Consider the following 144179-nt stretch of genomic DNA (forward strand, 5'->3'; position numbering starts at 1 on the left):
TGTGAATATCTATGAATCTGTGCAAAACTTAAGCTGAAATGTATTCACTCCCAACGCCTGTACGCAGCTCCAGCTATAACTAAATGATTAAAAGTGAAGTCAGAGCTGGGCACAGTCGTATCATTTGACAAAGTTATGCACTGAAAGACACTTGTCCTCTCCTGTTGTCTCCTGAGTGTGGAGGGACACATACAGACGGAGGAGGAGGTCCAATCTTTTGCTCCTTTTCAGAGCAAAAGGAATGGAAAATTGTGTGTGTTGTCCCATGGGGTAAATATTGAGAGAGCTGAGATATAAACGTAAAGAAGAAAGGCTTTTTTTCCCGAGGCCGCCTGCGTCTCTGTTGCGCTGCCAAGGGCCTGTGCGTCACTTGATCCATTGTTTAGTGTAGAGGAGTCTCGGTAAGCAAGCGGCTGCCTCCCTCGCTCCAGCTGCAGCCTCTCTACTGTTTATGTTTGCAGGGCCCGTCGCCTTGAAGTGAGGCTATACAAGCAAAGCCCGGCCATATGTGAGCACTGGGCTGTCAAAGGAGTCACCGGCCTCCTCCCCCCCCCCCCTCCCTTTTTCACATCTTTCCCTCCTAAACTCTTCTTTTTTAGCCTTTCTCATCAGTTCTCGACAGCGCAGCCCGTCTCTGACTACTTTTTGGCGCAGATGAAGGGTTGAAATTATCTCCTTGAGTTTCAAAGACCTCCATCGTGGAATAGGAGAGTGAAAGTGGTAGGTATTATTACTCCTGTGAGAAATAATTACCCCCCTCTACCCAGAGACTCCTCTGGAAGAATGTATCTGTGTGTGTGCACGTCAGCAGAGTCTGAGAGACAAGGTGGTAATTATGTCACAGAAATATTTCAACTAGTATAATCATCATTCTAGTGTAAATATTCAAATATTTATGCTGGGGTGTCACACTGGCAAGCACAGCACATTCAGGAGATGGAAAACGCAGAGAGAGAAGCCACTGAAGGAAATATGAAGTCAAAAAATCATATAGGCTGTTTTCCGATAATAGACTTAAATGTTTTTATTGAGAGTTCAGCATTAATGTTGGGGGGAAATTAATCTTTGCTCTAAACTGGATTTCAAGCAACAAGGTGAATGAGTTCCAGTCTCAAAACTCCTGGTTCGACCTGGATAATAGTGTGCGAGGTGGGTTCAGTGTGTGTGTGTGTGTGTGTGTGTGTGTGTGCAGGTTAGTGATCCTGACCTTGGCTCCTGGGTGGGCTGCAGTGGCTGTGTGCTTGTCTTGGATCATCTCTAGACCCTTCTGTTTACTGAGACAACAAGCAAGCAGTGTCCGAGGAGGAGGAGAGAGGAATCACACGGGGAGCATCCTCAAAGACAGCACCTCTCTCCTTTTTTTTTCGAACACACGCACACACACACACACACATGCACGCTCACGTTCTACATGAAGAGACCGTCCTCGGAGCTCTGACCACCCACATGACCAACAATCATCCTCTGAAACTAAGACAATGCCTTTCCAGTGACCCCTACCTTGACGAATCCCTCATCTGCTAAAGGTGTTAGACGTGTTGAAGCCACTTTCACTTTATATTTGTGCTAAAACATGATCCCACTGATGGTAAAACCATTCATCTGCAAGTGCAGAGGGCGTGTAGCTCCCCCACATCGATGGTCTGCACAGGAGGAAAACTCTTGGCTACATATAACCTGCTATTAGGAAAGTAGTAACACTGACATCTCAATTCTGAGCTCTTCATTTGATGTCAGGGAGATTTTGAAACTTTGAAATTAAAAGGCGTCATTATGTGTTTGCTCCATTAAATTGCGAAGCACCTCAGGTGAGGAAAGTCCCAGCTCTGATCAAGGTAAACAACTTTTCATTTTAGCTGCAGGTGAATGAATATACACAACACACCTCGTGGAAATTCCCACAGTTGTAGAGTCGCGACGTTACATTAGATTGCACCAGTAAAACATTTTTTACAAGAAGACGTTCTGATGACTGGTTTTATTTTAATCAGTTCCACTTTGTTCACTGTGAAATAATCAGTAACAAAACAACTATCACACCTGCTCCACAGAAATATTGTGGACTTTTTGATAAGCTGCAGGTTGTCATCACCCATAAGAAATGTGTGTGTGTATGTGTGTGTTTGTGTGTGTGTGTGTGCTCGTAAACACTTACCTTGTCAGGACTTGTGGACATCATGGGAACCGAAGCCTTATTCTGCTGAGGTCATTTCTGAGGGCCTTGTGTGTGTGTTTGTACAGCTCACTTAGTGAGGACCAGTTTGAGCATATAACCAACGGAGTGAGGACATTTTGGGAAAGTGAGGACATTTTGACTGGTCCTCACTTTGTGACCCCCTTTAATGGACTGTTTGGGGGTTAAGACTTGGTTTTAAGGTTAGGTAACCTAATTATAACTAATTACGGTTAGGTTAAGTTAAGGGTTAGAGTTAGGCATTTAGTTTGGATGGTTAGGATTAGGTTAAGGGGCTAGGGAATGCATTAGATAGATAGATAGATAGATGGATACATTATTAATCCCGAGGGAAATTTAGATCATCCAGTAGCTTATACAGTTAACACTTAAACACCTCACTGACATACATACATGAATCACATATGGAGAATATATATATAGATACAGGAATGGGATGCAATGATGTGATTGTGTCATTGTCCAGTAGGGAAGTGTTCTTGTGCTGCTGGAGTGGAAAGTACAATAAAATATATATATATAAAACAACAAAAATATATACATATATAAATATATAAGAATATGTAGTGGTAAAGGTCTATGTCAATGAAGATCCTCACTAAGATAGCTGTACAAACGTGTGTGTGTCTCCTGGCTGCAAACTACAGTGATCAGAACCGTGAAACGTTTGTGCCCTCTGGTGGTCATATTAAAAGTTACCACCATCATAGGAGAATTTGTCTTGTCTTATTTTAACAAATCATCATATATAGGCTATCAACTGGATTTTTGTGCAAAACAAACGGTATAGACTCTCCAGTGATATAAGGGTAATAGGTGATTTGTGCTGGTTATCAAAGGAGAATCTAGATTTAAGGTGATATAAATGTATGTATTTAATCACAGCTGTAATTAAAATAAATCATTACAGATATAACTTGTTACACAGTCATTAAAAAACCAATAGAACTGACATGACATGACAATACTACGTTGTATGTAGCCCTACAGTATTTCCATGGTGCCTGGAAACTAAATTGTCTCCCTTTTGTCCCTGAGATCTTTGTTGACATTTAAATTAATGGCTCCAGCGTCAAGTTTCTATGATAAACAAACAGTCTCGGGTCACGTAGTACATAATAAAGGGAAAAGGAGTCCGGGAAAACAAGGTTCATCGTCATCAGTGTGTTTATGGCGTAGTTGAGATCATTCACATTGTAAAAAAAAAACAGAAATTCACATTATTTAGGAGCTGAGGCCAAGTGTAATAAACACACAGCAGAAGAAAAAGTGTGTGCATGTCAGTATTCCAGCGTTAGGCAAATACACTTGTCCATGTGTGCATTAAGTTTTCACTGTTTGTCTTTTCATAACATGTTCGTTTCAGTTACGCACTTGCTTCACAATCCGGTAACAGCTATCAGATATTTTCCAAATGGCTTTGGCCCCGAACCCCTTTCGCTGACAATGTCATCAGTGTTTTATCTAATTTCCTTCACAGTTTTATTTTGATATAATTGTATCCGGTGTGCACTTATAATTGTTTTGCAGGGTTAATCTCTGTGTTTTTACAGTTTCCCATTACAGCTGTTATTGTTATCATTACAGAATCATGCTGTCTAGCCAAATCTATGCTCAATGACAATTTTATCTTTTACAAGATTAGTTTACAAGAAAATGGTGCAAAAGAAATACATCAATCTTAGGGAAGGTTATTTTAAACAAAATATTTCAACCCCATGAAAAAAAGCAGGAGGACATTCAGAGATTTACTGACAATACGGAGAGACAGGAAACAAAATCACAGTATATTTCAAATATTCACAAGACTAACACATCTTATTTACTCTGCCTAAAGAAAGTGAAACATTTAGTTATTGCTGTTTCCTTTAATTACTACAGACTGTTATTCACCAACCTGCAGTGTTACTAGATGTTTTATATGAAGTTCCTTAACCTGAATTATTGCAAATGTTCAGTTACTGTCTCCGTCAACATCACATGAGCTGAGTAAAGACTTTTATTCATACATGTTGACGACCTTCCTTTTTTAAAAACATTCAGTATGCGCACGTATCATCTGAGCCCAGGGTCACTCTGACCTCCCCTCTCTTTCACAAGCCACTTTTCCTGCAGCCTGCACTATCTCTCAGGGGAGGATCGTTCATCACGGCTGTCTAAACAGCCTGGTCACCCCGTGATTAGTGACTCTTTCAGGTCAAGCATGTCGGTGGCGCGCACTAATTCAAATAGCTGCATCTGTGAGTCTGCTCCTGCATGTGTGCGTACACGGGCATGGGGAGGGTCGTGCATGCTTTAAAAACTGTACATCATCCTGTAAGCAGCAGGCTATCAAACCCAGGTCTCCAGTGCATTCCCCCATTTCTCAAGTAGAAACTCATCAGTTCACTTCCAGCTCCGACTGGTTTTGTGGAAATCAGAACTGTGACTGACACTGTAGAAAAGTCGTCTGCTGGCGTACTCATCCGATCGACTGTTTCCTCCATCTCAGAGGGGGAGAGGGATGCTAATGACAGTAGCAGGTGCGTCTGTGTGTGTGTCTTACAACATGGTGTGTGTGTGTGTGTGTGTGTGTGTGTGTGTGTGTGTGTGTGTGTGTGTGTATGTGTGTGTGTGTGTGTGAGTGTATGTGTGTGAGTGGGGTGAATACCAGAATTTAACATTTCCAGGCTCCAGACTCATTTTCACCCATATTCAAGATTTATGACTATGGGGAACAGGGTACACACACACACACACACACACACACCAAAACCTGTCAGTGTCACTGATTAGCCACATGAGATGAGTTAAGGTCATTGTTTTTATTTAGATTTTAAAGACATTTGAACGAATGACATTGGTCGAGAGGCTGGACACAGCCTTATTTACCTTTCTGCTGAAATATAAGAAAATAAATATACACAAATACACAGAGGGACATGCAGGTTAAAAAATGGGGGGAAAAATTCTATCTATATCAACTTTTCAATAAAATGGAGAAGATGAAATATGCACAAAAAAGGATTTATCAAATTTAATTTGTTTAGCCTGTTTTCACAAATAACAATTTGTCCTTAGAGCTTAACAAGGTGCAACATCCTCTGTGAGGAAAAACTACCATATATTACAGGGGGGAAATGGAGACCCCTTAGAGAGAGGTGGAGAGGACCCCTCTCCATGCAGGACAGACAGAAGAGCTAAAGACATTAAATAGATGAAAACAAAAACAACATACAAAAAACGAACAACTCATAAATGTGCTTTCCTGAGGGTGGTTTACAACCATGTAACAAACGTTAAAAACAGAAATAAATATCACACCGGTGGCTAGAATTCCTATTGACAATAATTTTACAAGTTAGACCATGAATCGCTTTGTTCAAGAAACAGAAACGATGATTTGGAGAGATGAGTTTCACATGTTTATTTAAAGATATTTGCACCAAATGACTTCAAGTGAGTCCTCCTGTTTATTTATTTATTTCATTTTGAAACGCTGCACTTGATGCAGAGATTCAGTGTTTCTTCTTCACATAGTCCTGCAGGCTGTGTAACATCGACTCTGCATGGAGAAGCTTGAGAGGAACAGACTGCAGAACCCAGCCCTGTATGCACACGCACACACACACACACACACACACACACACACACACACACACACACACACACACACACGGATCAGTCTCTTGTCCTTTAATACTTGACATTATGAGTTGATTGTAATTGAGTTGTACCATGAGTGTGTGACAGACGCTGCCGTATGTCTTGTCTCCAGCTCTCAGGTAACGCAGGGAGCTTTTTACGAAGTCTTCCGGCGACGGCGTCACTATGTTGGTGTTTACGTAACCGGCCATCCGAGTGGAGACCCCGAACGGAGCAACCGCCTGAGGAAGCAAGAAAAAAAGAGAGGAAGTTGTGAGAAGGGTTTGTCCCCTCATCCCTCTTTAGTTTGATTTAAAGTCGCAATAACAATCAAAGTACCTGTATTATAACCCCTTTATCTTTGTATTCAGCGTGAAGACCTTGAGAAACTCTCTCCACAAACACCTACAGGAACATGAGTTATAACATTAAGGGATCATACAACATGATCGAATGAGTTTAAGGAGGAGCTGTTGATATCACACTCACCTTGGACGCAGAATACAGGGTATACAGGGGGAAAGGGATGCAAGCAACTCCAGATGAAATATTCACAATGAGCCCTTTTCCTCTGTAGTGGCAGAAACAGGGTGATCCATTGAACTCAATGTTAATCAGCTTGTTATGTTATCATGGTATTACTCATACATCTAATGAAGAGAACATGGGAAGGAAACCTGTTGGCCATCCCTGGAAGGATTATTCTGCACATCTGGAGACAAAATAAAACATGTTCAGAGGCTTGTCAGAGTTAATTTGTTTGGGAGGAATACACAGCAATGTGACTATAATATATATATATTATTATACTGATGGCCTGTTGGAGGTGTGAGGATCAGAGACATTGCTCATAAGAAGGAAATGATAGACAGTGTGCAAGATTCTTTGTTTGCATCCTTCATCTCTGTCACTGAGACTGTACAAGTAACTGTTTAGAAATTGGAACTTAGAGTTCATTTGTTTGAAATAAGTCAAATGAATAATGTTCTCTTACCTTGGCCATTGTCTTCACATTGCAGTTGATCACCTTGGTAATTGTCTGAAAGCACAGATACACATGGGATCCTTTAAGTAAACTACTGGTTCTTTGCTGATAATGAAGGGACAGAAAATGTTTCATGTTGAGGAAGAAAAAAAGTGTTATTGTATGTAAGAATCATTGAAAATGAACATTTAGCTGAGGAGATCTGATGTGAAACTGGGTTCTGGTTTAAGTTATGTACAATGCAATCATGATGTAATGGAAGTTTTACAGCTCTGGTTTGGAGCTTTCTATGATTTGGCTCTGGTTTGTTTGTCTTGTGCATGTGCACGTGGACAAGCATGCACGTGGCTGATTAGAGGCACAGTCCTTTCAATGGTTTCACACTGTTCACTGATGCAGTCGGCAGAAACATGCCAAGGAGGGAGGCTGCTGGCAATCAAACACAAATGTAAACCGGGCTTTCTTTAAAATAGGGAAATTGTCTGTGCATTCTGTGCTTTGTTACAGCTCGAGGATCCACACCTCACATTGGGAGGAGTAACACTGAATTTAAACATATGTCTCTGTTGTTACTGATCCCTTAAAGTGTAACTGCAGAGGCAGCACTGACCTGATCCAGGTCTGCACACTCCAGGAATTTGCTGGGGATGAAGTTGGGCAACATGCCGACATTATTGACTGAGGAAAAAGGAAGCATAAATTGTGATGACTGTTTTATTACATTTGAGTTATATGTGTGCAATTAATAAATGAATAGAGTTTAATTATGTGTAAAAATAAAAAATACGACCAACTTAAAATCCCGATGTTGAGATCCTGAAGTTGATCCTTAATTTCACCGAAGACATTTTCATTCGTGAAGTCTGTCACTATCACTTTCACCTCCTGCCCTGTTTTATCCGCTGGGAAGAACGATAAAGGGAATATATGAGTAATATTGGAATAATCTGTTGTAATTATGTACTTTTACTTTTACAGCAAATCTAACGGACAGGTAAAATTAGTATTCACCTATTTCCTTTGCTACTTGGTCCAATGTTACTTTGGTTCTGCTCATGATAACCACGTTCATCCCTCGATCAGCCAGCTGAGGGACGATACAGTGCAGTGGTGAATAAAAAAGTAGAATGTGCAAAATGTATCATCAAAAATCATCAGCTTATCTATCTATATAACTTCAGATACAGACTTTGTTGCCTTGGTTTTTAAGTGAATGTATTTAATTCAATCTAATACACATAGATGCTTTTGTGTATAACAAGTGCTTTCTATTTGAAAATGAATTCACTTTTTAAATTCTACTTATGTTTTAAGCATAGAAATGTTTTTTAATAATACAAATAAAAGCTGTGTTACTGTATTTAAACTCTCACTTACTGCAAATGCGTACGCTCTCCCTATTCCCTCTGAAGCCCCGGTCACCACTGAAACAAGAATGCAGGGATTAGTCTTTTAAAGATCCAGTGTGTAAGATTAAGATGAAAGGGATCTATTGACAGAAATTGAATATAAAATAATCCTAGTGATGTTTTCACTAGTGTGTTTCATCTAAGTTGTATGAATTGTTGTTTTCTTTACCCTAGAATGGGCCCTTTATATTTAAATACTTTATATTTGCATTGGGAATGGGTCATCTCTACGGAGGCCGCCATGTTTGCTGACATTTGGCTTGAGGCGGCATCACCAGCTCATTGCAGGGCTGACATACAGAGACAAACAACCATTCACAGTCACACTCACTCCTATGGTCAATTAAGAGCTTCCAATCAACCCAATCCCAATTTGGATATCTTTGGACTGGGGAGGAAGCAAGAGTACCCGGAGAAAAACCATCCAGACACAAGGAGACTACTAATCTAGAGTCTTAAATTAACCTTACCCCTGCTTGCTTGGATTGTGGGAGGAAGCCAGATAAATGATATGTTATTGTGCAGGGCGTTGCAACAAGATGAGCAAAGCAGGCAATTGGTGAGAGGGGGTTGCAGAGAAGTAGAAGATCTAGAAGATCCAAATGTGTGTATGATGCTGCATTTAAACATTCCTACTTTACTGGTATGTATGTGTATCACAGTTTGCACTTTGTTTATCATTTTAATAGGAAAAGAATGGTTTGAAGATGGGAACGATGTGGTTTGGTATCATGAATTTCTTTTGGGGGGTGGTTTGGTTTGGTTCGATGTAGGGCACCCCAGGTGCCTGTTGCATTGGGCCCCTAAAGTCCCTGGACACCCCTCTTGCCACACTTAAATTTCATGAGATTCGACAAAGAAAAATAAACTGAGCCATGTCTTCAGGCTGGCTTTTTAACCTTGTGTGTCTTTTGGTTCTTTACTTCCTGTCATTGTTTGGTTTCCTACATCTGTGCCCACTTATCTTGTGTATTTAACCTCCATCCTCTCATCGTCAGCATTGTTAGCTCTGTAATTCAGTAACTTGGATATTATTACCCTGCTGGTCTTCTCATAAAAGACATATGGGTGAGAAAGACCCTTGCTATAGTTTTTAAATGCTCTTGTTTACAACATGTCACAACTATTATCATAGGAAATACATTTTCAAGTAGGTGGTTGCTCGAGTCTCAGTTTTGGTGAATTAAATAAAAAAAACAATTACAGAATAATAATCCGTAGGACCATTCTCAGACATGTCTCAGCCCTTTTCTTTTATGAGTTCAGTCAACTTAAAGCCTCTGGAGGCATTTCTTCTAAGAGGAGGGGATCGTGACACAATGACACAGATTCCTATTGGTCAGTCAGTGGGTCAATGGTACACAGCCACAGACCTGATCTTATAAAAACTATGCACACTGCTTGTTCTGTTTTATTTTGATTGCTCTATTTCATGTCCCAGAAGTTGCTTTTATTTTGTGTTTTCATCAACAGACTTAATGTCCATTTTGTTTTAGTGCATCACTGCCAGTGAGATATTAAAGTATTAAAGTACTGAGGAAATCATGTGAGTCAGAATTGATATTTTCCTTGTTCTCATGCAGTTACTATGTTGACTGAGCTTCTTCTGCAAGGAGTACAACATTTGTTTAAACCAAAGTAAATAGGGGTTGGCACTGTTGTTCTCAGCAATAAGGTTATCGGTTTGATTCCTGGATCAGCCAGGGTCTTTCTGTTTGGAAGTTTGCATGGTCCCCAAGTCTGGATCGTCATTCTCCGGGTTCTCACGCTTCCTCCCACAGTTCAAAGACTTGCAATTCTGGATTGGGTTGATTAGAAGCTCTGAATTAACCAAGGGTGTGAGTGTGGCTGTGAATGGTTGTTTGTCTCTGTTGGACTTGTGATACGCCTGCAACCTGCTCAGGGTTTACCCCGCCTCTTGCCCAATGTCCACTGGGATCGGCTCAAGTTCCTCCTGAGACCCAGGAGAATAAGCAATATAGATAATGGAATCATGGATGGAAGCACAATCAATTTATTATCAACAAGTATCTTGACCAAATGGCATTATCAGTATTCAGTACTCACATGTACCAATACAATCATAATTACTGAAATATGCTAGTTGTATTGTTTTATGGTTTTATATATAAAAAAAAAACAACATTATCATAAATACAATGTCTGATTAATAATTAATTAATATTCCTGACACATGTACTCATGCACTGTCATGAACATAAAGTGCTGACAATCACACAGGCACGTAACTGTAAACATTCACTTCCCATGTATGTGTCATCATCGACCAATACAACACGTCTGAGGCCACTTGAGATCGAAAAGACCCAAGTTTGAAGGACATTAAGGGGAAAAAAACTCATGCAAATGTGGTTATCATTGTTGGGAGAGGAAATTAATGCAGAGGGAAGGGGTTGATGCAGCCCAGAACATAGTGTTCTGATGGCTGTTTCCCCCCGTGCTGGAATGGAATCAAAGTGGGCTTTGGGGAAGAAAGGAAAGATCAGCCCAGTATTCTGTGTTTTTTATGAGGCTTCTTTTAGCGCTGTGGGAGACTGAACAACCTCTTCAGGAGATGCCAGAGGAAATCTGGTAAGTTGATGAGACTGCTGTGGGACCTGCGGAGGAATGTTTCATTGTAATTAATTGGAGGCGGTCCGAGGGCTGATGGCCAGGCAAGAGCCCTCACTTGCATTTAGGAAAATAATTATTGACACTCCAGTTTAAGGTTAAAGTTCGACTCCCTGTGCCATCTAATCATCCTGCATCTTAAAATGTGTTAGATAGGCAGGACGGTTTTTCTATTTGTCATTGATAACACCAGTTTCACTTCTTTGACCCTGGTCATACAATTATTATAATTAAAACAGAAACACAACAGCAATTAACATTTTGTGAATAAACTCAGATGGAATGTTCTGTTACCTTAATTAGACTTTTCCTTTATATAATAATGTTTTCACTGGACCAACGATCTTGTGCTTCAACCCTGTCAGTGAGTGAGTTACACACTTTCCAAAATATCTCAGCAAATAATCGGATTAGAGACACAATTTAAAGCCTGTGTTGATCATAAGACGTCACATGATGAGGGCCATCATAAAGAAATTACACACAGGTCAGAAAATGTCATCATCAGCCAAATTTGAAAAAGCATCTATCCACAAATCTCTGCTCAAACATGACCTAAAGCTTATATAGATTGGTAGAATATGATCATATCGGTAGGAATGACGTTACCATGATGTCAATTAAAGTCAGAAAATGACCGTGTAGTGACTCATTCTCTTTTGCAACCAATACAATTAGAGGGACATTCTACAGCTATTTAGATTAACCAATCATTTGTCATCATATGATATAAATCATGTAAATATGAACAGGCATTATTACAACACAATAAGTTATCTTGGCCTGACTGGGGAATGAACAGTGTGGGTGCAGGGTGTGCACTGCACAACAGACTGAATAACTGAATCAACCAATCCCACTGGACTTTGTAACTAAGTTATTGTGGTTTGAATAATCAAACCATCCCGTGAGCCATTGTGTTGTTTTATGAGTGTAGTGTAAACAGTGACAGTGTAGAGTTGACTTTTCCAATAAGGCAGTGTGTTGTACAACAACTTCTGCTGTATATCCCATCTGTCTTCACATTTATTTATTCACCACAGTATAACCCACTGACTGTAGGTCTGACAAACAGCAAACACACACACACACACACACACACACACACACACACACACACACACAGAGCTCACCTGCCCACTCTCCCATTGAGGTAAAGAATGTCTTTGACAGGGGAAACCAAAGTTTTGGAAAAAGCATCCTGCTGGAAAACAGCAGTTTCACTCCATAGTAAACGACAACTGCTGCTCCGAGGGAAATGAAAAACAGCTCCATGACGTCCGGCATGATAAACTCCTGCTTTGACCCTCTCTGTGTTTGTGTCTGCTCTGTGTCTGAGAAAGTTTATGGTCCAGTGATCCACTAGAAGTACGCAATGACAGAAAGAGGGAATGACCCTGCAAGAGGACACTCCCATTTCAAAAGCAGCAGCCTCTCACCCTTCCTCTGCTGAACATGCAAACACACCCACAAATACTACATGTTGGTATTTTATTATATCAAAATGATGAGTAGCTCCTGAGGTTCCACATTAAACATGTTAACTAATGCCTTTACATCCTATTCATCACGTATTCAGCAGCAGTGATTTATACTTTCAAACCCCAAAACCACAACTTTCTACTTTAACAAAAATCATATAGAAAGCATTTTTGTAAAAGGAACAAGCAATGCTAATTTAAAACAAAGCCAAACTAATTAGAGAGTAGGAATACTCCAATACTCACATACAAATCTCATAGATATGTAGAACTGTAGCTGTCCATAGATGAGATATGGTTTAAACCTATTTAAACTTTGTCAATTTTATACTATTTATTATTGTATATTCCCCTAGTCACACGTGTGACTGAATGTTTAGTACAAATGTTCTGTACTATTGTTTTTATTTAGACCAAATAGTACAAAATCCCCTAAAAAATAAAAATGTGAGTCTTTGTAATCAACAATAAATCAGGTCACATCTTTCCAGAGGTTATTAGTGTGGGGGTTTGGTCTATTGCAAAAGGAAATAGAAGATGCGTTTCCAAAACAAATCTGAATCATAGAAGAAACAAGAAAAACACAGAATACGTAGAAAAACAGCTATTAATAAATAATAAGTCAAACTTTACAATGTAGGACTAAATAAATACAATATTACTCACATTAAATTACATATCAGTTGAATCAAGGAAAAATAAAAAACAAAATGTCCCAATATGATGATAAAAACAACATAAAGTGCTCATTTGCTCATTTTGGATACAGTTGGGTTTCTCTAAAAAAACTCGACACAAATATGTTAAGATGTAATTTCTATTCATTTATTTCTTCCCATGTATTTTGTGAAGAGCTTTGTAACCTTGTTTGGATAAGTGCTATACAAATACAGTTATTATTATTACGAAACAGATCAACAACTTTAATCCAGGGTCAGAGAAAGCAATAATTCAAAATAAAAACTTTTCGTTTGGGCAAGGATTAATTTCTCCATGTATAAAATGAAATGAAATCATTCAACCTTAGAAGTGACCAATTATAAGTATAAGGTTAAACGTATAAGTATGTATTACACTGAAATTTAACAATGATGTATTTAGGTATAATAGTTACAGGATGACCAGTTTGCTTGTTAACGAAACCTTCTGTGTCAAAAGATGGAAGAGTTTGTGACGGTGACACAACCAGCACGTGGATCAGCTTCATGAAAGACGCAAATTAGGATCTTGGAACCTGCACATGGTTCAGCTGCTGGCCGGTGACGTCATCACTGCGCGCCTGCTCTGCTGCCCGCGCCATTCCTACAAACGTGTGTCTCCATCTCTCATTACCCACAGGCTGAGCTGCAGCAGCCTCCGTCACCAGCCTCCGTCACCAGCCTCCTCTCTGCTGCCGCCGTCCCTCTCCCAGGTGAGCCCGGGCGTGTTGTTCTGCTCCGTCTTTAGAGGAGAAGCCTCGCTACACACCACGGACCTCCTCGGCCCCTGGTTTCGTGTTGGATAACTTTAGCTCGTTAGCTAGCTAAGCCTAAGTTAGCTTTGTTGCTGAGGGGTATGCATAGGTTTTGTGGGTTGGAATCAGTGTCTGTCCCGTTTCCTCTCCTGAATGAAGAACGTGTTTTAATAACAGAGGACGCTGGGACATTCTGTGAACGTTTCGGAGCTGATGAAACGTCATGTCAATGTTACGATGCTGCTTCTGTCACTCGACTGAGTTTGTTTTGGTTCTGTGAGCTTCAGAAAGACGGTTCCCTTCATAGACAATCCTCTTAGCACATGTGTGTTTGTGTGTCAACATGTTAACACGTACTGTGTCACTAACGCAAACAGCTGTGTGTTTACGACCAGACAGAAGAACATGTCACATCTGTGTCTGCTGCATCGTTTCGGTTGATAATCCTTCATTTAGTACAGCTACCGCCATCAGGGTTTGACGTCCATTTGCTAATCAAGTCATCCTGCTAGCTTACTTGTTACCTAAGCATTTAGCCACTAGCTAATGTTAGAGCAAGGCCCCCAGGTTTGACAGGTTCTCCAACACAGGTGTAGTTAACCTACAACAGCACTAAACTGTCAGGCACAGCTCCCTGTTACATGCTTTATATATTGGCACTGCAGCCTGAGAACAAGCAGGTTTCATGTTGTGTATCTGCAGATGATTAAATCTAGGTGAGCTGAATTGCTTATGTTGCTCCAGGGTCATCCATGTCAGCTCACTGTCACACTGGGACCTTTTGTCACATATTAATATTTAAATGTCTTTAAATATTTCCCTTAATGGAAAGACAGACAAACAAAAACACAGTGTGACAGTACAAGTACATGGCTTATACACACAAGACAAACCAATGGAATAAATGGGAGTGGGGGACCGTCTTTCATGAATGCAAGTGATGTTACCTCAATACATACTTTGCCTGAACAAATAAATAATTACACTTTAAATAAACTTTTTGATTATCCATATATGGAAATAATGGGACCAGGACTGAAATGTTGATCCCAGCAAAGACACTAGTTATTACAAAGAGAGGACAGCATGTTGAGAGTCCAGCAATGACTTAATGTTGACCCATAGGCCGTCCCCACCCGTCTCCACACTGGGACACTTCATGTGAACAGAGCTGTTGTTTATGTTGCAGGAAACGCATGTGCTTCTCCCACTATGACAAGTGGGTGACGATGATCACATGAACAGTAATGTTCTGATATTAACCAGATTAAGACAATAGTCTGAAAGACGCCGCCGTGTAAACAGGATTTTTTGATTACTTCAACCCGAATTAGGTCATACTCATAATAAGCACTAATTGAATGGATATATGAGGAGTATTACGATCTTCAACACCCTTCTAACCTGGAATTAGCGTCTGTGCTGAGTGATCTGATCACAAGTGTTCAGCTCTGAGTTCAGGACTTATCACATCCTGATACCTCCATACATTCAACATTGTATTTGCCCTGTAAATACAAATCGGCCCTGAACCACATATGAATGACCACATACTCGGTGGACGTCCTTATCCGCTACAATACAGAATCAAACCTTGTTTTAAACTTTTCGGTAAATTGCCACAATATCAACACTGATTACTAAATAGAAATTGATACTTAAATGGGTAAAATCTTACTTCACATCGTTGCTTCACAAGATTCAATCAACACCTCCTGACTCCTCTCTACCTCTTTCTGTTACCGACACACACAGAACATCTGTAAACTCATACGTGGTAAAACAACATAATTTACTCTTCACAAAGAGAAATGATGTATGTGATAGTTTACATATAGAGCAGGGAAGTGAGATTCGATCAGGACGCATGTTAATGTCAGGTTAGAGCAGACAAACTTCTTCTTACAAGGGCTGAGCAGGGCCTTATTTGCATTATTTAGACACTTATACATCTTATCGGATATAACAATCTAGTGTAGTATTTGAAGCATTTTGTGACATCGACTTGTTCAGCAGTTTTCAACTGCTTGATATTATAATCAAACTATGCTCTCATTTACATTGTTGCCGTCCATGTAAATGAAGTCACTCACAGCAGTGAAAGAGCCCCATGACACCAAGTCAATTTCCTATATGTGCAAACATACCTGGCAAATAAAAGAATTCTGATTCTGATGATATTACAGATCAAGTGGGCAGCCTGAGAAGAAGCACAAACAATCAATGACCATATTTCTACTGTGCATGGATGTTGCACAAGTACCTAAGTTGGTGTTTTGACACTGATTTGAAATGGACAGTAACATTATGCAAAGGAACGCTTTGCAGATTGTTGTAATGCACTGGGAACTGACTCTCCTTTTTTAAGGGTTTCACTAACTGTGTGGAGCGCAGATTCTCAGAATGATCACCTTGAGAGTCGTTCCAGCTTTAAACAACTCTTTAAAAATGGCAAGTCCCTTTGTTCAAACTAAAGTATTAATGTGCAACATAGCCGTTATTGACACTAAAATGATTCCACCTCTTTGTTCATCCAGAGAGTGTCTAAAAATACCAGACAGCTCAAAGATGTGAGCATTTACAAATATAGATAACTGTCCCTAATCACATTATAGCATGAGCAGAGCCTTTGTTTCTGGCCAAACTTATGGCCTCACTCCTTAAGTGCTCAGCTGAGAATCTCAAGCTCATCTGCAGAATCTGTGTTGGTAGAGTTGCTTTGGGTAAAACCTGCTACTGTCACAGAGTTTCTTCTACATGATGGAGACTCAAAAATCACAACCAGATCCTACTGAAAAAAAAACAACGAAGCGCAACAGGATCAGGCAGAAGGATGAACTCATTGAACTCTGAATACATAGTTCTAATGTTATCCAAGGTTTCTGATCACGTGTCATTACAAGCATGTCTCGGACTCTTTCAGATTCAGCCTCTCATTGTTGACTCAGTAGTTAGGATGAGCCTTTAGCTTGGTCTGTGTACTACATACACCTGTTTCTGAAGGATTTACATGTAACAAGATAAAAACATGCCAATATTAGCCAGATACATCTCTGTATCTGTGTTTGTTTTATTTATTTTGGTCTGCAGACAAATTTTAACAATAGTCGCCCTTTAGAGACTTAAATGCCCTTCGTTAATCTCATCAACAGTATTGGTGCTACTTTTATCAATCACACCATAAAACCGAAACCTTCAGAGTCTTCCTAGTGGCTTTGTCACTGAATGAATAATTCATGGTTTGTTTATTAAAAGAATCAGTCTCCTATGTGACACAGGTCGGTCCAAAGCACTGCCACTGAATTCTAGTGTGAAAATACAACCACAATGCAATGGTCACAGGAGCACACAGTGGCACATGGAGCTGAATTTTTGTTTCTGGGCTGTAGATGGCATCCTTGCTTAATATTTCCCCTCACTGTTATTTTAATCAAATTATTCAGCAACATATTCTGGCCAATGTGTTGTTAAAGCGTATTTTTAATCTTTCGGAACAAACTGCTCCTAAACGTTCCTGACTGCAGATTTTTGCCACAACCAGTTGTCAATAAAAAATAATATTTATTTTGCTTATAAAAAGGTTTGCCACGTTTGCTTCTCAGATAAACTTTTGGTTGAAAGATAGTAGTTGACTATGTTTTGCAGTGGGTGTAAATGGATTTGTATTTATATAGCGCTTTTCTAGTCTGATGATGACCACTCAAAGCTCTTTACAGTACAGTTTCACATTCACCCTTCCATACACACATTCATACAGTGCATCTATTCGCAGCACTTAGTTATTCTATGGGGGGCCATTCAGGGTTCAGCATCTTGCCCAAGAACACTTCGGCATGCAGTTGGTTCAGACTGGGGATCGAACCGCCGACCTTCAGGTTGGAGGACGACCACTCTACCCCTCAGCCACAGCCGCCCCTAAGCCTAGTTTTGCGTTTGTATTAATTTTGTGGTGTAATGAAACAACCACATTATTTTGTAGCCTAGTTTTGACAAGTACCTCTGGAAATATGGAGATATGACCTCCATAAGGACAGATTGATGATTCCATTTTAGTCAGAGATTTATTCTACCAGCGATTCTCTTTTTGTGGCTCAAAGATGACTTAGGTACTGACACAGGTTTTGCCTTTTGAAACTGAAATACATCTCTGGACCTGTGAAGCTGGGTTGCTTGAATAGTATCTGGGACTCAGAGCAGCTCTTTGTGTGGTAGAGATAACCTGTCATGTTATTATCAGGTGTGCTTTTCTTTTGTGCAGAAGGATTTGTTTCTCTCTCATGATGCTCCACAGTGATGCCAGTGCTGCTTGATCTATCATAAAATGGGGGAAGAAAGAGATAAAGCCAGAAAAAGCCAAGTTCTGACATTTTTGCACATGCTGTTTGACTCACTCGGCTTCTCTTGATGTTTTATTATCTTGCTGGTGGAGCAATTTAGAAAGTTTTAAACTAAATTTGAACTTTTCACAACAAAAGCAATACATTTCCATTTATCCTTTTCCTCCCACTCTACCCTTCCCTTCTCACTTTCCCTTGCAGATATATCCGGCTATGGATATGGACAGTGCCAGTTCAGTGGTGCTGCAGGCGTTAACCCAAGCGACCAGTCAGGACACATCTGTGCTGAAGCCTGCGGAGGAGCAGCTCCGACAGTGGGAGACCCAGCCAGGCTTCTACTCAGTCCTTCTGGTGAGGGATGATGGCAAATCATTTGAATAACTCGCTACAGTGAAAACAATTAAACCTCTAATAAGTGTAGATCTTTTAATCTAGTTGAGGAGAATTATTTGTCTGCGCCTCAGTACAGGAGGGACAGCTCCAGTAAATCAAATTTCAGTCAGATAAATTCCATGGTGTGCTGATGCACCGCATAAACATTTAGTGCCAATGGTCAGATTGTCATATTCAAGAAAGTTAGTACACTCAATTGCTCTGCTCAGGATATTGTATTCCCTCGAAACAACTGAAGGATATCTCCAAGGACATTTGTGTTAAAGCAAAAAAATAACCTTGAATCCTTTTTGTATTTTACTGAAGTTTATTCCCACGTCTCCAAAACCTGAAAATATAAGATCCAATATTACAATCCCTGATATTATTGTGCGTCTCTGTATGGAGTTCCTGCCTTTGCAGTGAATAGGAGAATGACTTTGGAAACACAGCAACAGCGCTCTGCCAGGTTGTTTAAGGTGATGGCAACCTCATGCAGATGGGAGGGGTTTCTTCCAGGATGACAAAGGCCCCATCTATAGGGTACAAGATGTTCCTGATGGTTTGATGAGTATGAAAATGATGGAGACTGCAGATTTTGACCTGACTGTGACATTTAGACGGCTCTATCCACCACTGTCATCATCAAAACCTAGGGACAGGAATCGGCAGGGACCTCCCGATACGATACTATCACGATACTTAGGTGGCGATACGATATGTATTGCGATTCTGTGGGTATTGCGATTTTGTAAGTATTGCGATTCGATATTACGATTTCCTGGGATTTCTTTTGGTTATTTTTTTTTTTTAAGTACTGGACCATGGAAAAATGTTGAATCTGACCTTCAAATACAACAGTCATATCACATAGAGCTTTACATGTTTTATTTCAAATATTAACATTAACTTAATGACTGCTGGGCAGCCAATAGAGAAAATAAATAAAAATGTGCCCTATTATTGTATAGCCCCTGTCAACTGCACACAAACTGACAGATTAAGAAATGTAAGCCACCTAGGCTACTTTTAAACAATAAATAAAAGGTAAATTAAATAGAATGAATAAAAGTTTACTTAAAATATAAACTTTGTAATAAACAAAAAGAAGGCTATTGTTGTTTGCATGTAGGCGATACAAAGCTAGTGCTTGGGTATGTTTAGATTCTTGTGCAAAAACAAGAGCTGGTCAACATGCTCTGGGGTGATGTTGCTCCCCCATATATCCCCCCCGTATAAACCAATAAATATGTTTGTTTTTTTTAATTTTTAAAAAATCGATTTGGGGGGCAGCATGGCGATTTAAAATCGTCATTCACAAGAATCGCGATTTGTAACTGAATCGATTTTTTTCCCCCCATCCCTATCAAAACCCCAAATAAGGGAATACCTTTTGGAAGAGCGGTGTTCCATCCCTCCAACAGAGTGACAGAGACGTGTAGAATCAATACTGAGGTTCATTGAAGCTGTTCGAGGTAAATGTGGTTGTCAAATGCCATAGTAAGGCAACGTTCATTATTCTATGTTATGGTTTTAAAATGACGTTTTCAAACCAAATGATCTCTGTACACTCAAGCGTTTTGGCTCTGAAACTTTTATTTTAGTCCCTGTCGATAATAACACTCCTGAAAGCGCATGAGCAGTCATGCATGCATGTGTAGTTGAACACAGATTGCTCGAATATTAGCTTGTCTCCTACGCATGTAAGCTGCTGTATCATTTTAAAAAGGCAGAATTTAACTGTATAGCAGCTGTTGGCAAAGACGCTTGTAATCGATGATCAATGTTGCCTTCTGCACTGGTAGCCGAGGGTAATGACGGGCTTTTTTCCCTATCTGTATTCAAGAGCGTGGTCTTTTAGTTTCCAAGAGCAGAAGAGAAATCCGAGAGCAGACGATTCACAAGCGCACAGAAAGCAGAAGGGCTGAAGCTGGAGTGCAGGAAATCCATGCGGGCAACAATATATCTGAGTGCAAGCACACAGTTTGAGCAGAAGCAGAGCAAATTTAAGTGCAAACGGGGGCTATTTGCAGGGTTTTGGTGAAAAGTTATACACAAACAAGTCATGCTCTCTTACGTAAAGAACACGCTCTTGGATAAAGATAACAAAAAAGCTGCTTGCTGTTTTTTCTTCCGGGAGGGAGTCATGCAACAAGAGTGTGAAGAATCAGTGAAGGCTCTGTTGGGACCAAAAAGTCACGCGCAAGCGTAGTGAAAGTCTATGTCATTGTTTCTGATGAATATCTCCATTTCTGCCCCGTCCAGATTAAAACACAGCCCTGGAGTTTTCCAACTAAAACGGGGCTAGCCGCGTTTCAGAACTCTTCTGTTTCAGCGACTCTAAAACGTCATAGTAGTGTGTACGCCACACGTATCTGTAGCAGAGTTGATGCGTTTCCAAATGAAAACGTAGTAATGTGGACGTAATTTTTTCACCTGTATGAATGTATGTTTGTCTTTTTCTACAGAATATCTTCAATAACCACATGCTGGATGTGAACGTTCGGTGGCTGGCTGTGCTCTACTTCAAAAATGGCATTGACAGATACTGGAGGAGAGTAGCGCCTCAGTAAGTGTCTGCTCGTCTCTCTCTCTCGTTCCTGGGTTCTGTCTCCCTTATTCTCACCGTTGTCTTCTCCTTCTCACCTTTATTCTCCTCTTCCTGTTCTCATTCCCTCCGACTCTGTCTCTATTCATCAGTCTTAATCTCTCTGTGTTTGAGGCTTTGTAATTCTCCTCAGATCTTTTTTTGTCCCAGATTTAATTTTGTAAGTTGCATTTTTTTCAGTTTTGTCCCTGCTCTTCATTGTGTTCATTTTTCCATTGTCTTTTCTTTTTACCAGTTATAGCTTACAGTGTGTGCCGTACAGTCTCCACCACCTCTCACAGCCTTATTGTTTTTCTTTTTTTACCGACCATCTTGATTATTCAAATCATCGTGCTCTGATTTTTATACTTGGTTTAGTCTTTTGTGTCTCTTTTGCCTGGCAGCAGATCTGCTCTGGGTATTCAAAGCCTTCAGTCTGTCTTCGGGTACCTTACTAGCTGGCTTTTGTTAGTGTTGAAGCGAACATTTGCCCCTCACTTTGCAGGACAGTTGCTGGCCAGAGGTAATCAGTTCTGCATCAGCACTCTGTGACCAAACTTTGCCTTCTTCACATTATTGCTGTTTTATTCTTTTTAAAGTTTTCTCCTCTCACCAAAGTTGTGTTGCTCTTTGTCAGTACTTCGGTAAAGTGAACTTCATTTGCTGGACTGCTGTGCAAGGGGTTTCGGCCGTAGGGTTATTTATGTGATTGCCCTTGGACACTTTGCTATTGATTCAGGGGTTGGAGACTGTGTGGTACAGCACAGTGCATGTGGTTTACAGTGATAAACAGAGCGTAGGTGACATTACATGGGATTCTTCCTTTGCAATTATAGGGATTTTACAGTATGCATTAGAACAAAGGTTAGAAAACTATTTTCACTATCAATTAGTATTGTATTTTTTCCATTTGTAAAGTATATTCATGATTAATCAATTGTATATAAATAATGTATTAATATAATGTCTAAATGGAGAAATTCAACAATAACGATGTGTCAAATAACAGAAGAACATTCTGAACAGGCTCAGTGGGCTAATTCTGTTTTATCGGTCGTAAAACAATAATTCTACCAATTATTTTCTACCTATATTTAATCTGTTTGTAACCTTAAACAAGACCTTTCTGGCACACAGCCCGGAGTGCTCTGATAAACACAAAGCAACAGTTGGCATGCACAGAAAGATCTGCTCTGTAAATCACCTTTTCACCATGAAACGGAATGACTAATGTGACTTAAGATATTCCAGGTACCTTTGTAATTTGTGTAATGAAATGTAACTTAATAACGTGAGGTTTTCAGCCCCTCAATGAAAAAATATCTAACAAGAACACTTTCACTTTTGTCTCACTGTTTGTAAAGTGATTGCTTTTAAATATCTGTTTTCAGAATCAGGTTTTAGAGTAGGAGGTGATATAGGAGTGATAAAAACTGTCTATATACCAACATACCATGTTACTGCGTCACTAAAGTGTAATGATGCCACCATTATTGTTATGAGTTCTACCTCCACTTATTATCCAAAGGTCTCTTGTGAAAAAGGCGATTAAAGATTCTAGTAAAAGATACACTAAAAGCCACCTCACAGAAAAATTCTACATCCTGGGCTTCCCTTCATATGAATGTAAAATATGTACAGAGATATATTTAGGATGGCGTGGCCTTGGCAGAGGCATGTGCTCTACAAAGTGCCACTGTAGTGGTCGTATGGCTTTTAATCTTTTACCCCATATTTCTTTGAAGCTTATCTTATTCCGACATTCCCAAAAATATGTGCACGTAGTAAATCTTGTTTCTGTTATTCACACTCTCCTGCTGGTAATTTGTTTCCCCCCCATGTCTCCGCTCTCCCTGCCCCAAGGTTACAGCGTGATTCATCCCTCACTCTTCTTCACATCAAACACTCACCCATGTCTCGCTCCAGCAGCAGTGGAAGTAGACTGTATAAATTCTAAAATTTGTGATGCATTGTATTTATGTGCACATTCACCCCCCCTACTCTCTCCAAAAACTCCGGAGAGAGTAGGGGGGGTGAATGGGGGGTGAAAACTGTTTCCGATGACAGCATATGAGTTAGAGGAGAGCGGAGGTTTCTCTCCAAAGCTCAGTGATTAAATCAGGCAGCTGGCAGGTCCTGTACTGAAGAGTGTGACGCAGGGATTTAATTGATCCCATAACAACGTGGCAGATTGATATCATATTCCTATCATCACCATATAAAGTTTGTGATTTTCATGGCTAGAATTTGAAATTACATTGTAATGAGTCACTCAGGATAAGAGCTGCATTCAACAATGCTAGGGCAGCTGGCACCCTGGTGATACAATGTGACATGGAGGCTTAGTGGTTGGTTCTCTCGCCTTCAGCAAGAAGACTCTGAGTTTTTAAGTTGGAACTTGTTTCCGTAAAACTATCCTCCTGCATCCTAATATCTGTATCCGTCACCTTGTTATTTCTCTTTAGTTTTTAGTATTCCCCCCCCCCCCGCTCATCTACAAATGTGGCTTCAGAAGGGTATCATCCTTTTTTAACCCTCATTGACCTCCTGTTTTCTATTTGTCTGTATTTAGTTTGTATCTCATCTCTTCTCTTTTTCCTCCTTCCAGTTTTTCCTTCTAATTGTATTTTTGGTTGCTTTTCTTTCACAGTGCATTATCAGAAGAAGAGAAGACGTCACTGCGTGCTGGTCTCATTACAAACTTCAATGAGCCTGTTAATCAGGTCAGTGGACAAAAGTATATTATTAAGCATCAGATGCTCACTCACTCTTTTTTTTTTATAAAACATGTGCCCTAGTCTAATAGGAAATTGACTTTATAGCATTTTTTTAGCCCATTATACAGGTATAAAACATTTTTTTAAGTGTAGAAAAAGTCAAGTAATACAGAATTGTAGTATCTTGCCTGTATACACACACATGGATTAGTTTGGTTAAGTCGACTTGAAGAAGAATCAAGATTCCTTTTCTAAGGTTGCCTCCTTGTGTATTCAAGGGATGAAGTGAGAGGGGGGGGTCTGAACCTTTAGAATCCCAATCATTCTCATTAAGCACATGCTGAGAAGGCAGGTGGTATATAATCCACTGGCAGCATTCTTCACACTGACACTGTATTTCAACCACCTGTTGTCACAAAAGCTTTTATGATATTTTTTTTATCAAATAACCAACAGATTTATTTAGATGAGACCATCTGTTCTATCCAAACATACAGATCTGATCACAGATAAGGAGGGAAGTCAAATAGAAGATTTTGTTATTGTCAGTAGGAGATTAAAAGGCAATAAAACTCACTGTACTCCCATTAGTGCCAGAGGAGAAGGACAAGAGTTATGCTAATATTGCTCTATACCATAGAAACATTATAGTACTTCCCCGTCGGATAGGAACATTTCCATTAGTAAAGTAATAAAGGCTTGGTGCACAACACTGGTATTAAGAGAGCTATATCGTATATCACGGCTAGAGTCCCAGTCGTGTGTAGCTTGGTAGTTGGTTTTATTAATGATGTTAGTGCGCACAGTTGAATACTTTATAGAGGCATCACACACACCATCCTGTTTTACAGTCTCAGCTGCATTTGCATGCCAGAGTGCTGATGCACAAACACTAAAAGAAGAAGGTCCTGTGCTCTTCTAATAGAGCCGCAACTTCACACGTGAGGGTCATGGCTCATAGGGCGTTCTAATCGCTTAATCAAGGCTGAAATAGCAGGGAAATCATTTCCTCTATTGTGATTGATTGCTTATTGCCAGACTAAAATGAAGCAGAATGGCACTTAGTGTAGTGCATTCAATGCCTGAATCCCCTTTGTTCTGATCAGTGCCAACGTTTATTACTGTGCAGCGGCTGAAAGAAGTTCTCCCCCATGAAACGACTTTTAAATCTTTTCGATTCAGACTTTTATTTGGCTCAAAACCAAGTTGCACAAACTCATCGGTATGTAAGTATCTTTTCCCTCAAGACCAATGCACTATCAGAAGGAATTTGGTGAAAGTGCAATGCCAAAATCTTGCAATGTTAAAGAAAGTGATTATAAAATTACTGGCTCTGCCCCCTCATCCTCATACACACACAATTTCAATTGGTTCTTTCTTCCTCCATGTCCCATCCTTCCAAAAAGTTTAGTGGAAATCCATTCAGTAGTGTTTTCGTAATCCTTCTTACAAACTGACCAAGCAATCAACCTCCTTGGCCGCGGTAATAACATGAATGATGGAGCCAACCAATTTCAAGGTGGCTAAGTATTTTACTTAGGTAACTTAAATATTTAGTTGTCAGTTTACAACTGTCAATATATTTTATTGTTTGCTTCAGTTAAAATTGTTTTTTAGAAAATTCAAAACAATGAAAAGATTGGAAAAAGATAATTTGAGGGGGTGAGGGTGCATGTGGGGATTATATCCGAGGGTCAAGAACTTTGAGCCATTTATTTTATAGCTCTGGCGAGAACGCTGCAACTAACAAATAACTCAGCAATCATGCAGTGTGTAATACATCTGTCCGAGGGGACACGGGAGCCGGCCCTGAATGTTGGCCATCCATCGACTCTGCTTTCTACAGCTTGTATGTCCCTGAGGTGCAGCCCTCCAACATCAGGCCTGATAGGGTCCATATGGCAGGAGACGAATGCCATTTCAACACCATATGTCTCTGCAGTCAGAGCCTCTCCTCTGACGAATCAAAACTCCAGAAGGCAACAGTGCATGTTTTTGCATGTGTGTGATTCAGTGTGTGTACAGTTGACATTTAAAAGTTGCATTTGAAGCAACTTTTTTTTTTCTTTTAAGTTGCCTGATGTCAAAGAGCTCTCTTTTTAGAAAACATATTTGATACTTGAGATGCTCACTGGTTTTTATTGCCTAATTAAATGAGATTGTTAAAGTTGTTGAGCAAGCATAGGTGTGTTTTATCAAAGCATGCAATACATTCTCACTACTTATTTTCAGACTTATTTTGGGAAGAAGAGCCAAATGATAATAAGATCAAAGGTCAACAAGCAGCTATTACATTTAAACCGTGGCTAGATCTGGTTTGATTAATGGATTTAATAATTAAAAGTGAAACTGCAATCAGTAAAAATACGAGATCAAATCAAAAATGTCATACAGCACACTACAAACTGCTGTTCCTATCATTTATAAATTAACTGTGGTGCTTCAATGGCCTTGTACGATCTTGCACAGTTGCCAATGTCATGTCTACTGTAATTATTAATTGGATGGAAAATATATTCGCAACGCTTCTTAACATAGATTAATACAGTTCAGCGTGACTCCAAACTATGGGCTCTGTACGTTTGTTGTTTTATCAAAGGATTTTTAAACTTGAGGATTTTGCTTTGCTAAATTTAAAATATAACAAAATTATGAGTAAAATAATGATTTTTACCCGAAAAATCACATAGTTACACAACGACTGTCATAGTTAATGTAACGTGTGCATTCACTCGTGCTATATTTTGTACAATAGTTTCATATTGTGTCTCTTGTTCCATGCCACTCATTAAATGTCATTGAAATTAACTTTATTGCAGGTAATAGATTTAGTAAGAAAAACCATCAAGATTCCTTTGACACAACCACCTTCTGCTGTGTTAATGCTTTGCCTCTGGTAAATTTCCTTTTCTTCCCTCTTGTGTTTTTCCAACAGATAGCGACACAGATCGCAGTACTGATAGCCAAGGTGGCCCGCCTGGACTGCCCCAGGCAATGGCCAGAGCTCATTCCCATTCTGCTGGAGTCCGTCAAGGGTCAGGACGGCTTGCAGCAGCACAGAGCGCTGCTCACATTCTATCACGTCACCAAAACACTCGCATCCAAACGTCTGGCGCAGGACAGGCGGCTTTTCCAGGATGTAAGTTGACGGCTCAATCTATTCGTCAGTTGTTTTGTCACTGGTGTCAGATCAACATCTTTGCAACTGTATTCTTTTTCTGAGTGTTTGTCACACTTAGTGATTCAGTATCCCTCGCCACCTTTTTGTTGTTATGAAGTCGCTGTGTGCTCCTGGATACAAGGTGACTTTAGGTCAACAAGTAAAGAAACTGAACTTTGCTGCTTTTGCAGTTTGCCCTCATTTTTCTCTTTCTGTCTTTTGCTCTCACATTGCTTTCTAATCTTTTCCACTGCATATTATTTTGAACGTGTACAGATGAATAGTGAGATTATTTTGGAAAGTTGCAGGTTTTTCAGTTTTCATATTTTGCCTGTAGGAGATGCTGTTCAGCTACTGAAAGGGACGTGTCAAATACCAGATTTACAGCAGCAGGGTTTCTCTGTGCATATGTGTCTGTGTGCATGCATGACTCTAGCATGATTGACGTGTTTGGGAATAGATTCGTCTGTTTAGCTGGTTGTGTGAGTGTGTGTTTGAGGGAGGGCTGTTTGTGTGAGTTAATGTTTCTGTCAAAGAGGCACCGAATTAGAGCAGAAAACAATTTTTTTTGTGTCGCTATCTGAGGTTTTAAAGAACATAAGACTCAAGCAAAAAGACAGACATGATGAGAGTGGGTTTGGGGTAATATGACGATCAAACAGACCAACAGAGCGAGAAAGAGAGCGGCACAGATGGAGATCAGTGGACATAAGAGGCAGCATCGTTGGACTTTCTGCAGAGGCCCCCTCTCTGCCAAAATGAGTTACCTCGGGTGATAGAAGGAACAAAAGCAGAATGAGCCGTATTAAACGGTGCAGGTTTTAAATGATGCACTGATGACTTTGTTGCTAAATGGCCTGTGCAATGCTCTCCCTGTCTCCTGTCATGACAGAGCTGGCTTGGTGGTCAGTGTGTTTGTGTCAGTTTGTGTGTGTATACCAAACACTGGAGAGGTGACAACAAAAAGGACATCTATCCCTTCGAGTCTTTTAGTGTTTTTTGACTTAGTTCTTCGTACTTTTTTCTGTCTGCACCTGTCTCAGTTGTTTTCATTTCCTAAGACCTGGAGACTTCTAAACAAGATCTGTAGTTATATAGTGGGTTGTACTTACTTATTTATCTATGCCCTTTATTCACAAATACCTATGAATCCTTGTATTCACTGGACAGCTTAGTATCTCTTTATTTCTAAGCTCACTCGTTTGCCTTCAATGTTATATGCTGTTTTTTCCCGCTACTCTATTTAATAGACATAATCTATACATGATTACTCTTCCTTAAGTTTGAGAGTGTGTCTTTTTGTATTCGAAAATTGGTTTGTAAGGATGTTCCGATACCAGCTTCAGAAATGCCTTCAATACGGCCAGAAGTTCTGAGTCAGGCATAAGTGAGAGCGCAAATCTATATACCCATCCATACCATGCCTCGGAAGTACATTAGCTTCACCCAGATAAAACTGCAATTTTCTACTCCCGGTAATCTCTTCTTCTTTACCACTCCAAAGCAGCACTTTAGCAGCAAAGAAGAAGTGATTTCGGGTAGTGAAGCATCAGCCAGAGCAAACTAAAATGTCAGCGAGTTGGTAACATTTCACTCTGGAAAGTCCCAAGTAAAACAGCAATGTCCTCAGTTTTGGGGGTTGTACTAGTTTTGCCAATTACAATTTTAGTTACCTCATCACTCATCACTATTCCAGCATACAGCTTGGTAAACGTTAAATGCATTGGGATTGGATTGGTACTTTGTGTTGGCCGATACGCAAAGTCTAGGTGTCGGAATCTTGTTAGGAACATCTCTAGTGGTTTGCACTAAGTTAGCAAAAACATTTGTTGGACCCTGTTAATTGCATGATGGGAGATGACGCACTGACAGCCGCACATCATTTAACCCTCTCCGTGGCTCACATGTTAGTTTTTCAAGGTTTGTGTTGTGCAATCTTCAAATTGGCACATACTGTGCCAAACAAATTTTGGAAAAAGAAAGGGATTGAGGAAATGTTGAAGAGTCCAGTGTGGGTGTGTCGAAGACGAATAATTGAAGTACCCAGGGGTGATGTTCTTGACAGGGGGAGGAATCCTATATGGAGAAGTGATGGAGTAATGAAGAAACTGGTGTAAAGATGAAGTGCAGGTTTTATTCAAAGAGAAGGAGGATGAGATTAGGACCCTTTAAGAAGTAATTTCCGCCTCCTAACCTTTAGAAATGTGAATTAGTCAGAGAATGTTCTTCCAAAAAATTTGATGAAGGAGAATGGGTTCAGTGCCGGTTGCCTTTAGCTGTGTGTATGATGGGATATATATTGAAAAGCTGTAAAGACGCTTCATAATTTCTTTCTTACTGTCGTTCAAATTTCATCATAACTGCTTGGAAGTAGGGGGTTGACTGTCGTTTTTTTTTGAAAAATGGTTCTTAAGAAATATTAAAAAGAAATATTAAACAAAAGTCGGTTCAGGCTGGCATGACGCATCATTACTATTGCAGAGCTGCAACTGAAAAATAACTCACACAAGACCAAGTGTGGGAATATTCTCGACAGAGACCGAACTGCAGGCCTGTTGTTTAACCTCTGCCAAGGAGGTTCTGTTTCCATCTGCATTTGTTTGTTTATCAGCAGTATTACACAATTACTATTATTACTGTTAAACAGATTTCCACAAACATTTTGGTGCGGATTCGTGGGGCCTTGCTGGAGGTATGTGTCTACTGAGTGCAGATCTAATATTGAATTGGTTTTATCTGGGTGTAGCTAAAAATAGACAAGTGAATGTACGGGTTACAGCAATTATTTGTCCATCTGCTTGAATAGAAAATTGTTGTGAAGGAGGAGGACTTTGTTGTGCGCGCACGCATTAACAAATACATAATGATCTTGCAGCTGCGTAGCTTTTCAAACAACAAAACACACCACCACTGTGGGGGGAAATAATTGAATCTTAGATGCATTGGAATTCTCTCTTGAATGATCTAGCCACAATTCACCAAACTCAGGAATTCACCAACCGCATTCCCTTTTTTATACCGTAGCACAACATAAATGAAAATGGAGAATTAGCTGACATGGTCCGAGTTATCAGGAGAGTTGACTGAAGCTGCCAGACCACTGTTATGAAACTGTTTTTTATTACAGTGATGTAATCTGTTGTCAGGGGGCTCAGCCACAGTTTTGTGGTGAACAGTTCTTTCCCAGCTTTTGTGCTGTTTCATAATTATTTTCAGTGCAACATAGTCGGGATTATATTCTGGCTCAGAAAATGTCATGACACGGACACAAAAACTTAAAGGAATCATGATGTTAAAATGTTTCTTTTAATGATGTTGAACTGTACATTGGATTTCTGACCAGCGCTGACAGGCTCAGGGTTCGTACGGTCATGGAAAACCTGGAAAAGTCATGGAATTTTAAAATGTGTTTTTCCAGGCCTGGAAAAGTCATGGAAAAAAATAATTTCCCAAAAGTTTTGGAAAAGTCATGGAAATTTGTTATATTCTTATTTTCATGTCGTTCGTTTTAGGGATGGGCATAAATACTCGACTATTGATTAATTGATCATTAAGAATTTCATTGATGACATGTTTTCATCGATAAACTATTGCATGTTCGCTATGTGGCAGGAGGTCGGAATATCCGAGTTGCCCTGAACGCAGCACAGCGTGTCTGTTAGCAGTTGGAGGAAGCAGCCCGGAGCTAAGCCTCTGCTGCTCGGCTTCATGTCCGCACACGGACCCTCAGTCCACGCGGAGGGTAACCCGGACAGACCCGGGTCTGGGTGAGGGGTTCCGGGAGTGAGGGCGTTACAACGACCGGACTGAGAGGTCGAGAGCCGTCAGATCGAGCTAGCTCTCAGCGGCTAGCTGCTCTCTCAGCGGGGCTTAGGAGGACAGCAGCGCTTATTTACAAGTGTAACATTGAACGGATCCCGTTTAACTGCCACAAGAGTTGTTAATCTTGTAATAAAGATCTCAATGAGGAAACACGCTGTTTTTTCTATTTTCACTGCATTTTAATATAGGCTATAAATAGTGAATTTTAATATAAAAATATGAATGATTAATCGAAAAATCGATCGTTAATTCTTCCGACGATCGATTAAGACAATTTAATCGAATGCCCATCCCTAGTTCATTTACGCTGAGTTTTAAATAATTCATACATTTTTAAAGAAATATGCTCAAAATATAAGCAGGCATACTTTGGTTTGTGTCATTTAAGGTATACTGTATGCCTTGGAATTCTCATTGTTAGTTTGAATACTACATTTTGTCACTTTTTCGCGTATACACCGAGATTTCACGCAATGTTCGGTCATGGAAATTTGGTTTAAAGTCATGGAAAAGTCATGGAAATCCATTGGTCAAAATGTGTATGAACCCTGCAGGCTATTCTGTGATGCTCAGACATCATGTGTTTGTCCAGTTTGTCCTTTCTGTAGGACTGGCAGGGAGACTCTATAAATGGCCGGGTCTGGTTTCCTCTCACAACTGCCTGTTTATGCTGTCTACATATTCGACAGAACATTCCTAAAACCAAAAAGAAAACTGAAATAATCCCCTATTCATTCTCTATGAACTGTAATTCACCTATCTATCCATCTATCCATCTATCCATCTATCCATCTATCCATCTATCCATCTATCCATCTATCCATCTATCCATCAATCTATCTATCCATCTATCCATCCATCTATGTATGTATGTATGTATGTATGTATGTATGTATGTATTTACTGACTTCCATAAGTAACCTGGCTTGCCAGAATCCAGAAACATTTTTGGATCCGGTACTTATGTTTATCGCGTCTACACGAAGCCCTGTCATGGAAACGCTGGAGCGGAGTGGTTGAAATGGCTGTAAAGACGTCATGGAGCGTGCGCATAAAGTGAAAGAAGACAAAAGTCGAGATTCTACTAGCAATCTTTCCCATTGCTGAACGACTTCTCTACCACCTGAAATCACTGTTACCACAGCAATCAACCAGGACTTGTTCGAATAGAGCACCTCGCCATAACCCTCGTTTGTGTTAAGTTACCGTTTTGAAACTTCCGTCTATAATAAAATTCTTTTCCAGCAGATTTGCCGGTTTTGAACAATGGTCCGAAGAAAATATATTAAACAGTGATAGGCTGAGGTTGCGAGGCGAGGTGCGTTCACGGTTAAATACAACAAGCGGAGAAAGCAGAATCGCGGGCTGACCGGCGCTGAGAATGCGCGTCCCGTGAGAACAGCCAGGCGCCTGCGCCCTGGAGAATTGCGCGGCGCGGCGCTTTGGCGTCCGGTGTAATACTTACCAAGATCAGTCTTGTACAACCAGGGGGAGTATTTCCCCTCTGACAGCCAAGCTGGGTCAGAACCTGTTATCCGGTGGTGACTGAGCAGATGCTTGTCTGGGGCAGGGCGTGCAGCACTCAGGCTCTTCTCTGAACTCGGACCCGGAGCAGGAGAGCTGCTCCGGGTGCTACTTGCAGGAGAGTGGGTGTTACCATCATCCACCTGGGAGCGTATATTTTTAACTGCTTGTCAGGTGGTTCATGTGAAATGTTTTCAGATGGATGCTCTCTGTCTGCTGGTGGGAGGTAACGATTGCTCACCTGTGTGTGCGCGCACGTATTTTGTGCGCGCACGTGTCTGTGTGTGCGCACATTTGGATGGAACTCCGCCGTGCGCGATACAGAGAGCAGAGGAGAAATCTAAACGCGCGACCATGTCGAGACAGAAATGCAAGCTGTAGACCTGTTTTAGAGGAAATGTAACCTTAAAATGATTTATGCAGAGATCTGGCGCTATATTAAAAAATAAATAAATAAAAAAAAAATTAACTTGACCTTCCAGGGAGGGCGCAGCGCCCCCCTAATAGAATGGTAGGGGAAACACTGGAACTACGCAATGGATTACCACAAGACTTGGTGGGTCAGTAGAGAGCAAATATTTGTTTCACTTTCTTTATCATTGCAAGATAGAATAATTCATGGACCTTGATGGAAACAAATCTGGGCACGTTTAAGGGACTGATATTTAGGAGTTTGTTCAATTTGATGCAGATCCAAATAAAAATCTGGATCTTGTGATTTCAAATGTGGTTTCATAAGAGGACTGCTGGGCCTTGGCGGAGGCATACACTGATCTGAGTGCCATTATAGTTTTATCTGTGACTTGAGGGGGACTGTAATCTTTTCATTTCCCGATGGTAATTTTATAAAATTAAATATATATATTCTTGGGATTAGTTCTGGAAAAATTGACATTATTTAAGAAGTGTGTGTGGGGGGGGGGTCTTAAGCAGCATTTCCCAAAGTTGCTTCATCACTTTTAGGTTCCGTGCTTTTGGATTAGTTTGGGATCTGAGGAATAGAAAGTGTTAAGCTCTCAGAAAAAGCTCTCCAAAGAGGAAAGTTGCCAGTATTGCACTTTTTGTATAGAATCTATCAAAGTCGATGCTGTGCTGTCAAAACAGGGATTTCTCTTTCAGCAGACATGTGCCACCAACCTAACCAGTGGTTCTTCCTCGACACATCAGTGTTGCCCACAACACATTCTGTCGATGAGTTCTTTGGTTGGATCTATTCTGATGCCGTGTTACCATTGAAACTTTCCACAGACCAATTTTCATGTGGGTGTTTGTCTTAATTAAGTAGCAAACATTTCATTCAACAATTTTCAGAATATCTGAGTGTAGTTGCACTGAAATGTAGCCTCATTGTTTGAATAGTTAGCGATGCAATGTTTACCCGTTTTGTCTTCTGTTTGTTCTTTTTATGAAAAGAGTCTATTATTGTTCCATGGCAGATTTGTTATATTTTCAGAGCTACTGGGTCAGACTGTGTTACTACAAAGCTGATGGGACTGAGAGCACTTTTGTCTACTTTTTGATCATCTTATTTTCGGACGGGACTGTTTTGAGGCTAAATAATTTTATGGCAGCGACTGTAATGAGAAGTTCAATCAGATCTAAATTAGACCTGTGACTCACATGTCCCTCTCCGCTCCCTGTGTGTTGTTTATTCTATGTGAGTGCGTTATGTGCAAATGCTTTTGTATTAGCATGGTCTGCAGTGGAACTGGCTGTAAGTCTTTGCTGTCATACATTGTGCGTTAACATCTGGTGTGCAGATTCATGTGTGACAAACCTTGTGTGTGTACCAGAGGGACATCAGATGCCTGTTGCTGGACGTGTACACTGATCCACCGCATGCTGTTTGTGTGTTTGTGTGCAGCTGGCGTCGGGCATCTACAGCTTCGCCTGCTCCCTGTGGAGCCATCACACCGACTGCTTCCTCCAACAGATCTGTGCCAGAGATGAGGCTGCAGCACTCGGCTCGCTGGAGAGGACGCTGCTCTCTCTTAAAGGTAGCGACATCTGCACACGCAAACTTACACATGGCCAAACACAGATAACACGCACAACAAAACCGCATTTGCACTCAAAGCGTGATCTTTCTATACAAAATGGTCCTTTTAATAACAATTAATATTGTAATTTGACATATTACAATATTCTACTACAAGACTTGGTCAGACCCGTTATATGCCGGGGCCTTGTTTGTTCATGTTAAAAATTGAAGAGTGTTATGGAACCACTTGAAACAGCTACTTTCAGTGGACATGAGCTAAATCCTGCTCATAATTTTTAAACAATATCATTATTATCAAGTCTCTTACTCAAGGTTTAGTTAGAACTATGAAAAGTGTTGAATCGGCATCAAGTATTAAAATAAATGATTGTGTAACTTTAGATACGGGCAAATATAGGTGCACATCTTTCAGCCAGTTTTCAGCAGAGGCAGAATGGTTTAAGACGAGTTGGAAATTGGTGGCAAAAACCATAGCAGATACTTTTTTTTTGCTAACCTCCTCCCCTTTTTTGACTGGTCAACACTGCCTGTTAATGCCCCTGATATAGTAATAGTTTATTTTGAAAAGTCAATGATTAGTGGGGTCACTTCAGCACTCTGCTGTCGGCCATGGACAATTGCTTTTAACCGCCGACCAGCTAAAATGCCTCATTTAATGGACAAGTCATTAAATTACTGTGTTGTGGAAATATTAATTTGCACTTATATTTGTGAAAAACCCATTAAAGTTCATTGTCAAACCTTATTGTCAAAATCATTGACAATCCTTTTTCTTACTCTTCTATCTGCCTCGCTCAGTTCTTCGCAAGTTGACAGTCCACGGATTTCAAGAGCCACAACAGAATATGGAAGTGATGGTGAGTGATTCCCGCTGTTGCTGCTCACATTTTGTTGGAAGTGATGTTTTTTTCTCGTGGTGTTTTGAGTTGAAAATTATTCCAATCACAGTGTGAGAAATATGGATGGCTGTGATGATTGAAAGTGCCTTAAGCCTTGTCTTAGTTCAAAGAGTCAAAAGTTCTATATGAGCTCTTCCAAAGTCGAAATCCATGAAACTGTTAATTCAATTCAGTCTAAGTCTTTGCCAAAAAAAAATAAAAATCTTAGCCTCATTCCTGTGAAGGGGTTTCGGTTCCTCGTGGCTCAGAGTTAATGGAGTCGTTTACGCAAAATGGCAAAATCCTCTGAACTTCAGCTGCAAGGCGACGACTTCCTGTTTTCTCAGCGAAGGTTTCGAGAAAGAACAGTAAAAGAAAACTTGCTGGTATGTTTAAAGTAACTTGGAAAGTATGACTTGAAGGATCCTTCTGGATTCATTTTACAAATTATAAAATTCCAAACATTGTGGCTTGGTGTGATTTTATTATTCAATTGTTCTTATTAATAGACTGAATTAAACTCAATTCATGCCCAACAATTGATGAATGAAAACAAATGTCAGTTGCAGAAAAGACTATTCTAAATGTTCCTCAAGGCCGGCACATGCTTCTGCGATTTCACGGGCCCGGAGACGCAGGAGCCCTTCCGGGCCCCTCACGGCCCTTCTCACGTCCTTACGTGCGTCGGCCAATTTTTCTAACTAGATGGCAAAGCCCCGCAAGCGTCACCCGCCCGCAAGGGCTGTGATTGGTCTGCTAACTACATCATTTCCGGAGTCGCATTTCCGGTTCATGCCCGGAAACCACGGAAGATTTAGAAGAACGAATATGGACCAAATAGAAGAGCACTTGGCAGAAGAGATCCGACACTATGTCCACTAGTATAACCCGTCACTAACCGGCGAATTTTTCCGCCAGAAAAAGGCTCTGAGGAGCCGCCGTGGCGATGTAAATAAATCGCTCTTCTTCGTGCAACACAGGAAGAAGAGCCGACTTCGACAAAAAACATAACTGCGCCTAGTGTTCTGGCGGGGAATTGCATGGCAACACGCGCAATGGTTGGAAAACCATGAATGACAACGAGTCCTGCGTTACAGCTGCGTGCCTGCGGGCCCCTGACAATGCAGAAGCATGCTCCGGCCTTTAGCCTCAAGTGGCCTTGAGATTCAGTCCATGTAGTCTCAGGAGGTCAGCAAGGCATTAACACGAGGATGTGGTCGCTGTGCTCCCTCTGTCTCTGCCTGTGTCTCTATTGCTATCGTAGTATTTGCTCCTATTCATCTTCTGTGACTGTTTTTTTGTCATCTCTCTCGGAGAAACGGGACGGTGAGCACAGTTAATGAGAGAAAGAAGTCAATGCTCTGTAATTGCTCTAATGAGACAACGTTTTGCTTGCAGGCTGAAGGTTGTGTTATGGTTAAAACCCTGGCATTACAACATAATTTGTCTTGAGCTGTGACTTGTTATTCCAGCTCAGCGAGTACATGTAATGGTTGGAGTTAATATTTCATGTTTAGATTTATAAGCTGTTAATATATCAGACCCGCTGTTTGCAGCCTTTGCTGGTCGATACCATTTTTCATCGTTTTTATTATTCAGCATACGGTGAGCAAACCAAGAAATATGATCCTTACTGTGAAACTATTACACCAGTCAGGTCAAGGCTATACTTCGTAATGTTTTAAAATTAAATTATGTTTACCTGTTGAGGGTTATATCTTCATTTAAACAAGAACATTTTTAAGACCACCTCTTATCTCTTTGTTTGCTGCACAGAGGCGACATCATGCCACCGTGCATCAACATCCACTTATGTCCTTATCTCAGGGTGATTGTATAGCTTACTGCATTTGCTTTGTTTTCGTTCCTGTGTTCTCTCTACGTCAGTGAACAGTGGAGTCCCACAGCCTCCGGATAAGCAGGTTTTTTTTCTTCTGAAAAGTTATCACTTCAAAATGGATTTGTCTGACTCTCCGTCTCAATGACGTGAAAGAAATGAAACGGAAAGAGAGTTAATTATTGTCAAAGGGGACAGGTTAGTCTAGTCAGACAGGGATAATGTGATTGGAATTTACATGATGCATTTACTGTTTTCTAATGCACCCGATTCCTCGTAAATGAGCCTTCAAAATGAACAGCTTTGCTTTGAGGGGAGACACAGTATCTTTTATTTGGTTACTCAATCCTCATTGGTTCAACACCTATTTACTTTTCATGGGTTATTTGTATCTCTGACACAACCATTGAAACGTCCTCTCTCGTCTTATCATGTCTACAGGGCGTCTCTCTAGTGTTTGAAACATACGGCTCTGGTTTGTTCTGCTTTAGGTTGCTCCTAATTTTATTTTTCTCAGAAGCAGTTTCAAGTTGGTGTCAAGACAAATTCTCAAGTTGTATTCAAGGTTTTTATTATATTCACAACAGCAGAATCAAAATGTTTGGCTGTTTAGTTTTGTTTGTTTCTCTGAGATGACACAAGTACATGGTTTGTGTGTATTTTATGCGCTCTAGTCTGCTTTGTGTTCAAATTTCTACTTTTCTCTAAAGATTATGCAGCGCAGGCATCTGTCTTTGTTGGCGCCGCTTCTTTAAAGTCTGCTTGATTTGTCACATCCCTATGGAAACGGTCTGAACTGATTTATATTGAGTTTCTTACTATATCACATGAAAACTCTGGACAGATGAGGTTCATCTTTTTGTAGTGGCAGCACCGCAGGAGTGAGTTGAAAAATATTTATACTGAGGATGAGGGATTTCAGGTTTCACACTGTCTGGAACATTGATGTATTTTAAAACATTTTGTTGTTGAATGGATGTTTATCTGCTATATTTCTCTGTCAAACAGGAAGATAGAGTTAATTTAAAACAAAAATCATTTGCTATTGTCAAGGTCATGGTGGCCTTTACACTTTCTTTCTTTTGCAGGAGTTGTCCCTAACATCCTGTATACTCTATTCAGGCATTTTTTTCATCCCGCCTACCTCCACCTCTTTTTCTTAACCCCCCCACAAGTAGCTCAACTAATGTCTGCCATGAACCCAGTTCTTCATCATTCGTCCCCCCTCTCTCCGGTCCTCTTTTGCCCTTCTCCTTCTTAACTGCAACTCTTTCCAGAGCTACATTAGCTGGCTGGGCTGAAGGTGTGATTAATGGCACTGCTGTTGACCTCATGGCTTAACATTAATGCAGAATTTAACAGATTGCATCTCTGTCTATCATCTAATTTCCCATGCTAAGCCACAGCTTCACCAGGCTACAGAAAATTGATTATCTTGCATACTGTAGAGCTGAATACCTTTTTTTATTTGTGCTCCCCAATGCAGGGACAAACATGTACGTGTGCCCACGCTCGCATACACACGTCCTTAAGCTATTCCCTTGATAATGTTTCTGATCCTGGGCAATACTGATGATGCAATCATGAGGGATTCAACTGCGGAAATGTCATAGAGATTAAACTTCTCACCCTCTCTTTATTTCTTCCTTTTCAGGGTTTCCTGAATGCAGCGTTTGAAAGGCTAAAACAGTTCTTGGAATGCTGTGAGTACTTGTCTCATTCTCTGTCCTGAATCTCTGATTCTCAGCTTCTTCCTTTGGTGAAGACTCTCAGTTACTGCTGCTTGATCTCATGCATGCAGAAGGCAGCTAATTAAAAACTGTAGATACTTTATGACACTCAAAACCCATTGCTCATAACAGCACAGTATAATGCAGGTGTCCAAATTAAAAGTTGAGGCTGAGTTATCCCTAACGGTTCAGTTTTTAATTGAGGATTTCTCTTGTATACCATTAGAATAAAGAAGAACTCTATGCATAACTCAGGCTCACTGCGCTATTATTTAAAAGTAGGTGTCTTACTCAACAAATGAGAATCTTTGTAATTTGGGATTTTGAGAGAGATCAAGTTAAAGACACCAGGAAATCTGTTTAAAAAAAACAAAAACATTTATATGAATTATGAATGACGTACACTATCTAAGTTATGCAAATAATATGTTCATACATACACTGAGGGAATATGAACTCTTACACAAAAAGCAACAAATAAAACAGACTCAAGGAAAACAAAACAAACACACTTGCACTAGTAAGTGTGAAACAAAAAACCAAGCAACAAAACTTAATAATTATCCCTGCTGTTGGTATTCCATTGGTTTATGTGTTAATACTTTTCCTCACTGTGTTATGTCCATCTACAGCATCTTGCTTAAAAGGGAATTAACCTCCACTAATATCGCTTTAAATGTTTATTTTCTTTTTTATCACTTGTTTAGCAGGCGTTTTGATTATTGAGTATGGATGCCATGTCCTTCTGCACTTGCCCAAGGAGCAAAGCTGAGGTGTTAGTTCTTAAAGGAGATTGGAATCTAACAATAAAACAGGCTCAAGATTATATACCACTCAAAAGTAATCTTATTTTGACACACTTTTGAGAGGTAACTTATAAATGCAAGTGTGGATGGTCAAATTCAGACTAAAAAACTCTGTCTGGATTTGGCTGCGTCATCCAGGTTCAGTGCAGGACAATGTCAGAGCCTGCTGCCCCTGGCTCCTGCTCAATCTTGATAACTGGCTTTCAGTCACAGTGTCCAACTCGTAAAAAGACATGATAGACGGGGAAACTTAAAGCGGCAAGATAAAAGTAATCTAACAATTAGTATAAGAGGGACAAGGATTTAAAAGCTTAAAGTATCATTGGAGTGGCTGAACAAAATACTTGAGAGGTAACAACGGGTCCTTTTCGTGTCAGTCTGCTCATCTGTCTCAAACATTGAAGAAATAAATATTGCAACTTATTCCATCTTTAGTATTCACCACAATTAAACAATTGGTCAATAAAGTTTTATTTCCCTTGTTCATTAGTCTTTATTCCATATTTGCTGCTCCCCATCACTCACTCACTCCCGCTTCTCCTTCTAAATGTCCTGATGTTAAAACACCCAATGAGTGACACCCTTTGAGCGGCCGCCTCCCACATCAGTGGCAGCTGTTTGAGCTCATGTTCCCTGTGGGATCTCGCCATCAATGATCCGTCCTTGCTTCCATATAGGTTTGTCATAATAATGCCCATGGGAGAGATACATCTCAGACTCGGCACCACTGGCTGTCGATTCTGTCATTGTGGCACAAAAAATACAAAATCACTTTGCGATATCAGCAGCAACTATCACTTGTAATAATTATTCTGCTGATGGCATTGGAGACACGTCAGAAATATTTGCCGTGCTCAGCCTGATGAGGTTGGCTTATAAACTTTGCTTTTTGGGAAGGTCTTTGTGGTCCCTTCAACCCTCCTGGTTGATGTTTATCCTCCATCTGAGGTTACTTCTCCATTTTTGCAGGTCACAACATTTTTTGAGAACTTTCTAGCTAAGCTTCATGTGTCAGAAATATAAAATCCTCCTTTTATTTATGTGTTTTTCTCTCTTCATTATCTTTAACCATGTCTGCGAATGCACCTTATTGGCTGTTGGTGGTTCAACACTGACCTCAGTGACTTTGAATACTTTACACAACATCGACTTACATTACCAGCTGTCACACACACCTGCAAACAAGGAAACAATGGCACAGACACAAAGTCAATAAAACGCAACAGTGTTTTTGATCTAAACAATGCCCCTATCTGTATGAAATCTAAAAGAAGCAAGACAAAGCACTCTTTGAGCCATTTAATTGTTTTAATCAATTGTGTGTCACTGTAGATGAAGGGTAGCTGAAATGAAATAAATGTGTGTGTCACAGAGGAGGTATACAATGACCCTGGCTCTTCACAAGTGATTAGAGAAACGCCAGTGACTGTGACTGTCTCTGCTGAGTTTAACAATGAGGGTTGACAACGAAGTAAACTACACGGGTCATATTTTACTGGGTGTAGCATCAGAAAGTTTTATGGAGCCAACATTTACATTAGAGGGAGTGAGTCATGGTCACTTTTAAAAAAACTTTTTAATTACGGTATATTTTATGTACCCCAAAGCTTGTAATGGGCTCATGGGAGGCTCACAAGGTAGAAGGCTGGAGCGAGTGTTTGACCTGTAAAGTTTATGTCGTAAATAAATCCTTGGTACCAAGTTTTCTTTAACTCCCAGTTTTGGTTTTGAATGTTTCCTCCTTGTATTGAGTAGACGAGATCATCTCATCTTCTCATCTGATGTTCAATCTCGTCTCTTAATTAATTGCCACTCATTTTTAGCTCTGATCGCCAGCAATTGATTAATTTTTTGTGTAGTTGGACTTCATGTTTGTACAAAGTTATTGCTTAGATAGGTTGACAAGTTGTTACCTGCACATCTTTTCATTAGTGATGAAGGAAAAGTATTACGTTTTGGTTCCAGATGATGAGACAATAAGCCTATCTTAGTCTGGCATTCATGGAAAACCGTTAGCCATAGTTTCAAAGGTTAAAAATAAGAATCTCTCATCAAGAAGGCAAAAGCAAATGTCAAACTATTGAGTTTAAAAAATGGTCACAAAAGGAACACTGTTACCATGTTAAGTCAGTATAGATAGGTTCAAGTGGTATTTCTGTTTATTTGCACTGACTAAATAAAGATCTTTAGGTTTGTACGGGAAGGTTAGAAATATATCACCTCATTATTGTAATTATGGTTTATTATATCACACCTTCTGACCTTCTCTACCAATTGAAGTGCTTTAGGAGGTTGTAAGTTAACTGAGCTTTCTGTTGTTTTGTCTTTCAGGTCGGCAAGTTGGTCCAGATAGCACATGCAGAGAAAAATTGGAGAAGACGATCATATTGTACACTAAAGTTGTGAGTTGTTTTTTAAATCAATCAATTCCTAATGTCTTTTATATTATTAAAGAAAAGATTGAATATGTTGGATCAATGATTATGCAGACTTACTAATCTTTATCTTCTCTTTTACTCTTCCTATGTTTGCTCTCGTCCCGTAACTTTCCATACAGTTGTTAGACTTCTTGGAGTATCATCCATTCCCATTCATACCTCTCATCCAGCGCTCCCTGGAATTTGCCGTCAGCTACGTGTTCACACCTGCGGGGGAGGGAGCAACCTTTGAGCGCTTCATCGTCCAGTGCATGAACCTCATCAAGTTGATTGTAAAGAACGATTCCTACAAACCTAACAAGAACATTGAAGGTAGGAAATTAGGTCTTTGAGATCAAGGGAAGCAGGATTAATGAAAATTATAATACAAGGGATAAAAAAAAAAACAAGTACGTGATGACAGGAAATTTAAGTGAAAAACAGACAAAAAAATATGATTTTGAGGTCTATGACTCAGATGCCAAAGCTCTTCAATGCTGATCACTGACAGTGTTTTTAAAAGCACAACGCTGTAATACCACCAAAGTCACTGTGTCTCACCACAGCTCATGTTTATTTCAAGCTGAAACAAGCCTCTAGTGCTTCATTAGCTGTGGAGTGCAGCACCCGCTCTTTTGTTCTGCCAATCTACTTTTGGTCTTGTGTGTTTCATTGAAGATTTCTATTCTCCTAAGCAATTGTTAGTTGAAAAATAACAGGCACTTTTTTGTGGTTGTGTTAATACCTTGGTTTCATATCCAAAGTGTGAAACATGACTTCGGGTTTGTTTTCCCTTTTTTATTTCTAGTCTTGACAAAATGTTTAGAGTAGAAAGGTTACCTACAGTAGAGCTTTGACTGACACTTTACTCAGAGCTGCCATCTGATTTATTTACTGGGCCTGCAGCAGGTTCACTTGTTTATTTCTAAACCTTTTTATTTTGAGTTGGATGATGGATAGTTAGAAGAGGGTCCTTAGGGCTGCACTGAGGTGTTGGAGTCAGCGGTCACATGTAAAGAGCAGTTTTGATTGTAAAAATGACAAGGAAACGGTCAATTGGTTATGTTTTTAATTTTCCTGTTTCCTTTACATGTTTAATGGATTTGGTCTGTTTAAACTCCAGATGCTTAAAAAATTAGCTATTTTTTCCTCAGAATCCAGAGCTGCAGAGATAATTTTCTCTACAAAAAGTAAAATTTTGCGAAGTATTAAACTTGACAAACACCGTAAAGACTCGCACTTGAACTGCTCCCTGCTATCTGTTTGGTACGTTTGCACTTTCTCATGTGGCTGATGACTTCCAACTGAGGTACTAATATAAAGCCTCAGTAAAGACGAGACGTCGAATTAAGCGCTAAAAACTGGTCAATAGGAAGTAGACAACCAGGAAGTAGCCGAGACGAGAGATCACCATGTCCTATACCAAGAGTATAAGAGTCATTTAAGGCAGGATTTTTATTATGTTGTATAATGTGGTGGCCGGGACGTCTCACACACACACACACACACACATTACCAGAAAATAGGAATGCAAGAGCAACAGCAGAAATTAGCTGCCTGTCGACGGGAGATGTTTCGGTGCAGGTGATTTGAAGGCTTTTGCATTCGTGTTTTTCGTTAATGAGCCTGTGTGAGAAGTCTCGGCCAACGTAGCATAACAACCGGGAGACAGATGCAACATGGTCAGAGAAAGACAACTGGTCAGCAAACATGACGCCCTGGTTCTTCACAGCCTTGGCTAGGGTCTGAGATGAGAAGGTGATTATAATAGCGATATTGTAATGGAGGATATTGATCGATCAGAATGACTTCATGATGAGTTCAGTTCATTGGTAACAATGCTGTTAGTAAGTTAAGTAATTTGAGTATGCAGTTAACTTTTAGAGTCAGAAGTCCTGTGTACTAAATGCAGTTATGTGTGGATTATTATTTTGAACGATACTTGTGAAGTGTGAAAGATCTTTATTCCCTTCTCTTCCTTGCCTTTCATTGCCACTCATCCCACCATCCTTCCCTCCCTCAGACAGTAAACCCGAGAGTCTGGAGGCTCACAAGATCAAGACAGCATTCTTCACACACCCCACACTGACAGAGATTGGACGCCGGCTCGTCTCACACTACTTCCTTCTCACTGAGGAAGAGCTGGCAATGTGGGAAGAGGACCCCGAGAGCTTTGGTAATAGCACATCCCCAGATACACAGGCTGAATCCAAATGTCCGGGCTTATCTGGCCTTGCAGACTGGGCCGAGTTAACAGGCATCTTCTCTGGAAGTCCAGAACTGTGAGGGGTTAGCCAGCTCCACAGTTAATGAAGTCAGCAATGTGGCTTCAGGTGTCGACTTCAGCAGAAGTTATTTTAATTCATTAATATAATCCGTTAGTAGTGGTGCATCGATGTTGGAGGGTTAGGTGTTGAACAATAAGTTATTGCTTTGGTGATTTCAAGTAACACAGCATTTTATTATTCTCTGTAACAAACATTATTATTTTTTACTGCTGCTGTGAATTCCCCTTAGAATAGTTCTCAGTGAAAAAATTTAATGGTTAGAGATCTTCATGTCAGTTGAACCTTTTATTAGCGATTTGAGATCTTACGACTCTGCCAATATTTTTGTAAAGCTGAGATCACAAGAGTCCAGTTCTGAAGTTGAGCATTAAACGGACATTGTATTCAGTTTGACATTTGTATTTAGTTTGAGACTAAATCACAAAACAAGTGACACTGCCCAGACAGGATGAACAGCCTCAGCCACAAAGTCCAGGCAAACATTTCCTGATACAAAAACATTTTTCATTATTTTCCAGCTGTTGAAGAAACAGGTGGCGACTCTTGGAAGTACAGTCTACGAGTAAGTAAAGACACACACACGCACGCACACGCACACACAAAATGCAGATATAAAAACCATAAGATTTTATTTATTAATTGTAAAGTTTCATTGTATGCTGTATTTTCAAAATTTAATGCATTTTTTAATGTGGTGGCTCTGAGCAGCATCGTTTACATTTTAGTACCGTGAATAGTTGATGGTCCCAGTGGCTTTACAGCTTTATCCTGAGGCTGTGTGTAGTTTGTTGGACAAGGCTTATCTTAAGTCATGTCTTATCCTCTTTCTAATTAATTTTGTTTGTCTACCCTTCCTTTCCCTTCCCTTCGGGCTCCCCTGTTCAGCCAGATTCAGATGACAAACTTGTACCTTGTTGTTTCAGTGCACTAAAGCATTCTTTCATTTGACATCAAGGTTTTCTTGTAAATGTTCATTTAAAAGCACAGTGAAAGAAAGGCATCATTACAGTCTACGAGGATTGAGTTTTAGTTTGCTAATTACTGATAAAAACACTGAGCTTTTTATTTGAGGTCAGTGTTGGCGTTTCATTAAATTCTTAAACCACCAATATGAACATCTGCTGCCTAATTAAAAGTTATAAAATTGAAGAGTTAAGATTAAGAACTTCAACATCTCTGTGGATCCGAGCCGAGAGGGTTAACTGTGTAGGTTACTGAGGCTAATATTTACTCATATTTAGTACTAGCACAGATCACCGCCTGTATCTATAAAAATCCTAATTCACACATTTGATTGGCACATATTTATTCTCAGGATGGATTCATGGATCAAATGTCACTGTCCATCTATTGCTTCCATGATCACCAATTCTAATTGCTGGTTGAAGATCAATATTCCCACCTGTCTATATTTTCCCCACCCGAATAAGGGTTTTGTGTCTGTCCTGATCTCGTCAACCTCTGACCTTCTGCCAACGAGGTGGAAAGGTCATACATGCTGTGAAATGTCATAGACCCAGCCATATATACTGCCTGAAGAATGTAATCAAGAATTGTTTCATCCCCTGTTGTTAGATTTGTTGCACCTTTATTTAACATTGATGTTTTTTTGTCACAGCAAAACCGATAAACTGCTGTCAGCAGGCGGGCACATAGAACTCCCATGAAATTGTCACATTGTTCCATTGAAGCAGTAGCTCAGTGCATTTGCTATTGTTTCTGTCTGTCAGGTCTTTTTTTGCAGATCCTTCATTTTGGTTGAAGTGTACATGCACTGACGTCACTTATTCATGCTATATTTTTCCAAACAAAACCACAGATGGCTGCTAAGACTGTGCTAAGAGAACCTTTGTACTTGGACAAAATCAAATGAATGATTATGATGCCTTTCAGATACATTGGCAGCATGTGGGGGGTGCCTCGTCGATTCCAATTAAATGCCTTTTGTTTCCTCTTCCTCTGTGTAGCCGTCTACAGAAGTATTGTTCCTGGATCTCTTTCACACCTACAGCCAGACGATGACGCCAGTACTGCTGGAAATGGTTCAGAATCTCCAGGGTGAGTTAAACGTTAATTCAAATATTATTACATGCCGAAAGCAAAGTCTGCTTCCTTTCCAGCAAACCCTTTAATATTCCTTGGAAGCAAAGAAGTCCTTAGTTGCTGATTTTTCTAAAAATTATAACGCTGTCTCATACAGCTCTTCAATAAATCTCATGTTCACAGAGTTTTAAAGTTCTGTTTTATGTTGGCGGTGTTTACAATTGTATGGTCATTTTGTGGTGAAGTTTTATTTAATTGTTATACATATATTTATGTATTATTTTTATCGCATTTATACACCATTTACAAAGAACTTTGAGGTTGGCTCTGTGTTTTGAAAGATCCTCTTCAGATAAAACTTCCCTGACTTGGACTTATTCTACTATATTCATTCAGTAAACTAATCATTTAGTATGGCCCCTAAAAGGGTTTTATGAAAAATGTATAAAACATTCCCCACCCCTGTTTTAGAGATTCTCTGGAGTTTTCACTTGTGGGCTGCCCGGATAAACTCTGGGAAAAAAAGTCTGTCCAACACACTCTGGGAGGTAGCTCTCGTCTGTTGCTGAGTTAACAGGACAATTGCTCAAACGTGTAGATGACAAGATCCTCTAGCTTGTGTTTCAGGCCCTGTGGTTTCAGGCTGCCTTCACTTTCAATAGAAGTGAGGGGAAGTGGAACCTGCTGGAGCAAGGCAGGAGCCACTTTGAATGATTTTGAGGTTAAAGGGAAGCAGCTATTGATTTAGAGCTTCGTACCTAACAAGGACTAATAGAGAGGTAGAGAACAGACCAGTAAAATGACTCAGACTAGACTAATAAAGTTGAGCTCTTCTTTAGGTTGCATTTGTGTGCGGAGGTGCAGCTGTGTGTTAAAGTGTCCCTGCACAAGACACTGAAATATTTGTCCAACTTGCCCCTGCCTTTGTGAATTGGCTGTGTGTGTTTGAATGGGATATGATTGAGGAGTTCTTCATCCAAAGGACTGTTTGGATGTCTGTGTGAATGGTTGAATATGACTCATAGTGGTCGTTCAGACTAGAAATGCGTAATATAAATGCAATCAATTTACCATTAAGTGAATGGATCCATTAAATCCTACAATTCTTCTGTCATCATTGAAAACATTCGCAGATTACAGCACTTTTGCTATAAATAAAGTCTGACTGACTGACGGTTTGTGTGTGTGTGTGTGTGTCTTTCCAGGCCCGACCAACGCCGAGGACCCCGTCCAGCTGCTAATGAAGGACGCAGGTAATTTGAAACTGTCCTCTTCTCTTGTTGCTTCATCAACCAATCATCTGTCGCGCCAGGATTTGGTCTCAAACATCTGATTATGCTGAAATTACCATTATTTGATCAATGCAGAATGGGAGGATTTCAGATTTGCCTTTTTATTGCCATTTTGTAACCCCAATCCCAAACAACAAAAACAAATGCAGAAGGTGAACAGGGTATATTGAGACCTAATAAAGATTTGAATAAAGACAGCTACAAAATGTATAACAATAATTTCAAACTAAGGTATTAATTCTCAGTAATCCCACACATTTTTTTATTTTTATTTTTACATTCCCAGTGATACAATATGATCCATCCATGCTATACTGCTCACTTGATCTCTTTATGATCACAGACATCTTGTCTCCTCCCTATTTTTCTTAAACCATCTCTTTTCCTGCTCTCTGCCTCCTTTTGGTATTTACCGCCCATTGACAGGTGGGGGCTGGTTTTACGGCACACACAGCTAAATCACAGCCAGTTAGGATTGCCTGCTAAGAGGGCTTCTATTAAAGCGGGATGCCCGTAGAGATCTCATCAGTCTGCTGACAGTGTTGATAAAAGCGCACACATCCCCGGATGATGAAGCTGTGCTGCTGTAGCGGCAGCAATGGCAGATAATTTGTGGTTGAGAGAGCTGGCGCTGGTTGAAGAGCCAAAGGGGCGCTTATTAAACCACAGGTGCTCATTTTTCTCAAGAACATAAATGAGTCAGTAATTATGACCCACAATTATAGACCAAGTCCTCGATTATACTGCTGTGGGTTGTGTTCTTTTTGAGTCCCGATCCCAAAATTATAACTGAGCTGGAGACCGGAACCTGCACATTGGTCCTTACTTTGTACCAAAGTATTTTTTTCGCTGTAGCCATTTTACATTAGTCTGTGTTTGTCGGTCGGTTTGTTTATTTGTTTTATTTTCTTCGGCAAAGATTTATGTTGCAAACTATCACTCTTTTCTTTTTTCTTTTACTTTTCTATTATAAAACCTAGACAGATGTGTAGGGTTGTTTGGCCTTTTTTGGTGTCATGTGCTCTCGTATGGTATTGATGGTTCTAAGTAACAACCATATTTGCCTCAAAAAGTCAACAATCCTTGAACTCTTTTTATAACTGAGAAATGCTGCTAACCGGCATCCACACAAGTATAACCCACCCTTTAACAGTGTTTTTTATCCTTATTGCTGCAGACGTCCATGGGTCGTTTACATATTTTCTTGGCTTTTAAGTCTGTATCTGTATTCTGTACTTTAATTCCTTTCTGGTGTCTTTTTAGTGGCCCTCTGCACATTTTCCCACTATTCCTGTTTTCTGCCTGAACAACTCCTCCTTCGATTTGTTCCTGTTCATGATAATACTTGCCAGCAAAGTTTAATTTTATGTTGCTTTAATTGCTTCTATATTGTTTTATAGGCTCATAATTATTTTGGCAGGACAGAATTATAGCAGAATCATTTAGAGACTCATTTCTAAAAAGTTTCACCCCTACATTACACTCAATTTTCAAACTTTGAAATGAAAGCTGATGTGATACAGTGACAAAATGAAGTAATTTCCCCTTTTAAAAGTTGTCAATGAAGTGAATGAGTCTTCTGCAGATAATTTCTGGTCCAGAAGCCTTTTGTGTGCCTTTTGTAATTTATCTTTTTATAAATTAAATAAGCTCAATCTCTTTGTGAAAATCGGGAATAAATTACATTAACTTTCTGACTTGTTCTACCTGCAGTGTACAACGCAGTGGGCCTGGCAGCTTATGATCTGTTTGACAATGTGGACTTCGACCAGTGGTTCAAGAATCAGCTTCTGGGGGAGCTGCAAGTCAACCATCACAGGTATTGTATATGGAGTGATGCTCTTCCTTTGACATTTTGAGCATCTTTACTTCTTCCCTGTTCTCCGTTCAAATCAGAAGAGGCTTATAATGTCGTCTTCTTGGTGATGTTGTCGTAACGCAATCAGTGTTCCCCAGAGTGCCCCCATGACGCCTCACAGCATTCATATACTTGTATGTGTATATATAGATTATTAATTGGTGAGCAACACAACAGATCAACTAAACTGTTTCTGCACAGCCTGAGCACAGAGTTGACTCACCTTGTCTGACGCAGGTTTAATAGAAATTGAGTGCAGAAGGTTTCCCCAAGGAAGTTTTCATTGCAGGGTTATTGTAATAAAACTTCATTGCAGGTGTTCAATAATTTCCTCTTATCTCATTGTGTGTGGTAGTTTATTAAACACAATAAGGGAGTACTTTAAAAAAAAAAGGAAGTTTATTCTACTCTGTGTGATCTCACTTATAGACATTAATGGCATTTGATACATTGCATAGTTAATGATCCTTACAGTGTAAGTCCAGCTAATTGGCTATTAACCTCCATCCGGCTATTGATTACTCATTAATAGCCAACTAATGCTTGTAGTCGATGTTTGTCACGCTCACATTAACAAGTGCTGCTTGTAGTCCCACAATTACTTTTTACAAGCCGAGGTCACGCTGTTCATAACATCAGCTCTCAAGAGACGAATAAAACAAACGCGCACAAACTGAGACGGAACCTCGTCAGTGGTCCACAGACAGTCAGCCGAAGTAACAAAGAACCGCGAGGTGATAGATTCATGCAACTGGAAAGCGATGGGAAAGATGGAGAGTGGCCAGAGGCGAAGTGATGTGAGTGATAGGAGGAACAAAGAGGTGCCCTGCACACACAGACCTCGAGACAATCAAAACAAAGAGCCTGCAGCACTCGAAAGTTCAGCCACACATTTTTGTTGCTGACGTCAAGGTGCAGGCCTGCTGATGTCACAGTACCTCTTGCTTCTATGAGGCGCAGGTGTACGTATCCTCTCCCTTTTTACCTGCTTTCCTATTTCTTTGTTCTATTCAAGGTAAAATGACCCTGGATGTCTCCCTAGGGCAGTGGTGGATGAACATAATAAGATGCAACCAGCTCTGTTGCTCTACTTCACCCTTTGTGCTAGCGTAGCCATCACACAGTATACATACACATGTTCAGAGCAGGGTCATTACTAAGCTGAGGTCTACCTGCCTGCTGAGTGCTACCTGCTTTTAATGGGAACACGTGTAGTAAAAGCTGCATCTATTTAGTTCATTCTGAAGCATGCCTGCCTGCTGTGGACTCAAAAAAAATGTATGCATTATTTAATAGGCAACTGGCATTGGTGGATTTCTCCCAGTGCTGCTGATGGTCGGGCTGACTGTGACAGACTGCCGTGCACGCATGCATGCGTAGATAAGTCACATTTAAGTATATAATGAAATGTGACAGTAATCTAATATCAGTGTCGGCATTATGCCTTACTTAAAATATGATCATATCTTCAACAATGTTCCATTAATTTACAAACCAATGACACACACATATGTGTTCTTTTTGTTCACATTGAATATTTAAACATTCACAGTGCAAGCTAAATCAAGTATTTAAAAATCAATAGCCAATGCCATTGACTAGAGCTAACTGGAGTCAAGAGTTATAAAAACTGGAGTTCAGTGAATAAAACAAGGTGTGGGTGAGAGCTACTTGACTGGTAAAATACTGCTCAAATATTAATACTACAGGTAGCATGCAACAAGCAGCTGATGTGAATCTGTGCTTCAGTCATATAAGAGAGTTTAGATATTGATCAGTCCATGTTTGTGGATTCATGACACTAGGTTTGCTTTTTGGGGAAAAACAACCTTTGCTACATCAGGTGTAAGAAATACAAACCCTGCATACCAAGTTGAAAACACCATCCCAGTGGTGAAGAACAGTGGAGGCAGCATCATAATTTGGGACTGCTGTGCTGCGTCTGGACCTTGAAGTGTATCATGGGATCTTAGAGAATAAGTTCAGGGTCGTTTTCCACCAAAGAAGTGAGGTGAAACAGGACAATTACACAAAACATCAAAGCAGCAGATGGACTTCAAGCAGAAAATGATTGAGAGTGGCCAAGTCAGAGGCCAGAGCTTGACCCAATAGTCATGCTGTGGAATAATAAACCGAAAAATATCTGCGAGTTGAACTAGTTCTGTTGGAAGAAAGGTCCAAAGTTCCCTGTAAATACTGCAAGTGTGATCTAGTGTTACTGGGTGTGTTTAATAATGACACTACAGATTAGAAGTCTTTGCTTGCTGTTATCTTAAGCACTTTGTGTTTGTCTATACTTGGACTGAGATAACGATCAGATTGCATTTGATGAAACATGACATTTTACATGGTTCACATATCCCTTTAGCCACAGTCAATGCAAACATCTCGTTTGCCTTAATGCAACTTCATGGACTGTGTTGACGTTGTTATGTTTTAACTGTTTGTAAAACCAACCACTATTCCAAAGTCATTTATCCCTTCTGCAGTCTGTCTTTTAAATGGTACGTAGATTTTGTAATCCGAGCCATCTTTTTATCCACTTTAAATCCTCTGCCCTTCCCACTCAGCAAGGCTAAGGATAAATGCAAAGAGACATGGACAAACAACAAAAAATATTGGTTTATGTTTCTTTACATAGTCTAACTCTGGTTGGGAAGTGGCTGTATGCAACATTCATGTTAGAGTGTATATGTTTAGTATTAGTGCCTTGCTAAGGTTCATGTTGGAAGAGTTGAGCTGAAATCTGGCCGTTGTTTGTTTGTCTGCTCTGTTTACGAATAATGAATAATTTAGTTTTGTGTCTTGGGAATTGTGGGCACTTCTCCAGAGCCATTACATTGCTGTTGCGTTATTTCTGTCACTGCCAACAGGTTCACATATACACAGGCACAACCCTCAATGTAGTAATGCAAGTAGCATGTTCAATTAAAACGTGTCTCTGAAATAGATTTTTTTTTTTATAAAAACAAACATTGTACAGGAAATGAACTCTCAACTCTATAAAGTTTATAATGTGGCCCACAAGTCTCATAAGGATGGGAATAAAAAATATGTTTGTGTTAGAATCAAGTTTTTAGACTCCGAGGATGAATATCCAAAATATATGTTTCCTTTCAACCACTAAAAATCTATATCTTTAAAGAAGTATTACTTTAAAGATATAGATTTTTTTTCTAAACATATTCCCAATGGACTCTGATCTGATTTAGTTTTGCAATGCTTTAAAAATAGTGAGTGAGAGATTTCATAAACTTGAAAAAACATTTCAGGAGAAGCCGGCAGTACATTTTGTCTTCTGCCAGGAGCCACTTCCAGAGCAGAGTTTCTGGTTGACACACTTTCCTGCTGCTCATGTCGCCGTTACCAGAGCATCCCCACACCAGGCTGTCCTGCCTGCCTCAGGGTTTTGGCTCTTGGAGCGTCTCATGCAGCTTGCTTTTACCCGTATGCTAAACATTGACAACGTTTTCCTAAGCAAGAGAGGCAGAACTAAACATGAAAATAGGAAGATCTGAAAGTAAAGCCTGTTTCTTTAGAGCTGCTAAATTCATGTTTTCTCCCACAGGCTCTGGGGGTTTGAAACATACATTTGCACCCACCTGCTCCCACACCTGCAGGAATTGTATCTGCCTGTTTGCCCCCCAGCTCACAATTCGTCTCTGCCAGTTAACGTGCTGTGTTCTTGGTGAAGCAAATCATTTAGATTTAATTTATTCAGGCCGCTCATCAAATTCAGCTCTGAGGCATTTCCTGGACATGTTGTGATTTTCTTCATTGTTGCTCACTTATCTCTGTGGAGCTAGAACTTTCTGTGAAATGACGCAACCCATTTACATTTCAGTGATCGAAGAGTAAAAATGTAGGTTATGATTAAAAAATGTATTGCAAATACAGTGTTTACAACCGTGGCATGTTATGAAGACAGTAGATAGGGAGGGACGACATGACCAAACTAAAAGGTCAAAGGCAAATAGCCATGGTGCAAGTGATGGCACCTTTAGGTTTCTGTGACTGCAACAGATGTCATGGAGGCGAATCACCAATCCAAGTTGGAGCCGTGCTCTAATCTGTATCGTGTGATATGGTGCAGCAACAGTCATAATGTGAACAACAATATCCGTCAGCAGAACTCTTGTGTGTGACACTCACCTGTGGCAGAGCTTCGTGCCGCTAGTAATCCCCCAAAAGCTGGTTGTCACTTTCCGTGTGCACCTTCATACTTGATTTATCTGCGCACACACTCAGATTCTGACTTGCTGACAATCTATTCCTCCTCTCCCTCAACCAAAACTGCTGTCATGCCTGTGACGAGGTGTCGTGTCAGAGACCTCCGAGATGACAGCGTGTCGTCTTTGAACACGTTTACACACCTGAACATGCACACACACAAAATGAAGGGACAGACTCGTGCAGAGTGAATTCCATCTTTCTACTGTCAGACTCTGCCAACACTTTAACATTTTGACATTATACCTTTTGTGGCTTGACCTTTCGTCTGGACTTCAGTCAGCTTGTCTTCTGGGTTACCAGTAGATACTGTAAGATTTGATGTCCTTTTGTTCATTTGAACTTGATTTTCCCTTGTATGCTTCTTGTATTTGCCCTTGCTGATGGATGTTTGTTGGCTTTAAGCTCTGAACAGTGAGTTTTGACTGGTCACAAAGGTTAATTGAGGTGATAATGCTGAAGAAACACCACTCTAGACTCTTATATATATCTTGGGTTCATAACCTAAAACTTACCCGTGAGTTCAAAATCTTTAAGGTTTCCCCCCTTTTCTTCTAACTCTATTAACTAACGCTTCTTTTACATCTGCTTACATTGTGACTCACCAGTCTTTCGCCGGTTGTTAAAACCATTAATTAAATACTTTGAGTCCCAGTGGGTATACTGACATGTGTTCCTATTGCTGTAGCTAAAAGTCTACACTGATATGTAGTAGAAGTAGAGTTGGCACTAAAAGCCAGTATTATAAACAGGTCCTGGGGCTAAATTAAATAATTATATAGTTAATTAAAGACGAGCTGCAACACCCTCTGATGTTATGAAAATATGTTATTGTTACATAAGTTATCTTGCACAGTTTATCTCCCCAACCCTGTTTGGGATTAAGACATTCATGTAAAGATATCTCTCTGGGAGCCTGTTTGCGAGGGGCGGGGCCTCTCACTGCTGCAATGCGTGCACGTTGATGCTTATGGGGTTTCTATCCTGTCTTTATTGGAGAGTCTGGTCTTACATTTTGAGAACATTATTTGTTCATTTCACAGACTTTCTTTCTTTTAAAGATATTTTTGGCTGTATTTTGTCGTTATTGATAGAATGGTAGAAGCGGGAAATTGATACAGAAAATGGGGGGGGGGGTGCAGCTATGGCCTGGACTGCGAGCGATACCAGGTGGACATTAATTCAATGAGGAGAGATGGACTGGTTTCAAATCTGTGGCCATCATTTCTGACTCGTCGAGTTGAGGATTGCTCACAGTCATATGTCGATTTTGTGTTGTGGAAGCGCTGGGCTCAGTGTTCCAGCGACTGCTGTATATTTATGGAGCTTGGTTGCCATTGAAGCGACTTTCTTCATTGTACCGCGTAGATGTTAGAACATTATACTCATTAAACCTGCAGAAAATGAGCATGGAAATAAGTTTGATCAAAGTACTGGAGTTCAGCTCAACACATTGTGCTCCATCTCACTGGATTCCCACTTGTGTAAATAATGTGGTTAGTCCTATGTGTCTTGACAATGAAGATGAACTAGTTATTGTTTTTGGCTGTTTAAAATGTGGCTGTTGGTTTCTGCAACAATAACTGTCATCACAACATGAGGTTCTCAAGAACTACTCGTCAAGAACTACTCAATCAGAACACATTTGACACTGCTCCTCCCGGGACCGGACAGAAGGGTAGACATTTCTCAATGTAGTACTGAGATGTTGTGAGAGATGGTAACTTACAGGCTTTGAGTTTTAGTTTTCAGAATTCTTTAAATTTACTGAGAAAACCGTCAAACCAATTTCCAGTTGACAAAAAAACAAAAACAAGCTGTTTAGCTCATTCACAGAAGCGGCTCTTTGTTTTCCTGTGAGCTCATTGGCACACACAAACACACACATGCTTGTGTTTCTGTAGATGTGAGGACACTCTGAACCTTAAAACAAAGTCTTAACCATTTGTAGCAGTGATGAGCAGCCAAAATCTCCTCACAGTTATGGTTTCAAAACAAAATGTCTCCACTTCACCATAGAAAGACACCCACACAGACACACACTCACGCGCACACACACACACACACTTTTGTTTGCCAACTGCTGAGTCCTGAGTCATGCTGTTGTTTAGTAGCCTCTGGCTTGTGGCCCAGACTCCGGTCTCTGGCTCCCTGCGGTTATTTGACAAGAAGCCAGCAAGTGTCATCCCTCTATCCTTCATCCCTCCATCCGCTCATCTCTGTCATCAGACACAATTTCTGACTTAGATACCGACAAGGGCAGATGCCGGGGGACAATTTTCACCTGCCCACTACAACTGTTGAAAAACCATCAGTCCCCCAACATTCACTGCGTCACATGTGGGAAAGCAACAAAGGGCGTTTTAATTCGTATCACATACCACCTCGTCCCAGTGGCTTGTTGATCATTTAAATTTTCTCACAGGCTATTTCCTTTAGATGCTTGTATGATGCTTTGTGTTTGCAGGCTTTCATTTAAACAATATAAACATGGTATATGAATTTTTATCAACCCCTTTTTTTTTTCGCCTAGTTTTTTTTCTCCCTTTGTCCCTCAGGTCGGGTTTTTCCATCAGTTTTTAATGTGGAAAAGATCACTTTGTCCCAGTCTTCAATATCCTGTGCAATAGTGCCGCTATCTCTGCCTCGGTGATATACCCATGCAGACTGAATGAGCACGGCCAGAATGTGGCCTAAATTAAACATAGTCTCGGTGTTGGATATGCATTACAGAGGGACGGTGTTATGAGTCTCTCCCTCGAAGCAGAAATGGCACGCGGTCTTCAGCATGCGTATGCCACTGATAAAAGAAATTTCAGGTTGAGTCATGAGCAATGCCGGTGCAGATATCATCATTGAAATGTCTGGTCCGGTTGTTTCTAATGGATCCATCAGTTCTGGAGCTACATTGTGGAGATAGTTTTAGAGGCCACAGATTTATTTTTTCTGAAATAATGTATTAATATATGATTTGAACAAGTGCAGAAAAGTCTGTTAAAATATTTCTCTGAAACCGGAACTTATGTCTCCTCTCCTCTACAGGTACAAGTTGATTCGTCGACGGGTCATCTGGCTGATAGGACAGTGGATCTCTGTCAAGTTCAAATCTGACCTTCGACCTGTACTATATGAGGTCATCCTGAGCCTCATGCAGGACCCTGATTTGGTGGTAAGGCATTTATAGACGCACACATATAGATTTTTAATTTTATTTTATCTTTTTGTGAACTGCTTACTGAGTCACCACCTTCCCCAGAAAACACTGGATTTGTGATGACTGAAACAGGCTGTCAGTGAAAGTGATCTGTCAGCTGCTCAAACACAATCAGGATCGAATTTGCACCAATATGCTGCATACTTCGAACAAATATACCCAAATATAGTCTTCTGTATTTCTTTCAAAAGTAAATAATAGTATATTAAAATATTTTCATAAAAAACATTTTATTTAACCATTTAGTTCTTATTCAGTCATAACTGTGATCATGCCCTGACCCTGTTTGGTTTCTGGACTCATGAGCTGAGCCCTTGAATCATGTTTTCCTTTTAAAATGATTTATATGAAGAAATGTGGAATGGTTCCATGCAAAATGTCAAAGCCCTTATAGGCAAGCTCACCACTCGGCGGCCACTTCTACAAGCCCCTAGGGCGAGACCAGCTTCCCGTCTAAACTCCATCATCCACTGGGGTTCAATGGGTTCAATGCTTGTGGATCTAATTTACCTCTTACATCATAATCCATGACAAACTTTTAAATGTGTGTCCGTATTTGCAGTCCTTATTTGCATCGGGTGCAGTGTATATATAATGTGACTAATATGCAATTAAGACTATGATGCAATTAGGATAACTATACACATGAGTTTATGCCCACACAAACATCACGTGGTGACCATAAGGTCGTGAAACAGCGCCAACAGCTCAATAGCGCAGATCACCCATCTAATCCTTTGCCATGGCAGCGAATGCTTCCTTTACCTAATTTCATACAAGCTGAAATTAAACTTGTGTATCTGGCAACATGTAAAGTTCCCTTTGAAAGCCATTAAAACACAAAGACCTTTGTTTTGATGTACAGGGTTCTTTTATATTAACTCATCTAATATCCGTCTGATACTAAAAGTCCTAAGTTGTTTTAGTACTTATAGATGATCCAGGTTCAGTTCTAAATTCTGAACACCTGATATTCATCTTTTGATCTTGAGCCTAGATGGCTTCAGTGAAAAAGACAAAGGAATGGGCCTTATAATTTACAGTTTAGCCAATAGTGTTTTGAGTGGACTGTATATTTAACCAGTTATCTCCTTTTGCAGTGCTCATTTAATGACCCTGAATTTACAAAGATCCCAGAGGCTTGGATTTTATTTTATAATTATCATGGGCCATTGAAAAGTGGCAATGATATTCGTTTCAGCGCTTCCTTTTCACTTATTTTGTTAAGTGAAGCCAAATGGATTTGGAGATTACGGAAATAAATACATTTAATGTTGCTTTTACAAGTGATAGTTTTTATATGTAAAAAATGATTCAGGACACAGTTTTGTATTGTCTGATTCTACAAATTGAAAATGGCAACTGAGGCTTCTCACAGTTTCTTACTTTTTCTTAGTTCAGCTCACCAAGTGTGGGTCCTGATCAATATTGTCTGCGTGGGCCAATTAGAGCCTGTTGGGCAGAAAGAGATATTGATCATAAACCTTTAATGGACTAATGCAGCAAACTGCCCCTTATCAATCAGTCCAACTGGTTATCAATATTTCTGATGCTATTTTTCGGGCCCCTGATCAAATAGAAAGTGAATCATAGCTTCATTAATTTGATATTTCAGTTTCTTTACTTCATTAAAATGAGTAATCGACAAAAGAGACATTGATTTTCCCCGATAACTTCATCTTTTTAAGCTGCTTTTTTTTCTTTCTTTTTTTTTTGTCTTTTGAGGCTTTTTCTTTAAAGGAGAGAAATGGGAGGAATCTGTCTGAGATGGAGTAGGGTTGGCTGAAGTAATGATCTCTTTGTTAATGTTGCCCTATTGGAAAACCTGTTGAGTAGAGTTACTATCCACCATGTGTGGATCGAAATGGTCATCTAACTGCAACATGAGTTGTTGTAGTAATAGAGGCTTTGCCTGTTTTAAAAACGTGCCTGTTGGGGAGCAGCAGGTCCCTGGTTCGACTCCACATCAGTGCTAGATGGTCTCCCCCCGTGTCCTGTCTGTTCTTCTCTACAACCATGAAAGAAGTGATACATATTATTTGTAATCAGGTTTAAACGGTTTTCATTGCTTGTTAGTTATCAGGGTTATGATAAAACTACGGACACATTACCACACAACATGGTGAAATTATGCAGCATTTGACCGGGAATAACCCGATAAATCCTGGTTCTGATCCAGATCAGGGGCTCGAATTCAAGAATTTTCTTGTTTTTCTTCAACATTGTTCTCAGGAGAATAATTCAGGAAGCTTGATCGGAAAATAAGGCAGTTAAGTGGAGGAAGATGGTGTAAATCCAAATTAAAATCCTGATTGAGTGAATTTCAATTGTGGCTTGACAATGAATCCAGGTTTTTCTTTTTCACTTTGTTTGAACTTTCAACTACAATGGCAAATAACTAATTTATGTTATCAGACTACTACTACATATTTTCTTTAAGAACTAGACATTAATGTTTAGAATTGTTCAGCCTTGGCTGAGGTGCCATTGCAGTTTGATATTACAACACAAATCCCTTAATAAGGAGTGTGACTGAATTTTAATGGGATTTTAGTAAGAGTTGAGGATTGCAGAAGAAATTCTGGAATTGCATAACAAGAGTAACATATTTTATTCAAACAACTGCTTTTGACATGCTTATATAATTTCTGTTTGTTATCAAAGATAAAAGCGAATATATTGCTGTGCCTTTGAGATTTCTACGATAAATATAACGGTGCACACTCTGGGAGCTTTGTGTAGAAGACAAAGAAATGTTTGCTCACTGCGTTCTATCATTGACATTCATAAACTGAATCGCAGATCACTGGTGCCTATTGCTTGCAGCCGGCTTGTGCCAGTCTCTCCCCTCGTTACCTCCTATACATTCTGCTGCGCTCTCTAACAGCTGCATTCTCCTCTGCTGTTTACTCACAGATTCTGAGGGAAAGCTCAACAAATGTTGGTGGCAAGCTTGAACTCACTCTATTTTTTAGGTCATTTGCATTCCCAGTGGGAGGTAATGATGCTTTCTAGAATTTGCTGTTAAGCCAGCTTTGATGACATCAAGCAGTGACGTTTCTTCATTTGACGTTTTTCGACTGTATGGCGGCTCTGAGGCATTTTAAATATGGATTTGTGCCTCATTATTATAATCCCATCAGGCTCTTGGTTACTATACATAAAATGCACTATCCTTTGAAAAAGCTCTGTCTTCAACCACAAAGCGTAACTGGAATTTAAGATTTTAACCTGACAGCAATGAGAATATACGAAACATGAAACTAGAGGGAACCAAAGTTAATTTGATAGAAAGCTAATTAGTTAAGGTTGTTAAAAGGTATTATTAATATATATAAATTATTGTCACCAATTTTATGTAGTTTTTAATGTACATCAAAAGTAAATATTTGTCCTATGTTTTACAATCGATATAAAATCATAAATTCTGTTGAAAAATGTATTGAATTATTATTATTTATTGTGTTATTTAAACACTAAACATGAATTATCTGTTTCTCTAAATGAAATTGAAATGGCTTTTCCCTGTGATTTTAGTGATACTTCAGATGTAGCTACAATCTGTACAAATTATAGTTTTTCTATCGAGTCACATTATAATTTTCACTGTTTTGTTCGTTTACTACTAAAGGCTGGCGCATGCTGTTGCGTCGTCAGGGGCCCGCAGGCACGCAGCTGTAATGCAGGACTCGTTGTCATTCATGGTTCTCCAACCGTTGCGCGTGTTGCCATGCAATTCCCCGCCAGAACATTAGGCGCAGTAATGTTTTTTGTCGAAGTCGGCTCTTCTTCGTGTGTTGCACGAAGAAGAGCGATTTATTTACATCGCCACGGCGGCTCCGCAGAGCCTTTTTCTGGCGGAAAAATAGACATAGTGTCGGATCTCTTCTGCCAAGTGCTCTTCTATCTGGTCCATATTCGTTCTTCTAAATCTTCCGTGGTTTACGGGCATGAACCGGAAATGCGACTCCGGAAATTATGTAGTCAGCAGACCAATCACAGCCCTCGCGGCCGGGTGACGCTTGCGGGGCTTTGCCGTCTAGTTAGAAAAATTGGCCGACGCACGTAAGGACGTAGGAAGGGCCGTGAGGGGCCCGGAAGGGCTCCTGCGTCTCCGGGCCCGTGAAAACGCAGAAGCATGCGCCGGCCTTTACACTTTATATTGTGTGTTTGAGACCATATCGACCCACGTTTGGGCTGTGTTGGCCAATGCTTACCATATTAAACTTATTCTATTATATAAAATCTTATCTTCTATGTATAAAGTTATAATGACTAAAGTGTGAGGTAATTTATCAAACACGCGGTTGTGCTCTGTCGGAATCTGGATTTGCTTTTCACTGAGTTGTTGCCGAGTTGTAGCTTCTTTTTTTTTTTTTTCAGCCTGTGTAAATTCCGTGAGTTATTTCACACTAATCGTCACAGATTCAACTTTCATTCTCTTTTAAATTCCGTTTGAACCTACTTTTTAAAAATATCACTCAGACAGTTTATGGCTGAATAATAATGTGAAGCAAATGATTTTGACTGAATCACCGACCGACATTATACGCGTGTGTGTTTATGAGTGTTTCATCAAGCGGTCTATTATCCTCTACACTTTGCTGTGGAAGCTAAATGCAGTTGCTCTCATCAGTGTTTGATTTGCCAACAAGGCCAGTGCTGATGGAGCTCCTTCATCAACACACTCCTTTTGTTACTTGTTAATATGCAGCATTACTCATTCTACTATTCTATGATCTTGTTGAGAAGGGGCGGACATTTCAGCTGTAAGTCTTTTATATCTTAAAAGTACATTTTACAGCAGTTTTTTCTTTCATTTACAATGTGAACAGACTGTGGGAAGAACGTGGGATGTTATTCACAATGGCATTGAAATATGACGTGAAAATTTCATTTTTCTCCCACCCATGGTGTTCCTCTAAGAGACGGCAGGAATCCAAATGTGTCTTCTTCTTTATTATTATGACTCAATTTAATGCGATTTTCATTGGAAAATCAGTTGTATGTTTCATGTTTGGTCTCCAAGTCTTTATAATAACTTGGTCACTAAAAGAAACAATGTTTTTGTCATAGGTGTTAAATAATCCATGTCAAACTGAGTTTATCTCAGTATTCTTGCCTGATTTAGACGGATGAATTATGGCAAACTCAAGAGTGTTTGTATTTCAATGCTTCATTAACGCATACTCTTCCTATTTGGTCATGAAAAAGTGCAAATGTCTTCAAGTAGTTTAACTGAAGCATTTCATATGGCTGCTGATCCTCTGCAGCAGTGACCTTACTTTAGATGCTTTCGCACACGATCTGACCTCTGGAGATCCTCCGAACTTTCTCCGCAGGGGCAATACAATCGACTGCAAATGTCTGATTGAGAGCCTCTGCAGTTTCTGTGGTCTTTCTCCACCTGGCCCCCTTCAATTAAGTTAGCAGAAAGTCCTGAACGCTGTGAAGATTTCTGTTTGCTGCTGCGTTGTGCATGTGTGAAACGAAAACTGTTGAGAAAGTCTGGACCAAATTCTCTGGGCAGCCTGATAATGGAGAAGAGCTTTTTGTGGGAGGTTTGAAAGGCTGCTGCTTATCTTATTTGGTCAGTTTAAAATTGGGAAAATGCAGAAAGTATTTATGTCATCCTACTTTCGGTTTGATGCTCAAAATATGTACATGGTGGAACAAAGTAGCTTCCTGAAAGCTGTCTTTCCTTTGAAGTGAACTGATTGACATTAAAAAAGCCAAAAAGTAGAGAGCACGAAAAATTAACTCCAGCCACTTCAATGGAAATAGTGTGCGTGTTTTTTTAAGAGATCCAGCCACAAATATGGATATTGCATGATTGATGAATTGAAAAACTGAATATTTAACCAACACAAAGGAATCTCTTATCAGGGCGGCTGTTGCTGAGGGGTAGAGCGGTCGTCCTCCAACCTGAAGGTCGGCAGTTTGATCCCCAGTCTTTCACATCTGCAATGTTGAAGTGTCCTTGGGCAAGATGCTGAACCCCGAATTGTCCCTCATAGAACAACAAAGTGCTGCTAATAGATTCACTGTATGAATGTGTGTGTTAATGGGTGAATGTAAAGCTGTACTTTAAAGAGCTTCGAGTGGTCATCAAGACTAGAAAAGCGCTATAAAAATACAAAAACATTTAATTTCTTTTTACATTGCGAACTGGTATATTTCGGAGCCTAATATCAATGTTTGTGCTCAACTTAAGCTTATTTTCCTAACTATTTAGTCAAACTTTGTTTCATTTGATTGCTATAATCAGGGAAATAAAAAATAAAACGTGCTCAACATTGATTGATCAAAATAAATATCGATCAGAATACCTTTTAAGAAGCTTATGAGTCGTGCTACTAAAACAAAACTTTAAAAGCCCCTTGGAAAGATCTGTTATAAATGTATTATATATTTGTGTCCTAAAGTACAACTGTTCAGTTATGTGGACTAAAGCTTGCAATGTTATTTCCACACACCCACACACACAGGCACCCACACACGCACACACGCACACCCTCACTTCCACTTTCACTCATGCCTCCTTAAAATGTATTGTAAATTAATTGAGAACAAGATCTGAGTGTAATTGAGTTTTCCTTCTTTCATATACTTTCCTTCATCTGATCACTTTCTCCCTTGCGGACATGTCCACCACCTCTATAACTCTTAGACTCCCCCATATTACATTACACTGCTGGAGTCTATTAGATTGGAGGGGCTGCTTCCTTTTAATAACAATAGAAAGTTATTCACTGTAGGGACACACTTCCACAGTGTTCAGTTATGAAAAGCCGTATAGTGAGTGCTGGTTGTCGCTGACTTTCAGATGCTGCTATTAAAAGAAAATGTAATCATGGCTTTTGTGTTTGGTTGTGTTGCTGCATGTGCAGCTGTGGCAATCACCATCATCTTAATCTCTTTCTTTCCCTTTCTATTTTCTTATGCGTAGTTCAATACAAACCCAGGAAAACCTCTCTGTCTGCAGCTTTAATTAGCTATAACAATACATGTGCACCAGCGGGAGGATAAATGTGGGATGCCTTATTTCCAAAATCCTTTTCAAAATTAAAGTATGCTTATCTTTTTTTCCCCTCCTAGGTGCGGATTGAGACGGCTACAACCCTGAAGCTCAATATCCTCCTTGTGCTTTTATTCTCATGCTTAGATGATTTTTGTAGTAATACATTGATGTTGTTACTATGCTTGTTAAGTAAGCCTCACTGCATTAATTAGCAAACAAGCTTGTTTGGTCCTTAGCTCTGGCAGAAGGAAATAAAGAGTGTTGATATAAATAGTTTATTATAATTACAATAATTACATTTTTTTACATCACCTATCTTAGTAGCAGTTACAAAGAGTGTCAGGAAAGGAAAATTATTTTGAAAAACCAAACGTGACAAAAGCTAAAAACAAATTTCAGATAACTTCTTACATATCGATCCCAAGCAGTTTTTTACATCCTTAACTCAGGCCCACCTGTTGATGACTTTGAGTTCCGGACAGAACAATTCCTCCCTGTGAGTACATGTTTCACTTTTGCTGGAATTTTTCTCAAAATGTCTTTATATCCATTAGAACTTTTCATTAGTTAATTTTCTCCCACTCCATTCTCTCTCCCCTGTTTAGTACCTGGAGTCGATCTTTGGGCTGCTCTTCCAGCTGTTGCAGCAGGTGACGGAGTGCGACACTAAAATGCAGGTGCTCCACGTCATCTCCTGTGTCATCGAGAGAGTAAACATCCAGGTGAGATCAGATCATAGCTGTGTGTGGAATATAGGCCATGCATTACTTTTTCTAGAGTATGTAAAGTCAACCTGAGCTAAACTCCGGAAGTCTTTGAGGGAGCCCTTGAGTTTAACAGCCCGGGAGATAGATCTATTCTGCTGGTGCTTTGTGAAGAATAGCACTGTACAAAGTGTTGTCATTGACCTCAACTCTGCAGGGGACGTGTCAAGCTGTTAAAAAACATTATAACTCTGATACAAAACATCTGTCACCCTGTACCAGCCCCAAACCACCAAGGTAAAAACAATCGGCTGTCCTCAAAGATAGCTCGACATTAATAGTTTATCACATCCTGAGACACTGGCATTTGTTACGTCCAATAATTGACTCTTTGTAAATCATAAGGCCTCGGGCAACCCTTGTTCTGGTGTCTGCTCCCATTTACCATGATGATACACTCTCCCCTCTGCCACTGCAAAGCTTTTGTGCCCATATGGATTCTGCTTTTTTTTCCCAGGATCCAGTAAATCATTTTAATCCACTTAACTGCCAGCCGGACAAAAGTGACCTTCCTTTCGACCCCCCCAAGCCCTTTTCAGATACATTTGAAGCACCTTTCCTTAAACGATCTCTTGACTTAATTCTGTCACAGAAATGGCTTTCATCCTTGTGAGCTGTCAGTCTCGTTAAGTCCTCCCCAGTCACTGGCCCTGGCTCAACTTCCAAAGTCAGTGGAAGTCCCATTAATATTCTAACCCTTCTCACAAGGGATTTTGAACCCACAAAAAAATCTGCTACAAAAACGATGCAACAAAACCCTGAAAGCAGCTTGAGTTGAAATGAAAACGATGACAGATAAGATGAGATTTAGCTCCTTTTTTTCAGCTGTCAGTCTGGCAAATGTCACCCTAGGCTGGTTTGTGAGTCTCTTCTTCCCCCTTTTTATTTTTTTCCTCAAGGCTGTGTCATGTTTCTTTTTTAGTGCTCCCTCTACTCAGGGCCCCCCTCCCTATAAAGGTGTAATAGAACAGAAAAATCCCAGTTTGGGGTCTGCAGCTTGGCCGCATAGCCTCCACAGGGACTATGAAGTGTTAAGACAAGTCGTCACAAGTAAATGGCAAACATCAGCTTGAAGTCCATAATTCAGCACCGTACTCGGGTGTCTTAGATTTGGCTTGCTGTACAGCAGCTGCATCATAATTGCAAACTGTTCCATCACATTTTCCAATTTCACAGAGGAATGAGGGTGATGGAATCCACGTGGTGTCTAACCGCCCAGATTTCTCTCGAGTTTAAACCAAAAGAACTTGATTTAGAGTAAAAAGTCTAAAGAGAGACAAGACCATGGCAAACTTGTCACACAAACATATTTCTGTGTTTGCTCTAGTGCAGGTTTAGATAAAAAGAGGTTGTATTACATCAAATTTTCTGTCAGGTTTGTAAAGAAATGCAATGGAGAAGCCTTTTAGATGAGAGGTGAAATGTCTTCAAGAAACACAAGAAGACCCAGTTTCACTTGTGCAACTCCTGAGCTTATACAGAAATTAAGTGGAGTATAAATGAACACAAATTAAAGCAAGAAATTAAGATAATAAGGCCATAAAACTAAGGGAAATCAAATTAATTCAAACACAAAATATAACACTGTAAATGTGAAACCTTCATAAGAACATTCAAGCAAAATGTAAAACCTTAGGTCACCTGCTTGTCACCCTTTTCAAAAGACCTGTGAAGCTGGTATCATTTCAGAACAACCTGAAAATCGTATCTGTTACATAACATGACATCATCACTGAACTTTCTTTTTTCAGATCCGGCCGTATGTTGGCTGCCTGGTTCAGTACCTGCCCCTCCTCTGGAAGCAATCTGAAGATCACAACATGCTTCGCTGTGCCATACTCACAACACTCGTCCACCTGGTACAGGTATGGTACATCTTCAGCTTCCAGTGCTGTTTTCTTTTATTAGTTTCTTTTGCTAATAAAGACTGGTTTCTTTTGATGCCTTTAATCGTCATCTGTTGCAGAGGGGGGTATGACGACAGATGCAACACTAGCTGGGTTTCAAACCGTGAGATTGTTGTGGGATCCGCCCTAACTCTTAATCGACCGCAGCGCCCATTTCCATGTTAAAGATTCAATTCAACTCAAAATACTTTATTTGGCCCCCGAGGGGCAATTCAAGGCGAGTGGGAGAGCATACAAAAGCGCACTGACAATTCATCCACAAAAGACGGGACTAAATACTGATTAATTCAAAATACAAAGTTTAGAAGTTTAGATAAATACAAAAATAAAGTCGCATTAGAAAATGCCCAGACAAGGATGGACAAGGTTAAAGTGCAAGTGCATCCATCAAGGTAAACTGACCATCCTTTGTACTGTTTCTGTTTACCAATCTGGAATAAACCTAAACATCTTATTAGTTTTTGAGTGTGTGGATGCTTCATTGGCTGAGATGAGACGTTTACTGCCCGAATGAGCCTCCTTCCCTAATGCACTACACTCATGATCCTGATCCACAGCACCCATTTGGCTGGCTCACTTGGGTTTTCTACAATAAGCCAGTTCTTGTGTCTCTTCCAGGACAACAAGAAGGGAAGCCCATTAACAAAATAATTGGAATAGAAATTATTGAAACAGCAACAAAAAATCTGCTGCCAAGAATTACACTGAGGATTAACTTAATTAATGGATCCTTGGGTAAGATGGCTCGTTTCATTTAAAGTGTATTATGTTTGTTGTTCATTTTTTGTGGCATGAGCAGCTACTGCAGTGTGACAGGTGGTGCTGCTGAGTGAATCTGGCAGGAAGCGGGGTTTTACTTCTCTGGCCACATGTTGCTGAGGCTGAGCTCCAAATTGTCTGCGAGGGAAACCTGGGTTTAGGTTCATTTCCCCCAGAACAGCTGGGCTCCTGTGTATTTTTTTATTTTTTTTTTTTTTTACACCTTCTCCTGACTTGCCTGGAATCTTAACTTGGTTTGATGATCAACACGCAGCAGCTTTGACTGACATCCCTTCTCTGTTGTTCATCTTTTCACACAATTACAAATGGTTGAAACATCAAATTAATTCGTTTTTGTACTATATAATTTTATGCTCAGTCGTTTGCCTCAGAATCAATCAGGTTTTATCACTAAGCTAACTTTTGAAAAGCAGATGCTCCCTTCCCTACAGTATCGAAGCAGCCTGCAGAAAGATGTTGCCCCCTGTGTGGCTGCCTCTGCATTACTTCACAGTAGGAGCTGTAAGAGTCAGTGATAATCGCATTCCTTTTGAGAGAGAAATCACAAGTACACATATGGAAAATGGCATGACGCACTGAGGGTGTACAGCTGAATTGGCTTGGATTAGTCAACTGTGTAACGGCATGCTAATTGAGATTTTAATATATACTATTAAGTATAACGCTGATGTCAAAGAAATAAAAAGTGAGTTTTTTTATTTATTTCTTTATTCCACCCACTTCAGTTTAGTTCTATTTTCTGACGTTCTGCATGCAGTAATCAACAAAGCAGTGTACGTTGGAATAAAGGAAGCAAAAGGGCAAAGTAGGTGATGTCAAAAATGGATCAATGGATTTTTTCCTGTTCTAATACAAACAGCCTCTGTGTTTTATCTGTGAAGTAGTCATATGATAGTCAACCAAAAACTAGGATGAAAAGGCAACTGTACTGAGGGAGGCTTGAGTTACAGCTGGAAGTATGACCGTCTGAATCACCCTTGTCCTGAGGTCAGGAACCAATCTTTGTTTTCCTGAGGGGATAGAAGACATGACTCGGTGAAGGTCCTCCAGAGATCACACGTACGTCACTCTTCTCTCCATGTGACATGAAGTAAAGTGATTTGATTCATCACTTCAATTCTTCAGAGGATTAGAAACTCAAACATTGAAGACACACTGGACCATTGATTGTAAATATAGATGGACGACCTGTCTCCACTTTCTTCCCATTATACAATTTTTGCATATTCACATATTTTTGTTAAGGTTAATGGGATAAATTATTTCGTTTTTTTGCCGTGGTTTATAATTGTGTATCAAGAATCGTGGACATCTAATGGTTTTATAGCGACTACAAAATGTACTTTTTGTTTTGGCCCATGTCCCATTCACTTACATCGAGGAGGCAGGGTTTAGGACCCACACTGCAGCCAGCCACAAGGGGGCAGGCCAAATGATTTCGATCACAGACTGTATATAAAGATTTATCCCGGATACCAAACTGATATCTTGCTCATTTGGAGCTGGAGTCTGTGGGTCAGTGATCTTGGTGTGGGGCTGAGATATTGAGGTTCTGCTGATACATGCGCTCGACCAATCGAGAGTCAGTTGTGTCAGTCAGGACGTGTCACCCTGTTTTCAAAGACTCAATTCAGTACTAAAAACAAAGCTACTTTGAGAAAAACGTTTTTATTATTTCTCTGACTTTTTAGTTTGGCCCATTTTATCCTGTAACATGGGAGGTTAAGAACCTACACTGCTGCCAGCCACCAGTGGGTGATCCAGATTAATTGACTTCACTTTCGAGGAGCTACAACAAAGAGTCTATATGCTCTGGACACTGATTAAACAAACATTATTTTTGGGGACAGAAGGACACTGAACTTCTAATTGCAGGATGTCCATTTTGACCTTTTGATCTCAGTCTATCTGGAGCTGGGATAAAGTTGTCATCACCTGTGAATGATTAGGCAGCATTGAATCAGCTCTTAAACTCATAAAAGCCAGCATATTGACTTGCTTGTTTTTAAACTTAGAAAATAGCTTTTTTGCCTGCAAGAGACTAGTGACATGTTGCCTGTGACGGAGAAACAGGGTCGCGCCAAGTGGGAATTGAGCCTGGCTCTCTCTCCTTCACTCCCACATCGAAGCAGGAGGGAGCATATTTAGACCAAATTAATGTCACACCACCATTGAAATAATGTTGACAGTTCTGAGACAAGTTTGTATACTCGCCTTTAGACAGAATAATTTCTTCAGCACAACCACACACACACGCACACAAACACAAACCGCACTTGTCATTACTCTCACCCACATTCCCTTGTGTGTGTTTTTTTTGAATATACAAAGTTGCTGAGTAAAACTTGAAGTGATGGGGTGCTTTGAAAGGGCACGGTGTCAGACAGTGGTTACGTTTTCATCGACAGACAAGAGTTTGAGGGGATATGTGATGAAGCTGGAAGTGATGTTTCAAGGAGAAAAACTGTTTCAGAGGGCATAATTCATAAGTTAGGCTAAACATGTCTCTCGATGCTACAGTCGGTAAAGAAACATGCTGGTGTGTTCTAATATTTTTGTATATTTACTTTTTTTTAGTATACTTATGTCTGGGTTGTCAGTAAGTGTAGTTACAGTTTTGCTCAAGGTTAAGTTATCCTTTTATTAAGTACACTTTGGTACGCCATGAAGTACAAACTTCTTTAGGGGGAAATGGCATCCCAGAATATATATTAACGAAAACAATTTCAAAATCCATTACAAAACAAACCACAAGATGGGAAATTGAATACATGAATAATGGTTGTACCAATACACCAGAGAGAAGTGGCAGTCTGGGGGCGGGGGTGACATTGGGCGAGAGGCGGGGAACTCCCTGGGCTGCTCGCCAGTTTTATCACAGTGCTGACACATGGAGACAAACAACCTTTCGTGCCCCTATTCACACCTACGAGCAATTTCGAGTCACCAGTCAACCCGACCTGCACGTCCTTGGACTCTGGGAGGGAAGAAGCCTACGCATGGTTCAGGCAGAACATGCAAACACAGCACAGTTCTATGCTAACCAGCACTTGAACCAGAACCGTCTTGCTGTGAGGCATCAGTGCTAACAACTGCACCACAGTGTGGCCCTGCTGATTAGTCTCAAAGTCTACAATTATAAGGCATAATTACATGTAAGTGTTCTATACAATATACATAGAGTATTTTGTATTATTCACATATTAATGTGTTAAAACAACAAACATGTTTTAAAAGTTACATGCATCTTGACATTTTCAGTTGAAGCCCAATGGATACAGTCTTTGTTCTCATAATAATAATAATAATACTATTAAAGATACAGATAATAAGAATAAGAATAATAAAACAAAGTTACTAAGAAAACAATATTTACATACTCCACTTCCAGGACAAATGAAATCAGATAATTATAGATTATAAAAAAAAAAAACTTCTAATAATCAGTAAAAGCTGAATATGTTGTGAGGGAAGTGAGTAGATAGATGTTTTATTTTCAACATAAGAGACAAATGTTATGAAGTCCTTGACTGTGTTTGATATAAATCGTCAGCTCTGTCCTCCATGATTTTAAAGCCATGTGGTTCTGTTCAGGTTAAGATGACACAGGGACTGTTCAGCTGCTCATTCTCCTCCCTGCTACAGTACAATCATATCCACTCACATTCATGTGTAACAAGGTCGTTCAGAGAAAACCTGTTCTGAAGAGGCTGAAGCACAAAGGAAACGTACTACTCTTTCTTACGTTACTTGAAATGCCATTAAAAGGTGTAGGACCATTGAGTTGACAGTGAGAAGTGACTTTTTTCTCAATGAAAAAAAGTAAGTGGACCACTCACTGCTGGCCATATAATCACCATAAAACTCCCCTTAGAACTTTTGCAACTTCTTTTAAGTATTAAAAAAATCATAATTTATGACGCCTTGTTTTTATTGAAAGTGAAATCACTTCTCTCCTACACATTACTGTAAGATCAATACATCCTCTGAAGGTTTTAGAGTGAGGACAGTGTGTGTAAAGGTGGGAAATGGTGAGCAGTGGTTTCTAAGCATTAATATACAGTATATTACTTTTTCCGCAGTTTTCTCGAGTTTTTCTTGATCGGCATTGACTTTCTGTCTCTCTCTTCTCACAGGGCCTTGGGGCAGAGAGTAAGAACCTGTACCCTTTCCTTCTGCCTGTCATCCAGCTGAGCACTGATGTTTCCCAGCCACCTCATGTGTATTTGCTGGAGGACGGACTGGAGCTCTGGTATGGACACACACACACAAACCCACAATATGCTATTTAATCTTTTATGAGTTCTAGAAAGAAACTTCACCAGGAAGACAAAAATGAAACATGAATTCACAGCTAAGCTTCCTAAATTCGTAACAGCTCTACGGATAGTTTACTACACAAACATTTTCCTGCATGTTTTGCCTCTCATCCACATGTAAACAATTTATTCTAATTTTTTTTAGCAATAATTCAATATGGCCCAAGATTTATATATTTCTGGATAAACAGAACTTTGATCAGTAGTTGCGCTGCCTCCTCAGTTAAGCGCGATTTACGTTATTTAGCATGGAGATTCCATTCATGAATTCAATGCATTGTCATTTTGTATCCCAAATAATTCATAATTTAATAAAAAGTTAGCTTTAATTTACCTCTTTACTCTGAAATGATAGGCATACTAATGTTATATGGATATAGAATGTCATTGTTAGCAAACTGCAGTTCTGCTGATGGCATGTTTTGTTAAAATTAAACGGGAACTATGGTCCGTTCGTCATGTCCTTTTCTCAAAATATCAATAATATATATTTATATTTATCCATTCATATATGAAAGGAAATGGCAAAATTTAGGATCCTACGTATCCTAAGAGAAGCACACAAATATAATTGGTTTGTAAGAGTTTCATTTAACAATGCAACAGAAGTAATCCATTCCATTACCTTCAATGTCATCCAAGAAATCATTTTGTAATATTCTCTAATGACAAAATGAAAGACAAAACAAACAAAAAAACAGATGTTGCATTGATGAGATTTAAATGAGATCATTGCAGCTTTTTTAGTTTTTAAGTTGTTGCTGCACCAAGAAATGTTTTATAAGCGTAATTATCTTGAAAGCTTCTGTGATGATAACATTTGTTTCAAGCTTGAGGAAACGTCCATATTGGCTGATTAACAAAGGACAAGACCGTCAACACTTTGTTAATAAGTGGTCTTTCCTTTATGTGATTATTTTGGCTACATGTCATATCACTTATTTATGCTCATCACCCTCAAGAAAGGTTTGTTTCAGTGGAATAGAATTTGCTGGGGTTACCTTTTGTTCCGTTCCAATCCCACTGCTTTTTACCCCCCCCCCCCCTTAATCTCTTTTTTCCTGTCTCTCCCTGAGGAGACCACTGCTCAGCATGCTTTGTTTGTTGTAGCACAAAGCCACAGTCTTATATCTCTTGCCCGTCTTTCATCCTGCCTGATAAACAGCCGTGTCCTAAATATTTGCTTTCTTTGTTTACAAAGTCAATGTCATTTTCTCTCGCTTTTATCAGCTGCTTTTGCTCGTTCTGTGTTCCCCTCATATCTGTACATTGTGTCTTTCTCCCCCCGGCTAATTTGTGGAGAATGCATCAAATCAGTTATTCATGCGTCATCTTTGGGATTAGTTGCAGGTGAAATCCCACCAGTGACGCCTTGTGACTAGCAATGAGGAGAGAGGCCTTGTGAAATCACATCATTGCCATATTTTGATTTAGATGTACTGTGTTTTTTAATTATATTGTTAAATCAAGCACATTTATGTAACGTGCCTCTTTATCGAATTTATTTTCACACTGACATTTTTCTCTTCCTTCTTTCTTTTCATTTATTTTTTCACCCACTTAACCTTGTTTGCAGGTTTCTCCACTCTTATGTTAACCCCAGGTTCTCTTCTTCTCTCTGCCTGTGTTATTTGCCCTGCTATACCTCTCTTCCCATTTTATTTGCCACCTCCAAACTATGTCTCCTGCACCCTTCTCTCACAAATTCTTCTAGGTTTCCATTTTATTCCCTAATTTGCAATCTCTCTCTCTCTCTCTTCTCCTTGCAACCATGCAGGTTGGTGACTTTGGAGAACAGCCCAGCCGCCACGCCAGATTTGCTCAGAATTTTCCAGAACATGTCCTCTTTGTTTGGTGAGCTTTTCATTATTTGCTAGAATATCCAGCTCTCTGTGTGTGTGTGTGTTTGCCTGTTTGTGTATCTTTGTAATTGTGTTTGCGATGTGTGTTCACATGAGTTTACATTTTTTTGAAACTTTGTGGCATTTTCATTGACTTTTAAATGAATGGCAGGAAAGGAGGGTGTCTTATTCAGCTATGATGCATCTTGGAAAGTTTAAAATAATTAGAGTGTGTGTGTGTGTGTGTTCACATTTCACATCAGCCTGAGATGGAAAAAAAATCCTTAAATGATCAAATGCTTCAAGAGTACAAAAGAATAAGGAAAAAAAGTTGATGCAATACATGGACATGGACTTACTTTTCACAATTTGATCACTCCAGGCTATTGTAGCTCGCAAAGACCACAGTAGTGGATTTGCACTAGTCTGCAGCCATCAGGGCTATTTTTTGGGTCTGTAGGCAGCTGTGAATGGTGGCAGATTGAATGGAACTGGCTGGATGATTTATCACAGGCCTGGAGCATTGGGACACCTCACTTGCTGTAGTGTGTAGAGGTGAATGTGTGTGTTGCCCAGTGCGACGTGGAACAGTATTGATTCTGTGCTTCTGCACATAACGAGAGAGTCAGACTAATATAAACACTTGTGTGGCCTGATAGGCTTACTGGAGAATTTGATAATTTGGAGCATGTACAGGGAGTCCGTGGGTCACAGAAGAGCAAAAGGACTCAGTAAGACGGTTATGGATGGATGAAATGGAGGAGGAAGGAATTAATGAGGTTCAAGAAAAAGGGAACGAATGGTGAAAAACATAGCATGGCGGTGGTGGAGGAAAATTAATGATTTAAGAAGAGATGGCAGAGAAATTCATGAAGAAGTGACATAAAAAGGAAGGTAATACTTTAGAGGTGTGCTCTGAGGAACTTGGACATGATTGAATCTGCTCTTTACTCTTATCTTGTGCTGCAGATAAAAAAAGGTAAACTAAGGCAAAGAACCAAAGCAGTGAACCATTCGTTTTAAATTCGAGAGAAATCACAGAGAATTACACAGATGGAGCTGTACGGGGGCAAAACACCTACTGCAGTCAACAAGCCTTTGGCAAACTGAAAAGAAACACTGTGATTTTAAATTAAATAGGGTTGTTACACTGCTCTTCCACAACATTGATGCAGAAAGCATGAATCTGTTTCACAAACAAGGAAGTGACAATACAAAGAAAATCAACATTAACTGACAGGACAAGTAACACGAATACAATCGTAGAAGTCTGACAATCAGACTGAGAGATTCATTGTTTTATTGCCTCTGCAGGATTGATGAAGATATGTTGAGTAATAAATGCTCACTGATCAGGCTGCCATGTTTGTGGCTATGATGATGGATTGAAGGATGGATGATCAACCATTTATTATTGTCTCGCCAAATGCTGTTTAAGGGCGGGCCGTTAAAACAATATAAAAAATTTGATCGCAATACAACAAAAGTCTCCTATACACTCCTGATCAAAATCTTAAGACCAGTTAAAAAATTGCATGGATTTGCATTTTGTACTGTTGGATCTTAGGAAGGTTCTAAGTAGAGCTTCAAAATGCAAAAAGAAGAAATGGGAACAAGAGACCAAAAGTTGTGAGCAGGCAATTTATTGAAAACAACAATTTAACTCAAATAGGCTGTTTACCAGCTGATCAAAAGTTTAAGACCACAGCCTTTAAAAGCCAAAATCTGTGCAAAAATTTGGATTCCATGTAATTTCCTGTCAAGTAATCACACTGTGAAGATCTCTTGATGGCAAATGCAAAAAAGCTCACCGTCTTTGAACGTGGTAGGATTGTTGAACTGCATAAACAAGGCCTCTCACAACGTGCCATCGCTGCTGAGGTTGGACGCAGTAAAACAGTCATTTTGCATTTCTTAAAAGATCCTCAGGGTTATGGAACAAAAAAATCAAGTGGTAGACCTAGGGCTGCTAGATTATGGAAAAAATCATAATCACGATTATTTTGGACAAAAACGAAATCACGATTATTCAAACGATTATTAATATGTGCCCTTATTCTGAAGTCTATGCTTTATTTTTTTTAATGACTAACCGGAAGTACCAGTCACTTCCGGTTCCGGTAAACACCGATTACGGCTGCGTGTCTTATTCCTCCGTGAAACCATGCAGGATATCGGTGCCCGGTTATTCAACCCCTAATGATGGCAACATTAACACTCTCCGTAAAAACACTTTGTAACTGAGAACTTTGAAATTTCCTCTCATTATTAAATGTCCCCATCTGCCCCCCCTCCACTACAAGCACACAGACAGAGAGAGAAAGAGAGGGGGGGGGGGGGGGGGGGGGGCGGGGCTATGAGGACCATCATCATTTACCCCCGAACCCCGACATTGAACAGGTTCCATACAACAAAAAGCGGAGAATCGCGAGCTGACCCGCGCCGGTCCGGTGTGAACAGCCGGGCGGCTGCGCGCTGGAGAACAGACGCTGCGCGGCGCGGCCGCTACACTGTGTGGGGCTGCTGTGTTCCCATACAACATAACTTTTTCTAAACTTTTTGTTGATCAGACGGGGCTGCCCTCCCTCTGCCATTTTCCACTCGCGCTGTTTTTTAAATACCTCCGGTCCCCACGCACACAACTTGCCTCCTTCACTTCACAGCTGCTTGAGAGGGAGTGCCAGTCAGCGGGGCCGCGCTGAATGCTTTGGGGGAGGGACTGAATTGCGCATGCGCGTCTCTTTAGAAAAAAATGCCAAATAATTGTTTCAACTCGATCATAGTAGTTTGGAGATCATTTGACCCAATAATCGTTATCACGATTAAATTTCGATTAATTGAGCAGCCCTAGGTAGACCCAAATAAATCTCACCGGCGCTGAGCCGGAGGATCCGAATGGCTGTCCGTCAAGACACGGGACAATCCTCGTCCCAAATTAAGGCCATTACTGGTGCTGGCTGCAGCCCAATAACCATCAGACGGCATCTGCGAAGGAAGGGGTTCAAAAACAAGAAACGTCTTCAAAGGCCACGTCTCCAACGCCACAAAATTGCCCGTTTAAACTTTGCAAGGGAGCACCAAACATGGGACATTCAAAGGTGGAAGAAAGTTTTATTCTCTGACAAGAAAAAATTTAACCTTGATGGTCCTAATGGCTTCCAACGTTACTGCCATGACAAGGAGATGCCACTTGAGATGTTTTCTACGCGGCACAGTGGAGGGGGCGCCATCATGATCTGGGGTCCTTCAATGGTACAATGGAGCTCCAGGTTGTGCAGGGGTGTCAAACAGCAGCTGGCTATGTGGAGATGTTGCAGCGGGCATCCCTCATGACTGAGGGTCCTCGTCTGTGTGGTAACGACTGGGTTCTTCAGCAGGACAACGCTCCAATTCACAACTCCCGTCTGACCAAGACTTTTTTCCAGGAGAATAACATCACTCTTTTGGACCATCCTGCGTGTTCCCCTGATCTTAATCCAATTGAGAACATTTGGGGATGGATGGCAAGGGAAGTTTACAAAAATGGACTTCAGTTCCAGACAGTGGATGCCCTTCGTGAAGCCATCTTCACCACTTGGCGCAACATTCGCACTAGCCTTTTGGAAACACTTGCATCAAGCATGCCAAAACGAATATTTGAAGTGATCAACAATAATGGTGGAGTTACTCATTACTGAGTCAGTTTTTGACTCTTTAATTTCTATTTTAGGAGGTTTTTTTTTTTTTTTTTTAGCTGTGGTCCTAAACTTTTGATCAGCTGATGAACAGCCTACTTCAGTTAAATTGTTGTTTTCAATAAATTGCCTGCTCACAACTTTTGGCCTTTTGTTCCCATTTCTTCTTTTTGCATTTTGAAACTCTACTTAGAACCTTCCTAAGATTCAACAGTGCAAAATGCAAATTCATGCAATTTTTTAACTGGTCTTAAGGTTTTGATCAGGAGTGTATATAGATATAGCGCTTATGCATTGTGCAAGCAGAGAGAGGCAGTATTGTTTTGCTGTTTTTCAATTTTTCAACTACATATAGACTTAAACTGCATGGTCCCCTAAGGGAAATTGTACAGTCAACCCAAAAAGCACACCTTTCAGGCAACCTACCGAACATCAAATCAAACATTAAAACATTTACATACATGTCGGATTCATTATGGCAATTCATTAATTTACAATGGCAGAGGATACGATGCTCCTACTGAATTCTCAGTTCAAGTGTTGTGTACCTCCATCTGGTTGGCAGTGAAGTTACCATTTAAGGGTGTGGTAGGTGTCTTCTGATCTGGTGAGTGTTTGGAGTGTGAAAGCTCTGTTGTTCAGGTCTGTGATTTTGTTTCTGGGAAGACCTCAAAGCATATAGATCGTATCAAATGTAATTAGATTCGAAAATTCAAAGCTGTTGTGCTGCGATAGCTGGTCAGACATGGTTTTAAAATCAATGTCTTTCTAGGATCAGTAGAGGAACATTTTACGTATACTGATTATAAAACGGTGTTGTGGAAATCAAGTTAGATTATTTATTTTTTCTTAGTCAAACTTTGGCCAGTCATCATCTTTGGCTGGTATTCACCAGAACATCCGGTGGTTCATTTATTTAGTCCATGGAGAGCAGTGGAAGGATGTGTGCCGTTGAGAGGGGCTGGCTCAGTGTGGTGTCACAGCTTGCCAGGTATGTGGCCTGGCCTGCCTGATAAAGAGCCTCGCTCCATCATTGCTAAACTGGAGCAGCAAATTCCCTAATTAGAATGTCAGGAGCTTTGCCTTGGCTAAATTGTGAGACTAGCACTTTGCTCTGTATCACTGCCGCCACTCTCTCAACTAGGGCCGTTTCTGCTCTGCCCGCTCCTCTGACCAGTGATGATGAGACTGTGCAGCAGAGTTTTCTGTTTTTGGTATTATGCTAATTAGTGTGAACAAGTGATATAGTCTCAGTGTTCATTCATTTCCATTCGATGTTATTTTATTAATGAAGGTGTTGTGGTTCCTGAAGTGCTACGAGCTCCAAAGGGACACACATGGAGGAACTATTGAATTTGTTTAAAAGCCAAAAGTGTCTAAACTACGTAAATAATGGAAGACTATCAGAATACGGAACAGGGAATAAAGATCAGTCTCTAGCCTTAAGTTGTACAGCTGTTACCTGTTAATTACCTTCTTTCAATCAGTTGATTATCTTCGGTAACACTTTTAGCAAATGCTTTTCACAATTATCTGAAGTTTCCAAAGTCTTCAAGCAGTCGACACCACTTAACCTATAGAGCTTCTAGTGGCTGCATCGATGGTGGGAGACTTTGGAATAACTGGAGCTTCGCCATCTGTTGTCAGGGTAATGTGGAGCTTGTACATCAGCTTCCAAAGGTGCAGAGTTTATGGATAACGTACTTACAAACCGCGGGAAAGGTCATGAGCCATTTTTGGATTGTGATGACGATGACTCTAATGATGACACAGAAAAAGGATCTGAAGCTGACACAGGTTGAAAAAAATGGGATAGGATTTACGAGAATACTAAATGTCAAGTCCAGGGTAGGGGACCTAATTGATGATTTATGGTCCTGTGTTACAGTTCAAGGATGTGCAGGATATAAAATAATCTCTGGGAGAATTCCTTATCCCAGCATGATATGACCAAAATCTCATATTCTGACTGAGGTAATTTCATATCCAGATAAATATCGCTACTTTTTCATTATTCATACTTTTTTTTGTCGTGAGCATGCAACTTTGCAATATATATTAGAGAATTGGGCCAATACAAAACTCTTTGGAGTTCTCATGACATGGACCGTACCAAATATCACATGCTTTGTGTTTGTCTTTGTTAATGCCTGGACAAAATCTATACTTATTTTAATGGTTTGAAGGTTGAGTTCTGTATATTTGTGGTGACAACCAAAGATAACTGTGTATGTGGCAATTACTATTTCTGTTTAATGGTTGGGGTTTATTTTGTGATGCATATTATATTTTGTGATGTCTGACCAACCGTCCATATGATGAAATTACTATGATATAAAACAGAAACGAGCAGTAAATCTTCACTTTCTTGCAGCAGAACATTTTTAGGAAATTTGCTTGATAAATGACCATTCAATTTTTATAATGAGCAGTAATTAATTTTCAACTAACTCCTAACTAACAGCCTGCCTTCCTGCAATTTAAGGTAAATAAATTAGAATATAAAGTAGGGACATAACCTTGCTGAATTGGCTTTAAAGTAATAAATTGTGCAGAGCAAAACTCTCAACTAACTTATTATCACTTAGCAACTGCTGCATCCATAAATGTGTCCCTGCAAGATCAATGATACAGACTGAAAGAGGTCCAGCCTCATCTTTTTCATGTGCAAGCGCTCTAACATTCCTCAGATTGTAGACTCACAGTTAACTGCGCAGCTAATGTGCTCCATTGATCAATCTAGACATCCGCCCCTCTTTACAACAGGCTTCTCCTCTGGAAGCACTGAGTTTGATCACAGCCATTTCACCATAGTCACATATATTTGGCTATTTAGTGCAGGAAATGAAAGCAGATTAATATGTCATTTTTCTGAAAGTTTGATGTAACGATTCACTATCATTATCCATTATTTGCTGTCCAAATATCTCCGGATTGATTTGCCCTTTTTAACCTCGTGAGATGTTTCAGATCTTTCCGAGACACAGTCCTGGAAGTTTCCTGCTTTCTTATCATCGCTGTCATCGCGTACAAAAGTAGATTGTTGCCACTTCATTGAATCCCTTGCTGAGCTTTTCTCGCTTCTGTCAAGCATGATTACTCATCCAAGGCTTACTCACTAGAGCACCTAAGGGACTGAGCTTGTCATCTCGCAACTGTAGCCAAGGCTTCTGTTGGTCATATTGTTTTTTCATGTTCCTTTGTGTACTGTAAAAACCTGGGAAAATAAGATGTCTCTCCAGAGCTGCAGCGGTAAAGTTTCACTTTAATAAAGTATTGCAGCAAGCCATCGTCATCACTCTAATATTCCTCTTTTCTTTATTTTCTTAATTTGAAGGGGGGGGGGGGGGGGTGTTGAGTTATGTGCATTTTATTGCTTTTAAAGCTCCAACATGCATCTTAACTCAACTCAAACTTTGTGTTGCCGGCTGCCTGGAATGACATTGTCAACCCCATCACGTCATGTAGGGAAAAAAATAAGTTTGGGAGATAACCAGAATTTTAAGCGGTGTCCCCAGCAAACATTAGAGGCACTTCAGAGGCTGTTATCACAGTCAGATGTGAGGCTCATTTTCCTGTTAATGTTGATAACTGAAGCAGATTGTGCAGCATATGCCCAGGGCTATGAAGGAGGTGCAGACTACAGCTTAATCAGTGCTTTAGCAGCTGGTTTTGTGACTATTTGATTATAGCGCGTGGCGTGCGTGTGTGTTTTGGACTTGCTCTCGCTTTGTGAAAATGTAATCGCTTTTATAGCATTGGTTTGGCAAAACTGTCTATTCTGTTTTCTGACTATTAGTTTCTAAATTTTTTTCACAAGTGTATTTACTTGCACGATAGAGCAAAATATTATATTAGCGGATAATTTGGTCCAATTTAAATCCCACCTCAACACTTATCATGAGTTAACACCTTATTAATAGCCTCAAACAACACTAAATGAGCTTAATTGAGTTATTAACAAAAGTAATAATTCTGCCTTTGTAATAGATTACAATATGTTCTGATGTGTTTTTAACTCAAGCACAGCCGCGTGTATCAAGGCTCTTTTTCATCCTGAGATATTAGCTCTTTTTTGTGTCTGTCATGTGTTAGAAACTTCAACAACATGCCCACTCGCTCATTGTGAATTCTGCAGACATTGACCTGTTGTGTCTCGCAATGGCTCGCTCACACATTCTCCAGTCTCTCTACTCGGGGGCAGGCAGAAGAAACTGCGGAGAATGTCCCACAGCGAGGGCAAGTGAGCGCACTGTAAGTTGCGCTGCACATACCAAGTTAGAGATAAGTTCTTAAGAGAAGTGTAAAAAATGCTTTGGTTCATTTAGAAAATGTGGCGCAACAAATTAGAATATGGCAGGTTGCCACGGCCTAGATAATGAATGGGAAACACTGCTGTATTATGACTTTGTTTAATTATATTATTATTAATTGACTGGTTTCATTTAGGAAATGGAAAGGCCACTCACAACATGGAGCCCGGGTGACAATCTCACCCAACAAGAGTAAGATGAATATTTCTCAGACAGTTGTAGAAAGGAATGGAAAATGCAGAAGTTAAGTTGACTCTCAGTAAACCCACCGCCTTTTTGTTCCTGTTGTATTGGCATCGCACCGAAATAAAAAGCACAAGGATGCTGTGTTGAAATGGCATTGAATCTACTTGCAATAACCAGATGCAGTGTTATTTTGTCAGGCTGTTTGTATTCATGCACGGACACTTGAGGTGCCTGGGGTTCATTCGCAATAGTGAAGGAGGGGGGAGATAATGAAAGTCTTATGAAGTCCGAGGCTCAGTGCTCTGAGCTGCCTGACCAACCTGCAGCCCAGAATGAGAATTCAATTCATTTCTTCCTCCACTCATATAAATGCTTGTACCTCTCCCTCCTCTTGTATTGATATTCATACAAAACTCTCCTTCAGAGGATATTGCCAGCGTGTGTGCAGAGCTTATCAGTCACGCAAGTATTGACAGTGGTTGTGGTGGTGACATTATGGAGGGGGCAAATCAGAAAGCTGTCGATATGTGTTTACCTCAGGTTTTGCCTTCATAATCAAAACAAGTGCGGGTGTAGCTTCACTTGCAGATAAAAGATGAAGTATTTTTGAGTGTAACCATATTGTCATGCTCAGGTGGAATGAAATACATTGTCTTAGGCCGCGCTAGAGTGGAGAACCACGTTTGTCTGAGTCACACTGGCTTCCTGTAGGTTTTATTTACCTGAGTCGAAATCGGGTTGGATTACCTGCAGGCCACCGAAGTGATGGTCTGTCTGGAAGGCGGTTGAGCTGTAACCTTTTCCTCCTTTTTCTTGACTTCACCTCTCTTTGAAATGGATGCCAGAGCAGATCCACATATTTCCTCTGGGACAATGGGAATATCCAGGGCGTCCAACAAGTTGACTAGGTTGAGCCATTGCGCTCTCTCTCTTCTACAGCTCCTGTCACTGTTACATCTTTCATTCATTACCTCTGCCAATGAAGTTATGTTTTCGTCTGTTTGTTTATTTGTCTGTAAGTTAGCACCATAAGTCAAAAACTGGACGGATTACTACGAAGGATGCAGTATCAGTCTAGTAAGAATTCCATTTTAGTGCAGATCTGGATCAGGGGTGTTTTTTTCAGGAAATACTTCAGAAATCATTCTAGATGAAGCAAATCAGGAATTTTTAGGGGACTGATATCTGTGAGTGTGTACACTTTGATGCAGCTTGATTTGAATTTAAGGGCACTGTTAGAGGAGGCAGGAGCTTTTCTGATTGCTTGTCTAATTGTCTCTTGATCTGTGCTCACTTCCCTGCACACTGCATGTGTTTCCTGTAATGTTGCTCCACGCTATGTTTGTAGATGTGCTGACTAAATAGGCCCCTGTGTACCTGCTCTGGTAACAGATGGCAGCATGCCTTATCTTTACTACCTCACTGTTACTGGCAGATGGCTAGACAACACATACTGCCGACAGAAACGCTAATATCACCTGTAAAAACCTGCATTGTCACATTTAACCTCCTCCGTTACTTCTGAGACTAATGTCTGGTGCACACTAGAGGATTTTTCAACTCTTCAAGAATGTGAGCGGGCACAGACCTCATGACAGCTTTAACCAAATTGGCCAGATCGTAAGACCACACACTTGCTGGTTGTGGGAAACAATTTGACAGTGGCAATTCCAGATACTTTGGTTCTAACAAAGTTATTCTTCTTCCTTGTCTTCTGTTTTTTTCTGCTGGTTTCGCAGCAAATAAAACCCAAAAGAATGTAAACTATGGGTGTAGTCATGGCTGAAAAGGCGGAATTAGCCTTTACATTTTGTGTTAGCGTTGAAATGTGAAGCAGCCCTAAGACAATACTAACAGAAACAATTCATGCACCCTCATTTGTAGTGCATAACGAATTGTAAATCTAAGCCTTTAAATATCATCTTTAATGCAAATATATATATGTTATATCTTGTCCCTTGCTTCCCTTTGTTCATTCAGGGATATTACTATTGTCCATGTTAGAATTAGCTGCCCTGTCAACTTGTGTGAAGTAAACAATTACTCCAAGTATTGGTGTGAGTTTCCCTGTCACCCTGTGTTACCTTCAATCTATAAATTCATTCAGATGCTGGTTTGTGTACCGGAGGAGGGAGGGGGGGGGGGGGGGACTGTGGAGAGTCGGCATGCAGGTGTGACTTTGTCTCTGTCCATCTTTCTGAGGAACTATTTCCTTTCAGTCCCTTCTCTTTTCTCTCTCACCTCTCTCGCTCATCTGTGCGTTCGTGTGTGTCATACGTTTCCAAAAGGGTATTCAATTTGTTAAGGTCTGTTACTCCGCCAGCTTGCATCACTGTCAGGTTTATCTCCTGCTGTGTATGTGCTAGTCCTGGTTTTACAATAAGGCATTATTCACTTAACGCATAAATCGTTCCCTTCCACCTTATTTGGGTCACTTACTTCACTTTTCCTTATTCTCATCATGTATTTTATACTAAAGTTTCTTTGTCACATTATTTCCTGTTCTCCACAGCCCTTTTTTCATGACACTCTTTCATTTGTTACAATCTGTTCTTCTGTATATACTTAGACCATGTACATATGTTTAGCATTCAGTGTACATAACATGACATCTAATTACATTTCTGAGTGAATGTTGTTTTCACCGAGTATCCATGCGTTTGTCATGATTGTTTTTTGTTTTTTTCATCACGGCCAGAGAGAAAACCTTGAGTTTCTTGTCAGTTTCACATTAGAGAAGCTCCTTCGTGGATTCTCCTTCTGAATATGATTCTAGCCTCTTTTCTATCCACTCGCTCCCCTGTATAACATTGTCTCTGTCCCATCACTGTCTTGGTTAACGCTTCTTGTTTGGCACCAAAACTCCAATGAAGAGCAACACCCATTACCATTTTCCTTTTTCTTCAGTGTGAGCGCTTCAAGCTGCGATTTCTTAATCATCTGTCTGTTTCTCTTGAGGAGCTCAACATCTCATTTACTTCTCTTGGCAGTTATCATGATGCTAGTCAGTGATGACACATAACAGCTACACATGTTTTTTTGATCCCAACCTGACCTCAAGCCAGAAGGACAAGTTAGTCCACTATTTTATGTTATTACTTCTGCCAAAGAGGTCATCATTTCATTGCTGAGGACATAAAAGCTACCCAACTGATTTGATTGAAACTAAGTAGAAGTGTTTGGTGTGGGCCAGACGAGAATCCATAAAATTTAAGAGACGATCTGGATTATTATTAGATTTTAATGAATTGTCTCGTGGGTAGATTAAATTGTCTCGCAGGCCGTATCCGTCCTGGTTGTTGGAGGCTGCGTTGAAGCATAAACAGTTTGTGATTATCTTGCGGCTTCTCGCAAATTAGTGAGTATTAGGTTTTTGGACAAAGGGCCAATCATAGTCCTCCAAGAAGATAAAAACACTTAATAATTAACCCCACATGACTTCACAGTAAAATGTACTTATCTCCTATATATTGCTCAATACATAGTTCTCAACCCATCAGTGCTTTTTGTGACTACTATTGTACCATATCTGCTTTGCACTCCAGCATGTACACTGACCTACTGGCAAAAAGTCCATTCTTTGTGCTCTCCCCTCTTTATTACATTACATTACATTACATTTCATTTAAGTGTATTCAACCCTGAGGGTACAAACCAAGAACAACAAGAATAAGGAAAGTACAATTTCTTCAATAATAGAGCAAAACTACAAAATGCTACAAGTACTGCTACTAAATTGTTAGTTTCAAAAATTGTTAGTAATTTGTTTTCCCTCTGGTGTATAGTTGTCTGCAGAAAGTGCAATTTGTAAAAGATGCTTCATATTTGTTTTGATACTTAATGAGGGCATTTTTCCTTTTGAATGAGTTATCATATCTCTGCAAACTGCTTCATGGTCAACTTTTCCACATTTTTATAGAGGTTATAATTACTGAGCCTGGTCTCACCTTTTTATTTTGATCAAATATTCTGGCCTTTGTTGCTCTCTTTGACAGCAGCCATTCTTGTCAAGGTTTTGTCTCCATTGTTACTCTTAACCTCAGTTAATGGTTCTTTTATAACATTTTCCCTGTTATAACCTCTTTGCTTCTTCTGGTGAAAAAGTACTTCGACAGCAAAGGTCGGACAAACAGCTGAGACGAAGTAGAACATATTTAATGCAGGTGTAATGACGCAGCACTATGCTTAATAATTCAGATGCACTTGTTAATAGATCCTCTCAACATTTTGCTGCATTATATGTTGAACTATGGTTAAAAGCCAAAACCAGTCTGGGTTTTTCTTTATAGCTTTTGGAAAGTCGTCATAAATCGTCAGTTTTATTCGTTTGTTTGTTGGTTACATTTTCTTTTAGCATGTAACAGTTCAACTAAATGCACTGACTTGTCAGTTTTTTAATAAAACATCACAAGCACCTGTTTGTGAATAAAGAAAGAACATGTTCATAAATACTCAGCGAGCCCCACACCTTTTCCCTTGAATTTTTTTTCATCATTGAATTATTTAAATGGTTTGAGTTGCCTCATTTTCAAGGCTTAGTGTGTTCAACATAAATATTAAAGATTGTTGGAAATCAAAGGTACAGTGCAAGACACTATTAGTATTTCACAAACTTACACTTTGTAAACACTGAACATTTCCCAGAGTGAAACATGTCATGTGCGTATATTGATTGCTCTCAAGGAACAAAGCTTGTAAGAAATTCCATCCAATTTGCAGTTCATTCCCAATGTGTTGGACAACTCAACAGTCGTGTTCATCTGGACCATTCATCATCTGTGTCATTCAATTAACCCCTTTGGTCCAGTTTGGTAACGTGCAACATCTGATGCTCTGTTTCAGAGTTGAGCTCCGAGAATCTGCGCACCTGCTTTCAGATCGTAAACGCCTACATATACTTGTCTGCCACAGATTTCCTGCAGGTGAGACTCTCAAGTGAAGCACTATGAAGAGAAAATGAAACCAAAGCATGGCCAGGCTATACATATTCATTATAATTCCCATATGTCTGAATTTGTGCATTTCCAGAACTATGCAGAATCACTGTGTCGATCCTTCTGTGGTCTGCTGAAAGACATCACGAATGAGGGACAGGTCCAAGTGCTCAAGGTACACACCCACACACACACACACACACACACACAGAGAACTATATTACTTTTTCCGTCTCTTTTGTCAGGCTTCATTTGTCATTCTTCTTCCATCAGTTGAACAGTAGTGTTTGTTCGTCCTGCCTGTTTGGCTCTACAGGAAGCAGCTGGAATGAAAGTAGCATACAATGTTGTAGATGCACAAACAGACACAGACAGTGCTGCTTGTGAATTGACACAAGATTATGATATAGATTTCTATATTTATAATCTCTGAACTAATTCGTTTTTTCAGTTATGTGCCCCCTAAAAAAGCTTGTTCATTGTCTGGCCAGTTACACGTTCTCACACAGCTGCTGCTGAAAGTATTCGGTTTTACCGTCTGCCTGGATGGTAAAAACTTCATGGGCGATGGAGCAGGCATGCGTGAGAAGAAAAGAGCAAACAGGAGGGGATCAGATCTCTTATGTTATTATGAGAAGTCTAATTAATTTGAGTTCATTAGGAAACTGTGGTGTGACAAATTAGAACATGGTTGGCTGCCATAGTGTAGATAATTAACGATAAACTGTTTGTGTGCATGTCAGGTTACATACTGTACATGCCTCAGCTTTTGTTGACTTTATAATAATGTAGATTAGCCACAAGAACATAGAGCTTTAGCTTAGTAAAGCTCAGTGGCATTACTTCACATGTGGCTCCTGCTAATCCTTTGTTCTGAGGCGAGGAGACGAGAGCCAGAAACCTGTCAGCCTGCACAACATCAACACACAGCAAATCGTAGCGTGTCAACACACTGAACAGGTTGCTGACCCTTGGGTTAAATATTCTAATTAAAGGTTTCAGTTTGTGTAAAAGTAATTTACAAGGTTACAAACTATGTGATGTTGTTCGTTGCAATGTTTTCTGGTTGAAGTGGTCTTGACACGTGTTGTAGGCTCATAATGAGACGTCCAATGAGGATGGAAAGATCCTTTCATTCCAGCTGTGTTGACATGCACAGCTGGCTGCATGTCCGCACAGTACTGGATGCAAACTACAGCATTTCTCTCACACGCCTCAGAAAATGTCTTCATTCATGCTATATCTTTGTTTACTGACCCTGGTTTTAAGCTGTTGATATTTTTAAGTCAAGTATTTTCATTTGAGCTTGGATCTTGAGAGAGCTCGTTCAAATTTCTTCGATATCTAACACTCAAATGACCAACCTTGTGAGCAAATTGAGGTCACTCCCACGATTTCCTACAGCCTTTCCGTTTTTCTTCTAAAAAGTAGCTCCAACTAACTACTTTCTGCCTCCCACGTTTTGCCCTACCTTTACATCATCCTATGTTTTTTGCACACTCGTTTCTTTTTACCCTCCTTCTCTGGCTCCCTACTGGGTTTTCCCAGCAGGTTCTTTTTGTTTTTTTTCTCCCTTATACTACTTTGCACTACTTCTCCCTCTTGAGCTGTGTCCCTCTTCCTCCCTCTCTTTGTGTCTCTGCAGGTGGTGGAGATAGCTTTAAAGGTTAGTCCCATACTGGGAGCCCACATGTTCCAGCCCCTGCTGCCAGCTGTCCTCAGAGGAATCGTGGCCGGCGAGGTTAGTCTCACCTTTACACACTGTGCAGATCATCTCAAATGGCATTATATAAAATGAAGGAACAAATATGGTTTTATATTGTTTAAACTTATGTGTATTTTTAATTATTTTCATGGTCTTATACCAAATATTTAAACATTTAAACCTTAAAATATATCCTTTAAAATTCGACTGTCCCTGTGTGTTCCTCCACTTTGTCCTTCTCTGTTATTTTTATATAATCATCAGAATATAGTGGCATTTACTGATCAATGCAGATTTAGGTCTTCCTCTGCCTTTCCAGGATACTGCTGCGTCAGTGGGCCTATCTTTTCTGCCTCATCATGCTTTATGTAAGAGCATCTGCACATGAGTATCTTTCTGCATATGATTGTGTATTGTGTGTGTGTTTTGCAGATATATCCCGTGGTGATGTCCACCTACCTTGGCATCATGGGCCGTGTCCTGCTCCAGAACTCCAGTTTCTTCTCCTCATTGCTCACTCAAATTGCCTCCGAGTGCAGCCAGGAGGTGAGGCCCGACGTCTGCCCTTCATTTTCTGTCTTCTCAGCACACTCTTTTTAGCCATAACTGCTTTGCCTGTTAAAAGGGACTCGTTCTGAACAAGGCTGAAAGTAATGAGCCTGAAAGTAATGAGGAATTGGCGATTAGAGTCGCTTCTCACTTCTTCTTGTTCAATCTGAATAATATAGAAGGGACGAAAGTTGTCGCTCTGTGTTGTGTCTCCATCATGCCAAAGTGTTTTGATGATAGAGGTGGAGGCAGGGGAGGTAAATGAGGCAGAACAAGCAGGGAAGGTCAGTTTTGCTGACATTTTAAAAGCACATTTTTAAACATTAAACCAATCATCTGTCAGTTTGCTGTCTCTTGGGGTTGTCAGAACGTTGTTTGTGTCGCCTCATGTATCCATCTCCTGTCTGTCATCAGATGGGCCAGTTGCTGGGCACTGTGATAGAGATGTGGGTCGACCGCATGGACAACATCACTCAGCCGGAAAGGAGGAAGCTGTCGTCGCTGGCTCTGCTTTCCCTTCTACCATCTGACAACAGGTGAGAAACATTTATGATCGCAGATAAAATCAACCCCTATTCATCAGTCCTCCTAACTGCAGGGCACAAAGATGAATCTGAGAAGACGCATTTGACAAGTTATTTATTCAGCTCTTGTTATAGATTGGAACGGTGTGTCACTAACATCAGACAATATAAGTTCTTGTTGAAAATGTATGTGGGAGATGACTAACATTTGCTCTACAGCCACAATAAGCCATAATAAGTGTAATGCGTCACAGTGGCACAACATACACATACTGTGTACTCACAGCTCAGGCAGTCAGTGGTGTTATCAGACTGAGTTTCATGCTTTACAAGGTGTTTACAGGCTGTGGTGTCTTTTGAAGAGAGAAAACCTGATGTCTAACAGATTGTGGGGCACTTCTAATCAAGTGATGACACACAGTTTAACATACAAACTTACAAACATGTTCTACTGTGGAGCTTTTACTTTATCTACACAGGAGTTTGACAGGAGGAGCACAGGAAGAAAAAATATGTTTCTGCTCCTCTTCACTCGCCATTAAAAGTTTCCTCTTCATTTTCCAAGTCACACTTCTCTTGAAGTGGTTCAAAGCGAGTCACTGTGGGTTTCAATGATAAACTTTACTTGTGATGTCCCATCTTGACTGTATGGTGGTGCGTGTTCTTATCAAGATTTTGGGAAACTCAGTATTCTGCAATCCAGATATGGCAATCATAGATGGAGACAGGCATGAAATCCTTTGTTATGCCCCCCTCTCTTGGTTGTGGAAGAGCAGTCGATTGTGACAGGCCTGGCTTGTTGAGTGCTGCATGACTAATCAACTTTCTCACATAACATCTTTTCTAAAGTAGGAAGGGTGTCCGTATATTGTCCTGCCCTAAATATCATCTAATAGTTTTTTCTCTTACGATACAGCAGAGCATCTAACTATCAGTTTAGATCATGGGCAGTCAAAGTCCTATGTCTTATCAACCATTTAGCTGATAAATATATTATTTCCATCATAATGACAGGAAATTTTGCAAACATCTATGATTTATTTTAATTACATCATATAACATAGCGGATAGTATTTTTATCAGGATATTTTTATTTGTTGAAGATATTTTCCTTCTCTGAGATTTTACCTGTTGCTGGATAATATTTGTTTGGTATTATTTACATATTTTTCATTTCTAACTCTCCAATGTTAGATCTTTGATTTGAAATGTGTCTCCTGTCGTGATAGGCTGATTTTTTGATCTATTTGGCAAACATGTATTTTGTGTTGCACAACAACATATCTTATTAATGGATACCTTTCTGTCTTCATATGACTGCTTTGCTATTCAGCTTTTTATTCCTGCTTTTTATGATTAGTTTAGTTCCTTAAATTCATGTGTCTTTTTTCTTTTTCGATTATCTAAACTTTGAAAAACCTGAGCAGCACAAATTTTTACGCAGTCCAAGAGCACTAGAATGTTTCATTTGGTATTTAACATGCACAACCATGAGGCCATTTCCCCAGAGGAACTGCTTTAGTCATCAGAACCTCTTGGTCAGCTGTTTTTTTGCCGTTACAGTTCATCATCGCTGACAGTTTGCTTTCAATGGCAAAGCTTCTGTAATGAAATGCCAATACTCAACAAGAGTATGAACTTTAGTAAATAAATATGCACATCTTTATCAGCTGGATCTGCTGAGCTCACACTTTGTCTGATCATCATTGTGAAAGTGTTTTCTCAAAATTTCTGAGTAAAATGTCTATATCGTGAGAAATCAGTCGTTCCTCTGCCAGAGTTTTTGTCTCATCAAAGTATTGATTATTGTATTCACTCAAAATCTTTGATTCGATTTTTAAAATTGTGGGTTTAACTTAAAAGTGGGTTACAAATTAAGTTTCCCAGCTAGTAAAGATTAGGACTTAACGCATTTTAGCACACCTGACTGTAGATTTAATACATGCATAGACACAAGTGTGCATTTCTATTTTTACACAAGCTAATGTTCACTACTAAATCAAACTTCTCCCTTTTGAGATAACTATTGGTTTTTAATTATTGCTCTTATTCACACATATATACTTTTGGAAATCTGGTTTTGAATTCTTAATTGTTTGTCAGTAAGGGTCAGTCCTCAGTGCTGTCACAAGTATTTCTCCCTTTAATTAGTAGCTTTGATTTGAATTTAAAACCCTGTGGCTTAAATTTAATAATGAAACACTTGAAACCAAATTGAACAACTTTTTAACCCCATCTTCTTCCACTTATCGAAAATCACTGAGGCTCAACGCTATTGAATGTACAAACTCAGCTGGAATATTGCTGCCTTTATACCTTCATACTGGAAACAGGGGCCAGAGGCGTCATGTCCATTCCTATCCTCGTGAATTCAATATGTCTGAACAGCTTCAGGGGAATTAGTACAAACGTTCACTTGGACTCAAGGAGGAACTCATGAGATTTTGCTGATCAAAGGTCAAAGACACTGACGGCAACATCTCAGGAAAGCTCAAAAGAAATCCCTTCAAATTAAACACAAACGTCTTTTGATCGTTATCACAAGACAGGAAGTCCCTACAAGGGGGTATTTCATTATATCTGGCTTATATTGCATCACTGACACTCAAGGATCAAGTGGTCAAAGGTCTTTGCGTTTTTTTTGCGACAAAACTTATCAGGAACGCTGAATTTGTAGCTTCACATGATAGTCATGTGACATTGCTCTGTCAGTCCTCTGCAAAAACGGCATAATTACTAAAAGTTATTTTTTGGAAACAAACAACTTTTGAAACACTTAAAGGGACTCTTACCTTTGTTGCATTTGAGAATTACAGCACATTCGAATCATCCCGCCTTCCTCCAATGCCCCACCCCCTCGTTCCCATCCGCGGTGTTTTTTCTTTTGTTTTTCCCCCTGGGAGCGGCTGTTTCAGTACGCCGTGGACCACTTTGGTCTGCCATCGTCAGTCGCTACGGTCGCTACTCGCTACTGTCTGCCGTGGAATCAAAACAAACCCTCTAGTTGAGGACGCGCCTTGATGACGCGGGCCCGAATGCGCCACAAGAAGCAGACGGAAAACCTGCATGTCCATGCAGCAAACAGACAGGTCTGTCGGCCAATAAGGTCCTTCGGTCCGAAGAATTTTATTGGTTGAAGTTTTCACTAAATATTACGAGAGTGAAATAATTGTTTGCTTTAACTCCTGGTGGGTCTGTCTTGCATTTTAGAGTGTCATTACCTTATTAATACCAATTTAACCTTATCCACAAAAAGTGTAAAAATGCAACAAAGGTAAGAGTCCCTTTAATACCTAGTAAAGTCTCTACTATGTAAATGAGTAGACTCAACACAGAAGAAAATCATGATACTGCTTGATGATAAATTTAATGCTGGGTGGAAAAACAGAAAATTGTGGGTCAGAAATTCTCCCAGAAAATGTTGCCCCTTCACTGGTCAATGTTTCATGCGTCCCTGCAGCTGCCTGTTATCTTTGTAGGGAGGACCACACAGAGACTATTGCTGTGACCAGTGTGTCTTTCTATTTAACCCGTCAGCTCTCAGATAAAGTTTTTTTATACATGACACTGATTTGACTGACAAGCATGAAGCAGCGGCACAAGACAGGGATTAGAAAATAATCACTGTAGAGATGTTAGGGCTGGACATAAATTGATTTGACAGACATGTTTTAATGGGTAATAAGTCATCTTTAAAATGTTGCCAGCATCCAGTTGTTGCTATATCTGCTAGTTTGAGACTTTTATTAGACAATCAGGGATGAATTTACACGCCTCTCCTAAATGTACCTACCTCTGTTTTTCCTTCTTTATTTTTCAGTCAATCTAAAAAGCCTAAAGTATTTATTTGCCTCCTCTCCTTGATGCTGGAGCTCAGATATACAAGTACGCAGTTCTTATTCATATCTGTGTAATGAAGCCGGCACAGGTCCCAGAACACAGTGCTGAAAATAACATGCCATGGGGCTTACAGGCCTCAATTTGAAATGTGTTATAATAATAATTTGAAATAAATTCTTAATACTCCCCTCAATACATACAAATGCCCAGAACACCACATGTTTAACTTGAATTTTACATTCCTCTCCCAAATGTGAAATGTTCCTGATGAAAAACTATTAAAAATGTACCTGCCTCAGTTTTTCATTCTGTGTGTTTCAGACAATCAAAAAACGGCTGAAATGTTTATTTGCCTCCTCTCATTTATGCTGGAGCTCAGATTTAATAGTATGCAGTTCTTATTCATCTGAAAACAACTTGCTGTCGGGCCTACAGGCCTCAATTTGTAAAAGTGTTATGAAAATAATTAATAAATAATTTTAAACTACCCCACTCATTACATGCAAATGCCCAGAACGCCACATGTTTAACTGTGCTGCTATTTCTCAACATGTCTATAATACACTCGAAGATGATAACATTTTACTGGTCATTGCTCAGCACTATAACTTTATGTGCTCCTCAACCTTACGTAAGGGACTGGATTGAATTCAGAAGCAAATCCAGTAACATTCCAAAGGAGTGAATCTAATAAGGTGAATGTGTGCAGAGCGGCACAGCTGTAGAAGCAGACGTAGTTCAGTCAAGAAATTCCACACGGCACTCAGCACTTGATATAGGAATGTTATTGACAGCAGCAAATGGCTTGAACATTGGGATGAATAGAGCAGGCAGGAGGACATATTCAATTTCCCAGTGCAAATCTTGCTAACGACACATTAACTCCACCGTCAGCCCTTGACTCAAAAGCTCTTGGATGTATTGCATGTTTTAAAAAAAATGTAAATTCACATCATATTACACATCTTTTTCATCCTGAGTTCTTTCTTTTACATTTGTTCTTTTCAATCATGCATACGTCGGGGTTTGAGACGTCATCAGCACACCCACTCGTTCACTGTGAATTTTCCGGACATTTTCCTGCCGTGTTCTCACTTGGGATCACTCACATAACATCGACATTTGCGTTTCACCTAAAGTCCCTTAGGATAATTTCAGGAAAATATCCAGAGTTCATGGAATGTAGGAGAGGAGCTTATTTCAGTCTTGATGAGTAAACACCAGTTTAAATGGAAAAGATTCTCCATATGAGAAATATCTATATTTATTGGCTGCATGTGTGTCCGCCAGGCACTGATCTTCCATTCCGTTTGCCAGACTTCATGCTCAGTGAACTGCCCGGGGTCTATCTCACCATGTACCTGAACCGACAAGCTTTGATGCTTCAGTGCCTAAACCGCACACATACTCACACTTTGTGCTTTTTCCCTGCTCACTCTTTATTCCTACTGTCATGGGAAACCCCCACTTCTTTCTCAGTGCTTAAAGAATGACTCAAATAATTTATCAATGACTGCTGCTCATGTCACATCCGGCTGGTGGGTGTTGTGAGCGGGCATATTTTAAAGGTCTCAGGCTCAAGCAGCTAGAGGAGCTCTATATTATCTGAAAATAATCACCATAGTGGCTGTGGAGAAAAAAGATTCAACCCACCAGGCTTTGTTTAAAGACAATACGCCTCAGTTATTTTCAAATATTTGCTTCAAGACAATAAATCTACCATTACAGCAGGAAAATCCCTCTGTCCGATGTGATTAATTATTGCAAAAGCAGCATATTTTTTTTTTTGGTAAGCTCATAAAAACCGAGAAATGTTTTCAGTGCACTGTTATCCACATTATTGTTTGTTCTATTTTGATAACCCTTCCTTTCTGTTTGAGCAGTAAAAGGTTCTTACTAAATGAAGGGATAGAAAGTGGTTGTTAATTCCAAAAGCCAAAGGTGAAACGGTGACGCAGAGATGCACAATCTGGACATGGGTCCAGGGATGTCAGTTGATTGATACACCGGATACTCTTTCCTCTGGGTGGCCTTGTGTTTCTTTGACAGCCACTTCATCAGGATTAAACCTGCACCGTTGCACACTGTTGTCATGTTACCCTGTATGACCGTTTGCTCCGTCGGACAAACAACCACCGCTCATCCTGCCTCATTCAAACTCACAGCCGGTAAATTATATTCTCATTGCTAATGATTCTGTGTCGTCTGTGTGTGTTTTATCAGTGTGATCCAGGACAAGTTCTGCGGCATCATCAACATCTCCGTCGAGGCGCTGCATGATGTCATGACAGAAGATACCGAAACAAGCACCTACAAAGAGTAAGTATGCAGGAGGCCAAAGCTAGGTCATAAAATGCATAAATTACTTTGTAAGATTGTAATTTGGACAAATTTCCCACGTGATGTATGAAAACCGTTGAAAAATTTGTATTGAAAGCTTGAATTTATCAACAACAAGGCTAAAACTTTATAGAAAGAAGCTCTCACTTATGAAAAATGACAGTGGAGGAGAGGCTGAGTGGAGGTTTGGCCCAGGACACATTTCCTCAGATAAATAATGGCCTGTGAAATGGCCCAGAAAACACTGTCTCACTATGGAAGGAGACACTAACACACACAGCTGCCCTTCGACACTTACTCTGCCCCATCACTCTGCCCTCTCGCTCTCTGCCCCGGTAGCATCGAACCCATTTCTCAGAAGATGTTAACGTGCGTGCAGACTCTCCTTTTCCCTGCTGTCGAAAACACTTAGCGCCCTGCTAAGACGTACCAGTGTGAAATGAATGGCAAATTTGTGTAGAAAGGTTAGTGTAAGTGTTTCTTTATTTGCAGGCGACGTGTTGAATTGTTTTTGTTCCCTGCTGAGCTTCATACGGAGCCAAAACATGTCTGTGAATTTACTATTTGTTAAGGCAACAAACTGAGACGGGAAATGACGGTAATGTTTTCCTTTGTTAAAAAAATTAAGCAATGTTTAAAATTAAAACTGACTTTCATTTTATTCCTCCATTCTCGTAAGTGGTTCTGCGTTGTTCTAGTATGGTGTGGAATACGAATGAAAGGGAAACAGTATGACAATTGGAAATTAAGTGCACCGTGAAAGTACAGTGTCAAAATTGTATTCCTTTCTATTGTACTGAACTCTACAAGGACAATATGTCATATTTGATTATTAAATCTAAATGACTGGTAAATGGGAGTTTCAGTTGCAGCACAGAACATTTTTAAAGGGGGAAGACAAAACAGACATGTGGATCTTTCTTTATTTGGCAAAGCCTAAAATGTGACTCAGTCTCCCCACCGTGTTATGACAGTTGTCACAATAGTTAGTTTAAATCTGCACCATCAGTTTTTGGGCCCTTGGGGACAAAAGGAACAAGCTCCGATCATAAAATTGGCTTTTTAAAATTGACCTTTAAGTTCAGAGCAATAACTTTGTGGACAACCATTGCATATTTATTGATCAAGCAGTAAGGGAGCATCATTATCATTCATTTGGAGTCGAGTTTCTGGCCACTTCAAATATTCAAACTTTCCCAACTCTTGACAATATCTCTTCAGCTGCTAACTGCCTAATTATTTGTAGTGTAGTTGCTATGTCTGTCTGTCTGTTTTCTGTTCTCTGTTCTCCTTATAGTTATATTTCTGTAAAACTAAACGGCAACACATCTATTTTATAGGATACAGTTTATTCTATCAAATGATCTCATGAGCATGTCAGAGATCTGTGAATGCAGAAAAACAGCTATTTCAGATTTACATTTAAACTAACCTGAGTTTTTTCCCTGCTGTGGCAGACATGAGAAACATGAGAGCCGAGAGAATTAACAGCGAACTTGTCTGACAGATGTTTAAACACGGTGAAAAAAAGTGCTACATAGCTCTGTGAGATCTGTGTGTAAATTATTAACCGATTGAAATTCCGATAATAAATTATCAAAAGCTGACACGTGAAAGCCAGGTAATATGAAATTGGAGATTACCCCCCTTCCTCACCTCCACTCACAATGAGCATAAAGTAAGAAGGACAAAATAAATGAAAGACCATACACAGACTCTGGACTGGGCACAAAGGTTTCTCTTGTAATTCTCTCTGCATGCATATCATCAACCAATATGAGCAGCAGTCGGTGCCGTGCACAGAAGAGCCAGCGGGTTCAGACTTTTGTCTTTTTTTCCTGTGCCTTCGCGTGTGCTGCTGATCTTGTCCTGAAATTGTCTCCTACTGTGCCGGTTTATATGCGCTTTTTAATATTGAGGTGACTATTATTGTGTTTGCAGCTGCATGTTGATGACTCATTTCGAGGAGCCCAAGCTAAGTGATGATGAGGAGCCACCAACCGAACAGGACAAGAGGAAGAAACTGGTGAGTCAGATCAAACATTTTTCATCTTGTCCTGTAGTCATTTTAGATATTTTTTGAAAAGGAGTAATATAATGTTCTCTTTTCATTTTACCGAGTTCTCTCTCTCTCTCCTTGATTCTCTTCTTGCCACATCCTCTCTTATGATACAAGATTTAAAAATAAATGACAATACACTTAGAGGCCAGAGAAAATGTACAAGCAAAAGGAAATGTGGTCATTCAATGCACTCCTTAGTCCGGGAACAATTCAGATGTTCCTCTTAGCTGCTGCAGCTTTTCAGTTCGAGTGCCATCTAATCATATAAGCACAGCTGCTGGCATGCGTATGTCATAGATGCATGCTGCGAGTCGCTTTATGTAAGCATAGATATTGTCGAGCATCCATAAATGGCGTCAAGGTGTGGGATGCATACCATTTCAACACTATGCATGTATATACATGTACGTGCATAGTGTCTGTGGAGGCTCTGAAATTGTAAAGACTCTTTAACATTGTAAGAAATGTTGTTTTATTATGATGTTGGTGTCTCTCGCTGTGTCGTCTCTTCCAAACGAGTGCCTTCGCAAAATTAACAAATTAGATATCATTTGGGTTTGAATAAAGAAATGCAGCTGTATTTATTACCTAGTGTGACATTGTGCGACTGTGTTTGTGTGTTGGTGTGCTGTGTGTGTTTGTGTATGTTTGTTGGGCAGTATCCCACTGTACTTATCACCTCAGCCCAGACCCCAACTTCTTGCTCCAGTGGAATAGAGAAGAGGAGACTTAAAGTCGCGCCTCCCTCTGCTTTTCAATGGGTGTGTGTGTCTGTGTGCATTTGGGTACGTGCATGAATCCACGTGCGCGAGTGGATGGTGTGCCCCCGTGAGACGGTTTTGAGTTGGAGGAGAAAGTTAATGAGGAAGGAGACCTGTGACATTTATTGACTCCAGTTGACTTCCTTCTGGCGGCTGTCCTTGGCAGGTGTGTGAATATTTGTGTAAAAGCGTTCATGTGCATCAAAGAATGTACGTTTGTGTCGTTGTGAAAGAGCGAGAGAGACCATTTTTATAAAAGAACGCTTCGTGCATCAATGCCTCACTTTGATTAATTTAATCAGACAGTGGACTGCCAATGCATCGTATGGGATGAAAACATATAAAGCAACATAATCCACAGCTTAATTATGTTTTAGGTGCCCTTGCACTTGGTGTCATTTAACTTTGTTTAGTCAGCTTTCATCAGGACCTGGCGTGTGTGTCCACCATCTGCAGGGTGAGCTCTAGGGGTCCACTGCATTGCCGGTGAGGCAGCAGGTGAAGGCAGGAGGTATCGCTGCAAAAAGACTGTAACTTGAGATGGGAAAAGTCACATGTCCGGAGATGACCGTGCTTGAGGTGATGGAGGAGGTGAAGCAATACTAAAGAAGTATACAGCAGGGGGACTCACCTCTATACACAACACTGGTCCTGAAACTCCACCTGACAGAAACTGGAATCTGTCCAGCTCCTTCCCAAGGCAGGTGTGTGTAGACGGTCACGAGTCCTGCTGTACTTGGCTTCTCTTTCACTGCAGTGCCAGTGAATAATTAAGTAAACGAGGGCTTACTTGCTTACAGGCTGTTATTCACTAAATATCAAAGTGAGACGTGTCATACTGGATACAGAGGCTGTTCAATGTAGATGCCAGTGTTGGCTTACTGCAGATATATCCATATAGTTGTGGTATATCCATACTGATGTCTCTGATCCAGATGCTGCTCCCGTGGTGACCTGTGACCCGTGGGAGGACACGTCACGTGACTTTTCTGTATTTTGTAATGTATTTGTATATTTAGATTTGTCATTGTTTAGTCTTATCTTTTATGTGTGTGCAGGAACTGTCTGTGCACTTTCGTGGCTCTTCCTGTTGCGTTGAAATAAAGTACTGTTTGAATTTGAATGTCGGCCAAGGGAAGAAGGTATAATACTATTTTTTAAGGGTAGTTTAGGAATGCCAGTACATATTTTTTAATCACCCAAGTACTGGGGATTTTGTTCTTTGACTTTGAAAAGTGCAGCTTAATGCCTGTCTTGGTCACATTTGTTAAACTAGAATAGCACACGCGGAGCGCATACCTCTGCCAAGGCTATTGTCCCATCTCCCAAAATTCAATCGGCTGTTCCTTGAGTCATGCCCTGCCCCCCCCCCTGTGGAAATTACCTCATAAGTTTGTTTTATAATCCTGCTGTCGTATATACGGCAATGAAAACAGAACCTCCTCGGTGAAGGTAATAAAACAGCCCAGTGAATCTAAAATGTTTAATTCACACCCAAAACTTAGCTCTCTGCCTATGTGAACACAAGTTGTCCATAATTGAATACCTTACACGCCTTCAGTACCCACCCGACATGTCCCTTTTCTCCTTTTTCCCCTTCATCTGTCCTTATCATACTCTCTCACAATGTACTTATGGACCGCTGCTAATCAAGCAGTCTCATCACAGTTTCTCTGCCCGTAGGGGATATTTGTTTGACGTTGCTGTGCTGCCTCGTTGAATTTTATTTGCTGCTCCCTTTGGGACACCTGCATTCCTGCATAAAGGATGAATAGATTGAATACAGGGAGAAAACTGAGAAATAACCACCCTATCCCACCTATCACTGGTATTCACATCACTCATTCCAACCTTTTCCTCTCGTAGAGTATTTTTATGTTGTATGGGTGGTTTCTGTTTGCCTTCTTTGTCCTGTTTGTAGTTCTGACCTTGTCTGACTCATGAGGCACATTGACAGTAATTTGCTTTTAAAAGGACAGAGACTCTGCCACAGCTCCCAGCGCTGCAGGAAGCATTGTTTCTTTTTTTCATAGACTCATGAATAGGACGTTTCCAGGGTAAAGCTCTTAAAAGTTGCCAACACATCTTAATGCATGTTTATGTAATCTGTTGTCAGACATTAAAAATAAACTGAGATGTGTTGCTGAATCTGTAAGAAACAAAGTGGTTTTGCTATTCAGTGATATTAGAGATGTCAAGGGGATATAAGTGGGAGAGATGGCAGCAAAGGAGCCAGGCTGGATCTGATTCAGATCCATTGTGGTAAATGGTTGGTGTTTCGTCCCTTAAGACAGTTGGATTTCTTTTGAATCTTCATTCAATCATTCTATACATGTTCTGTTCAAATAGAATTGATTTAAAACTGCTTGTAATTGACTCGGAACTGAATTTCAAGGTTAATTTATCAACACTTTTGTAACACTAGATATTATTTAATTAGGAAAATAATCACCCTGGCAATAAAATCTGACATTTGCTGTATTTGTTGATAAATTGCCAGTGAATCATGCTTGACAATATTAAAGCTAAATTAAAATGTGGGCTGCTCTGTACATAAAGAATAATTACACCCTCAAATTCTACTTGATCCCTCCTGTCCTGGCAAATCAAAAAACAAACGGAGGAGCAGAGTAGTAGTGGACCGTAGGCTTGACATTTTCTACAGTTTAATCATAAACTTACACAAACAACTAAATGTTCTGAACTTGAATGAAAATATTTTAACATTAACTGTTAACATACATGCACATATACCCTGACATTTTTATTCCGTTATAGAAAAGTTTTTATTTACTGAAATGTCTGTTAGAAGCACATATCTTTCAATTCGTCATCAGCCACCAGATAAATTGGTTGTGCTCTGAATCTCCACATGAGAAAGAACTAGTGTTAGATTTCCTACAACTCAAGAGGAGTCCATCTCTTTCATGTCTGACTCTGTCTCTGCAGTCCTATGTGAAGGGTTGCTAATGTTACCAGCAGCAGCAGCTTTTGATGAGAGGCACAAACACTCTTTGTTCAGCCAGCGTTCTCATTTACTCGGCTTGTATCTGATGAAACAGACCTTAGAGTCTTTCCTTGGTCATTGTTTACATGTGTGGGAATGGACCAGCAAAGACTGCTCTTTTTTTCTCGTTATTATGATGACGACATATTGATTACACCAATTGCCAATGGACTTGACATTTAAGGGATAACGCTGGTTTATAGTTGAAAATAATAGTGTTATTTTTTTTGTATTTGTCAGCTCTACAGTTTGTGTTCAGTACATCAACATCCAATAAAACCCATGTCCTGCTTAGAGAAATATTTCCACACCTTTTAATTAAGAATTACTCCAGCAGGATGTGGTATGTCTGGTCTCATTTATGCAGATGAGACAAACCTAGACAGCAGGAAATCTTAATGGTCAACCTTTGAGCATTGGTGGTTCATATGGCAGTGTCCTGCACAGCTCTGTGTTCTTCTCCTCTTCATCTATCATTTCAGTCAGAGATTGCCTCATCATCTTCTGATTTGTCCCTCACTTTGATCTGAGTGTTCCAGGCAGACTGGGTTAACTGACGCTGTGTTTGGGCCCCGGTACATAATGTATCATTAGATTCTTGTGCTTCATCTACAATGTCAGCACCATCAAACAAGAAAAGGGATCAAAGACTTTCTCCACTGAGCACTAATGTGCTCCGTCTGTTGTGCTGCGTTAGCAGTAGCACACACCCACTTGAGTGTATTCATTTTTCTTTTACTACACACAACACACATGTGGTATTGTGCTGCTTTTGTTGTCAGTAGTTGCCAATAACTGATGAGAGAAATGGGAAAAAATAATAGACAAAGGTGCCCTATTCATCATGTCGGAAAAACTGGGATATTCAACTTATAATTGAATGGTGATATTGCCCAGATGTGATATTATGCATTGGAGTGTTTTTCAGACTGCAAATCATTTGCAATTTTCTTTTCCGTTGACCTTATAAGACAGCATATTCAGTTCCGTGCCCAAGAAGCTGCTCGCACTCTGTAGCGCCACCTCTCGACAATCAGACGCATGACGTCACATGTTGAATTCTGTCACAGCTGTTCTGCAGCAGCCCAGGTGTTCGCCCACTTTTTAAATGTCCCATTTTGTGTTCTCTGTTTATTGTTAAATGCAGTTTCGATTTATTTGAACAGAATGCTCACTTCAGTCATTTATAGCATTTGTTCAGGATGTGTAACTGATGAGATTTTGGTTCCAGGCTATTACGCTAATGAGTTGGTTTCAGTGTGTGTGGTTTTTATTTTTCTGCTATTAGTGATGGGGATGGTGGGATATGATAGTATAATAAACATTATGGTCACAGTTAGAAAAGTTTAGAAGTAAAGGTGATGGTGCTAATTTTAAATTTACAAAAAATATACATACTGTGTTTTGTATATCATGAGAGGCTGCAGCGCCAACTAAAAACTCCCTAGACCGCAATATAGAAAGCTGGGTGTGTTAAAAAGTTTGATATACTTTCTTGACTCAATGAAAGATGTTCTTTACCATTTTAGCTTTTGATGTTGGGGGAGACAAAATCAAATGTAGGACATTAAACATTCAAATCAATTTTTACCATTACATTATTCTTTATTTTGCCAATTCTTATCAAATATAGTTGTAAAATACACGATTATTGACAAATTACCATTCTCTGCCTAAATCTTAAGAAAAACAGTGGAAAAAATAAGATTCTAGTGAAATTATTTCATTTTCCTTAACAATATGAATTTCAACTATTTGGATAAGAATGAGAATATGAATTGATAAATTAAATTCCAGTGGGAAGTGTGCAGCATCACAAATATCTTGTTGACCTCCTGCCTCTGTAATCACCATTCAGTCAAGTTAAATTTCCAATTAGAAAACTTTGTCCGGTAAAACATTTACTGATGAAGAGTCCTTGAGAGGGCATCCTATTAAATGTTCATGTTTTGAAATTTGAGAAGAGGAAGATAAGGAATTGTACCTATTACTTCCTTGTCCTGTGGCTGTTATTGCTCATAGGCAAAGGAAAATATTTTTCCAGCGCTTAATTAGTGATGAAATTGGACTTTAATTTTCATTATTTTGTGATAAGCAATCCAGCTTAATTAGTTACCTTAAACGGCAATCCCATTAAATATTCAATGTTTAACAAAGGAAACGATAGCAAAGTGTATTTATTAGATTATTACCCAGTAGCTATCAATGCTTGGAGTGGAACAAAAATATTAAATGAGCTTTGATGAATTACCAATTAATCACAAAATCGTTTTTGTCATTCGACAGTTTATCATTATTCCATTTATAATGAACAATCAAACTGACTCCAGAGGTCCCTAAAGTATATATTTGTAGGAAATGAGTTTCAGTGTGTTATCAATTCACTGTGTGCCACACAAAGCGTCAGTAATGAAGACTTGCCATTACTGCTTTATTATTGCTCCTAGTCTCAAGCAGACCATCAGTGTCAGCATAATTTGGTTTTGTTGAATAACAGACCTCGCTGACAGTGTTATTTTGCACCACAAGATATAAAGATTCTCCTTTGTGCTGCCTCAGGCATACAGAGAGATCCAAATTAGTTTCCATCTCTGTCACTTCTCAGCTTTACGGCCATTTGTCCAGGAGACTGTTGGGAGTTGTAGGCTCTTAGAGGATGGCAGGATTGCAAATATGCTGCAATTAACCACTTCTTGGATTCACAAAGAAATTGAGCACTGAGATCGTTTATTTTAGTGGGTTACTCAGAGCTACAGTTTATTGCATAGACAGACTTTGATGGCTCTGCCCTGTGCATTAGTTATCAAGCTTATACACCAGGCCTGGCATTTTGTCATTATATAAAAGTCTATGCTAAAGTTGGGTGTCAATGCAAAAGGAATGGGGTTCATATACAGTGTAAGCACTATTTCTTGTGTACAGCAAATGGATTCATCATTCCATTTATGAGTTGAATCAGTGCAGATGAAAAGAAAGTTCTTTGGACCATCATTTAGATAAATAATAAAGTTAAGTTAAGGTATAATAGATCAACTATATGCCAATATGACTGGTCACAATCCCAGTATTTCATTCACCCATCATTTTTGTTGGAGCTGTTAAGTGAGCAGGCACTGTCTGTTTTTTTGGCTTTATTTTCAATTTAGCTGCATCAAATTGTGCATTCTCATGAATATCACATTTTTCATCAGTCTCCTAAATAAATAAAATGTTTTTAATCAATATTGATGAATTATTCTCTGGGAAATTGGTGAACTTCTAAAAAAACAAAAACACAATTTACTGGATTCATTCTCTTTTTTTTGCCATGTCCTAATCTTCCCACCAAGTTTCATGTAAATCCAGTCGTTTTTTTTTGCACATTCCTGCTCACAAACCAGTCTGAGAGCAATCGTACTTTGGAATGGCTCAAAGTCAGTCTGCAAACATTTCTGACATGCTAGAAATCCTGAGGACCCCTGCTCAAACCACTCTTCAAAACACCATCTGGCAGAAAGAAATGTCATAATTTTCTTCCAAGCATTAGGATGGGAATTATTACACCTTTATCCCTCTTATTTGTTTAGAACCTCAAATCATTCCAGCCTTGTGTAGCTCCTCTTCCACCTAAGCAGAAATCATCCAGAATATGTTTCCACATCTGTGCTGGTGTGAAGGACCTTTAATGATCCTGAGTTAACTGAGTGTTCCTGAACATCTATCATTAGCGTTCCCGTACTGATTAAGCTTTTCCATGGCAGCATCTTATTAAGACTGTAGCCTGCTGTTATAAAAGGCAGCCAGATATTAAAATGAAGAGCGTGCACCACAGGGAATGCTCGATTCATTTTGTCCACTTATGCCTCTGCCAGTCGTGGTGTTTATGTTGCAGCTGTGCAGATCCGACGATGATGCAGCCAAAAGTGTGTGTAGTGTTTTCACCTGTCAGCTCTTTGGATTCATTGGGAGTTAATTAGTCAGATTCAAGTGATGATAATAATCGATCTTTGGCCTGACGGTTCAGATTTTAAATTGATACTAATGCATCTTAATTACCGGTGTGAAGCTTTTTTCATTCTGCATGTGGCTCATTATAACCAATCACTGTGATGTTGATTGTGTGCTGGGAGCGATGAAATCTCCTCGCTGTGATTCACACTGTTGCACACGTTTCCTCACCCTCAACCCTGTTCATTCAAATTTACGGCTTTTCAGACAAGTGACAACATGATTGAAGTATTAGTATTTGCTCAGGAGGGTTGGATTGATTGATGAATCAAGTAAACCATTAACCATGATTGACTGAGAGGAAAATGTTAATCTACATTACATCAACCGTTGGCATAATTCTGACACTTCAACGGAACTGGCTGGTGAGGGATTCCAAACGTGTCAGGTACTCTTGAAGGTGGGTGTAAAATCTTCCTGTCTCTATAGGGGATATTAACTGACCTTAATTAATAATGTTTATCTTATTACATTATTGTAATGTTTTAATAATCAGCTGACCATGTAAGCCTGGCACCTGCACAATAAATGTAGTGAAACAGAAATTCCACTGAGAGTGAGGTGTCCAGCTAAATGTAGCAAACTGTCACTGGGAGGTTTACAGGCGTCAAATACATTTAGCTCAGCTTTCACAATTACTTCTCAGCATTCCCCAGTAAAGTCTATTTTTTAAAAGTAAGTTGGAATTGTACCAAACTGCAATTTAAACAGTTGCATCCAAAACTACAAACTAAAGATTTGAGGAAAAATCAATAAATTAATTTAGCCGGACAATACATTACATTTTTTTCCCATTTTTGTGAGGATAAAAAAGACCAAATGACACTTTCGCTGAACAAATGATGCTGCACAGTGTCAATCTCGTTTCAGCTTTAAATTACATTCCAGGAGGAAAAGCAACAACATCCTCAGCCTGATCTTTTAACAATATTGTTTCTTATTTAGATTCTAATGCAGAAAATCATTCACATAGATTTGTTCAAGGTGATTCTCGGTCTGTATCAGACAGATGCTCTGTGGAATCGGAGAGAATTAATTTTTGTACCATTAACTCTTTAGGAGCTAAGGTGCCCAATAAAAACTCACCTCTAAAACTTGAGCATTGTTTGAAACAACACCCTTAAACCTGAGGGTTTTCTGCAGAGCTGAAAAAACATATCAACTAGATTTTTCTCAGTCTCATGCAGATAGAGACATGAAATGTCCTCCTCCTCCTCCTCCTCCTCCTCCTCCTCCTCCTCCTCCTCCTCCTCCTCCTCCTCCTCCTCCTCCTCCTCCTCCTCCTCCTCCTCCTCCTCCTCCTCCTCCTCCTCCTCCTCCTCCTCCTCCTCCTCCTCCTCAAACATGTCTCTTACTGACTGAGTCTCCTCATCTGGATCTGTTTATCAATGGTTTCATCAGGGAACCACTGCTGTGCTCTGCTTCAGTACTTCTTCCCTCCTTGTGATCGTCAGCCAGTGTCTGATATGTACGCATCTTGCCAAACAATGACATCATATAAAAATCAAACATGAAGGATGCACCCGATCTTAGGTACAATTATATACACGTGTATGTTGCAATCAGGCAATCTAATCAGGCAGTTTAAATAAAGGTGACAAATACAATAAGGCGGTAGGAAGGAAGTTGTATTGAATATTAATCTTATTTCTTGATATGAGATATAACTGTCATCTTTACACTGTTGAACAGCTGAATAGTGTGAGAGACGTGTGTTCAGTCACGCATGTGTGCTTATCTGTGTGTAGCTCACCAAGATAATGCCGATAGAGGCATTAAGATCAGCATGAAAACAAATAATGTGAATTGTGTTTAAAGCAAGAATGAAAATGCTAAATCAATCTGCATTTGTCTATAGATTAGTATGAGCGATAGTTATAATTTGTGTTGTTCACAGCTGCTTCACACCGTAGGAACATTTTCTCCTTCAGTTCATCAAACGCCTGCAGCCATCTGAAGGCAGCGGGGACACGCTGATAAATCTGTTGATACATTTTCACCCACTGGTTTGACAAGTGCTGCATCAGAGCACAGTGTCGTTATGCCCGGCCGTTCGCTGTGTTTACTTTCATTAAATCAGGTGCAACTGACACGAAGCTACTGCAAAATTCGGGCGTACAATAATACAAACGCTATTCCTGATTGGCATTTCATGTTTTTTTTCTTAAAACCCATTATGTCGTGTCACATTTTACGTAACGATTGCAAGTGTTTATGATAAGAGCTTGAGTGAAATACTAATATTCATCAATATTTTTAATTAGTGTTGTGAGGTGTACAATATATCAACATTAGGGATTTTCTCGTTGAGCTGTTGTCATCGTGCATCACTGTGATCGGCGCAGCTGTTTGAAAGCTGTGAGACAAGGGATGTGACTGCCTCTGACTGAATTTATTTCATCACACCTGCCAATTTATATTTACCATACCATTTTTTCCCCGCGCTGCTGCACCTACATGAACCATAATAGCAGGTGCACACTGAAATGCCCACACAGCCCGTGCACGTAACATTTTGCACTTGCCCTGTTGACATAAATACTGTAAAGAAATGAAAGCTTGTCCAACATGTCACGGACGCTGTATGTTCACAAGGCTCAAAATACTAACGTGAATTCTGCGCCAAGTTGGTTGTAGCAGCCTCGCACAAATGCTCACAATACATTTTATAACTGCATAAGTCACCGACTGTAATCTCCCACTCAGGAGTCTCATTTTACAAATTGGTCTTTCAGTGCCTGCCAAGATGGCAAAGTAGATTTCACACAGGATGTCACATTTCACTGTTTGACCCAGCTTGGATCTCCCAGCCTCCGTTCCAAGAGTCGCAGCCAAATCCACTAGAGCACTGAGGAGGTTTGCATTTACAAGCAAAAGAAAAGGGTTGTTTCAAATTGCCAAGATGATTTATGAGCCTATATTTTATGCAGACAATAATGCTCATCCTACAGGTTCTTACATTGCAGCCCTTGTCCTGAAACTCAATTTTATTTAATTTGACTCGATGTAAAGGGAGCAGAGTTTAAGAAAGTTAACTTTGTGTCCTGCGTGGAATCACAGAGAAGATTATTTTAAAGGAAAAAGTGTCGTAAACATCATGGAGCTTAGGATTTCACACATTTATTTTACTGTACTGTTCATTTTATCTGACCCCGTCAATTTCCATAAAAATCAACAACAAAAAAGTTGTTAACCAGAGCAATCGCAACTGATCTGGCTAGTTGTTGACAGAACTAGTCAGTAGATACATGAGATGTATGAGAAAAGAAACTCACTACAACAGTCAAAAAAATAACCTTTCACTTGACTTTGTATCAAAATGCAGCTTATTTATATCCAGTGAGGAGTGGTGGCCTCCCTCAGTTCCACCCATGTGTTTGGTAGTATATTCAGCCTTATGACAAACTACCTCAGGGCTCTAACTTTTACGCCCTCATTGATAATACTAATTATAGTATTACACTGTGCCGCCTCATTGGGTGAGGAAATTGCTGCAATTAAGTTCTAATGTTCTAATCCTCCCTCTAAGTCAAGAGACCATGACCCAATGGAATCTCAGAAAAGGGGAGAAGGTGTGTGTGTGCGTGTTTGTGTGTTGGAGGACTTAGGTTCCTGTTCTTGACCTTGTTTCTCACACTCTTGTACCATCTCTCCTATGAAATTACACCTTTTTAAATTTAGTGTTGCTGTCTGTTTGTTGTACGGTTGATCAGTCTTTGTCCCTGAATATGATAACGGTGAAGAATGTATATGACCTCATCTCCTCAGCTCACTGTGTTTGGTGTCTATCTTTGTCGTCAGTGCAGCTTAGGACCCAGTTGTTATTTAGGCCACGTCCACAGTCATGTCAATTAGGAAAAAATGATTTTGTTCATACAATGAAATACTTTACATCCACTCTAGCTTTTTCAGTGTTTTTGCTTGTGACAATGAAGGAGGCCGACATTTGTGTCATGCGCTGTAAGCAGTTGATCAATCACAACAGAGACGGCCAGATGGCCAATCAGAGAAGACCGGGTTGAATCAGTAGGGGGGGTCTAAAAGAGTCAGGAGCTTAAACCTGCATAACTTGCTGCAGGCAGTACGAGGAAAGTACTTCTTTCTCTGAACATATCAATGTTTTCAAGTCATAACCCAAATTAATATTATTAACCCAAAACATGTGGGCCACACACTATCTTTGAATAAAGCCCTAATAATGAATAAAGGAGAAGTTGTGTTTTCACATCTGCTTCTGTGCTCAGGAGATTTTTGTCCATCGTCTTCTTAACATTTGAAATCTAATATAAGTAAATAAGCATTGACATAGGGCTGTATATAATGCTTAGGAGAATAAGCTATAAGCACAAGTATAACAGCGTCCTTCAGTAAGGGCAGTGCATTTGGGGACAGCTGGAGATGGCTGATATATGCAGGAGTTGCAGATGGACAAACCTGAGGTAACAGGATTAATGTCGGACTCGGATACTCAGCTGGCTCGATCTCACCAGGCCAGAGCAGCTCTGCCAACATATACAAACACATATAGACAAACTTTCAAGCTCATTCATAACATCCAACTAGTCTCACGGATGCTTCCATAAATTCAGACACACATACATGTTTAAGTTGTTCTGGCTGTAGACAGCATTTAAAGAGTAAGCCAGGCAATAGTCTATACTTCTGTTGTCAAATCCCTTTTAAATAGAGCAAAACCAATAAGTGTTCTCTCCGTATGTCCCTCAGCCTGTCTCTAGCACTCACCTCCAATCCCAATCGCTCCTACTTAATCGTTACTTATTGGAAGAAGAACTTTGTTGGGGAAATTGGGTCTGCTACTGAGATGGGATGTATGGTACAGAGTCATTAATGGCATTGCCCATGTTCCTGGTAAAGAAACAAATAAAAGTTAGGCTCAGTTTCGTGTTGTTGGAAAGTGGAGGTTTGTGGTGCAGAAGAGACTTTGTGGAGCTTTTGCAACCCCTCACCTCACCCTCCGTTTGATGACTATTGACCTTATTCTCTGAGTTCGATGTTTACATGAGTTGCTGATATTCTATTCAAATTCTTGTTTACTCGTTACAGAACCTATTCTGATAATGATTCACATCATTATTATTGATGATTGTTATGACAACACTGGTCATAGATAAATGTCTACTTCAGGACCTTATCAGGATCTCAGTTTTGTCAACTAGGATGGAATACGTTTCCTCAGTGAGAATTTTGCATGAGGTATAAGTGGACCGACTTATTGCCATAGGGCACACAGCATGATGATCATTATTTGCATCATTGTCCATATCATCAGATTTTCCCTCTCATATCTCACCTATACTTCTCTATTCTGTCTTTGCTGCTTCCCCCCCCCCCAGTCTTCATCCGCTCACAAGGACACTGCCAAAGCCCTTCCACTTTCCTCACATCTCATCCGTCTCTGTCTTTTCATCATGCTCTCATTTATCTTCTGCTCTCCGTTGGGCATGAAGACCCTTGCTCCTCTATCTCTGAGTCGCAGCAGGGAGCATGTCACTCTCCCTCTATCCTTTACTCAGCATCACTCCATTTCTGTTTTCTTTCCCCTTTTCCTTCTCTTATCTGCCTGCACTCAGCTCTTCTTTTTCTTATTCCTGCTGTTTTGTCTTCACGGGTATAGTCTGTTGCAGATTCGCTGTGCTCAGTATCTTAATGCAGATTGCTTCTGCACACTCAGTTCATTTCCCTTGTTTTTACCCTTTTTTTCGTGCGTACACTTATAGTGGAAACATTGTGTTGCTTTTTAAAAACACATTTACCTTATCAAAAAGTGAGTGAAGGGTGAGTCTGCAGATTATGCTTCTTCCTGACACCATATCATCTCTGTTGCACCTGCAAGTGTAGGATAGATTACACCCCCCTTGTTTTGGTGCATGGAGCCGATGACTTCATGTAATGGAGACGGTTCTTCTCTGTGTGTCGTGAGGATCGATTCAGACATGAGAGGCGATGATTCCCATTTGAGACACTTTAATTCAAAGGTGGGTCAGTGTTGTCTTTCGTCAACACATGCACAGAAATGCACAGAGAATATAAATCACAAACAACACATGAGGCACTGTAGACTTTCTTTCTTCTTTCATATTTAGATACAAAAGGGGCATCTTCAGGCACAGTTTACATCAGAGCATGAACGATAGACAATTTTTCAGTATCTGCGTTTTTTTGGCAATATGAAAACCATTATTTTACAGAATAAAGTATCACCAGTGTATCTTTATCAGAAAGTCTTTACCACCTAATATTGTCAACAGCCCCCATAGACTCCAGTGACCTTAACTCGTCACATGAATTATTAAATCATCTTCAACAGGGCAGAACTTTGTTGATACCTTGAACAAATGAACGTGACCAAGAAAAGAAAGTAAATGCTCAAAACAAAATGTCAACATCAGCTGTTGTTTAGAACCAACTCAATAATGTAAGAGATTCAGTCATAAAATACTTATCAATGGAAGGCCATTCAATTCTAAATCAAGTGAAATATAAATAAACACACACACCGCCCCCTCTCACCTGCTGCATCTGTGCTCAAACCGGGCTCCACTCACAAGTTCTCCTGCAACATGAAGGGAGACGAAGCGTAGCGCCGTTCCACACTGCAGAAGACGACCTGGTTTGTAAAGAGAAAAACAGCGGTGCATTATTTACTGATGCTTCACATTTAATGTTTCATTGCGTTCTTGCACAGTTGTGTGTTATGTTTGGCAGAAGTAGAAAACCTGTAATTGGCCTTTATTCAATCTAGTCTGTTGTTTGAGTTGAAAACAAGCGAAGGAGCATTCAAAGCTGGAGGTGTTTTATATTAAATATAATCTGTTTATTTCATCTTGTTTTTCCACATAAAACAGGCATGGAGGTAGCTGGTGCGGTTGTAGGTATGAAAACCATCTCGTGCCCTACATTAACCTTACAACATGTGTCCAAGAGTGTGAGATGATGAGCTCCACTACACCTGCACCAGTAACAGACCTGTGGAAAAGCCCATCCTGACACAGTATCTGGTTTGTGTGAAATCACACTGGAGAAACTGCTGTGGTTACCATGGTTTCCATGTGTGACAGTCGCTAGTCATAGGTCACAGTGTCATTCAATTAGGCTATCGATAGACTCGGGCATGAGAGAGACATGTCCACCATTTACCGAACATGTAGTGAAATCCTGGACACCACATATATTATCAGCAATTAGTGGTTTATATCAGGAGACGCAGCTGGACTTCCATCATATTGTTCTTGTCCTATAATCTCTATACACATATTCGGCATGTTAATATTCAGAGTGTGTAGGCAAGGGGAAAGGCCTTATGGATTCCATCTCTAGTTTGACAATCACATTTGAGCATTTGATTTATCTGCATTCATATGCAGATAGCTGTTAATAGAGATTAGTCAAAATGTGGTCTGGATTTAACCACCACACAAATATTACCACTGTTTTATGTTTTTTTTTGGGAGACATGTTTGACTTGTGTGATAAAAGAAACTGATTGGACTGTAAACGGAGTCTTGACCAGGATATTCGCAGTCTACAACCGATGGTCCAAAAATATCGGCTAATACATTGTCAGCCATTAGCCGATGGGCTCCACAATTGGTTTCTTCATATGTTGTGGCTGATTATCTCGAGAGCCACTTCCACATTCATCAATCAATATGTCATCATCATAATCAGAATTTTGCTATCACTTGCCCCCAGAGCATGTGCATCAGATTTGGTGAAATTACATCCTCTGGGTGTTGAGGTACATGTCATTTTGATTTAGAGGAATGCCAGTTACTGGCAGTTTAAATGGGTTGATTCAGATTTGGTCGACATAACTGCCCATACACTGTTGTACCTGTTAAGCAGCAAAGTTAAGAAGAAAATCTTCTGATGTCAATGATCCATTATCTCTCTCTTTAGATAATGGTAATTAATCATTTGAATAATAGAAAAAAACAGCAACACTAAAGTGTATCTTGACTTTGTTTAACTATTATTTAACTGTCCTTTAAGATGGTTACATAAAACTACAGTGTTATGTTATACCGATGCATTGCTGAAATTTACCCCATAAAACCTTTTTTGCTTTTTAAACAGCGCTTCGATTTATTGTCCTGAACATCAGTCGGATCGACCCGATCCTCTGAGTCATATTTGGCCACTTGACAGCTGCTTTCAAGTCGAGTCAGTGATGCTGAAGGTGACTGGCTCCCGAGGCCCCGGAGCTGATGTGTCATAAATTTGCTGATGAAATTAACATCTGCCTGCAGTGTAATCCACTAAACCAGACACTGGCAGCATCTGATTAATCAATGCAGTTCTTGGTTCACACTCCAGTACATCATACAGCCCCACAGCTAATTGCATCTCACACACACGCACACACGCACGCACACACACACACACACACACACACACACACACACACACACACACACACACACACACACACACACACACACACACACACACACACACACACACACACACACACACACACACACACACACACACACACACTCAACGTACACATGCTGTGTTTGGTGTTAGACTGAGGATGTGAGGATAAGAGCTGGAACAGTGTAGGTTGTTGCATCATTAACTCCACTTCACAGTTGCCTGTCTGACTTAGTCTCTGTTCAGACCTGGTATTGATGTCCGCCTCGAGTTAATCTGATCACAGGAGCTCTAAGTACATCACCTCCCATGTGTCCAGGGCATAGAGTGTATAAGGACAGATGACGCGTCCCCTTTCCCCCCTCTGTACAAAAATGAAGCCAAAATTATTCCTAATACAGATGCTGCCATCTTTTGTTTTTAGCCAAAACCTGTGGTGATCATGGAGTGCTGATGCAAGTGTTGATCCATCTTGAGTCAGGGTCTGCCCTCAATCATGGAGTTTCACCTCGTTTTAATAGCATCAAATAAGTAATTAAAACTAAATTCACAAGTCAAAATACATACATCATTGTGATAAGAACTATCTAAAATGACAGAAACAATCTTATCGAGATTTATTTATATTTATTTATATTTATTTAACACGTACTGTAACTTTTAGGTTTGGTCCATGTCCCATCCACTAACAGGGAGATGGCAGGGTCTATGATCAATACAACGGCCAGCCACTAGGGGAGGATCCTGATGGTTTGGCTGTGGTTTTCGAGTAACGACCTGTTGTGGGATCGAACTTTGCCGCTCCATATTGGATGATTCTGAACGTAGGCGTGCGAGAAGTGTGGAAATATTTTCCATTCATATTTAGTTTTTGTTAAGTCCATCCAGAAGACGTCAGCTTCAACATAGCGCAGGATTCATTTGTGGTCACGCCTCTAGAAGAGCAGGACCACGTGCATCAAAAACTTTATCTTAATAGGTCTGTTTGTGTTTTTTCAGTAAATTGATAATCAGGGAATTATTGGAAGATGGTTTTGTATCGTTCAAGATTTCCTAATGCAACAGTCGTGATGTGTGTTCAATACCATCTGGTTCCCTTTGTGTGCGTCTGTCGCTCACATTTGTGTATCTGCGTGTGTGTGTGTGTGTAAAAGCCCTGGTGTCGGCTGATTTGGAGCAGCACTGATGTTTTTACAGTAATGATACAGGACTCCTTACTTTGTTTGCTGTGGAGAAGGGCAGCAGTAGTCTAGGGATTACATTAGAGACGAGGGCTTTCACAGACCCTGTCATTTCATCCGTCTCTCTCTTCCTTTCTCTCTCTGCCTCCGCGCAAGCTGCCCACTCCTCTCTTTCCTCCTCCACTCTGTCCTGAACAATGGGCTTCAGCTGTCATTGCCGCCTCTCTCTCTCACATTCTTTTTGGTGTTCTCCTCTAACACCGTCATCATGGCGGTTCCTGATAACCTCTTTTCTTGCACAAAGTTTCCTTTAAGCTGCTTCTCTGTTTTCCCCTCTGCCTACAAATCCTCACCTATTCATTCCTTGTGACTCCTTTTTTTTTTCTCCTCTTCTTCTCATTACATTCTCTGCTTTTCCTCTGGGATGACAGTGGATCATGCTTATTGTTCTTACTGGTAGCTTCACTATCTGTTCTCATTTGTGTGCAGATATTCCGCACAGCTGGTGTCCCCAGAATGTTGCTCTGTATCTTTTCTTCATAAAACATTCAGCTTCTAAGCTTGTGTCTCTGGTATCATTCTGCTTTTTATTAATGTAACTGTATCTTCATCTGCTGCTTCTCAACCGTGTGTTATCATTCTTACTTTACACTACTGGGAAAAACTGAGGTGCTCAGTTCAAGGTCAATATATAACTATTATTCAATATCCAGTTAGTGTGTGTGTGTGTGTGTGTGTGTGTGTGTGTGTGTGTGTGTGTGTGTGTGTGTGTGTGTGTGTGTGTGTGTGTGTGTGTGTGTGTGTGTGTGTGTGTGTGTGTGTGTGTGTGTGTGTGTGTGTGTGTGTGTGTGCGTGTGTGCGTGTGTGCGTGCGCGCGCTGTATATATTTAAGATTCAAGACTTTATATATCATGTGCACAGCAATTTCAAGTTGCTGAAAATTTAATTCTTCTGTCACATACAGTATATGTATAATATATCCATAAATATATACACACACATGTCTTGTACATATGTGTATAGTAAGTAAAGTTTATCTACAGCATTTACCATCAGTGCGTATGATATTATAACAATGTACTTTAAATGGATGCATTGTTGCAGAGACAATGCAGACTTCTAATTTCCTATAAGCAAAGGACTTGATATTTCGCACTCACAAGGCAACAGAGGACAAGGTCTGACGACAACTCGCGCACACACAAACACACACACACACACACACACACACACCAGCAGGTCTTTGTGTTGAAGGTAATTATGAAGGTTAGATGACATCTATTCCATTAAGCCCTTCTCCAACAGCCACTCTTCACTAGTTTGATTGCATTGTAATGACAAAGAGCTGTTTAGCATGACAAGGATTATTTCGAGTGATTGGCAGTCATTTCAATCTTCTGCTTCTCAAAGGACCAAAGTTGTTTTTCATTTCCTTTTTTTTTTTTTTACTAACTCAACTAACTTGTGCCCAAATGTGGAGTTTTTGTGTGTTCGGTGATGAAGGAGGTTTAGTCACTGGGGGAGTTTGTGTTTGTGCAGTTCAGAATGCAGAGCTGCCTTCCAAAGGTTTTAGGATGTCGTGGTCAAACATAACAATAATGAATCTGTGGGGAAATCAAAGTGAACCTAAGTGAGATGGCGAAAAACAAGCTGCAGGAACAAAGGGTTCACAAACTCCTACTGACACTAATTAGTCTGCAGGATGGTTTTAAAAACACAACGACATTGGATAATACAGAATGAGTTGCTCAAATAGCCATATCATTTCATTTAAATTGATTTTGTTAGCAATACTTTTTATAGGAAAGATGTATCTTTGTAGTAATTAATGCTTTTAATATATATGCAAATACAGTGTGTTTTGAATGTATCTCTGCCCCGGCTTCATTCCACAGAAAAATACATATCCTTGCTCACAGAAACTTGTCGCTTCTAGTCAGCCATCCAACCTTTTCCTGCTTTTTTAATCGGTTGTCACGGTTTATTTTCTCCAATGTTGTCTTCAGCGTAAGATGAATGGCAGCAGCTGAATCTGAACAGTGAATCATTGCCTCCAACTCAGGTTTTGTCAAACTGGAAAAATCGTAGCAAATCGGAGTTGCTTTTCGTTTCCCTCTTTATCTGAAGTGTCTCTAAAACAACATGAGAGTATTGTTGCATATCCGTTTAAACTACATAGATTGATAGAATTAAGAATAAGCTTATGGCCATTACGGTTATAACACATCTTTATTGTTGGACAGGTGGAGTTCCACTTTATAGACCTGGCTTTATCTGTTTTTGTCATCATATACTTTGTGTGTAGGCCTTGGCTGCATAATGGAAATTCAATGTGTAGTGTTTTCCAGTTAAATGTAGAATTTGATTAATGATTTACACATTTACAAACATGAAGAAATCACAGTTGAAAAGGTGCTTCGGTACTGCGCAGTGACCATTGATGGCGGTTTTGAAATCAGTTCACGTTGATGTACACAATCTTTAAATGAAAGTCTTTGATTTACCACAAAATTAAAGGGACAAGAATTGACTAAGAACTCACCCTCATGTCAGTTAACACTCCGGAATCTTAAATCTGAATTAGAACAATCAGTGCAGAGCTGGGCAGGAGGATCAGACTCAGCTGAAGGGAATCAATCTTTGAAAAAAAATGTGTAAGAATTGAGAGAAGCAAGGAGAAGTATCAGACAGTGAAGAGAATGAGAGAACACATCAACCTGGAATATCCACAGAAAGTAAATATGACATTTAAACACATGACTTGAATCAAGGAAGACTGAGAAAAAATGAAAATCTGAAATCCAATTTGGGGTTTACAGGCATATCCAAGAAGATTGGAAAACTTTTATTTATGTAAACGTGATGAACCTGGGGCTGCTTCCTCTCGACCTTCACACTGACACTCACTCTGTTCTCTGTCCCGCTGCAGCTGGCCCTGGAGGACCCGGTGCACAGCGTCTCTCTGCAGCAGTTTGTCTACGAGAAGCTGAAGGCGCAGCAGGCCCTGATGGGCGACCAGGGCTTCGGGGTCCTGATGGAGACCGTGGACACGGAGCTGGTCCGGCAGCTCCAGGAGTTCCTGCAAGGCCTGTGAATCAGTCGGTCACTTCACAAGCATCTTCTGATGCCACCCTCTCACCCCCTCTGGTTTTTTTAATGTACTGGAAAAAGGCAAACAATCTGCCCGACGTGTGGACTCCTGTAATCCAAACCTTCCCAGCCTCTACCCATTCTATGCCTTATCTATCAGACCTAGCCTTGTCCACTGTCCTCAGCCCAAACACGTTGTCCCTTCGCTTTGTGGATTCCTTTACATCCCTTTTTTTTTCATCTTTTTTTAATCAAGGTGGGGTTTCTGTGAGTGCTTAAAAAAGTCGAAACACCCCCACAATTTTTTTTAAATCGCCCAAATACAAACATCACCACACTAGAGCTTCCACTCATTTGTTGTAGTTTCTTTCTTTCTGTGGTTTTGACGTGGAGCGGGTGGAGAACCCGAGGGAAAGTAAAAGAGTTGGGGGGTTGAGGAGTATATAGCAAAACTCTTCTGCAGGTGCCAGACAAGGGGCCTCGAACTATTTTCTATGGAAAAAACAGATTGAAACAGATAAGAGGACAACATGAACCCGAAGGACTGAAAGCAGTGTTTACAGAATCTATTCTTTCAAAAGAAAAAAGAAATGTAATTTTGTATGTATGTAAAGTTTGGATGATATTCTGCAAGATGGTATTTTACTTTTTAGTTTGTTTTTACGTTTGTGTTCATTTCTGTTCCATTTAAAAAAAAAAAAGAATTGTTTTGTCATAACCAGACAGGAAGTTGAAGCAACTACTGAGAGAACTCAAAGGTGTTTATTCTTTTCTTGTTGAGAGGGAATGTTTCTCGACATTAAAATGGCTGATTTTAAAACGGTTGATTTGTAAGAGTGCTGAACCCCATTTATATGTATATATACATACTGCTGCTAATTGATGATGTGTCGGGGCACTTTAATAACCAAAAAAAAACAGTTTCATATTTTTTCATCTTTTCACGAACGGTATATCTTCACACATCACCGCACGTATTAAAGAGTCGGTGGAGGCCTTGGAGCAGTGCAGCAGGATTGTGCAAATTGGTTTGAATTTACATTAAGGCTCTCAGCTTGAGTTGTTGCCATTTGTCACGTCTCCTTGTGCAAAACCGTGTTCAAAGAACTGACTGCAAACATTACACGCTATTAGGTTGTGTCATCACTGTTTCATTCTGACTCCAGTGGCTGTGAGGAAGTCGCACCGTGAGCCGCTCCGAGTTTCTTCTGCGGCAAAACTTATCACTCAGAAAGTTGTGTGGAGCTTTCCTGCTGCTCTGCCTTGTTTTCAGATTTTTTTTTTTGATGACATTATAGTGATAGAGACAACGCTTTTATATTATTAATTTCACAGAAAAACACATTGTCTACAGAGGTTTTCACGAAACAATTGTTTGGAAACTTGTTTTATGAAGAAAGGAGTTACTGGACATTAGCAAGTTCTTTAAGGGGGTGAATTTGTACAAGTGGCACGTGGATCTGTTTCATGCAGAATCTGAAGAAATATTTAGTTTGTTTTAATTTGAAACTCATAAAGAAAGTATTAGGGAACTCATAGGCAAATATCCTTTTGCCAAGAAAAATCCTTGATCCGGCCATTTATCAAAATTCGCTAAAAAATTTGATGTTTTGGGGTCATCCCACCCCCTTCCACAAAATGTAATGGAAATAAATTGTTTTCCATATTCCTGCTAACTAACAAACGCTGATGAGAACATAACCTGCTTGGTGGACGCAATAAACGGCGCTAGTTTCCTTCCGCCAAAGGCCTCACAGTGCTCTAATGAATCCACATTTCAAATCAGTGGATCCTCATTTTTATTTGGGTCTGCCACAAATTGCAGGAATCCTAAATTGATTTACTCTGGGTCCAAAGACCAAGACATAAATGATCCTTTATAACCGATTCTTCTGGAACTTCCGTGGTCATGTGTTTTCATTGGGTTGCTCATCACACTCCCTGTGAAGGAGATAATCCTGACGCTAGCTCTTTTGACACTGATAGAGTTAAGTTTCAGTCAGAGTTACAGCCTTATGCTTTCAGCCTTACCTGTCGTTGAAACTCAAAAGGTCTTTCTTACTATTCTTTTCTTAACTAGACTAACAGTAGAGGATTTCTGTGCTCTGTATTTTCTGTTAACGATGTTTTGGACACGACACACAGTGGAGGAATGTGTGGCTTTTTTTTGGTTTATAAGTTTGGTTATGTTTTGATTGAACAAAAATCCTTGTTGCTTTTTTCCAAAGCCTTCAATAAAATGCAGTAATCAGAAAAAAATATTAGTCTGTGTATCTTTGAGCACATGAAACCCAGGCATCTCAAAGTACTCTAATATTTCCCAAGATCAACCAAAAGAGGGTTTACTGGACAAAATGTCCAACTTCTGAGAAGTAATTATAAAAACTAGAATAAATTAAATGCTTGAAACATTTTACTTTACGAGTGATGAGTCTAGAAAAAATTGGATTTTCACTTTTGTAAATAAAATGTTGAACTTTTTCTCAATATTCTTATTTTTTGAGGTGGGCCTGTATATGCTGCCGAGTTTCTGTTCTTTATAGTGGTTCCACACGCTGTGATGGGGGTGTGACCGCAGAAGAAGAGGACAGTGTGTGTTTATGTTACAGGGAGATAAGCACCGAGAAGTAATTGCTATCATTTGATAAATAACTTGGGAAAGAGGGAAATTAATTGACTCTGACTGAGGAAACAATACTAAGAGTTCACAGTAGTTGCTCTGTGTGGCTGTTCTTTAGAACAATGCAACGCTTTGAGCAGAGCTTTGTTAACATGTAAATGTTAAACAGGTATAATGTACATCTGAAGCTGATGGGAATTTAATTAGTTTTCACATTAATGGTTATAAAGCAAAGCACGACACAAATCGTCACCTCGTGCAACCGAAGGAGTTGAAAAGAGGAGACTAAAGTGATTAATATTCATCTCTACCTCATGGTGGCACTAAAGGAGATTTCATCCATTCATATCTGCCACTTCTCCTTTGAGGGTCTCAGGGGGGACGGAGCCAATCCCAGAAAAAGGGAAAGAACCAACACGTGTCTGCACAAAATGTATTTAACATGTGTTTAGACATTTCTGGACCAAAGTGGTGCACGGACCATCATTTTTCCAAGAACAAGTCAACATGCATGTGACGAGTGTTGGAGCTTCCTGGCTGAAATTCTCCTGTGGCGCCATGATCCTGTTTGTCACGTCAACTTTATTTGATTTTGTTTGTCTTAAGAAAATAATACCACTCACAATATTGTGCAGCTATATTGTAGAGCGTTTCTTTAGGATCTTTCCTTCATTATAAATATATAAAGTCAAGCAAAATATGTTCATTCCATATGACCTCAAGGAAAATAGATATTTCCTTCTCCACACACTTTTCTGAGGGAGTTCTGTAAAGTCAGCAGCAAAGTTTTCTGTAATGAACAACTTTTTTTATTGGTTACACGTGTAGCTGTTGTATCAGCAGTGCTGCTCAATAACTGTAAATCTCTATAAAGCAAATGAATGAATCTTACGCACAAGACAACTTCTCCCATAACTTTTCCCTCCAAACTGCGGCTGCCAAAGGACGAGAAAAAAACAAAGGCGGCGTCGGCCAACATCGACCAATTTGTGTGAAGTGCTCAGGAATAAATGTACTTCTGGCAACGGGTCACTTGAGTGTCTTATAGAGTGCAAAGAGACGATTAAGGATTCTGCAGCCATACTCTCCCCCCCCCCCCGCCACCCGGCCTCGTCTTCCTCCCCCTGCACTATTAATCCAAGGGACTCGCTCGTTCGTCTTTGTTCTCCCGCTCTATCTGCAACTCTCCTTTAGCTGTGAAGTCCTTAAGAGGCCGATAAGAGGGGGGGCAGGTAGACTGTCTGCAGGCTCTGTGTTAATTATCCTGTGGAATGGATGACAGAGAGAGAGCAGCAGGATTAGTGCCAATCTATATCCTGCATTCCTTATTGCACAAGCAGTGAAACTTTGGGTAGTTGATAATGTTCCCTCCTACATTTGTGGTAATTTGTCAATTTCTCCACCTCATTTTTGAGGAATTTTAAATGTTTTCTACAATTAAAAAGCAAAGTCAAATAATAAATAAAACAGTTTCATTCATTGGGACAAATTACACAAAAATACATTAAACACACACTGGACTTAACGAGACACACGTAGGGGTCAATGGAAAATAAAATAAAAACTTTTTAAAATAAATGGTGTTGTATGAAAAGCGTGTTGCAAGCAGGTGCTGCATGAAAATATTATTTATTTATTTTACGGAGTTCTGTTAGTTGGAACCTGAAGGAGAATGTTTTCTGTACTGTGACCACTGGGATGACGTGACAACAGAATGGATAATTATTGTCTTCTTTAATATTTTCTTTTAAATCGGTTGCTCTTTGATTTCTCATTAACTGATTGATTCATCTTATCAGCTCCAGATAAATGTCACATTCAGATTTAAAACAATAATTTCTTTCTTTACATTGAAGGTAGATACACTGAAATTAAATTATGATCCGTTAAATTGTTGCAGTGTGTCCTTGTCTGAGCTTCTCTGTTCTGTGCGTCTGGTTCCTGTCGAACATCTGACGCTTCTCAAATTAACTCAAATCTTTTCAGAAAATCTTTGGTTCTATTTGCATTTGTTCCTGACGAAACTAATTATAACAATTAAAACGCTTTTCTGTCTAACAAATCAAAACTGAGTAGACGCTTTTGTTTTAGGAATAGTTTTAACCCGTCTAACTTTCCTATGCTTTGACAATTACCTTTCAGTCTGATTGTGTTCAGACTCTGGATATGTGAGAGTGTGTCTGTGTATATGCATGAGTGTGTGTGTGTGTGTGTGTGTGTGTTTTCTAATTGAAAGCGATGGTCTGTCTCCGGTCTGTCTCCGTCTCTGGAAGCCTGTAATTAAAACCTGAGGCTCTGAGCATGTGAGATCATTACGTGATCGTACCACTGCACTGTACCTTTCAAGTGTGGGTGGTACCGAGGGTATTCAAGCTCAACTGTGTGTGTGCGCGTGCGTGTGCATTTGCGTGCGTGTGTGTGAAACATCTTTCCTAAGTTCGTCACTAAAGATTTTATGAAAAATGTGAACCGCTGATTAAAGTGTCACACTGATTAATGAGTTTCATTCAGGAAGTGAGACACTTGTATGGGAGCAACAAACTTACTGCTTCATCTAATGTCACTCTATTTTAATAGCAGTGACATGATGCACATTACCACATGCTTTGCTTAAATGGCACCATGTGGAGAGTGTGTGTGTGTGTGTGTGTGTCTGTGTGTGTGTGTGTGTGTGTGTGTGTGTGTGTGTGTGTGTGTGTGTGTGTGTGTGTGTGTGTGTGTGTGTGTGTGTGTGTGTGTGTGTGTGTGTGTGTGTGTGTGTGTGTGTGTGTGTGTGTGTGTGTGTGTGTGTGTGTGTGTCCTCGCAGGTTCTTTTAAACTATGTGACTCTTGAAAGTGTCTGACTGAACCAGTAAATGCTTTCATGTTTCACCATCGTTACAAGTGGAAGAAAATGCGGTCACATCAGCAAAGAAAATACATGAAGAGTAGAACTCCTTGGTGACGAGAGTGCAACACAAATAAATAATCATTCTGTAAAGGAACAGAGAAGGAGCACAGGAAATTGACATGTTCTTTGAATCTACTTCTTATCTGGGAGTATTACAGTGCTTATTAACCTGCGGGGGGGCTGTGGTGGAGTGCAGCACATACTAATCCGACAGGTGGGCACTAGCTGTTCATCTGGTAATAATGCAGCTTCCTTCTGTCTCTTGTCTCCCACCTGCTCATATCGTGGACACTGTAGTCGCAGCACAATCTGATTATTTCACACTTTATCACCACAGTGGCACTTATCTCAGGATATGACTCTACACTAATACTTTTTTGACAATCGACAACAATGTGTCCGTAGGCAGCACGAATAATCAAAAACAGGGTCAAATCCACAGTATGTTGTGCCAGATATTTTCTTTTCATTTCTTATTCTCGTCTCTGTGTGATTTAAAACAGGAAAATAGACATTTTGGGCGGCAAAAATCTGTTTATACATCTCTTGTTGCTTTAAGATGTTTCACAAATTTGTTTGAATAGAGAAATGGTGAATAATTTGGTATTAGTAGGGATTTTATAGTAACTGTTTTTAAAAATTGGTATGTTTTCTTACTGTGATTCATTTTGCAAGAGCATTCACTGTAGGTTTATGAGGATGGACTACAGTATGGATCCCCATGCGTGAAGCCGAATCGTCTTGATCGCCACCTGGTGGCTGGCTGCTGCATAGGTAATAAATCCCGCCTCCTCTATGTTAGTGGATGGGACATGGTCCGAACTTCATCTTAAAAATAAATGGTGTCGAGCACATGTACCGCAGAGTCTTGCCCTACATAATTTATTTTTATTTTTTGGGGACTACATGTTAAAGTGTACAGGCACTAGACATCAGTGATCGATATTATTGACCACTGTAGGCTAATAGTAAGGACAGGAGGGTGCTGATGAGCTATGGGATTGCTTGTTTCCAGCTGACTGCATATGTGTATAAATTGCTGATACACTCTGAAGCAGAAACCAATCATTTGTTCTTTTGTTCTTACTGTGAGACAAGTCTTTTTCTCCCCTGTCTAACTGAATTGTTTATTATCTGTATTATTTTTAGGTGCCAGGAGACATCTCTGCTTTGAGCATATAATCTGCTTTTTTTATCCACATATCAAACTTGGTGAATCACTGTAATGAGCCCTGCTAGAAGCTTTCACTGGACTGAATTGGATATTGATGAAGTTGTCTCTTTTCATTACTCGTGACAAGTCTTCAGCCGACTTGAAAGGTATCAAACATATGTTCCACGCAGCGATGAAGCTGATTAGAGAAACGTATGTAGTCAAGGTACACAGGGGGGTGCTGTGAAGTAGAAACTAAAAAGTGGGGAAAATAAATAATCATTTTCCTTATTGCATGAAATGAAAACGGTTTTATTTAAAGAAAACAACTAAAAAACTTAAGTATTTAGAAAATGTTGAGCTTGCAAGGTAAAAAAAAGAAATTTAACAGATTTATGTTTAACTCAAGCTTGCTAACTAGCTTTTTTTCAGAGCTTGCAGTCATCTCAGTAACGAAGGAACCTAGTCAATTAGTTTTGTATCTCAATAAAGCTGAAATACTCACAGGAGTCATATTAGAATTAAAGTGTTACCATATAGGTAAATATTCATAAAATAGATGTTTATTATTGTTATTATTGTATATAATATATTGTCTAGTGATGTTGGCTGTGTGTAGCTGTGGTTTGTTTCATAGGACGCAGGCACTAACTAACTAACTAACTAACTAACTAACTAACTAACTAACTAACTAACTAACTAACTAACTAACTAACTAACTAACTAACTAACTATCTAACTAAAACACCAGATCCTACAATTCTCATAATGCAACTCTCTGCTGTCTCCCTGAACATGAATAGAACTCTGTTCAGGCGAGCTGCCGTTAGTGAGCCTGGAGTTTAAAATTAAAAAGTCAGTTGACTGAGTCTGTGCTGAAGAAGAGAAAGAGCTAAAAACAACCTCTTGGTCACTGGGAACTTTCATTTTTCCTGTTAGACCTGAGGAGGGCGAATGTTGATGCTAATAAAGTAAGGGAATTTTTTTTTTTCACGGTGGCCATTTTTAAAGGAAGTGTCAGGTAAACACAGGTGTAGCTACAATTACATTAATGACAAAATGGCGGTTACTTCAGCCACAAAATCAAATCAGACGGTTCTCTCAGGTTGTGTGGATTTAAATAAAGGCTTCTTGATGCCACCCACATGTTTCTGCACCTGGTCTCATCAGACTAACGGAGCACAGTCACCACAGGTAAGACGTTTCCATTGTGTGTTCCCATTGTCACCTGGTTGTTTTTTAATTTGTATTTACTGCGTTACTTCTGTTGCTTCAGCTTGCTGCTAAGTGCTAGCCGATGTTGCCATGCCCTCCATGTTGGCTGTTGGGTTCTTTTTTTTTTAGTTCTTGTTAGCGTGGCTGCCTGTAGGCCTGGAGTCACTTTTTGGTATTAGCTGCTTAGTTTGCATGTAGTTGAGATACAGTAAATAAAGTAAAAGGAGTAAAAAACCCACTTCATTTTCTCTGACATCCACAACATGTCAGTCCACGGTGTTCACAGCCGGAGAAGGGGTTGAATTCTGAGTTGCAAAGTGACTTCATGAATAGTATTAACAGATGTGAATCGCAGCAACAAATATGAATGACATTCAAATGGATATGCATGGCAGCAAATATTTGACGAGTGAAGCAGAAAATCGTAATAAACTCAGCGAGGGTCAGATCATTTTCTGTGAGGGAAAGTACCGGGGGGTTGAGTGAGGTCGACCCAAACTGCCCAAATCACAGCCTGAAAGTTAAAGAGAAAGTCAAATCAGTGAAAAATATCAAACTAGGATTCATCTCCAACATCCAGCAAGGAGACTTATCAAGACTCAAAAGCAGAGTTTGGCGTGTTTGTCAAAGCGACGGCACTTCCGGGGATAATGAAGAAAACATCAACGAAATGTAATGAGAGAATAATTTTCACAAAGTCAGTGATTCTGAAAACAACAGTTTGGCAGGCCATACAGTGCAATGTAATATTCAGTTGATTGTTCTTTGTTTAAAATCTAGCTTTGAGCAAAGTCTTTACATACAAAATAGGCCCATATGAGAAGGATAAGGACATTTTATATTTGCCAATATGCACAGATATAAATACTTTTATTTTGCACATAGACCAGATATGATGGGCATGTATGTTGTTCTTCTTAATTTAAGTACTAATATAGTTGGTTGTATTTGGTTTTCTTTTTAGTTTATAACTTTATAGTTATATATAAAATCACGTATGGTTAAAGTGTATAATATCAAGCCTCAATTATCAATTATATTTATTTTTGTCATAAGGGTTTTATAACACGCTCTTAGATTCATAAATAAAAGAAAAAATGATTTCAACATTTTAGCCAGTAACAATAATGTGAAGGTTTTATATATTTATTAACTTTATAGAAAATGTAGTTAAAAGAAATCAGATTTGGCTGACCACTCTTTGACTTTAGATGGCTCCACTTCTGTCAGACATTTGGCAGAAAGAAGAATCTGCCACAGTTCTCCTGTAGATGTGGGTTATCTCCGAGTCTCCTGTGTCCTTGTGTGATCCCAGACCAACTGCATGGTGTTACTACAGCGCTCTGATCAGGGCCATGCATTTCATATATAATCAGAAGTGCATATCTCCCATACAGACAACTACAAGCTTCAATGTAAGAGTTTACGTTGCCAATAACACCTACAAGATGGAGAAATTGACGAGTACATAAAGGGTTAAGTCTGTTTTTTTTTTAAAGTATATAATAAATCAAATGGACTACTGCTTGCCTAGAGTAAAATTAATTTAATTTCCTCCTCCACAAATAGATGTTTCAGCCTGTCAGCGTTATCATATTGTCCCTGACATGATAGTGTAAATGGAGGGAATTCCGGAAGAGAAATAATCTTAAAGTAAATCTGGCCTAATCCCCTGAAATGTCTGGAAAGGAATCATTGATAAGCTGCAGCCATAAAGGAAAGCAGATAAGGCCTGAGTCTAAAAAGACTGCGACCGCCCCTTATCACCGGTGATATAAAACTAAAAAGTCCTCTTATCGGTTATTCCCTGTTTTAAGTGCAAGGTGAATAACGGAAGGGGAAAAAAAATTGCACAGTAGAGCAGTGCTGTTTCTGCATGTGAAGGACACAGAGACCGATTCTGTGATCATGTGTTTAGTCCATTGAGTGAAGATGAGTGTTTGCATGGGAAGGTATTCATGCAGATCAGAGACTGAGTGGCTGTTAGTGAAGAGATGAATTAAGAGGAAAAGGTACTTTTAATTAAGGGAGCAGAAACCAAATGAACTGGATGTGAATAACAAACCTGCTCGGAAATATTGGTTGCCATGGGATTACTTGACTCCCTAACAAGAGTTTACATACACACTCATTCAGTTTATGCAATCATCTGTGTCTACTTAAAGTTACAATACACTGGGATAATTACTTTGTGAGTCGCTGGCTCTTATGGATTTGTTCTGTTACCTTGGTGGCAGAATGACATCTCACTGATAACATCGCCCTCTTATGTTTACACCAACACTTTCAAATTTCCCTGGAGTATTTGGTTACTATAATTGGAACACTTTACTCAACTGGATAATATCAAATCTTTGCTGCATATAGGTCCCCATAGATATTGTTCACTTCTCAGAAATATATTTAATAATATAAGCTTTGCAAAGCTACGTTATAGTGCTATTCTCGTACTGGATTGAAATGTACAGAGGCGGTTCAGTTATTGTGTCCACTTTGTTTAGAAAACAGCAGGTCAGCAGAGGGATCGTCTTCCATAGACACTATCTTCACGATGCTTCCTCAGTGCTATCTGAACTCGATGTCAAATCCCTCTGGTTTGTTTGTATTCCTTTAACCAATCTCAATCGTCTTGGTCAGTACCACAGACTTTATATTAAGATGGATGATACATCTCCTCCACTTCCTCCCATTCGCCAGAAATTAAACCGAAATACCCCGGAGCGAGAGTCTGTAGTGGGGTGATATGGGGATGGAGCCGCTCGACCTATCTAAGTATTTGTGTGTATGTGTGTTGTGATACGTGTTGTACGGTGCAGTGGCCTAGAGCCCAAGACAGGTTTCCCCTATGGGACAGTAAAGTATACCTTACCTTACCAATCATAAGTCAGACTCCGCTGTCAATCATGCAGTTTCACCTTGCTTTTATAGCATCAAATAACTAATCAAAACCAAATATGCCGGGAAAAGCCCTTGGACATCAGTGTGTTGTCATAAATGACAGAAGCCATCTGTTGAAAAATGTATTTGTGTGCATTGACTTTCTAATTTGGTCCATCTCCCATCAATTAACGCGGAGGAGGGATTTATGACCTATACTGTGGGCAGCCTCATTACCCAACCACCCTCATTTTTTTTTAGTCATTATTATGAGACTTGATTGGCACAGCTCCATATCAAAGCTGAAAGAGAGATTGTTGTCACGACTCTCCTCTACTTCATGATCCATCTGATGATGGTAATTAGCTGAGTTTTGTCCAGTGAAGCCCGGGATAAAACCCTCAATGATTCATTTCACAATAACTAATCGGCTGCGAGTTTTACTGTGACATGGCAGCGACGATAACTGTGGGCTTTTGTTTGATGTGGCTTGCAATAATCAGGCTGTCAGCCTCTTGACACATGTTCGACAGTGTGATAACAGGTTCACTGAAGTAGCTGTAACTGGAGTGCGTGATCAGAGGGCAGCGTAAATGGAGTGAACAAATCTCCATCCGCCTCACACAACCGCTCAAACCCAGGCTCGCCATTATCATTCCTTTTGCCCAACTTCCACCCTTCTATCCTTCTCCATCCTTATCTCTCCCTGCTGGTGGCTGATTAATATTGAATGACAAGGATTCTATAACAAGGTGGCATATGTGAATATCATGCATGCGTTTTTCTGCAAACGCCACATCTCGGTCCACAAGGGCTATAATAACATGGTCTAGCTTGGGCATATAACTCTCGTCTAATCGCTGCAGCTTGGAAAGAGATAAGCATTCATTGCTGCGTTTCAACTCACTGTTGCCGTTCAATGTTCTCTACAGTCAAGTGAACAGCACTCCAAAAAAACGTTTGCTGCCTCCAGCTCCCACATGTCTGTTGTCAAAGTCCCTCAACAGCGAGGAATCCTCAACAAGACAGTTATGGGTGCCCTGGAGGTCCAGACACCTTGTTGGATTATCTGATTGCCTGCGGTTTCAATTTCGCATTATAGGGGATTTACGAGTCGAGGGAAGGATTTGATCAGCGGCAGCATTTGCTTATGATATTATTGCTCTGCGTGCAACCTGCTTGATATACATGTCAAACAGTGGGGAAGTCATCGTGCTTGGATGTTTTTGCGCTTTCATAATTAGCATAATTTCATACTGAAACAAATTATTACTTGTGTTAAATCTTGTTTATTCATGAAGTTTCGCACACGACAGTGGATTCTGTTTATAATCTGACACGGAGGTTTCTGTGCAGCTCTGGATTTTGCATCATCTGTCAGTACTTTAGTTTTGGAGGTTCTGCCTCAAATTGTTCTCACTTTTAAGGGTCTGTCATCAAAAGCAGATCTGAACCACTGTCTGTTCTCTGTGATTCTTCTGTGTAAATAATCGAATATCTGCTTTTAAAATGCAGATCCTAGAGACGAGAGAGAGAGAGAGGGTGTTTGTTGTAGACTGTCACGACCTGATCCTCTTAACCCAGGTCTTTTCAAGTTTGTTTAAAGTGTTATAGAATAAATATAACACTATCTGGTTGTAATTGCCTCCTGAATCGTCTTTTCAACCTGTGTGCATACTTATCCACACAGTGAACACTGAAATCATTTTTCTTTTCCTCTTCGCTCCCCTCCTCCTACACTCATTTACCCTCCTTTATCATTGTGTTTCTGTTACGTCTATGTTACTGTCTTTTACATGGAAGCTTTCTCATAGCAGAAATGTTATTTATGAATCCTGCTCCTGACCACCCACCTGCTAGAGGAGTGTACGTGACATGTTTGAGGAATTACTGCTGTGGCGTTTCTTGCAGAGAGTTGTGACAAAAACTACCCCCCCCGAGCTTTTATGCCACTTGATTAGGAGCCAGGAGTCCTGTCTGTGATTATATTGTCTGAAAAGGAATTCATCACCCCACCTTTACCCTGTCCTCCTTCATCTCCTCCTCTACTACTGACAGGTGAAAAAAGCGGTGCTCTGTGAACTGAGGGCAGACGGCAGAGAAGTTGTTAGCAGGGAAACTCACTGATCATCTGTATTTCTGTGTTGAGACGCGGGCGGAGGAGGGAGACGCAGGGCTGAGATAAGAGGAGAGGGAATTTCAAAAGTGAATACATTAACAGCTCAACCACTTTGATGAAAGTTGTCAGAGGCTTTGAAATACATAACAATGAATAGCCTGCTAGTTGCACGTCTTTGTTCTGCTTACATAATAAATTCATAAACAAAGGGGAGGTGACTTTTAATGGTGTAACTTAGCCCAGCATTTACAGAAAAGATTTCCTTTTTCTTTTTGAGTGGTTGAAAACAAATTCCTGCTGAGTGATTTCTTTACTTTAAGAGTAGTTGACCTTTGCTTCAGTTTTAAAGATGATGATATTTACTGGTGAATCGCAGCTATATCATGAACATTATAAAGATGGAGAACTTGCTGCCCCCAAAAGCGCTATAGGTCATAAATTTAGCCTCCTCCATGTTAGTGGATTGGACATGGACCACACTAAATAACTGTGAAATCAGCTCTTTTGTAGGATTCGTCCCCCTGTTAATTAAGCACATTTAAGATGAGATGGCAAGCTGGGCTGTGTACAGTATCAAAAAGGCTGAATGACGAATGAAGGAATTAATACCAAGGATACAAGCCATTTAAAAAGGCAGGACGTATCATTTAGAAGCCATAGTACATATCAGTGGCTCCAAATGCACAAGATGGCAGCATTCATATCCGTAATATTTTGGTTTAAATTCTGGATATTGGGAGCAAGTGGAGGCGTGTTGTCGATCTTTCATGATATGGACACAAGTTTAACGGTTTAAAGCTGCATATCCATGTAAGGGAAGGTACTGGTCTCACTGATGCAGGAAACTATAGGAAAACACCACAAGGGATATAGGCACACACACACACACACACACACACACACATACACTTACAGCCGCCGCCTCTTTTTTTTCCTCTCTCTAACCGTTTGCTCAGGCTCACATAATCCCCCCTGCATAAACATTTCCCTTTGATACCTACATAAACACTCATGCACAGTGGAAGGTTAACAGCCGTTGGTCTTTCTTGGGCAAAGTGGGGTCAGATCAGCTTTAGAGGATTTAAGGAACAATCACGACTAAGCCTTTTGAGGAAAAGAAGTCCTCAGTCCAGAGAAGCATATAAGCTGCTTCACGTCCATTTCTTGTGCCTTTGTTTGGGGGTGTGTTCACCTCAGCATATAGCTTTTTCATTAGTGCGTCACCTTCTGATTACCTAGGTCAAGGAAGTTGTGTTTTCAACCCTATTCATATGTGTGTATGTCAATAGGATTGCACAAAAACTACTGAACTCCATGAGGCCTTGGTGGAGGCATGTGCTCAAGTGAGTTACATTCTAGATTTAGTCTTCATGCCATTACGTAGCTCAACATTCAGAATTTGACATAAAATATATCGCTTTATTATATTAATATATATCATATGTATTTTATGTAAACACCCAAACTCACTGACCTCAGGCACTTGTGTTGATATTTGGTGTGTCTGTGTGAACCTGGTGTGTAATATGATGATGATTTTGACCCGAGCATGTTATAGGTTGTAGGCATCAAGGGGAAGAGACATTTTCCATCATCATGCCTCACAGGGGTGGACATAAATGGTTATCATGCTTTGATATTAGAAATACCTATACAGTCATGGACATGCTCACGCACACACTGGGCCCAAATGCACTGAAATCCTAAATGTAGGGTTTCTAACACGGTGTTATCTTGCACCGCATGGGCCACAGCAGGAAAGCAAAGATTGATTTGTAGGAAGATGTGCTCTCAGAACAATCCATTTGACATTGGGAGCTATAGACACATTTTAACAACAAAACCACTGCAGTTGAATATTGCAGACAATTTAAAAATGCATCAGCCTGGTGCATGGTCCATGGTGCAAGGACAAAGTCGGCTGATTCTTTAACCATTTGGCCAGAAGGACACCAATGACCTGTAAAAGTCTTCATTTGGCACATCACATTTATATATTGCAATAGTAAACAGTGAGCTCAAGATGTGCTTCTGCATCCATGTGGTACATATAGACTTGATGTGTGTGTGCCATGTGTCCCCCAATGTTTATTACCTGTGTGAATGGTGATAATAGAGTATAGTGTATAACTGGCAGTATCAGTCTACATCAGCTCAGGGTTGGGAGGAGAAATGATGCAAAATATGATTGAGGGATTTAAAGTGAATCACTGGATAATATTTGTTTGCTTGGTATTTGCTGCAGGCCTCTACCTGCATTATTTCTCCCTCTGGATTTATTCCTGTGATAACAATGCCTTGTTCTTTCAGAGGATACAAACAAAAAAATTACTAAAATGACAATGTCAGAGTGTCCACAGACACCAGGCTGTATCAATGCTGTGATAAACAGGCACTGTTCTGTTCCTGGTATTGAATATGGGCTGTTTGGCGTTGTTCTCAAATGTGTTCATTTTTAGGACCTCTGGGTTTTCTGCATTAATAGTATTCCAGTCACTAGTCTCTGTGTCTATTATGAAAGTAATACTGCTCATATCTTGTTCCATTTCCATTAGTTATGACTTTATATTTAATGTTACAGGGCGCGTGTTCCCCATTGTGGAAAATCACATATGTTGACAGTATGCCTATACTTGCAAACAGTAGCACAGTGATTTCTAATGTGTTTAGATAGAGGTTTGGGCGTAGCCTGTTTGATAAACTTGCGAAAGAAACACATGTGGACAACAAAACTGTGATTATTATATATTATATTATATTATATTATATTATATTTTATTATTATATTATATTATTAGAGTACAGTGGCAGGAAATCTGTGACCAAAAGAACAAGGTCGCAAATCATAGGGGTAAAAATTAGTTTTTTCCTGTCCGTTGGCTGGACTCACTCACTCATTTCAGACATCACAAAGGAGTACAACCGCTCCTCCTTCACGTCAGAAGGGGACCCAGAACTCACTAGATATGTACATATCCAGTGTTGCCACAGTTACTTTGAAAAAGTAACTTAGTTACTTTACAGACTACTTGATTTTAAAAGTAGTTTAGTTACTTTACAGACTACTTGATTTTAAAAGTAACTAAGTTAGATTACTAGTTACTTTCTTAGTTACATTCCGCAGCTGCCGACAACACCCCCGCCGGCTCAACATAAAAATGACAACCGGTTTTGCCAACACTCACTTTATTAGTGGATTTTTAACAGTAATGTACACAACAACAATGTACAATGTAACTTAAAAACTAATTCTTGAAAAAATACATGTTTTTATTAAAACAAAAGTCTTCCTTGAATTAACTTAACTTAAATACTTCTTTTTTTTATAAAACAATAAAAAATAAAATAAAGACAGTCTTTCTTGACTTCACTTGACATAAATACTTGTTTTTCTAAAATAAAATTAAGACAGTCTTTCTAGACCTGACATATTTAACTGTTAACACTGTAATGGCAAAACTTACTATTTATACGTTGGTTATAAATGTAACTATTAAATTCTTTTCAACATGTTTTATGAACATTGTACCTGTTGTTCACAGCATTAGAGAAGCAAGGAGTGGTTTTACAAAACAAAACAAGAGTATAAAACCACATGTAGGCTGATATCATGTCTACATGTGTAACTTTGGACTAATCTTATGTTGTTATCGCATGTAATGAGTGAAACAGTGGAGTGGGGCGAGTGGTCCGCACCGGTTCTCAGCTGCTAGACGCAAGCCGAGGCGCACCGCCGGGTGGGGGGGGGGGGCGAACGGAGCGGGCGACGTAGCTGAGGTGATCCGCGAGAAGGGCCCGGCACGCGGCCAGAGTCGCCGCCGCCGACCGGTGCAAGCCGACGGCCCGCCTTCCGCACCGGCGACAGACACAACCCCTCGGTCCAAGAGAAAGGAAGCCCCCGCACCAGAGACACCGTGAGGCGCGGCGGACGAGGACCCCCCCCCCCAAAATACGTTGCGGCGGGCTGCACACCGAGCCTCCGGCTGCGTGGAGCGGAGGGCGGCTGCTCCCCCATCCGCGGCACGAAATCAAATATATATTTTACTATTAATGACAAAATAGTAACGCACAGTGACTTGGACAAGTAACTTTAATCTGATTACTGGTTTGGAAATAGTAACGCTTTAGATTACTCGTTACTGAAAAAAGTAGTCAGATTAGAGTAACGCGTTACTAAGTAGCGCGTTACCGGCATCACTGTACATATCCCTTCAGGCCTGGGAATGCCTCTGGATCCCCCAGGAACAGCTGGAAAGCCTGGCCAGAAAGAGGGATGATTGGGATACCCTTCTTGGCCCGCTGTCTGTGTAACCCCGGCCTCAATAAGTGGAAGATCATTGACTGATGGATGGATCACAGGATCATTAAAAAAAATTATTTATTAGGAAAATAGTGTGGTTCTCTGTACACTCTGTTGCATTGCGTAGTATAGTTTTTGCATCCATAATGTTTCCAATACAGAATGGGAAACATTAAGCTTCAATCCTAAGTGTCAGGCCTCTGAGGAAAACAGAAAAATGCTTGATCACATGGACACAAACTTCTTAAAGGTTTCTTCTGTTTATCACATTCAGTTTAGCAACCTCAGGCAGTTGAATGTCTATCATTGTTACAAAACTCTTCTTGTGTCGTGTGAGCACTCAACTGCGTCTTGAATATCTCCAGCTGAAAAATGGTTTCTGTGTGAACATGGCTGCAGGGGGCTGTTTTACATATTAGTGTCTTAAGGGAACAAGCTGGTGAAACCCTGGAGTTTTCTTCTGAAAACTCACTCTACCTGCCGACTTCTCAGTTAAAAGCAAACCTAGCAAATGTAGTGTTGAAGCCTTAGAACTGCTGTTGGAGAAACAAGCACAGTATATAGCCTTCACATGGAGTGAGTCTGGGTAGTCTTTAAAAACCTTATTTGTCATATGGAAGTACATTTTTGGTGTTTTTTAATTGATTAACAAGTCTGAAGTTTCCAAAAGACTATCCTGTGGGACAATGGACTGTACATAGAATGGACAACACATCTGTACTTCCTCCTGCTATCCAGAAATAAGGGGCAAAATGTCTTGAATACGAATGTTGCCATCTCGAGCCAATGAGGTCATTTTGAGTCTGCACTGTAGTTACCAGGGATACGAGTCCAATCGCGAATCACTCTCAGCTGTCAATCATGAGGTTTCACCACATTTTTACATCATCAAATAACTACTTAAAACCCAGTTTGTAGGATCAAATTTGCACTTGCCTCAGTTTGATAAGGCAAGGTTTATGATCCGTACTCCTGCCACTCACCAGGGGGCAATCAAGCCACTTGATCACATACGGTCTATTGCCGCGTTACTTTTCATCTCGGAGCTCGGTTCTTGGATTCACGTCACAAACAAATAACCCGAGTTGATAGTCGTCCAGTCGCAAAGGAACAATGTTTACGTTAGGCAGTTAGCAATTGTTAATAAAACCTGTTAATAATAACGCATTACGCGGCATTTCACACATACTAAAACCTAAGTGAAACGTCCACAGACGATGCGTACGAAAGATTAAACGACAGAAGTGCTTATAAACAGTAAAAACTACAGCTTCGACTACTGTTGATACACAGGGCGGTCATCTTAGCTGGTAAGGTTCCTCCAACCCTCCAAGTCCAAACCCGACTTGAGGAGGAGTTCCAGGTGCAACTTCCGACTGGTGAGTCGGTAATTCCGAGTGCTACAAGCTTCCCTCAATTTTGGTTAGTACATCATTGCCTTCTCTTTACAGTAACTACTTTGCTGGTAGACCTGTACACACTCCACCGGGCTGAATGATGTCTATGCAGTCGAGGCAGATTGCACCGTCTAGTGCCTTTGACAGGTTGGAGCATATGTTAAGGATCAGATTGTCCTGTCCTGTAATAAAACACATTTTTACCATTTTTATTACTTTTAATCTCATTTCTCTTGTTGGCTGATCCTTCCTGAAAATGTATTGTCCTTTTGCATTAGTGAAAGGGTGAAGGATGTAGCCTTGTGTGGCAATAGGTGTTTAATGGATCATGATAGCAGGCTGTGTCTGAATGGGTAGCGAGGGTTTGTAAATCTGCTCGGTGTGTTCACTCCTCTCTTATTTTTCCAGTCTGGAGGTGCCACACATGGATGTAATCATCATCACAGTCGCTGTGACTGATGGAAATGGAAAAGCTGTCCCCGTCATTACCAACATACAGCATGTGTGAGTCCATCTGGTGTCCCCACACACCAGTCTCCATCTGCACCTCTTCAGGTTGGGGTCATTAGCAAAGATGCAGCTTACAAGATTTTAGACAGAAAAGCCAGACACCTCAACCTTCGGCGGAGGCAGAGACATAAAGCATCTTTCTTCACTGAAATGATTGAAGAGTTTGATCACAATCAGTGTGGCAATTCCGGTCCACTGTGTTGTGCCACAGTCTAAGTACCGTATGATAGATGATAGCTGTACATCACAGGAAAGGTCCCTTCACTTGGAGACAGGAACTGGTTTCTGTATATTTCATGGTCATACTTGTGCTGCTTTGTGTGGCTCCTTGAATTACAAAGGGTTGTGTAACTTTTCTTTAAGAGAGCTCGCTAAAAATATAATTGCATTCCACTGCTGATTCTAAATCTAGGCAGCAAGGCAGTAATGAGGACAGTTTCTCCAGTTTCCAGACGTTTTCTTGAACTTGGTAGAGCAACGTGGTAAAGGACAGCTTCAGGAACTTTCCAGGTAAACATAATGACAGTGCTCATTTATCTCTCCTGGTCTGGGGAACCTGCAGTCATTTATTATCTGTGATGGACGGTAGCTCTCATGTTCTGTGTGTGTGTGTGTGTGTGTGTGTGTGTGTGTGTGTGTGTGTGTGTGTGTGTGTGTGTGTGTGTGTGTGTGTGTGTGTGTGTGTCGGAAGCTCATCTGAGTAACCGACACAAACACACTGTATACATTAAAAAAGACTCATATTTAAGACTTCTTATCAATCAATAGTGATAAGATAAAACGTTATGATCCACAGATCCCGGCTTTTCTATATGGTTTATGTGCAGAAGTCTGTATATGTAGCTGTTTGTACACATATGGCTTTAGTATCTATATCTGCAGCCATGCGTCAGAGTTGCTCTTAAATAAATAATCAGTGTAGTCTATCTTGGACAAAAAGGAGCATTGGCGCACACTCACAGACTCGTAACATTAATCTGTTTACCCCAGTGTGATTGCATTTAACACAAGCCAAGCTGCGAGGTTGGTGTGAATGTGTGACAGCAATGGCCTATGATTGCGCTCACAGGGCTTATGCCTTCTAGCTGAAATCAAACCTGTAGTTGAGTGAAGTGGCACATCTGAGGATGTTTCATGCATATCAGGCTGCACAGAGCAGGTTTTTGTTTTTGTATCAAATATGGCGATTTTTGTTTCTACCGGAAATTCCAATTTGGCCTCCAAGCATTTTACAACAGTGAAACTCTGATATCAAGGTTACTTCTACTGAGTGTTAATTCATGTCAAACTGATCTCAGAATGTGGCACAGTTTCATCAGTTATCTCCTCAAAAGTAATTTGCAATTCTAATCAATTTCTTGGTTGTTTTTAATCTTGCGTTTTACACATTTGCTGTCATGTGGTGTTTACAAGCCTCATATCAAGACCCCCTATTATGTGGAAAGGACCTGTTTTTAATTTGGGGCACAGTTGTAAAAACCCCTTAAATCATGTTAACGTGTGTACCTGTTTATAATAATTGATGTATTATAAAACAGGTAGTAACAGGGTATTTATGACATTTGTTTTTGCTTGTTATGAGCTGTTCAAATCATTTTAGTAAGATTACCACAATTACCCGTAGGTAGTAAAACATATTTACACATTAATTGCTTCTGCCAGTCTGTTGGACATATCCGTGAGCCGTGACCACATTGCGTATATTCTGGTGTTCCTTCATTGGCTGATTTTTAGAATACTTTCACACCGGTAAGTTTGTCTGTTTAGTACGATTTATTTCGGTCGTCAAAGGTCTCAGTTCCCTTTCAACCAGACTCTGGACTATGGTTTGTTTGTGGTGTAGAATCAAACTGACAGAGAATAGTCTGGTTCAGGAAGTGATCTTGTAATTGTTCTTTGGAAGAAAAGCAGCCTAAACTATGATATTTTGCCTGCATAGTATCATGCCATATCAAGTCCAATAAAAATGTTTGTTGCATAGTTATTGCACAATTATTCTCCCTAGAATGTCACCCTAAATAATGTCCAATGTCTCATATCTCATCCTATCGCTCCCTCATCTTCACTAACTGCTCAGTGTTTTAATTTCCTCACATGGGTCCTGATGTTGGAGATCTGCCAAAATTGATCAACAAATAAATTACTCTGTCTGTACAACATCATGCTTTCTCGTTTTGGTTTATTTGTAAAAAGGCTGTATGAACAGACCAGAAACACTGTCCTCATCTGGGTGCCTTTTTTTTTCACTGTTTCACCTTTTTAACCCCAAACTATAATTGAGGCTTGAGGCCAGAAGTACTGAGTTATCTGATGCTAGCTGCTCCTGTTACAGGCAGACAGCCAAAGGGACAAGTGCTATTAAATTTTGTCAGAGGCATTTCATCATAGGAGTTGTCGTAGGCATTTCAGTTGTTCTCTGAAAAGAGTTGCATAAGAGTTTGCCTCCCAGGTTTAGTGGAAACATGCAGAGAATCCGTATCTGACTGCAATTGATCCCTACTGCTTTTCAAGAGGGCTTCTCGTACTGTAAGATCTTGTTTTTTGTCAGAGCTGTTATGAGTTTGTGGTAGGGCGCATACGATTTTGATAAGGGCCCCTGTGGAGCTTTGTGAGCCGTGTGTGAAATAATTTCCTTGTCAGGGTCAGTAAAAGAACCAAATCTGTCAGTCATTTCACTGCCTAACCTCATTTTCTCTAGCTGAATGATTGTGCGTTCACACCCTGAGCTCGGCGTGTCTGTCAGATGTCTGTGTGTCCTCTCTCCTGTATGTGAATGACCAGAATAACTTACTGTATGTGCTAGTGTCCATTTAAAATAAACCTGTCAGTAGCCTGATTGCTTGGTCCTTGGTTAAGCCAGGTTGCAGCTTTCTTAAGAGAGTAATTAAAAAAATCCTCACATAAACTACTCGTATCATAAATATACAGAATGGATAGAAGTACACCGACAGGAGAAAGAAGAGATGCGTGTGTAAATGTGTAGGCTCTGGATTTCAAAATACTGCATGATTTAGAAGCTGTGCTCTTTGATTCGTAGTTTGTTCCCCTCAGATTTGTAAACTGTGCGTCTGGATCCATGGGCTCAGAGCTACTTATTTTTAACATAGTAAATACATTTCACTGTGAAATATCCCATTTATAACACAGTATCACACATGCAAAGTATCCTTTTTGGTTCGATTAACAATCAAAAAGAGTTTAGGACTGGTAGCTGCACCCATCAAGAGACTATTGCTGGGAAGGTATTGAAGATGTAGTGGACTATAAATATTTAGGATATTCACAGAGCCGATCTATACGAAAGGTCTGCAGCATCTATGTTTCATGTGCAAACTGAGACAGTTTAAAGTGAACAGAGGCTGGTTCTCTTCTATCACTCTTTGGTGGAAAGCATCCTAACCTTCTGCTTCACGGCCTGTTATTTTTCATTGTCTGTGAATGATCAAAATAAACTGCATGAAATATGTCCAGTAAGATCGCTGGACAGCAGCAAAACTGTCTGACACTGATCTGTGAGTCTCGGGTGGTGAGGAATGGGCGAACCATAACTCCAGATGAAGCACATCCCCTTTTTAGCACAAACAAGCTTTTACCATCAGGAAGACGGTTCAGGGTGTCAGCCAAAGTTCAGAAGCAAAAGGAATCGCAGATCATTTGAGCCCACGAGTATCGCACTCTTGAACAAACTGTGAAACAAGAAAATGACAGAACCTCGGTGTGTGAGGGTACTGTTATAAAATGCGGGGGCACCTTTTAGATTATGTATGCTTACTTTGGTGAGGTGTGGTGTCGGTGCTGTTGGTATTGGAAGTATTTTTGTTCTCTCTATGTGTCTGACGACTACTGTGTATAGCACATGAAGATTTTATACCACAGGACAAATAAATCTATCTATAAATTATCCCGATGCTGTACTGCCCTCGTTGTTCTTTTTCTTCATGTCAACAAAAATGAACAAAAGTGATGTTTGAGGCTTTCACAGGAACTGCTCTTCCGAAACTCTTCACCCTTGACGCAGCCCTTCCTTAGGTCCTCAGCAACACACCCACTAAGTTCGAAGTTGATCAGGTTTAGTGGTTGTTGAGAGATAAAAAAAAAAAAAAGAGGGTCAAACAGGCTTCATCCATTTATAGTTTGATGTGTCCTGCTGCAGGTTGAAAGCTGGGCCATTCTGTTGCAATGATGAACCTGCTGGCCTTGCTCGACAAACTGACAGACAGAAATGATGGGGTGAAAATCACCTTGACCACCCCCATCACTACATGACGCAGCATGATAGACATTCGTCTGTCAGCTGCTGACCCGAGGTGCACTCTGTAAGCAGCACACTGCATCTTTTTGTGTTTTCACACACTAAACAGTAGACTTTTGCCACTCGAATAAATTATTCAGTGAGACTTCTCAAGATAAAAATTCAGAAAGTAAACTTTATCCCCTGGACTATTTGAGTGGGAATGCAGTTCCTGCCTTTGGTCCTTTTCATGTGTATTTTTACTTTTACTTTACTCTTTTACATGTGACATTTTTCATTACATGTCTCGAGGCTCAACTCGGATCTTTGGGATATGCAGGGTTTTCAAATGAAAAGCAAAATAACCCCTTTAACATCAAGTAAAAATAAAACGGTCATTTTGCATTATAGATGAGCGTCAAACACTCATGATATTTAACCAAATTCGTCCTTAATCTCCTCTCTCCAGATTCTGTCATGTTTCTCAGCCAAGACATTAAATCTTAATTTACGACTTCATTTCAAACACATATGCTCCAGCACTGACGCGGTGCCATTACTAATGTGTTCTGTGGCCTGGCTGCCTCTAAATTACAGACCAGCAGAAGTTGGCAAATGTAACACTACTACAGCATGGTGCGATTTTTACCCTTCTGTTCTGCTCTCAGATTTACAGCCTGTCTCTGGAGTGTATTTCACAATGATTAAAGCTGTTTATTAGTCTCAGGCCCTTAACTATCATCCAGTAATCAATCAGATACTTTATGACTCCAGCACACTCTGACAAGGTAGATTACATGTCTGAATTCTCACTTAAACATCGCTCATATATCAATCCCTGGAGGAGCCAGTATCCGTTGGCCTCGTATAGAAAAATGTTATTCAAACACACTAAAACAAATATAATTTTTTTATCAAAGCTTTATAGTGTTTGGCTGGAATTCATAGCGTAAGTCATCACAGAGTAATTTATCAACAGATATTGTTCTTATATAACTTACATTTTAGATTTAAGTGATTCATTGGCTCTACCTGTAAATAACATGTAATGTCTTAAACTATGCATTTAGAATGTATAGGTATAATTTAAATATAAATCAAACCTCGTCAAATCTAGATCATCACTAGAATAACTTTTTTCATGGTGTAAACATGTATCCAAACGTACTGTGTGAGATCCCTTTCCTGTTCACTTGAATAAGAAAGTGATCTCGAACTTTTAGGCACGAAATAGATTTTAAAATGTTTGGGAGGAGTGTAATATTCCAAGAAATACATTTACGAGAAAAATACCTCCAATATTCTCTGAGATCGTGAAGTCATAAATTTGCAGGACATTTTCTGGGATTAAAGTCATAAATTTAAAAGAAATATATATATATTTTCAGGTCTTGTTATTATTTTTGTATACTGGGTCTCTCATATATTGCCACTTAACTCTCTCACAGTTGCTGGGATATGCAGATGAGCCCCGTCCTGCTTATTAACCGCAGTGTATGGAACTTTATATATACGCAAAGATGTTTTTCTTTTCATTGTTCAACAAAGGCCAATCACTGGCAATTTGACAAATTGCAAAGAAAATCTCCCCAGTCTCTGGCTTTTTATGAGACTATAAAGTGGGGACTTTTTATTCCAGCCTCATCCTCAGTCTTTGAGTCCGTTCTCATCACTTGCATTCCTGATTTGCAAATGACTCATCCTGTCCCCCCGAACCTTTGGGGTTCAGCGCTTCAGGTGCTCTTAATTTGTTGTGCTTCGGGCGAATATGCAAATAAGCTCAGCTCTAATTGCACAGCATACAATATAATTATGTGAATTCAAAACTCTGGATATTTACTTTTGTAAGTCTATTGATTTTAAGGTCTCTCAATAAGGTTATAAGGCTGATTTGAAAGCTTAAGGCACAAATAGGCTTTTCATGAAAAGATATGGATCAAAGAGCAGGTCCTGCTGTTTGAAGCCTGATGCAGTCACTCTTCCTGTTTTGAGAAAATTATAGCACACTCTCACTAAAAGCATCAGAGGGAGGCAGCCCCCCCCCCCCCACCTCCTCATCATCTGCCCCCCTCTGTCTAATTTTCTTCGTGCATATCTCTCAGCCACAAAGATGCAGCTTTCGTATCTCACTTCTCCACCGGGAGGAGAAGTAAAGTGGCATTTGGGGATGACGTAGTTTGAAGTTAATACTAAGAGAAAAAAAAGCCGTATATTTATTTAGTTTGATTTTGTTCTGTTTTGGTTTGAATCCAATGATCAAGTGGATTGCTGTTGCCGTCAGTTTACCCTGAAATAAATCAAAGTGGACGGATGCACAGAGCAAAGCTTTTGAATCATAGTGAGACTTTTTATAAAGCAGCTCCCTCTGTAAAAAACTCTATGGCACCGAACAAAGAACAGGCCCTGTCGTTTGAAGCTTGGCACTGACCCTAATCCTTTTTTTCAGTAATTTCCACGGACACACAAGTTCATCATAAAAAAAAAAAAAGAGCATCACTGGGGGAAAAAGAACATTCCGATATTTCACAGTTTGCTACCACACACTTTTAGCCTCCTATAAAATAAAAGAATGTGGCTTCAGATGAGACAGCAGCCATGTCATTCTGTGTGTCACCATGTCCAATACAAAAGCAGCTTTGAACTCAACCCCCTCTTCCTTAGGATAAAATATGAGGAGAAACCGTGTCTGCAGCTGTGTGTTAGTGTATGAATGTCACCGTCAATACAGAATCAACCTCATAAAGTACATGCTAGAAATACGAAGGGTATGATTACTCCCAAAACAAATCAGATC

At 40.0% G+C, this 144179-nt stretch overlaps 2 protein-coding genes across 2 annotated transcripts; one reads left to right on the forward strand and one right to left on the reverse strand.

Moving 5' to 3' along the window:
* Positions 1-4979: 4979 nt before the first annotated feature.
* hsd17b3 (hydroxysteroid (17-beta) dehydrogenase 3) lies at positions 4980-12149 on the reverse strand. Its single transcript, XM_061072089.1, has 11 exons — positions 11977-12149; positions 8181-8227; positions 7815-7890; positions 7598-7705; positions 7414-7481; positions 6813-6857; positions 6496-6530; positions 6308-6389; positions 6158-6223; positions 5911-6060; positions 4980-5781 (listed from the first exon to the last, which is right to left on the reverse strand). Exons 1-11 carry the CDS (start codon positions 12128-12130, stop codon positions 5692-5694), a joined length of 921 nt encoding a protein of 306 aa, XP_060928072.1. The 5' UTR covers positions 12131-12149; the 3' UTR covers positions 4980-5691.
* A 1486-nt stretch (positions 12150-13635) lies between these two features.
* On the forward strand, positions 13636-118893 carry ipo11 (importin 11). The gene is made up of 30 exons (XM_061072058.1): positions 13636-13735; positions 18316-18465; positions 20955-21055; positions 23724-23796; positions 26726-26929; positions 34161-34293; positions 35097-35155; positions 38668-38716; positions 41881-41951; positions 42107-42299; positions 43990-44142; positions 44773-44816; positions 46222-46312; positions 47503-47550; positions 49303-49408; positions 56720-56846; positions 63990-64023; positions 64368-64408; positions 64518-64634; positions 66428-66541; positions 71500-71615; positions 73460-73536; positions 86539-86618; positions 86725-86805; positions 88276-88371; positions 88768-88881; positions 89299-89420; positions 95472-95567; positions 97530-97614; positions 117913-118893. The coding sequence occupies exons 2-30, from the start codon at positions 18328-18330 to the stop codon at positions 118075-118077; spliced, it is 2928 nt and encodes a 975-aa protein (XP_060928041.1). The 5' UTR covers positions 13636-13735; positions 18316-18327; the 3' UTR covers positions 118078-118893.
* Positions 118894-144179: the final 25286 nt, after the last annotated feature.

Source organism: Limanda limanda, chromosome 5 (genome assembly GCF_963576545.1).
Source record: "Limanda limanda chromosome 5, fLimLim1.1, whole genome shotgun sequence".
In the NCBI taxonomy this organism is placed as follows: domain Eukaryota; kingdom Metazoa; phylum Chordata; class Actinopteri; order Pleuronectiformes; family Pleuronectidae; genus Limanda; species Limanda limanda.

Bases quoted from the DNA above. Each gene is read 5' to 3' on its own strand.
- hsd17b3 (XM_061072089.1), bottom strand. From the start codon at position 12,130: ATGCCGGACGTCATGGAGCTGTTTTTCATTTCCCTCGGAGCAGCAGTT. The intron at 7,706-7,814 runs GTGAATACTAAT...CGTTCTTCCCAG, and splicing joins CCAAGTAGCAAAGGAAATAG to CGGATAAAACAGGGCAGGAG. The intron at 7,482-7,597 runs GTTGGTCGTATT...CTTTTTCCTCAG, and splicing joins TCTCAACATCGGGATTTTAA to TCAATAATGTCGGCATGTTG.
- ipo11 (XM_061072058.1), top strand. From the start codon at position 18,328: ATGGATATGGACAGTGCCAGTTCAGTGGTGCTGCAGGCGTTAACCCAA. The intron at 64,635-66,427 runs GTGAGATCAGAT...TTCTTTTTTCAG, and splicing joins TCGAGAGAGTAAACATCCAG to ATCCGGCCGTATGTTGGCTG. The intron at 88,882-89,298 runs GTGAGGCCCGAC...GTCTGTCATCAG, and splicing joins CCTCCGAGTGCAGCCAGGAG to ATGGGCCAGTTGCTGGGCAC.